The 144,179-nt window shown below is 44.9% G+C and overlaps 3 protein-coding genes and 2 pseudogenes across 3 annotated transcripts; 4 read left to right on the top strand and 1 right to left on the bottom strand.

Moving 5' to 3' along the window:
* The first annotated feature begins 11,026 nt into the window (after positions 1–11,026).
* LOC120764910 (sorting nexin-18-like) lies at positions 11,027–71,602 on the top strand. Its single transcript, XM_040089042.2, is given in 3 exon segments — positions 11,027–11,566; positions 11,568–12,886; positions 71,106–71,602. Coding segments are annotated over 3 exon segments (1,809 nt in total). The 5' UTR covers positions 11,027–11,330; the 3' UTR covers positions 71,360–71,602.
* A 20,185-nt stretch (positions 71,603–91,787) lies between these two features.
* Positions 91,788–98,080, top strand: LOC131378753 (uncharacterized). Its single transcript, XM_058423933.1, has 6 exons — positions 91,788–91,798; positions 92,919–93,164; positions 93,273–93,340; positions 95,485–96,357; positions 97,057–97,219; positions 98,071–98,080. Exons 1-6 carry the CDS (start codon positions 91,788–91,790, stop codon positions 98,078–98,080), a joined length of 1,371 nt encoding a protein of 456 aa, XP_058279916.1.
* On the top strand, positions 93,054–101,048 carry LOC120764909 (uncharacterized). The gene is made up of 2 exons (XM_040089041.2): positions 93,054–93,164; positions 98,543–101,048. The coding sequence occupies exon 2, from the start codon at positions 98,654–98,656 to the stop codon at positions 100,688–100,690; it is 2,037 nt and encodes a 678-aa protein (XP_039944975.1). The 5' UTR covers positions 93,054–93,164; positions 98,543–98,653; the 3' UTR covers positions 100,691–101,048.
* A 22,022-nt stretch (positions 101,049–123,070) lies between these two features.
* LOC120764869 (forkhead box protein D1-like) lies at positions 123,071–124,694 on the bottom strand (annotated as a pseudogene).
* Positions 124,695–127,560: 2,866 nt separating this feature from the next.
* Positions 127,561–129,399, top strand: LOC120764870 (choline/ethanolaminephosphotransferase 1-like; annotated as a pseudogene).
* The last annotated feature ends 14,780 nt before the right edge of the window (positions 129,400–144,179 follow it).

Here is a 144,179-nt window from a genome sequence, read left to right on the forward strand (position 1 = left end):
AATTTTTCGGAATGGCCTTGGTCCCAAGCTTTTGTTCACTCTACCGGATCCATGGGAAATGTGGAAGATTTAAACCTATCAACTCTTGTTATGCATGAAAATCAGATATACACTAGGCAGGAATGGGAAAACCAAAAAACCTGGCAGCTTCCAGGGATAGTGGGGGAAAAAATTAGTATAGGGTGCCGAATGATTAATGGAACCACCTATAGTAAAGCAATCTCAATCGGTGTTCGGACAAACCAAACGTATAAGCACAAAGAGGTCTGCACACATCCAAGCGTACAGGACTGTTGGAACAATTTCACACTGCCACAAACCATAGAAGTAGTTTGTCTTTGGGCCAAAAATACTGAAGAGCTTTCTTTCAAGTTTAAAATAAATATCACAGCCCAATCTACTAGAGCTCATACCACCACCACTCCAACCCAACCACCAGTTATGCTTGGCTCCAGACGTTAAGAGAAATAACCCACTCCCAGTCATCTTTGGACAAGCCAAAATCAGCCATCAGCTTTTTCACCAGAATGCACCAGGCCTAGTCCGCCAGTTCCACCTAACTCAGGAACAGGCTTGGGCAATTGTGTCAATGTGTCCCTCGTGCCAGCAACACACACTCCCAGCCCTGAGTGCAGGAGCAAACCCCAGGGGATTGAAAAGCTGTGAGGTATGGCAGACAGTCGTGACCCACATCATGCCCTTTGGTAGGCAAAAGTATGTCCATGTATCTGTAGACACCTTTTCTGGAGCTGTCTATGCCTCTGCCCACACAGGGGAGAAGTCTAGTGATGCCATGAAACACCCAATACAGGCTTTCTCCTTCCTGGGCATCCCCAAATCAATAAAAACTGATAATGGACCCACGTACACATCCAAGGAGTTCAGAAGCATCCTGCAGCAATGGGGAGTAGAGCACAAAACAGGCATCCCCTACTCCCCGACAGGTCAGGCCATCGTGGAAAGGACCTACCAAAATCTCAAAAGGGTCCTCTACCAACAACACCAGTCTCTAAAATTAGAAACACCCCAAATCCAGTTGTCCAAAGCCTTGTTCACTCTGAACTTTTTAAATTGCACATTTGAAAATCTTAACCTACCAATTGTGCACCATTTCAGAGAGAACTGCCAACTGCAGCTGAAAGCAAAGCCACCGGTAATGGTAAAGGATCCAGCAACCAGGGAAACAGAGGGTCCTCCTGATCTGATCACCTGGGGTCATGGGTATGCCTGTGTGTCCACTCCCTCAGGTCCCAAGTGGGTGCCAGCCAAGTGGGTGAAACCTTTCATCCCTAAAACTGCAAATCCACCTGCAGAGGCCCCACAAGTGGCCAGTGCTGCCTGGAGGAGGAGAAAGCGCCCAACCTTTTCCTTCTAATTATCATTATTCCTTAACAGTGTTTTTCTAAACAGTTTGCACTAAAAGTCATTTTTCTTCTGCAACTTTAAAGGTACTCAAAGTCTGAACTTTGAGCATCTCCCACGAACCGAGCCTTCCTTCTTAATTTAATAAGAAAAGGGGAAATGTTGTAATGCATTAATTTGGTTAATATTGTGTTTTATCGGATTTGTAATCTGTTTCGTGGTTTTTCCTTACTCATCTGTAACCTAACTCTTCCACTCCCACTCTCCCTGATTGGATGATGTCTTGTCCCTGCCTCTGGGCCCTGCCCCCTGGGGGAAAAAGCCCCCAGACTGGTGGGGCCGAGCTCTCTCTGGCCCGGAAAGCGATCGGGGAAGATCTCCAGCCAAAGCCGGGCAGGACTGGAGAATAAAGCAATATTTTCCCCCTGGACAAAGAGCAGGTTCTTTCTTTTGCCATCGGCGGCCGTCTAGTCTTGTGGTGAGTTACCACATAGGAGGGCTCTGCAGAAAGACCTGGACAGACTGGATAGATGGGCCAAGTCCAACATCATGAAATTTAACAAGTCCACGTGTTGGGTCCTGCACTTTGGCCACAACAACCCCCTGCAGCACTACAGGCTGGAGACAGAGTGGCTGGACACTGGCCAGGCAGAAAGAGACCTGGAGGTACTGGTCAACAACCAACTGAACATGAGCCAGCACTGTGCCCAGCTGGCCAAAAAGGCCAATGGCATCCTGGCCTGTATCAGGAATAGTGTGGCCAGCAGGACCAGGGAGGTCATTCTTTCCCTGTACTTGGTCACTGCTGAGGCTGCACCTTGAGTACTGTGTCCAGTTCTGGGCCCCTCACCTTAGGAAGGAAGTTGAGATGCTCAAACATGTCCAGAGGTGGGCAACAAGGATGGTGAAGGGCTTCTAACAGAAACCCTATGAAGAACGGCTGAGGCAGCTGGGATTGTTTAGCCTGGGAAAAAAGGAGGCTCAGAGGTGACCTTATCAATCTCTACAACTTCCTGAAAGGTGGTTGTGGTCAGGTGAGGGTTGGTCTCTTCTCCCAGGCAACCACTGACAGAACAAGAGGACACAGTCTTAAGCTGCACCAGGGCAAGTTTAGGTTAGATGTCAGAAAAAAATTCTTCACTGCTAGAGTGATTGGGCAATGGAATAGTCTGCCCAGGGAAGTGGTGGAGTCGCCATCCCTGGATGTGTTTAAAAAAAGACTGGACATGGCACTCAGTCCCATGGTTTAGTTGATGAGGAGGTGTTAGGTTAGGTCATAGGTTGGACTTGATGATCTTAAAGGTCTTTTCCAACCGAGTTCATCCTGTGATTCTGTGATTCTGTAATACACTTACTGAAGAAAAGTTCAGGAAGGGACTGCATAAATTCTTATCACAACATGGAAACTTTGAAAAGAAAAAAAAAAGCATCTGAGAAGACCCACAAGCTTCTTTGCCAAACTTGGAGAAGTGCTGAAGCATCTTTGAGGAGCGTTGGAAGTAATCATCATGTATTTGAGTAATGGAAATCTTGTAGACATGAAAATTTAATCAACAGATTTAAAGAGGCTGAACTTGCAATATTACAACCTGCAAAACTTGGTAAAATCCACTCAAAACGCTACCAGATTTATAACCATGTTATTGTTCTGGCCGTGAGAATGAGGTGCCTTTCTTGGGTGAGGGTGAGAGGAATGACAAGATTTGTCTTTACAAACAAGTCCTGGGTCTGCTGGTAGATAAAACTAGCACTGAGAGATAAGTGGAACAATGGGAAGGATTCTATTGATTGATGAATGGAAAAGAAGATACTTGCCTTTACAAACAAACCATAGGTTTTGTTTGTAAATGAAATTTAATATTGAAAGATGAAAGCAACAATGGAGAAAAACCCATAAATCCCATAAAATTTAAAAATTAGGGGGGTTATACATTAAAAGGGGAATCTTAGGCATTTCGGGAAGTCTGTACCTCTCAAGTACCTCAGCCAATGGGGAAAGAGAGAGGGAAATGCGGCTGGGAAATTAGGATAAAAAGGAGGCCGTGTCCTCCGAAAAACTGAGAGACCCCAGGGGAAATGCCCCATGGCCTCTCCCTTTATTCGAATAAAGTAAAAGGACTCCTCTGTCTCCTTTTTGGACATAAACCTCTGGTCTTCGTGGATTGATTTTCCTAACAATTTGGGGGCTCTTGTCTGGGATATTTCCACCGTCCGGGGCGGCAGGAAGCGAGCGGAGATGAAGGCATGCCTCACCCAATTTCTGCTCTCGGCTCCCCTTGGTGGGGGCTGGCACCGGGCGATCAATTGGGTTCCTGAGACTGTCCAGGAGACAGACGAGTGGCGGACTGGAGGGTTTGTGAAGATTCTGCAGGGAAGGACCACTGAAAATCTCACCAGTGAGTAAAATGGGATCTTCGGAGAGCAAACCTGGGAGGGCACCCATGGAGGGTAGCACAGGTAAAACACAGCACCCATGGAGGGTTGCTAGGGTAAAGCCGGGAAGGGGCCCCGGCAAAAGGGATGACGATCCCATAATACCCCCGGAGAGTCCCTTGGGGAGAATGCTGAGGTCTTGGCACAGACTATTGTCCTAGGGTGACTGTGTATCCCCCAATTATCTATTGGGTGCAAAGGGGAGGGGAAGCGCCGTTTATTTTTTCCCAGGAAAACTTTGCTCCTCGGAGTGACTTTGAAGTGGGGGAGTTGGAACACTGCAAGATGAAAGAAGCGCTGTTGTTTTTTTCCCCGGCAGTTAGTTAGTTAGTTTAGTGCTAGCGTAGTTAGACGCTGTAGAATAGCTGAAGCTTTTTTGCTTTTTTTTTCTTTCTTCTGGCCTCTTTTGTTTTTTCCTTCCCTTTTTTCTTTTTTGCCCTCTCCTCAGAACTGTTCCAACCTTTCCGGACTAAGGACCTGGGGGAAGCACCGGGGGCCTCCACAGGGGACCCACCCCACCAAGACCAGCCCTGCACATCTCCTTTTCTCCCAGCGCCAGCGGAGATGGAGTGGCGGAGCACAGTGACTATCTTCAAGAGGAGACTTTCTTTCTTTAAGTTTGTTATCCCTCCGTAAGCGGCACGAAGCTCTTGTCATCGGGTATTGTGCTGGGAGTGCTTTGCCTGTTTAATAAACAGGGTTTTTCCACTTCTCTCTGAGGAAGTCTTTTTCCCGAACCGGTTGAGGGGGGAGGGGGGGGCCCGTGGGAGGGTTTCTCCCAAAATCTGTCTGAAACCACAACTCAGAGGTAACTATGGAGATGATGGTAAAATATTGTTATTTTGTGTGGCCGGAGTATAAGTTTCCAAAGGGGCTTATGTGGCCACCTTATGGAACAGATAGTATTTGTTTGTGTAGAATTTTGTTAAAGTATTTAGAGGAGAATTGAAAAGGATAGATTGAAAGGGAATGTGGATTGATATGGTTTAGACAAGCAACAAAAGAAATCTATGTGTTAAAAAAAAAAAAAAAGGAGAAGAGGAAAAAGAGGGAAAAAGGGAGGAAGGGGGAACTGGTGAGAATTGGGATGTTCTTCAGTACCTTCCCCCATCTTGTCCTCCAGTGTTGCCAGCTGAACCAGGACCAGCTGCAGGTCCCCTGTATCCTCAACTCTCAGAGCAAAGGATCAGGGGAATGCTGATCCTACGGCCCCACCTGAGAATAATAATGGTGTAGGGGGAAGGGAGCAGCCTATCATACCATCACGTAGAACTAGAAGAGGAAATCAATTGAGCATATCAGAAGCCCCCCGGACCCCAGAGACAGGGGTACATCAGATGCCACTCCACCAAGTTCCTTTGGAGGGTCAGGGGGGAGGCTTTGGGTTTGTAATTGTACCACTTACTACCCAGGATATAAGGGGGTTGAAAAAAGAATTACCCCCATATTTGGATGATGCAATAGGGGTGGGGGAAAATATAGAAGAATATTTAAGAAATGCGGATTATACATGGAAGGATTGGGATTTTCTTCTGGGGATTTTATTTGGGTCATCAGAGAAACAAATGATTTTGCAGAAAGCTTGGCAGCTGTGGGAGGATGAACATCCACAAGCAGCAGGGAGAGCTGGACCTAACGTACCTACAGTGGATGATGCCATCCCCCAGGTGGACCCCCAGTGGAACCCAAATGAGGAGACCAGTTTGGCTCACCTCCTCAATTACTGTGCTTATTTGATTAAGGCAATTAAATCAGCAGTTCCCAGAACTAACAACATAGCTAAGGCTATGTCCTTAGAACAGGAGAAACATGAAAGCGCCTCTCATTGGTTAGAGAAGATTAGAGAGGCCTTGCGGAAACATGGGGGATGGATCCGGAGGGACCAGCCTTTGACACACTGTTGAAGGTACAATTTGTTACAAAGGCCTGGCCTGACATATGGAAAGGGGTACAGAAAGATGAAGAGTGGCAGAACAAGCCTCTAGAGGAACTAGTTAGAAAAACACAGCAGATATATGTAAGGAGGAATGAGGAAAAGGTAAAGGCTAAGGCATGATGATGGCAGAGTTTTTGCAGCCACAGAAGAATAAACCGCAGGGTCCAAGGGGTCCCCCTGGGACAGAGGGGATGGGGTCGGCCACAGGGAAGCGGCAGAGGCATTCCCTTCTCAGCAGGGGAGAGCCGACCCAAACAGCGGTTGGGAAGGAACCAGTGTGCTATCTGCCGGGCAGAAGGGCATTGGAAAAGGGAGTGTCCGCAGAAACAGCTGGACCCTCAAGAGGAGGGAGTCCAGAGGATAATGGAAATGGATTGTTAAGGGTGTCAGGGGCTCCCATTATATCAAGGACCCACCACTCAGGAGCCCTTGATAACTTTTAAGGTGGGTCTGGATCGAGAGGAGGTATGTTTTCTGGTAGATACAGGGGCCTCTCGTTCCACTTTAAATTTTATACCTGGGGGGGAGGGAATTATCACAAAGATCATTAGTCATTCAAGAAGTGAGTGGAAAGGATGAGCGAGTGTATTTTATTCAACCGCTATTAATAGATGTGGGGGACAGGTTTGAAATACATGAATTCCTGTTTGTTCCTAATTGTGATTGTAATTTACTGGGAAGGGATTTGATGGCTAAAGTGGGAATGCAAATTAGTATTGTAAAAAATGACACAGAGTCCGACACTGTGATATCTTTGTGTAAAATGTCTGAGAAGGCTTATGCTGAAATAAATCTGGAAGTGTGGGCAGCCCCAGGAAAATATAGAAAACTAGACATAGTGCATCTCCAAATTACTTTGAAACAACCAGGACAAGTGGTGTCTATAAAGCAATACCCTCTTTCAAGAGAAGGAAAGAAGGGGTTACAGCCTGTCATTGAGTCCCTGCTAAAAGCAGGTCTTTTGGAGCCCTGTATGTCTCCCTATAACACCCCTATCCTACTGGTTAAAAAAAAAAAACAGATGGAACCTACACAATAGTGCAGGATTTAAGAATAATAAATGAAATTGTCAAAGCAAGGCATCCCACAGTTCCGGATCCCTATACAATCCTGAATCAGATCCCTTCTTCACACCAGTATTATTCAGTACTGGACTTAAAGGATGCTTTCTGGGGGTGTCCGATTACAGAAGATAGTAAACAGTATTTTGCCTTTGAGTAAGAACAAGAAGAAGAAAAAATGTGTTTATTTATGGGTCTTCAAGGGTGATAGAAGGGAAACGATTTACAAGATACTCTATCGTGAATAAAAAGCAATTAAATGAAGGGGGGAGGTTACCGCCCACCTGGTCAGCTCAGACAGCAGAGCTGTATGCGCTTGTGAGAGCCTGTGAATTATACCAGGATAAGACAGTGAATGTTTTTACTGACTCTAAATATGCATATGGGGTGATACATGCATTTGAGAAACTATAGGAAGAGAGAGGTTTATTAACCTGCAGGGGAAAGAAGTTAGTTCATGAGAACTTAATCTCTCGCCTATTAGAGGTGGTGAACTTAACCAACAAGGGTAGCAATAATACACGTTAGGGGACCCCAGGCAGAGTGCTCAGAGGAGGCAATAGGAAACCGACTGGCTGATGAAGAAGCTCGAAAAGCTGCACTGTCGCCAGAAATCTCTAAGACCCTCCCCTTGCTCCCAGTAACTGCATCACTGCCAGAGAAACTGTCTTTTCCACCAGAGGAACTTGAGATAATTAAAAAGAGTGGGGCAGAAGAAAAAGGGGGATAATTAGTTTACAAGGGATAATAAGCAGTAGATACCAAAAGCTCTGGCCTTACAGTTGTTAAAACAACTTAATGAAGGGAGTCATTGGGGCTCCCGAGGACTGGCAGAAGCCTCCCTCAAAATGTATGCTGCTGTGAGTCTTTTTACTCTAGCAAAGCGAGCTATCAAAGGTTGTTTAATTTGTGCTAAAACCAATAACAGAGTTACAAAGAAACTTGCCAGGGGAGAGAGGCCTTGGGCTATACATCCCTTCCAGAGATGCCAGGTGGATTTTACTGAAATGCCACGAGTGACAAGGTTTAAATACCTTCTGGTAATAATATGTCAGTTAACAGGGTGGCCAGAGGCATTTCCAGCCGTTTCAGCAACTACAGGATCAGATATTAAAGTATTTTTGGAACAAATAATTCCAAGATATGGGATTGTAGAAGCAATAGACTCAGATAGGGGATCTCATTTTACAGGAAAAATTCTTCAAGGAGTTATGACTGCTCTAAAAATAAGATGGAATCTCCACACCCCCTGGCATCCCCAGAGTTCCAGCTGGGTGGAGAGGATGAATGGAGAAATAAAGAAACACCTTTTGAAGCTAGTAATAGAAACTAAGATGCCGTAGGTACATCTCTTGCCACTGGCTTTAGCAAGTATAAGAGCCAGACCCAGGGGAGATATTCAATTATCTCCCTTTGAACTGATGTTTAGAATTCCTTACCCTTATAATTCTCAGCCTAGTGGGGGGGGTAGAGATAAGTGATGTATATTTAAAACAATATGTGGCCAGGATACTGTCTCTTGTGTAATCTCTTCGACAGGAAGCTCAGCTGGCACAGGCCCTGTCTTTGGACTTTGCTGTTCACAACATCCCACCAGGAAATTAGGCCCTAGTTAAGGAATAAAAAGAAGCACCGCTAGTGGCTAAGTGGCCTGGACCTTTCCAACTGTTGCTGACCACAGAAACAGCCATCAATACAGCAGAACACGGGTGGACCCACCACACTTGGGTCAAGGTCTCTGAGGCCCCGGAGATTTGGACATCTCAGCTGGAAGAGAAAGATGGGAAGCCGCGACTGACACTCTGCAGGAGTGGACTGGAGCAGTAGCCAGTGCATGGACATCAGGGGAAGCCTCGTGTGCCTACCCACAGACTGCTTGCTGAAATGGTTTGTGTGGGCATCCCTCCTCTCAGATCTCCAGTCACTGGGGGCCAATCCTCGCTGTCATTGTTTTCTTTATGTTAAGCTGTTTCTGTGCCTTCGCTCACCACAGGTGGTGTGGAGGGCAACATGAAAGTGAAAATTAGAAGATTAGATTACACCATTAGAATGTTTCTCTTAATAATCTTACCTTTATATTGTCAGTTAAGGCCAAAAGTGAGAAAATTATTTTTTAACCTTAGGAGAAGAAGTAGCAAAAACCTTTAACCTTAGCAATTGTTAAGTCTGCAGAGGGTCAGGGGGACCTAAAGACTTGCCATGGGTGGCTAGCCCAGTCAAACCCAAATGGTGGGTTAGCACCCTAAGTGAGGTCTGTAATGGAACAGGATTTTGGGATGAGGAAGTCCATGGCGTCTTCATTCTTCTAAAAGAGGCATTTATTGTCTAAGTAGAACAGGAAGCATATATGTGGGGAAAAGTGTTTGTGATGGACTTTAAGTTTAGATTGTTAGCCCCCCAACTGCCCTCCTTATGATTGTTCCAGATATCAAGGCAGATAGAATCAAACACATGTTAAGCTTGTTGGAAATTAGCCATGTTGCTAGGAGAAGTACAAGGAAAGAATGTGCTGACAAACGAAGCATGAGGAACGGACCAAGACGTCGCGGTTAGGTGCTCACGGTGGTCAAAGAAGAATAGAATTTATGGTGGGAGCCTTTGTGTAAATAGAGATAGGGAAGCAGGTGTTGTGGGAACGGGATATAGTCTATAGAAATTAGAAGATTAATGTTAAACTGAAATGTCATGTATAGCACGTACGTTGATGATGTAATCTGTAAGAAATAGTATAAAACCTGTAAGAAAATGAGGGTCGGTGGGATTCTGATTTGGGACGCTAGTCCCCGGGTCCCCGGGCCCGAATAAAGCACCGCATAAACTACTTTGTGGTTTGTGTTTCTCTTCGTTGGGCAACAAGCTCACTAACAGTAGCTGGGTAAGGTGTTCCTTCCATAATTACCAAAAATATTTTGAAAGCTGTAAAGCCGTGGGGAAGGATAGTTTTTTTTTTGACCCTTTATTTTTAAGCTGCCCCTGAGATAATTCCACAAGTGGGACACATGTTGTCTGTGACTATCAGTAAAATGGCAACACTGGAATAGAACTCAGACCATTTTTAATAGGTTCTTGTTCAGATCCAACAAAACAGATCTGGGATGTAACGGCAAGTAGAAACCTTATGTGAGAGCTTAGAAATGCAATATTCCAACATCAGATAGTATTAGATTATTTATTAGCAGAAGCAAGAGGAGTGTGTAGCAAATTAAATGACTCAAACTGCTGTTTGCAAATAGGTAAAAATAGAAAAGTAGTAAAACAAATAACAAAAGGAATAAAAAAGTTAGCTCATGTGCCAGTCCAAACATAAAAAAGATATAATAGGACATGTTTTCATAGTTACCCGGTGAACTACGAGTTAAACAAATGTTTTTCTTTCCTCTTATGTGTTGTAGCAACTCTTATCTTTTTACCATGCATGATCCCTTGCTTAGTACAACTTATTCAACACGTAATCAAAGGGATGCAGGGAGTAGCCATGCCTACTGATCCAGAGATGGCTACAAAAGGACAGAAATTGATGTCACTGCAAATAATTGCAAAACCAAAAAAGACCCAAGAACAGAAAATTAAGTCAATGATAACTAAAGTTTGTAAAGACAATTATTAAAAATAAAAGAAGAGGGATTGAGAGGAATTACAAGATTTGTCTTTACAAACAAGTCCTGGGTCTGCTGGTAGATAAAACTAGCACTGAGAGATAAGAGAAACAATGGGAAGGATTCTACTGATTGATGAATGGAAAAGAAGATACTTGCCTTTACAAACAAACCATAGGTTTTGTTTGTAAATGAAATTTAATATTGAAAGATGAAAGCAACAATGGAGAAAAACCCATAAATCCCATAAAATTTAAAAATTAGGGGGGTTATACATTAAAAGGGGAATCTTAGGCATTTCGGGAAGTCTGTACCTCTCAAGTACCTCAGCCAATGGGGAAAGAGAGAGGGAAATGCGGCCGGGAAATTAGGATAAAAAGGAGGCTGTGTCCTCCGAAAAACTGAGAGACCCCAGGGGAAATGCCCCATGGCCTCTCCCTTTATTTGAATAAAGAAAAAGGACTCCTCTGTCTCCCTTTTGGACATAAACCTCTGGTGTTCGTGGATTGATTTTCCTAACAAGGGAAGAGGTCGCGGAGGGGAGGATGAGCGGGAGCACGACCGGAGTTTGGCGCTCACCCTTCGGCCGGTCGGACGTCAGGGTCCGGGCGGGGAAGGGGCGGGCCGGACGGTGCCCATCGATGGGGCCGGCCGCTCTGCTCTCGGCTCCTCTGTCCTGCCTCTCGGCTCTGGATTAGCGACACTGGCGACATGGGACATCCGTCGGCTCGGCTCGGCCCCTGCGCCCTGCCTCGCCCGCCGAGGTAAAGCCGGGACTGGGAGCCGACCGCGCCGCAGTGCAGCGGAGCTCGGGGAGCCAGCTGCAACATCACGGCGGGCCAGACACAGAGGGCCACGGCACTCTCCTGCACAGCCCCACCGGCGTGGTGAGGTGAAGGGCGGCAGCGGGGAGCCCCCGGAGGGCGGTTGGGCAGTGGGGCCATGGCGCTGCGGGCCCGGGCGCTGTACGACTTCAGATCGGAGAACCCGGGGGAAATCTCGCTGAGGGAGCATGAGGTGCTGAGCCTCTGCAGTGAGCAGGACATCGAGGGTTGGCTGGAGGGTATCAACGGCCACGGCGAACGAGGTCTCTTCCCGGCCTCCTACGTGCAGGTGCTCCGAGCCGCCGAGACGCCGCCGCCCGCCCGCTACGCCTACCTGCCTGCCGGCGGTTTCGAGCTGTTTGCTGCCCTCCGCCGCCTTCAAGCCGGCGACACTAGAGGCCCCGCCGGCGGCGACGCCTAAGCCCTTCTCGCTTCCCCCCGCCGCCTCCGGGTACCCTTCCCTGCCGCCACCCTACGGCGGCTCCTACCAGCTCAGCCAGGTCAGCGATGACGACTGGGACGATGACTGGGACGAAAGCTCCACGGTGGCCCATGAGCCAGGCTCCCAGAGCAGCTCCTACCCCGTCTACGAGGCAACGGGCAGATGGGCCTCTGGCCGCTACCACCTGTCCATGCAGTCTGAGATGTCCCTGAGCTCCCGCAGTGGCCACCTGGCAGGCCACCTCCACCTGCCCAGCAGCAGCACCAAGAGTTTGGCCACGGTAAGCCACAACCTCAACCGCTTCTCAACCTTTGTCAAGTCTGGTGGGGAGGCCTTCGTGCTGGGTGAAGTATCAGGCTTTGTGAAGGATGGGGACAAACTCTGCGTGGTGCTGGGCCCCCGGGGCCCTGAGTGGCAGGAGAACCCCTACCCCTTCCAGTGCTCCATTGAGGACCCCACCAAACAGACTAAATTCAAGGGCATGAAGAGTTACATCGCCTGCAAGCTGGTGCCCAGCTACACTGGGCAGCAGGTGCACCGCCGCTACAAGCACTTTGACTGGCTCTATGGGCGCCTGTCTGAGAAGTTCCCTGTCATCTCTGTGCCCCACTTGCCAGAGAAGCAGGCCACTGGCCGCTTTGAGGAGGACTTCATCTCCAAACATCGCAAAGGCCTGGCCTGGTGGATGGACCACATGTGCGGCCACCCCGTGCTGGCTCAGTGTGATGCCTTCCAGCACTTCCTCACCTGTCCCAGTACAGATGAAAAGACCTGGAAACAAGGCAAGCGCAAGGCTGAGAAGGATGAGATGGTGGGTGCCGACTTTTTCCTGACCATCAGTGTCTCTGCTGGCTCTGGGGCTGGCCTGGACTTGCATGAGGTAGAAAGTCAGGTGGATGGCTTCAAAGCTTTCATGAAGAAGATGGATGAAAGTGCACTGCAGCTTAGTCACACAGCCAATGAATTTGCTCGCAAACAAGTCACTGGTTTCAGGAAGGAATACCAGAAGGTGGGACACTCCTTTAAGTCTCTCAGTCAGGCATTTGAGCTGGACCAGCAGGCCTTTTCTGCTGGCCTCAACCAAGCCATAGCCTTCACTGCAGAAGCCTATGATGCCATTGGGGACCTCTTTGCAGATCAGCCTCGGCAGGACCTTGATGCTGTGATGGATTTGTTAGCACTGTATCAGGGGCATTTGGCCAGCTTTCCAGATATCATCCATGTCCAGAAAGGTAACACCTTTACATGTTTTCTGAAACTATGAAGTTTTATGTTTCAGTGGTGTGCACACAGATATGGAGACAAAGGGATAAATTTGCTCTGCATCTGGCTTGCTGGCCTTGAGTTAAATTTTTCAGTGTTTACTCAGGTAAACTGTTGCTAAAAATACAAAATAACACATCAGTGGCAATTTACATTCTGTGCCAAAGGTCTATACATTGTTGGGAATTTTATTGGCCAGAGGTTACTGTGTTTGGTTCTGTCTCTGAAAGAAACCACATCTGCCTATACTCTGATACATTAAAGATTAATGGACTTGTTTACAAAGCCTGAAGATAAAGTGGTATGAAAACATCTATTACTCTCTGATGTATATTAGTTATCTTAAATCTCTTATCTAGTAGATAATAAATATGAAGTAAACTGAAGATGGAGATAGTCTGATTGACTACTTAGTTTGAGGTGCACATGGTGTGTGTATTTTTCAGTGTCAGACATTCAGATGAGATGTTTAAAAGTTACTGGGGTTTGTCAGTTCAGCCATACATTAAACTCTCTTGCTACCTGTGTAAGGATGATGGTCTGCCATGATGTTCTTGGTGTTGTTTATCCTTTGCCCTTATTACCACAAAAAGATGTTGCACAACTGTTATCCTTTTATCATCTTTCTGGCTGAAACATGCTTCTGAGGTTCAGGTTGCTGTTTGTATGATGCTTTGTGATCCACTAGAGAAAAAGGAACTCAAAATATGAAAAAATCATCTGCTATATAACTAGTGACACTTGTTCAGACTAATCTATGCTTATAGCATGATATATGTGTAGATGATTTCCCAGCTGTGAAGTTAATACTAATCATATATTCATCATTATGAAAAGACTAACCCATCATTCATTCTTTTTGCTGTTATATATGATCAAGGATGTGTGGGGATTAGAACTGTAAAAGAGACTGAGAAAACATCACATATTCAGTACAGAAATGGCTATGTGTAACAGTTATTCAATAAAATGTGCGAGCTTCTTTATTGAAAATTATTTTGGAGCTTAATAGGCTGTGTTGTACTCCACAAGACGCAGAGCATGAGTTGTCACCCATGGTGAATCAATCTTTTCTCCCCTTATGTGTCATTTCCAAGATTTTTGCATCTGGAACAGTACCTTGAGTTTTATGGTAAAAATGTTGGAAGAGTTTTTCCAATAGATCAAAAAGGCAGGCTTCCAGAAGGTGTGCATTATTGCTGGGAAAAACTGAGAAGGCAAAGTTCGTATAAAGTGCACAAATTGTTATTTTAAAAAAGTAATCTTTTCATTAAAATTACATGTATCAATGTCAGATTTTCATTCTTCTGTCAAATCTTGAAAATGATGAGTGGAAAAGTAAACAATATTGTTTTGAATAAAAAAGGGAAGTGTGTAATTTAATCTTAAAGGAGTTGTTCTGTTAGTTGCTGTGTCATTGTGTTCTGATAACAACTTTAAAGTATTTTAAATTTGGAAAGAAGGATGACCTTGGTAATGCCTCGTGCTTGAGAGTAGAGAATTTTGTAGTGAGTTGTCAAATAATAATAGGATTATTTGTAAGCTTCTGGAAAAAAAACAGGGAAAGATTTTTAATTAGGTGAAATAACACAGCAGATGATATATACTATTTAAATACTGTACCCTCAAAATTTACTACTATATAAAGTTCTTCAATGTAATATTCTTGGAGACTTTACTCTGAGGATTGTGAATAAGTTACATGCTTGACTCAACCCATATTTCCTTCAACTTGCATAGGTCTGTTTCCTTTATAATTCTGTTTAAACCTGCACTTATTGCTTAGGTTTACCATGCTGAACCAGAGAAAGCTCATCTAACTGAGGTTCCACTAGAGTAGTGCATGAGCATGATGTATGTAGAGCTGATTTTGTGCCAGAGCACTGTCTTGGAACTGGTTGGAGAACTGTACAGTCAGTCTGTGTGCAAGTGTTGATGCTCCAGCACTTCTAAGACTGCCTTTAACATGATATTATGCCTGATACATATTTGCCTTTAGAAAATGGCATGCTGTGTTGGTTTTGCATGGCCTGGTTTTTGGTAGTGGGGGGGCCACAGAGGTGCCTTCTGTGAGAAGATACTAGAAACTTCTACCATGTCCAGCAGAGCCAATCCCCGATGGCTCTGAAGATGGACCTGCCACTGGCTAAGGCTGGGCCAAGTAGAGATGATGGTAACACATCTGTGATAACATATATAAGAAGAAAATCAAAACAAAGTGGGGACAGTTTTAATTCCAGCTAGAGAAGAGGAGGAGGTGAGACCATGTGAGGGAAACAACATGGAGACACTAAGGTCAGTGGAGAAGAAGGGGGAGAAGGTGCTTCAGGCACCAGAGTCAAGATTCCTCTGCAGGCTGTGGTGAAGACCATGGTGAAGCAGGCTGTCCCCCTGCAGCCCATGGAGGTCCACAGGGAATGCAGAGATCCACTTGCAGCCTGTGGGGGAGGTTCCCATGCCAGAGCAAGTGGATGCCTGGAGGAGGCTGTGATCCAGTGGGAGACCTGGTGGAGAGATGGGGCCTGTTTCCAGGCTGGAGCAGCCTGTCCTTGGAGGACTGCACCCCGTGGAAGAGTGACCTATGCTGCAGCAGTTTTGGGAAGACTGTTTGCCCATGGGAGGGACTCAGGTTGCAGCAGTTTTGGGAGGACTACTGCTCGTGAGATTGGAACCATGCTGGAGAAGTTGGTGGAGAACTGTCTCCCGTGGGAAGGGACCCCATGGAGTAGCAGGGGAATGACTCCTCTCCTTGAGCAGCAGAAGAAAACATCAGGTGATGAACTGACCAGAACCCCCACCCGCTGTCTCCATGCACTGTTGGTGGGAAGGAGGGAGGCACTGGGGGAAAAAAGGTGGTTTTAAGGTCTTATTTTACTTCTCATTTTCATGCTGTGATCTTCTTAGTAATAAATGCACTTTATATCTCTAAGTCAAGCCTGTTTTGCCCTTGGAGTGTTTTCTCCTAGTCCTTATCTCAACTCATGAACCCTTTGTTTAAATTTTTCTTTCCTCATTCCAGCTGTGGCAGGGGAGGGTGAGTTAACGGCTGTCATAGGTGCCTGGCATTTGACCAGTGTCTAACTACGACACATGCATTTGAGATAGTGGTCTTTTGAGTGTCCATGTTAATCCTAGGAATAGGGTTAGAGCCAGGTTTTGTTGTCATTCCCTTTACAAAATAGGCAAACTGGAAGAAAACTGAGAGGAAGATATTTTTTACTCACAGTATAGTGCTTTTTTATTACTTTAAAAAGTTACTTGTAAGAAGGTATAATTTTTCAGATCAGATGAAAATATGAATTGTTGGGTGTTCTTGCAACAAGAGCTTTCTTTTAAATTTGCTAACTGTGGTAGTTGTCAGTATTTGAGAATTTTCTGAGTAGACCAAGCAAAAATCTTTCAGTGTTTTCTTTTCTAATGTGCATCTTCTTTGTGTGTGTCCTTAGAAGTGGTAGAAACAACAAGCTGTTTGATATATTGCTTACACGGCCATGACTTTAAAAAGATGAACTCAGAAGATAGGAGTACTTTGCCATTTTTCTTCTACATAGTGCAAATGCATTGTCCACTTGGGGAAAAACTTGAAGCATTTTCTAGACTCCATTTCTATATTGTCCTAGACCTGAGAAGGACCAAAAAATAAAGGCTGCTATGCTCAAAACATACCCATATCTGTGGGTAGAATATAACTCTCTTGTCCTGTTATAGGTTTGCCCTACTGCAGATAGTTGAGCAGGTGCTTAATGTGATTTGGAAGTGTATTTTGTGGTATGGACTGAGAAGTCTGCATGTCTGGTGTTTGTGAATAATTTCTGCAACTCTTCTGCAAAAAGAAGGCCAGAGCATCTCTGAGCCAGAGACAAAATTTTCCCTCCATTCAGGCTTTATCTTTTCCCTTAGAATTATGAATGAAAGCCATGTAAGCCTCACTACTGCTTTGTGTATCAGCAGGAAAATGTGTTAACTATTGTGATCTTTTATTGTTTTGGGGTTCAGGTATTTCTGCCTCCCATGTTGAGGATACCATACATGGTCTGAAGTGTGCCAAAAGAGGTTTTCATTTTGGTCACTTTTGTAAAATATGTGGACCACTGGACTGTGTGAATATTTTCAAGCTGTTTATTATCTTATTAGTATTGTAAATATTTTATGAAATGGCAATAACTTCAATAGGTTTTAAAAGATTACTCACCTTCATCTTGTGCACCCAGTGTTTAAGGAATGTTCTGTGAGAAAAGAAAAAGTTGAACTTCCTGCTCTGGAAGAGACAGAGGAAAGATTTGAACTCCCTTATGCCAGTTGAAGACCAACTTCTATTTTAGTAAGCTTTGTCACGACCCACTGGTAGGGGACGTGATGTTTGTTGTAAGTTCTCATCAGAGTGAACAAAGAAACCAGACCAAGGGTCAGGGAACTCATAAGTTTTATTTTACAATCATCTTAACTCTGGCAACTAACCCACTGCTTAGACTCAAAAGGTGTTGCCTAACAAACCCTTAATTTACAGTACACTTCAATAAGCTCTCAATTCCTGCAACAAACTTCTCAAAGGTGCTAGCTCACAAGCCACAACACACTAAGACAAGCTCTCCACTCCCACGACAAACTTTTGTACAGAGTACAAGGTAGACTATGATAACTGTGCTTTGCCCAGGCAAAGCAAGGGACAAGAGAAATAAAGGCAGAAAAGAGAGAGAAAAGAAAGATCACCAATCCTTAAATCCCCTATTGGTACTGCGGCGTGGATGGTCTGGAGCTGGTGAAGCAAAGAAAGCAAAAGAGCAGGAAAAGAGAAGAGGGAAAGCTATCAGTTTCCTTTTATAGTTAATCTGGTGCATGCCTCATGTAAACTAGAGTTTTCATGCTGTTTTGTTCGTGTGTGCACAGTCAGCCCTTTGAGCCCTCCTTCAGGAAGTGAGTTGGGGGGTAGGGAGAGTTGAAGGGGGCACAAGTCTCAAGGCAGAGCAGGAAGTTGGCTCAGAACAGTGCTGCCCCACCTCTGTGGGACCCTCTCTTCCAATTGTTGTAATAGAATGTTTGAGACAAACCATGCTTACACCTGATCCTCCACAGGCTTGAAAAATAAGTTGCACTTCTGTAATTTCTTTTGCAGAACTGGTGTATCTTTCAAGAAATGCTAGCTTTAGTGACTCTAATTTGGAGAAGAAAAGCAGCCTCTCATCTTCATTTGTAATGGACAATGCCTTTTTTTCCGTGTTTTTAAGGTCTACTATGATGGGTTGACCCTGGCTGGAGGCCTCTCTGTCACTTGCCTCCTCAACTAAACAAGGAAGAAAAAATATAACAAAAGGCTCATGAGGGAAGACAATGACAGGGAAAGATCACTCAGAATTCTGTCATGGGCAAAACAGACTTGACTTGGGGAAAATTTAACAGATTTGAGAAAGTGGCCTAAATGTTTTCTAAGATGTAAGCAGCAATTCCATTTTGTCTGCAGGGCAAGATTTAAAATAATTATTTTCAAAAATATCTGAATGACTCTTGCTTCTTGATCACCATTTGTTAAAATAAAATAATATGATAACACGAATTAACTTTAGCACATTTATTACAATCCCCCCTCTTCCAAATTCACCAATTTAATTCGTGTTCTGGTTATAGTCTTTTTTCTCTGTCAAGATAAAAAAGCCTCTTAACCATTATTCAGTTAACCTTTCCCCTGTCGTTTTGTTCCAATATGTTCTCTCTATGTTTCCCTCCTGTATCTGAGCTTCAAATTTCTCCAACACTTGGGCAGCAGTACTCTTTTCCTCGGTTAAGTTCATAATTTTTGAGGTGGCTTTGCCTTTGGCTAATCCCCCTGAAGCTAATTCAGGGTCCATAGGAAGGGCTGCTATTTGCATTCCCTGGACTACGGTGTGAATTAGTCTTATTAGGCAAGGTATTAAACAAGGTAAGAACACTAACCCAGCTACTGAGCACAGGGTAAAGAACCCCACCTTTTTCCACCAATTTCCTGTTCCAAATATTTGATCCCACCATGATGCTTTTAGGATCGAATTCCATTTCTGCACTGGGACGTGTGCCACTTTTTTAATTTCTGCAGCCAAATCTCTGATAGTTTCTCCATAGTCATTTATTTCGATACAGCATTCTGAGTCATTAAACTTCCCACACACGCCTCCTTCCTCTGCTAATAAATAGTCCAGAGCTATTCGATTTTGGTACACGAAAGCTCTCATCTGTGAGTGTTGTTTGGCTAACAATTCCAGGGCGTCTGAGGTGTGGTTAGACACTATTTCTACTACAGCTTGTAACCCGATTAGCCAGTTCAATAAGTATACTGGGGTTCTGTATCCCCAACTTCCATCCTGTGCCCAGGTGGCTGGACCATAGTATTCTATGATGCGTTCTGCAGGCCATTCTTCCTCTCCCCATTTCTGATTCCCTCCCACTTGTGGGAGTCCTTTCTTTACCTCTCGCTTTCTCCTGCTGAGGGTTTCATACAAAGGAGCCCCTAGTAAATTGCTACCAGTTCTGGGGAGTGTAAAGAAAGAGGGTCTAATCATACCTAGGGTACAAGACCCTTTCCACTTCCGGGGCAGTTCACTGTATGCTCTTTTCCCACAGATCCAATAAATTCCGCTGGGAGCTTTCCATTTAATATCTATATTTTCCGGTTTGTCCCAAAATTCCACTAGTTCAGTTAAGGAGTAATAAGGGTTAGCGTTAGTGAATTCATGCCAACAGAGTTCAATTTCCTCTACCCAGTTACACTTTTCTTGCTTTTCCTTTCCCCAGTACCCATTAGGGGGTTCTGGTTGCCATATTTTGGATCTATTGTTGGAATTTACAGCTAGAGTGGATAGACAAGGAGTGTATCCCACTACATCACTGTAAACATTCCCTTCTCTACTTATACAGATTGTCCCTATTACTCGTTCATCCAGTGTCCACCCTCCTGGTCGGGTTAAAGTGTTTAAGATTTTGTTATCCCATTTTAGCAACTGTTCAGGAGTTAAACTCTCACCTTTCCAGGGCCATCTTTCTGCGGATTTTAATCCTCCGCAGATCCAACAATTAGTCAGCCCTAATTCGGTAGCAATCTCTTGTACCAAATCCAGGAAAAGGTTTTTGCTGGAAGTAGCCAGACTCCAATCATTAGATTGTTTTTCCAATTGTTCATATTGTTCACTTAGTGTCCTCATTCTCTCCTGCTCCATTCTCTTTTTCTTAGCTGCCAATTCTTGTCGTTTAAATTCTAGGGCTACCTTTTGTATCTTGTTCTCAGGGTCTAACCCTTCCTCATCCTTAGAAAAACAAAAAACTTTGTCCATTCTTAAACAAACCCTTTCATCGTTTTCCCCCAACATATCGAGTAATATAGGTCCATTAGTTAAAGCAGCTGTTTGTAATTTCTCATTTTGTCCCACCCAATATGTTTTCCCGTTCAAGGCACACATTTTCAGTTTCCTCTTATCATAACATAAGGGGTTAACTTGTAGATATCCCACAAAAGTACTCTCTCTTTTCCCTCCAATCCAGACAGTTTTGTTACATTCTTTGCATGTTGTGATCAAAGGAAGACTGCTTACCTCCCTTCTTTTCCTAGCCATTGCCATCGGGTGATTGGATTTGTTCAATTTAACCCCTTCATTCCATTTGCGATTCTCCCCCTTTTTTTGTGTAAGCCAGTCTACTCGTACCCTGGATTCCAAAACTCCGTTCCGGGTAAGGTTTGAAGGGATCGTGGGGAGACTAGTTTCCATCCCCATCCCCTCTTGGGGTTCGTGGAGGCCATTCGTGGGGTACATGGCTCGACTCAGGATCACCAGGGTTACCCATAGACCTATCCCTCTGCTCCACCCTTCGCCCGTTGGGTTGCCACCAGCGGCGGGGTAATCCATCTTCTTGGCAGCAGGGATATTCTTCCGGGTCCCTGCCGGTGCTTCTCTGAGCATATCGCCTTTTGTACTGCTCCCACCTCGTTCTCCTTATTTGATCTGCTCTACAGGGTACTTTCAACGTTCTCCTGCACTCAATTACGAGTGGATCCGCCCTTTTATTTAATCCTCCCCTTATCCGTTTGGTGAAATAGTGGAACCACTCAGGAGAATCCAATTCGAACAATCCCGATTCTGTGGCAACGTATAGGAATAGATTGGTAAGCCTGACTTCCTCCTCGTAACAAGGTACACACAAATTCCAAGGTCTAGCTCCCCGGACACAATGAGTTACCCAAACTTGTTCACAATACCCGCACTTAAAATGAACAAAAGGATAGCAGGGACATCCTGCCTGAGTGCAACTTATCCGATAAGTGCTGGTCATTGGGTGTCTCGGTGAATTCTTAGCTTTAAATCTCCAGGCGCTGAGGTGATTTTCCATTGCGGAGAGCTGCTGTGTTGTTCCACCTTTTTCACTCGGGAGCAATGGGTCCAGCCTTTTTCTGCTGTTCTCACGGCAGTATCTGTTGTGAGGAGGACGAGGAAAGGTCCCTCCCAATGCGATGACAGCGGTGCTTCTTTCCACGCTCTGATCAACACTCGATCACCCGGCTGGATTTTGTGGATAGCAAACCCCAGCGGGGTGCTTTGTGCTACCAGTCCACGCTTCCGGAGTTCCTGTAAATTTTTGTTAATCACAACAATATAAGACTGGATCTGACAATCCTCTACCCGGGGGTGTCCAACTGGCATTCCATGCTCATAGGGCATTCCGTACAGCATCTCGAATGGAGATAATCCCGAACCTGAATGAGGTTGTGTCCTGATATTTAGGAGGGCTAGAGGGAGGCATTTGATCCATGTCATCTTAGTTTCCAGCATAAGTTTTGACAACTGTGCCTTCAGAGTTTGATTCATTCTCTCTACTTGACCTGAGCTCTGAGGATGCCAAGGTGTATGATATTCCCATCTGATTCCCAGAGCTTCTGCCAGGTTTCTTATGACCTTAGATGTAAAATGGGTTCCCTGATCTGAATCTATGGAGTCAGGGATTCCATATCTGGGAATTACTTCCTCTAATAATCTTCGTGCTACTGTTTGAGCTGTAGCCCTAGGGCTAGGGAATGCCTCCACCCAATGTGTTAATTGGTCTACTATCACTAGCAGATATCTATATCTACCTATTTTTGGTAACTCTGTGAAATCCACTTGTATTCTCCCAAAGGGGCGATATGCTAAAGGGCGTCCCCCTAATGCATTGTGCTTGACCTTTGACTTATTAATTTTCTGGCATACTAAGCAACTCTGAACCTCCTGCTTTGCTAACTCAAAAATACCTTTGCATCCAAAGAACTTTAGAAATTGTTCTGCTAAAGCTTGAGTTCCCCAATGAGTTTGTGCATGTAATCTTTTTAATATGATCCTGGCATAAGCCTTTGGAATCAATTCCCGACCGTCAGTCAATTTCCATTTCCCATTTATTAAACTTCCCCCTATTTTCTTGAAATCCTCAATCTCTTTTTCTGTGGGATGAGGAGAAACTTCTCTAAGATTTTCTGTCCTGCTTTCCAGGGTGTCCAGGGTTAGGAGAGCTGCTTTCCTGGCTTCCTGATCAGCCAGATTATTCCCACGTATTCTAAACTGCAGTCCAGCCTGGTGACTCTTCACATATACCACTGCAATGGCTTTTGGTTCCCTTACTGCCTTGAGAATTTGCCTTATTAAATCCTCATGTATTAAACCTTTTCCCCTAGTGTTCACTAGTCCTCTCTCCTCCCAGATTTTCCCAAAGGTATGCACTACCCCAAAAGCATACTTCGAGTCAGTAAAGATAGTCCCTATTTTTCCTTTAAGTCCTTTGAGAGCTTGCAATACAGCATACAATTCACATGCCTGAGCTGACCACGAAGTGCCCAAGGGGCCTGATTTTATTACTTCCCCAGTTTTTCCATCTATAATTGCATATCCTGATTTTCTTTTTCCTTCTATAACCCTGGCTGACCCATCTACGAACCATTTTTCCCCTTCTTCGAGCTCCTCGTCCTCCAGATCTTCTCTAACCTTTGTCTGTAATTCTACTAGGTCTATACAATTGTGTATAGGCTCAGATGAAGCTTCCCCAAACAGGAACCCAGCAGGATTACTTGCTTGTGTTGTTCTTAATTCTAATTCTGGAGCATGAAGGAGAATGGCCTCATACTTCAACAGTCTTGCATCCGTGAGCCATTTCTCAGCTTTTTGTTGCAAAATTGTTCTTACGTTATGTGGAGTATAAACTGTGATGGGAGCCCCGAAAGTAATCTTTTTGGCTTCTTCTACCAATAAGGCAACCGCTACTATTGCCTGTAAACATGTAGGCCACCCCCTGCTTACAGGGTCCAATAGTTTGGAAAGGTAACCTACAGGCTTTCTATCCCCAGCCCATTCTTGTGTCAACACCCCATGTGCTGTGTGGTTCCCTACATTTACAAATAATTGGAACTTCTTATTTATATCAGGGAGGTTTAATACTGGGGCAGTTACCAAAGCACCCTTTAATTGCTCTAATTCCTTATCATCCTGTTCTGTCCATTTTATCTTTTCTGCAGTTAATTTTTCATACAAGAATTTAGCTTTTTCACTATATCCTTCTATCCACTGTCTACAATAACCTAACAGCCCCAATAGCTGACGTACTTGTCTTTTGGTTTTAGGGGGGGGCAGTTCTACAATCCCAGCTATCCTTGCAGGATCCAATTTCTTTTTCCCTTTTACTAACCAATGCCCTAAGTATTTCACCCCAGATTCTGTGAACTGTAACTTTTGTTTTGCTACCTTCAATCCCTTTTCCCCTAAAAAGTTTAATAAATCAATAGTGCATTCTCTTACACCTTCCTCTGTTTCACCAGCCACCAATAGATCATCTACATATTGTAAGATCTTGGTCCCTTTCCTAGGGGAGAACTGACTTAGCAACTGTTCTAACGCTTGTCCAAATAAATTTGGGGAGTCCACGAATCCTTGGGGAAGTGAGGCCCACCTTAACTGTTGTTTCCTGTTAGTATCTGGATCCTCCCATTGAAATGCAAAAAAATCCCTGCTGCCTTCAGCTAAAGGGCAGGTCCAAAATGCATCTTTTAAGTCTATAACACTGTACCAAGTATCCTTCGGGGAGATCCTATTCAGAAGGGTGTAGGGGTTAGCCACCACAGGGAACCGAGTTCTTGTCCTTTCATTTATGGCTCTTAAATCTTGCACTAACCTATAATTCCCATCTCCCTTTTTAACAGCCAGTATTGGGGTATTGTGTCTGGACATACACGGCTCCAATATGCCCTTTTTGATCAAATCCTCTATTATAGGTTTCAGTCCCCGCCTCCCTTCTAAAGGGATTGGGTACTGCCTGATCCTTATGGGATCCTCAGGCTTCTCAATCTCAATTGATATAGGTTCCATAGCCAATTTCCCGGCTTCCTTCCCTGTATGCCATACCTTGGGGTTGATTTTGTCCTCATCTTCACAGGTTAGTTTGTATATGCTAACCATAATCTGTGAATTCCTTACGATGAGGTTAATACCCAGTGCAACAATCAAATCCCTACCCAGCAGGTTGTAATCAGCCTCTTCTACTAACAACATATCTCCCAAACAAATTTTATTCTCCGATTCTATTTCCACATTTTTAACTATGGGTACCTTAAACGGCTCCCCTTTAGCTCCTATAACCACCATAGAATCTTTGCTTATTTGGCATCCTGGGGGCAACTGTTTGAATGTACTTTTCTCAGCCCCTGAATCTACCAAAAAATCAATTTTTGTTCCTTGGGGTCCTATTTTTAATGTTATCAAGGGCTCTCCTGATGTTATGGACCCCAAAAGATAGAGCCCCTGACTTCCCTAGTCCTCCCGAAACATCTTCTCATCCCTTATCTTCTTCGGACAATCCCTTTTCATATGTCCCTTCTTTTTACAATAGAAACATTCCATTCCTTCCACCCAATTCCCTGAAGTCCCTTTTTGTGGACGTGTGGCTCCCTTCGGAGGTGCTTTCCTTAAGGGTTTCTCCGAAGCTTGTGGGCGTTCCTGTTTCTGGGCTTCCCTTACAGCAGCCACTAACACCCTAGCCTGTATTTTCTGTTTTTCCTCATCCCTTCTCATATAAACTTTTTGGGCTTCCCGCAGTAACTCCTGCAATCCCTTCTCCTGCCACCCCTCAATCTTTTCCAGCTTTTTCCTGATGTCCTCCCATGATTTTGCTACAAACTGGGTTTTCAATAATACCTCCCCCACGGGAGAATCAGGGTCGGTCCCAGAGTATATCTGGAGGCTTTTTCTCAATCTTTCTAACCATTCAGTGGGAGTCTCATCTTTCCCTTGACATTCCCCAAAGACCTTGCTCAGATTTTGTCCCCGGGGTACGGCCTCTCTAATTCCCTGTATGATGATGTTCCTCATATCAATCATACTTCTCCTACCCTCCTCGGTCTGAGCATTCCATCGGGGATCTTGGCTTGGCCATTTCTGATCTCCAGGAGTGCTCTGAGGGTTCCTCCGTTCCCATTCCCTTATCCCCGCTTGTCTGATCATTTCTCTTTCCTCCGTATTGAACAAGGACATGAGAATAGCTGTGAGATCTTCATACGAATAGATGCTAGTTCCCAAAAATTCGTCTAGCCTTTCGGAGACCCCTAAAGGGTCATCCATAAGCTTTCCCATCTCCTTTTTAAAGGCTCTTACATCACTGGTATTAATCGGGACATTTACGTACCCGATAATTCCTGGAGCAGTGGGAATTTCCCTTAAGGGGAAAAGATTTGCTTTTTCACCCTCCCCTTCACTCTCCGCCTCATTCATTCTCTTTAGCTGTCTCCTAGTCCTCCTAGCGGGAGGTGAGTGTTTTGCTTCTGCCCAACCCTGCTGTGTGTTTGCAGGAGAATTAAAGAAAGCCGCCAGATCTAAATCAGGCAGCAGGTCATCCCGTGTTGGTGCAGAGGTGTTTGTACTTAGTGTCCTCCCTCCCAGTGGCTGAGTGGCTTGTACAGGTTCTAGCGGGGGAGGGAGCCCGACCGGTGGGACCGGGGCCACTGTCTGTGACTCCAACGGAGGGGCAGATGGAAGAGACAGGGGTATAGGGACCCTTCGTCCCAGAGGGGGTCCCAATCTCCCCGGGTTTTGTGGATCGTTTTGCTCTGGGAGGGGAGGGGGTGAGGGTACAATGTAAGGTGGAGGTAAGTTGTCTAAGGGCTCCCACTTATCCCCGGAAACATCGGCAGGGTCCTTTATCCTTATGGGTAATAATTTTGCATCAATTTTACCCCAGACCCCAGCATATTCCCGTTCTTCCGTAGTTCCCTTTTCTCCGACATAACGTACCAGTGCCTTACATATCCATTCTTCAAATGTTCCAAACACGGGCCAAATTACGTGATCCCGTATTTCTACCCCACCCCATACTTCTATGCAATAATGCACCATCTGTTTCTTGGATTTTCTTTCCCTTATGGGGCATTCTTCCCAATGTTCTAACATCCATCCCAGCGGGCTCTCAACTGGGATTTCGGGGATTCCTTTACCGGTTCCCCGCTTTGTCTTCCTAAGATTCCTTTTGCTAGCTTTGCTTTTTGTCTGTCCCATGGTGTGGGTTTACCAGATACTTGCCCTTTGTGGGTGATCGCTCCCCCCCCGGGTTTTCTCTGGTGTGTGCGAGCTCTCTCTTTTCCTTACTTCCTCCCCGGACCGTCCCTGGTCCAAGGCTGAAAGGTTTACCAATCCCCGGAACTCTTGTAAGGACGTAACCTTCCCTTTCAGCCTTCCTGTGACCGACCCCCCCTTTCCGAAAACTCCCCGAGTTTTCAGGGCTTAACGTGTGAGGTGTGTTCTATCCCCGAAACTTTCGCTTCCCCCGCAACCGACCACGTCCCTCGCGGGACAATGGAACTGCGATTTTGGGGTCCCACTCGCTTCGTGATAAAATCACGTCTCACTCACACGCTCGGTCACTCCCCACTCAACCACGCAATACTTACGATCCTTTTCCTGCGTGGATTCTTCGTGCACGTAGATTTTTATGAGTAGATTTCTTCGCCGCGGCTCCGGAGGTTCTGCTTCCAAAGAAAAACCTCCCCGAGTTCCCCGAGAGCTCTGACCTCGCCTATCTCCCTTTTAAATGTGGCTTTTGCTGTTTTTGTTCGTCGTGTGGTTGATCGGTTCCACCCGGCTACCCCAGCTCCGCCAGGCCGCTGAATTCAGCAGGGCGCCTCCTGGTCAGAGACGGGGGTCCCTCGGGGGTCCCGGTATCACTCCAATCACGTCGGGGTCACCAGAATTGTTATAAATAAAATCGACCAAATTTAAAGTATCAAAATTTAGAATTTTATTATGAGATAAAATATCAGTCTCGGAAAGCCACAATTTAAAAGGACAGCACCGAGCCCGGGATCGGTGCCGGGTGAACACGGATATCAAGCTCTGCCAGCCTGGTATCCCCCCCAGTTCACAATTTCTGGTCTCCAGCCACCCTTTTTTATACACAAGATCGCGGAGTGAAGTCCGAAATTCTGATGTTATCCTCTCCGAGGCGTCTTCATTAATTATTCAAGTCCTGGTATCGGAAGTCTGAATAGACCGGTAGGGTGGAACAATGCAGCTGATGGCCGAGCCCGGGTGTGTCGTGTATATGTTAATTTCGGCGGAGACGAGTAGAGATATCCATCTGAAGTGATTATCTTGGTCTCCGGACTTGTATCTTCTTCTTCCGTGGTTTTTTGTTTCTTTTCAGGGATTCCCGGCAGCAATAGTTTCAAGGCCCCCTCTCTGGTAATTCCAATCATACTTTCCTCGTGTCCCTCCTGTGCTTCCCAAGCTAGGAAATTTTCTAATTTTGGTTTCTACATTTTACCCTTACTTATGTTCATTTGAGCACATCTTTAACATTCATATTTTATACAGTTCAACATTTACCTTTTATAATTTGATAACACGAATTAACTTTAGCACATTTATTACATTACCTCCCAGTAACCTGAAGAAAACTGAGACTTTTGCATGTCTAAAATATGAAAGAATCTAGAAACCATATAAAATTCTAGGTTCCCTGGTGTTTGTAAATCACACGGGAGACAATAATGAGCAGGGCTAAAACTGAGCAATGGCTTTATTTGAAGAAGACTAAACAAGGGAAAAAATTGACTTAATGTCCTGTCTACCAAAAATATGCATCGGTCTTCTTAAATATGTTTGTTTTTTCTCTTTTCCTCTCCCTCCCCCAATCTCTTCTTACCTTACCTTACCTTACCTTACCTTACCTTACCTTACCTTACCTTACCTTACCTTACCTTACCTTACCTTTCTAAAAGAGCAAGATTCACTTAGTCATGATGTATTTCTCAATTCAGGTAGTCAGCATGCTATATAAATTAAATGATGGAAAGATGTTTCATAGTTGATAAAACCTGTCCTGGTTTGGGACAAATTTGGGAGAAAACCCCTGTATAGGATCCCTCTAAGGAAGCAAACCCAAGTGGCCCCTCCCTCCAACCGGTCCAGTAAAAAAAAACAACCCTTTGGAGGAAAGTGGAAAAAACTATTTTACTAAACAAATGAAGTGCATACAAGTATAAAGAATGAATAATATGAAACAATAAAACCTCTCCTTCTGAAGTGAGATGGCAAATTGAGAAAGTCCTTGCCGTGGGTGTAGCTTGGCTCTCTCTCTCAGTGCCTCTCCTCAGTCCCAGTCTCTCCGGCGCTGCTGGAAAATGCCGAGGTCCAGGCCCCGGTGGGCCGCAGGTGCAGCCCCCAGTGCTCCCCTGGGTTTTCAGTCCAGAGCAGGTTTAAACAGTTCCAAGAAAAAGGAAAAAAAAACAGTCCAGGGAACTTCTCTGCCCTAGCTAGCTGAAACTAACTAAAAGCAAAACAAGATCTCTGTCCTGCAGTCTCTCCAAGCCTCCGCCGAACATGCTGTCCGCAGTAGAATGTGGAGGAGTCAGGCAGTTTTCTCAAAACAAACTCCGCGCTTCTCCTTGCTCTTAGAACCAGTCTTAAAGGCACAGGACTCAATATACAGCACAAACAGAACAAACGATTGGGGATACAAGCATCATAAAGTTACCCTAGGACAAACCTTTTTTAAAAAAACAAGCTGGTAGCAGAGGAAGAGTATAACTGTTTCTCCCATGGCAAAGACTATATGTATTGCTGCACATCAGAAAGTCTATCCAGATTGCATATTTAGTTCCAACAGGGTGGAGAAGTTTTGATTAGAGATCACACACAGATTTGACCAAAGACAATACATCATCAGCTCTCGTGTTCTTACAGGTACTTGTTCACCACAGGCAGTAAGATCCTGTCTACTGGGAAAACCTTGTGGACAGCTAGAGAGTATCAGGACAGTGTAGATATTGAAAAAGTAAAAATTGTTTTGGAGAAAGAGGAAGTAATTTTATTTTAAAGACTATGTAATACCTTTTCAGCTTGAAGCTTATGAAGAATCAGATAGTCAGTCTCTTGCAACTGAGAGAAATCCAGGTCTTGCTAAAAGGATTTCCATCCAAACAGGGAAGACAAGAATTCGTAGACTAAAAACAGAAAGTAGCTCCCAGAACTTTTTCAAGTCTTTGTAAGCACATAATTAAAAACAAATTACCTGTCCAATTTTGCTATTTTGCAAGTCACCTTTAAAACAAAGTGTGCTGGTTTTGGCTGGGGTAGAATTAATTGTCTTCACACTGGCCAGTATGGGGCTGTGTTTTGGATTTATGCTGATCACAGGGTTGATAACAGAGAAATGTTTTTGTTATTGCTGAGCAGGGCTTGCACAGAGCCAAGGCCTTTTCTGCTTTTCCTACTGCCGTGCTGGCAAGGGGATTTGTGGTACATGGGAGGCTGGGAGGAGACACAACTGGGACAGGTAGCCCCAACTGACCAAAGGGATATTCCAGACCATATGACATCATGCTCAGAATAAAAAGTGGAGGGAATAAGGAGGATGGGGGAGGACATTTTTAGTGATGGCATTTGTCTACCCTAGTAACTATGTCCTGATTTAGGACAAATTTGGGAGGAAACCTCTGAATGGGGGCCCTCTGGGAAGCAAACCCAAATGGCCCGGGAAAGAATTTCCTTGGAGAAAAGTGGATAAAAAACTACTTATTTAACAAAGTGCCCACAAGCATAAAGAATTAATAATATGAAACAATAAAACCTCTCACTATTCTGAAGAGAGATGGCAAAATTGAGAAAGTTCTTGCCTTGGGTGTAGCTCAGCTCTCCCAGTCTCTTATCAGTCCCTCTGGTGCTGGAAAATGCTGAGGTCCAGGCCTCAGTGGGCCACAGGTGTGAGATCCGGGTGTCTCTCTGGGTTTTTCAGTCCAGGACAGGTTTAACAGTTCCAAGAAAAAGAAAAAAACAAAAAAAACAATCCAGGGAACTTGTCTGCCTCAGCTACCTAAAAACTAACTAAAAGCAAAGGAGATCTCTGTCCTGCTGTCTGTCCGTGCTACAGACGACACAGTCCAGGAGTGGAATGCGGAGGAGTGAGTGCAGTTTCTGCAAAAAAACAGCACTTCTTTCTCCCCCTTCACTCTCAGAACCAGTCTTAAAGGTTTAGAACTTAATATAGAGCATAAACAGAACAGACGATTGGGGATACAAGCATCACAAAGTCACCCTAGGACAAACTGTTACACATGATGGGGCCCTCCTTTCTCTATTAAACTGTCTTTATCTGAACCCATGAGTTTTCTAGCTTTTACCCTTCCAATTCTCTCCCTGATCCTACTGGTGGGGGAAGTGAGAGAGAGGCTGCATAGTACTTGGGTGCCAGCTGGGGTGAAACCACAGCACAAGGACATGTTTCAACCTTTCCAGCCTCTTTCAATGACTTCATTGTTAGACTTTATTTGAACAGTTAAAATGCCAAGTTAATGTGTGCAGACCTGTCCTGGTTTAGGGACAAATTTGGGAGAAAACCCGTGAATAGGATCCCTCTGGGAAGCAAACCCAAGTGGCCCCTCCCTCCAACCGGTCCGGTAAAAAACTTCTTTGGAGAAAAGTGGAAAAAACTATTTTACTAAACAAATGAAGTGCATACAAGTATAAACAATGAATAGTATGAAACAATAAAACCTCTCCTTCTGGAGTGAGATGGCAAATTGAGAAAGTTCTTGCCATGGGTGTAGCTCAGCTCTCTCTCAGTTTTTATCAGTCCCAGTCCCTCCGGCGCTGCTGGAAAATGCCGAGGTCCAGGCCTCGGTGGGCCGCAGGTGCAGCCCCTAGTGATCTTCTGGGTTTTCTGTCCAGAGCAGGTTTAAACAGTTCTAAGAAAAAGGAAAAAAAAACCAAAAAAAACAGTCCAGGGAACTTCTCTGCCCTAGCTAGCTGAAACTAACTAAAAGCAAAAATAATCTCTGTCCTGCAGTCTCTCCAAGCCTCTGCCGAACACCCCGTCCGGAGAAGAATGTGTAGGAGTCAGGCAGTTTTCTCAAAACAAACTCCGCGCTTCTCCTTGCTCTTACAACCAGTCTTAAAGGCACGGAACTCAATATACAGCACAAACAGAGCAGACAATTGGGGATACAAGCATCATAAAGTTACCCTAGGACAAGACCGTATAAGCTCATCCAGCTGGTACATTATTTTAAATTGCCTGGTTCAAATAACTGGAAATTCTAATAAAAAAAATGAAATCACATTTGGCTTAGCCTCCAAAACACTAGTTTTATTGGCAGACTGGAGCAAACAAATGGAAAATGCTTTCTACACAATCTTGTTTATCTCTTTCACAAAGGCCATGAGAATTTAAATTAAATTTTTTTAAAAAAGTGAAAAGTGTGATTTGGAGTGGTTGTCTCATGAAATTGGTGTCAGAATTGATACATTTAAAAATCTGTTTAGGTCTTGTCAGCGATTTTCAAGGTAAAACTATGGTTCGTTGCTTGCATAGGAGTGTGGTGTGACATAATCCAGTGAAACATTCATACTGGTGGTGCTGCACACCAAAACTTGTAGATTTTTGGGGGGGACTCTAGAGCTGAAATGCACATTGTTAATGGAATAAATTAAATATTTTCCAGTAGTATGAACATTTTGAAGACTCTGAACATGCACAGGTATGATTACAGTCCTTGTAGATCTGGATAAATAAATTCACCATGTATGCTCTTCCTATGTCTGTGTACACCAATTTGCAGATATATGCGTGATGAGTCCAATCAGATCTTAAATATAGCATTATTTTCAAAAATAAACATTTATCATGTCTATTAATACTGGGAGCTTTTTAAAATTGAGTGACATTTGACACTGCATTCTAACACCATCATTAATTGTTTATATATTAATTAAATCAATGTAATTTTTGAAATTGTAATTTTTGCTAATTATAGAAGAGCAAAGTGAATTCTCTGTGGATTGCAGATAGAAACGTTAGGTTTGAATACTCCTTGAAATGAGATTAAAACCAAATGAGGTTAAATGTTGATACCAAAAAAAAGATATATTTTATTTAACAGTAAATGAGAGAGAAAGAAAGAGAAAGAAAGAAATAGGTTGGGAGGGACAGGAAGAGTGACAGAGACAGATTAAATAGAAATATATCACCCCTCCATGGGTTGCAACAACATCTTGTTGTGAGTTGCAGAATAAGGACTTTACAATTCAAAATTGTAAAGCAGGTATATTTTATTCCAGCTGGTATGCATAGGGGATATTTCCACCAAATATGCATACCTGGTTAAGACATGTTCCAGGTTTAAATACACTTAGATCCCACAAAACCACACCTCCCTGCCCACCCATTCTCTGCCCATTCTCCACCTTCTTGCGCTTCATTTTATAATTAGTCTTTTGTGATGCCACGCCTTCTGGTGGTCAAGGGCAGGGGTCTTCTGGTGAAGTAAGAAGTCTTCCTTGGTGTTCGCTATTTGACCACCATCTCTGAGCAGGTGCAGTGGAGGTTTAGCTAATTCCCAGGTCAGTTTGTCCTGGCCAAAACCAGGAGCCTGCTCTTGCTGGTTTCTTAATCAACTGGTTCTGCTTTATCGGGTCTTCACAATACCTAAGTACCGCTTTACTGAGTTTTAACAATATGCATCTTATCTATATGGCCTTTACCTAGCAACTAAATTCCTATGTATTCTGTTAATTGATCCTGCCTAAAAAGTTACACTCCTATGTGTTCTGGTACAAGTTGTTTCTCTACTTTTGTTTCTCTGCTTTTACAAAATTGCTAAATAAGCTGAATATATTTCTGTTATTCCCTTCACCTGTTTAAGCACATTATATGTTTCAAAAATTCTGGATTTTCATATGCACATGCGTTTCCCATATCGGTTGCTTCCCTCCATCTGGTCTTCTTGATGATGAGGGTCCCCTGCTGAAAGGCATAGAATTCAATGGATTAATATACATTTGGGCCAGGTGGGAACACCCAGGCACCTCTCCTGTAGGAGGGCAAGTTTGACACTCTTTCTTTCAAGACTCTGGATTGCTTGCATCATTTTGCATCACATGCAGTGCTTTGGTACAAGGCTTCAGGAATAAGTCTGGGGAGCACTTTGGGGGTTGTAGAAATTGCTTTGCTGCTGCTGCTGTGGACTCCAGGATGGTGTAGATAAATGTAGACGAGAGATCTCTGAAGTTGGGTTTTAGAAGATGAGGTTTATTGTAAGGGATGTGAGGCCCTGCTCTGAGCTGCCAGGCTGCAGCTCGTGGCAAGGCCTAGGAAGGTGGGGGAAGGGAGAGGTTGGGAGTGGGGGAGAGCAAAGAGCAAAGAGGACCTCCCACCCTTGAAGCCCCCAGATAGGGGGCTTCAAGGTGGGCTGGAACAGGACTTGGGCCAATGGGGTTACAGATACCTGATACTTCAGGGGAGGGGTACAGGTGTGGGATGAACCATACATTGGGGGTGAGACAGAACATTCCATTTGACCTGGGTCTGGCTGCAGGTAACCTTCAGCTGGTCACATAACTGTTTTCCCAGACATCCAGTAGCTAGGACATCTCAAACATCAAAACTTACTTTCAATTCTATCTCACTTACAGGTTTCTCATTCTCAGAATATAGGCAATCATATTTATAGGGCTTTTTGGCTTCATCCTCCCCAACAGGAGGTCTTTGATGGATTATGACACCTCTTCAGCTGCCCCTCACATGAATGTCCTGTGGATGCAGCTTTCCCAGGGTAGGGGGGAGGTTTTTTACAACTGAGACAGTTTCTGTAAGGGAGGATGGGTATTCACTGCCTCTGACCAGAGATTTTGCCACACACTCAAAACCCTCCTTCTCCTCCTCCCTTGTTTGGGGAGGGGGAGTCTGTGAAAACCTGGCAGGAAGAGATAAGCTTGAGGGCTATGGCCTCCCCCAGCCCAAAGCCAGCAATGGATGATTTTCATGACAGATGCTGGGATTGCCCCCCCCATGGATGCTCTCCCAACCTTATCTATTTCTTCCCAGACCTGAGATGATTGAACAAATGTCACTTTATCTAATCTCAAGTTTTCTTATGTGGCTTAACTCACAGTTCAGGGTTTCAGTCAGGAGGCCCATTCAGGGTGAGGTGGGCTTTGCTGGTGAAGCTTCCTTGGTGCAGCTTTGTTTTACACTTTTTGCCCTAATGGGGCAAAAGTCTTTTATGGCAATGTTTAAGCCATGAACTATAACATTTCAGTCTCTGACACCACCAGATGAAAATTAATCAAGTTTCCAAAATCTCTAGGAAAGACTTTTTTTTGTGTGATCTCTGAATTGTGTAGATTAGAATATGATTCACTTGTGAACTGAAGAATGTAAAGTAGTATAATTTATGAGCCTAGATTTATGGGATACTAATATTTTATTCTGGACTTGGTTTTGGGTTGGTTTTTTTTTTGTGTTTTTTTTTTTTTTTTTTTTTAATTTAAACTTCATTGATTTTAACTGTTGTTAGGCTACAGTTTCTGAAAGCATTAGAGCCATTTTTATGTATCTATGCACATTCCCCCAATAGTAAAGTAATTAAAATTTGCTATATTGTATTTTTATATTTCTAACTTTTATTATGGAAAATAGAACTTTATTAAAATAGTTTTCCACCATCAAGAAGCATATAATCTTTGAATTAGAAAGCCTTTTTAAAAAACTACTCTGTTGGCACTTACTGGAAAAAAAGCACTTCATTTTGCCTATGTCTTGGATTATGTAACCTAAAAATGTGTATTCTATTTCATCTGTTGAAAGCTGTTTTTTGGGAGATGTTTTATCCTTCTCTCACCCTTCCAGGGGGGAGGAGGTGGATGCCTTCTGATAATGGCCCAGCCATTAAAACCAGATGGGGCAGTGGTCCTTATCTCTTTCACCACCCCTCCATCCTCCAGGGGGACATCTTCTGATAATGGGCCATTAGGGATCACCAATGACATGACACATTCCATCATCCCATTGTGAGATGCTCCACCCAGTGGGGGAGGAGCCAGCTGTTCCTAGCTAGATAAAAGCTGGGAGTGAAGGACACAAGGTATCCGGTTTTTCCACTGGATCCCTGAGGAAGACCGGACCCATCTCGTCACCACTGGACTTTCTACAGGACCATCTCTCCTCCACAAGAACCAAATCTGTTACTCCAGGAGGACCTATTTGGACTGCTTCCAACACCCTGACCAGCACCAGGGTGCCAGATTGTATCCCTGACTCTGTCAGGGGTTTTCCAGGATTTTTGTTTGCTTCCTTGCTTGTTTTTTTGTACTACTACATTTGTATTTTCCTTTTTTTTAATATTCCTAGTAAAGAACTGTTCCTCCTATTCCTATATCTTTGCCTGAAAGCCCCTAATTGCAAAATTATAATAATTTGGAGGGAATGGGGTTTACATTCTCCATTCCAAGGGAGGCTCTAGTTTACCTTGGCAGACAACTGTCTTTCAAAACCAAGACAGCCTATGATGCTAAAGGTGACTTGGTTTTTCCTGTTTAAAATTGTAAAATCAGATTTTCAAGTAACAAGTCACTCCTACATTAGTTACTGTAATGCTACTTTCCCCCTGTGACATTGTCATGGGTTGGCACAGTTTGGTTTTTAGTTGGGGAGGAATGTGGGGTTGTGAATGTTGAGTGAGACTTTAGGGAAGTACCCATATAAATCCTGATTTTTGTTTGAGCCAGCCCTTTTTTCTCCCAGCCAGTTGAACAGGTAACATTAAGTCAGGATGTTCTGTTGGCCGGCTAGGCCTGCCATGACCCCCCCCACCTTGGCGGGGGGAAGCCATCCCGGAGGCCTAGTCGGGCTCTGGGAGGAGAGGCTGCAGCTTACCATCAACTACTTTTAAAACCTCCTCGGAGCCCCGGAGCCAGGAGGCCAGGAGGAATATCCGCTGGGCCCCTGATAACAGCTATGGGCCTGGTTGGGCCAAGGCAGCCCCGCTTGTCACTGAGGAGTGGGCAGAGCCCCCCCCCCCCCCCCCTCCCTCCCCAGTGATTCCCAAGCAGAGAGGAAAAGAGTGGAGGGGGGAAACCTGGCTGATCTGAGATGCAGTGGGGGAGACACTGCTGCCCAGCAAAGATCACATGACTATTGCAGGCCTGGGCAGATTTAACTCTTTCCTGGCAACATGAAGTTTCCAAGGCCTAACCCTTCCTTGAGAGAGAGAAGAAAGAGTGGACATAGAAAAGGCACTGCATGAAGTCAGTGGAACAAGAGTGAAAGAACTGATAAAAATTATTAGAAGAGGGATTGAGAATGTGGACATTTTTAACCGGACTTCTCTGGTGTAAACTATGGATAAATGGACTATTTCTTGTAATATCTTAATGTTGTTTGGGGGAATGCTGGTTCTAGTCAAAAGTTGAGGATTGATATAACTGAGATTTAATTAGGAATATTGAACAGAGTAAGTCCCTCGCTCCTGGGCTAAAAGGAGGTCTCAGCCTTTGAGACAAAGATGATTTTAGAGAGAAAGTGATTTGAAGCCCTCGGCTCCTGGGGTGAAAGGAGATCTCTATTTCTTTTGAGATAGAGACAATTTTAGACACAGAAGAGAATCCTTGTTTTATACTAGAAGAAGCATTCTTAAACGGTACCCCAAATACGTTGAGAGGCCCATAAGTAGCCAGGGGAAAGGCTGCTAATGGGTGAGACTGCACAATCTGCAAAAATTCCTGGTGGTTGCAGATTTGTGACATTGGGAGCCATCAGATTGTTTTTGTCTTGTGGCAAATGTCTCCATAGGACTCTAGAGAGACTCCTCTCCCAAAGTGATGAAAGATTATGTTTAAATGGTGAAACTGACTGAAAATCACAGGTTGTGTCTCTCTATGTTGTTTGTAAGAAAGTTAACAGTTTGTAGGGGGAGGGAAGAGTATTTTGAAGTTTCATTTTTTTTCTTTCAACTTTTTTTTCTTTTTCCATTCTTTTAGTGTGTGTTAATAAAACTATTTCTTTACTTTTAAGCTTAAGTCTGCTTTACTTTCTCCTGATCCTCTTCCACAGAGGAAAAACAGAGTAAACACTAAGTCCACTACACTAAATTTGGCATACAGAATTTAGCAAATGTGAAACCACTACATTAATTGGTGTTTCTGCCCAGTTTTGAACAAAACTAGAACAGACATTTATTTCTTACAGATAAAATTTTTACTGGAGAACTCTGTTTTTAATTATCAAGCAAATTCCCATTATGCTGTTTTCTAAATCATGGTCAGAAAATGTAAAGAATTTTCAAAATCTTTATATAGGCTTCTTTTGATAATCTGTGTTCAAAGCATTCTTAAGCAAATAATCTGTCAGTGTAGTAAAATCTTCATTCTACTATATACAATTTCAGTGTTTCACTTTGAATTGAGGGAGTGAAGTTTGGGAGCTTTTTTGAGAGTAGGATTTCATGCTGTATGTAATCTCATGTGATGCTTCTGCAACTTCCCCTGTGTTGGAGTTAATGATTTGATTGTGTAGCTTTGAGCTAATTTGATCGAGTAGCTAAGCCATTGATAAAACTAAGCCACCCTCTCCCTTTCCTCCAGGCCAAATCCTTTTTAAAAATTGGATTAGTCATTTGAGTCGTCCTATAATATCTTTGCTTGATCTCTTCTAAGTGGGACGGCCATGTAGACAGGATTGTTCTGGCATCAGTCTGCTGGATTAGAGATAGTGTTGTTTCTTTCACAGTTGTTTCTTTCAGAAGGAGAGCAAATAAAAAAATGTGCTTTTTGCACATGGGCTACCCAGGGCTTGCCTTTCAGATTTAGGCAAAGAGCTGTAGATAAATAAACTCATGATTAGGTTATATGGTAAGGACAAAGTAAAATTATTTCATTTTCTGCTTTTACATCCTTTTATGAAAGCCACTAAGAGCAACATGATGAATATATTGTTTTCTCCTTTCTTTTCAGAGATGGTGTGTCATATTAGAGACAGTGTCTTATAATAAAAGTAAAGCAGAAGGAGTTGTTGGACTCATTCAAAGCTCTGCCTTCAATAGTGAGTAGTCTGCTTTGAGGGACACATCATGCCTACTGTTAGACCATTTAATATGATGGGCATCTGAATGGTGTGGAAATGCAAGTTGTTTTACTTTCTAGTAAGTAATGTACCAAATTTTATTTTTTAGCTTGCTGACAGTAGAAAGATAAAAAAATTATTATTGCACAGGTCATTTTATTTGCACAAGATTTCTTAGGTACAACTGCTGAAAGATTGTCATACTTGGAGTTTCTTGTAGGAGCACAATGTTTTCTCACCATAGCTGTCGTTCCCCATGAGGGAGCCATCTCTCAGAGAGCCTTTGGACTTCGACAGTGTCTTGGGGAAGGCTGTTGCACCAAAGCTTGCTGGCCAGGGGACTTCTCAAAGGTAGCAATCAGGAATCTGTCACTCTTTGGTTTTCCATAGTTACCACTGATGTCAAGACTGGAACTATCACTCTCCTCGGGTTTTTTCCATTCTGCCATTTTTTATGGCTGTTGGTTTTTCAGTGTCATTTACAATAGGATTTACAAATATTATTAGCATTGATTTGTGCTTAAGCAGCTGGTAGCCAGCTGGGATGTTTCCATTCCTCAGAATGGTTACTGCTTCTCACCTGCAGCATGACTAGCAGTCTTGGCAGTGTACTAGTCCCCCTCCCAGAAGTGCTGAAGCCAGCTGGGGAAATGCAAAGAGCTGTCATGTGAGGAGCTTCACATATTGTTGGGCTGGCACTCAGCTCACTGCTTAAATCTCTGTCCTAGGGTGACTGTGTATCCCCCAATCGTCTATTGGGTGCAAAGGGGAGGGGAAGCACGGTTTGTTTTTCCCCAGGAAAACTCTGCTCCTCGGAGTGACCTTGAAACGGGGGAGTTGGAACATTGCAAGACGAAAGAAGCGCTGTTGTTTTTTTCTCCCGGGAGTTAGTTAGTTTAGTGCTAGCATAGTTAGACGCTGTAGAATAGCTGAAGCTTTTTTGCTTTTTTTTTTTTTCCTTTTTTTTCCTTCCTTTTTTTCTTTTTTGCCCTCTCCTCGGAACTGTTCCAACCTTTCCGGACTAAGGACCTGGGGGAAGCACCAGGGGGCCTCCACAGGGGACCCACCCCACCAAGACCAGCCCTGCACATCTCCTTTTCTCCCAGCGCCAGCGGAGATGGAGCGGCGGAGCACAGTGACTATCTTCAAGAGGAGACTTTTTCTTTTTAAGTTTGTTATCCCTCCGTAAGCGGCACGAAGCTCTTGTCATCGGGTATTGTGCTGGGAGTGCTTTGCCTGTTTAATAAACAGGTTTTTTCCACTTCTCTCTGAGGAAGTCTTTTTCCCAAACTGGTTGGGGGAGGGGAGGGGGGCCCCATGGGAGGGTTTCTCCCAAAATCTGCCTGAAACCAGAACAAACTCCTTCCTTACCCCAGCTCCGTTAGAAATATATTTCAGAAAATAATGTTGTTTGTAATATATGAAGGAGAATCACAAGACTAACTTTTTTAATCTTGTGTGTGTTCTTTCATTCCCTTTGGAGCTGTTTTGCAATAATTCTTTAACTCAAGCTTTAAAGTAGAGTAACAATGTCATGGTTTAACCCCAGCCAGCAGCCAAGCCCCACTCAGTCGCTCGCTCACTTCTCCACCAGTGGGATCAGGTAGAGAATTGGAAGAGTAAAAGCCAGAAAACGTGTGGATTGAGATAAAGAGTTTAATAGGGAAAGCAAAAGCTGCACATACAAGCAAAGCAAAACAAGGAATTAAGTCACTGCTTCCCATGGGCAGGCAGATGTTCAACCATCTCCAGGAGAGCAGGGCCCCATCATGCATAATGGTTATTTGAGAAGATAAACACCATTGCTACATCACTCTTTCCTCCTTCTTCCCTCCACTTTTATACTGAGCATGATGTCATATGGTCTGGAATATCCCTTTGGTCAATTTGGGTTACCTGTCCCGGTTGTCTTCTCCCAACCTCCCCTGTACCAAAAATCCCCTTGCCAGCATGGCAGTAGGAAAAGCAGTAAAGGCTTTGTTTCGTTCTGTGCAAGCCCTGCTCAGCAATAACAGAAACATCTCTATATTATCAATCTTGTGTTCAGCACAAATTCAAAACAGTCCCATAATGGCCACTATGAAGACAATTAATTCTAACCCCAGATAAAACCAGCACAAACAAGAACATGGGTATTAGAGGAAAGAGTGCTGTATTAATAATAACTGATATATAGGTACACTGTTATCTTACTACTAGTGAAAGAAATCTATTTTCTCTAGTTTAGCATAATTAATCACTAAAGTGAAAGAAACATTTGAATAACTGCAGTGATAAAGGCATTGCAGTTATACAGAATCTAAAAAATTAACCTGTTGGCACCTTCAAGCTGGATGAGATTTTAAGTTCAGTATTTTGGACTGAGATACTGAAGATGTTGATATATTGGTGACTTAATGGATGATGCACATTCCTGAGAGTGACTGTGAATTTCAGACCTCCCTGATTTCAATAGATACTCAGTGCTGTATTTAAGCAATATTGAACCAGCGCTTCTGTTTCATCCCAAATACAATATTACTGTATGAAGTTAAATCATTGTTGCTGCAGCAGTTTCTTAGATGTTTTTCAGTAAAGTGATACAGTTATTGTTATGGATGATAAATAGCCAAGTTGATATAAAGAAATTTTATTTTGCCATTTTAAAAATAACAATCTGAAACAGCCACAATAAAAGAGACAACCTCGATCCCGGGTTATCGAAGTTGGGTGAACGTAGAGATGGTCACAACTGAACCAGTCCTCCCTGTTCACAATCACCTAGATTCAGTGGGCAGGTTTTATACAGTTTTTCTTCCCTGAGGCAGTTTTATTGTTAGTTCGTGTCTGCCGTGCATATTCATGTATTTTCTTTCTCTGTCTGCTTAGCTCCGAGAATGCTTCTTCCTGGCAGAATCGAGTGCTTGAATGGGGTTCTGAGAAGTCGGCATTGGGATGCTGATAGCGACATCTCTGGGTCTTCCACTTCTAGACTGGTATCATGTGTTAATCACCGGAGAAGGCAGTGGACCCTCCCTTGATGGATGGGGCATCTCCTATTTGGCCATTCCTTTTGGTTGTTAATTTGGATTTCGCCCTGCCATTGTCTGGAATCTCTACAATTGCAAATTAGTCTCGGCAAGCAGAAAAGTTTCCACAGTTTTGTGGAAACCTTCTGCTTGTAATACAGTTTATAGGTTATAACATATAAAACACGAATTTATCTCAAAACATATATCACAGTTATGAAGTGTATCATTAATTATTGCTTGTGTTTTTTAAGAATTGAGCAAGCCCAGCCATGGAACAGATGTCTACTGTACTAAGCACTCTGCAAATAAAAAGAGAAAAAGGGATCCTGACCTAAAGAATTCCCTTTCTCTAGACTTGTCTTTATTTGGACTAGTAACTAAAAACACAGCTGAAGTTTTGCTCCTGACTCCTGTATGCAACACTGGAAAGCTGATGTTCGGGTACTTTGGGCAGGTAGTAAGTACTCTTCTTCAGATTCTGATTGCCCATGCTAGCAGATACAGGGCAGACCTATCTTCAATTCAGACAAAAGAGTTGAGTTAAGAGCAGTCTTGATTGCATTCTTGATCAGCTGAGCCCTGAAACTTCCCTTCTGGTTACATTGCAGGCAGCAACTTGGGCTTATGTCAGGTACACTAAACATGAAGAACCAGTGTAGAACTGGCTACTGATAGGTTGGTCATACCATGTCGTTCGAGAGCTTGGAGACACATATGTGTCAGCATGGTTTTACATGTGTATATGCATCTGTGTGTGTATGGGGGGGGGGGGAGTAAGTATAAGCTCAAGTACATATTCAAACCTACCCTTAGTAGACTTCACACAATCTCAAAGTATTTGCAGATGATGGAAAAGTATATTGCTTGGTTCAAACCTGAGTACTCTCAGGTTCAGGATTTACTTTTTTTTATTTTCCTGAATGTATTTGTGTTTTCCCAACTCATTGAAACCTTATATTTGCATGTCCATCTTACTGACTCAATGCACTTCTTTTTTTCCCCCTGATAACTCCTCAGCACCTCTTTAAGTTGCTTTTTGTACTGTATGTTACACAACTTGGAAGTACTTATTTCTATCAGGAATTTTGAATGCCCTGTCTTCTCAGCTGCTAACATTTCAGGAAGAATTTCTTCACTGAAAGGGTGATTAAGCATTGGAACGGGCTGCCCAGGGAAGTGGTAGAGTTGCCATTCCTGGAGCTGTTCAAAAAACAAGTAAACGTGGCAGTTTGTGATATGGTTTAGTAGCCATGGTGGTACTTGGTCAAAGGTTGGACTTGATGATCTTGGAGGTTGCCCTGGTTACAGGAGTAGGGTGCCAGTTTAGCACTATGTGGGTGTAGCCAAAGTGTGTATTCTACTCCCCTCTATGCCATTTCTAATGAACTCTTTATAATGGATCCTTTGCAGTAGCTGCCCAGTGCACACCTGGCATCTCAGGCTACAAGCTGGATGTAAAGGAGAAAGGAAGAAGAGGCAAACCCTGGGAGGCAGGGTAGTGTTTCTTTTTCTTCACACAAATGACTCAGCTGATAACTCCCCTCTGGGGAAGCACCAGCAGGGTCGAACCTGGCCTGAGGGGTCATCTCTGCTAATGGGCCATAATGGACTCAATGGCACTAGCAGAATAGGCATCTGCAATGACTTAGATTATCAAAGACTCCCAAAATATCCCATGACTCACAGTATTCATCCATTGTGAAACTCCCTGCCCTGGGGGAGGTACTGAGCATGCCCCACCCAAACCTGAGCATATATAATCTTTGGGTTATGGGACGTGGGGGGCCATCACTTGACAGATCTGGAGGAGAACCAGAACTTCAACAGGACAGCAACCATCACTGACCAACAAGGTGCCAGGTTTGTGAGTTAAAACCAGTTTTCTCTGTATCATTGTATCTATTGAAATCTCTTCAGTAAATTGAAAGTCCAACCTGTAATCTTTCTCAAGGTAGAGTGGGGTTTATTTCTCCAGCTGGTTTACTTTTAAACCAACATATCTTTTGGTGCCCAATGTAGGGCATGAGAGAAGTCAGAATTACAATTTTGTTCTAAGCATTTGTATATTGGGGTAGAGAAACTTCCTGATCATTATGTTGCTCAGTGTATTTACGTTGATGTTGTACAAAACCCTGTATATATTTCCGCATATGGAGAACTATTTGCCCATCATGATGTTCTTTTTAAGATCAGGGAGAGGAATCAAAATTACTTTGTTGATATACTGTGTTTATGGCATGATAACATCAGAGACAATGAGTTTCATTTGGAATGTATATTCAGTTTTGTTCACCTGTCCTGGTCTGGGCTGCTCTCATTAATAATTGCACCCAGCTGTTGACATATGAATGCAAGACTCACAAGCTGAGAGCAAAATGAATCTGTTCACTGCAGACTTAAGACAGTACTTATACCCTTAGTGTGAGAATCTCTGTTCAGTCCTTTGCACACAACCTGGTTGCAGGCCTGTAATAAATCCATTGTCCTGACTGTTAGTTTTCTCAAGGTTTGCAGGCTTTGAAGAAACAGGACACCTTTCCTATTTTCAGATTGTGTATAATCTGCTTTCCTCCATGCTTCCCAGGAATTTTCAGGCCTGCTGTTTCCTCACACGCAGCCTGCAGGGGGAAGAGGAGACAATTGGTTTTTCCAGCCCTTTGCCTCATTCTCCTCTGTTCAGGCCTGCAACAACATTTTTTGAGAATGTTGAGTTTCCTCTAGATGTTAAGGACAGCATAATTTTGTTGCTAGTTCTGCTGTTTCCTCTATATGGCCTGTACTGTCTACATCATGCTTAGAGTCAGGACAGAGGCTTCTAGGGAAGTTGTCTGGAGCCCTGCCCTGGGAATGGATAATACTGAGTGGCACAGGATATGGAAGGAGATGGGCCAGTATTTGGAAAACTTCCCTCCTCCAATGATCTGGAAGTTTACCCCTGAACAACTACAGGACCCTGTTAAAGTAATAGGATATGTGAAGGGAAAATGCTTTGACAGCTCCAGAGATGGACAACTAGCTGCAACATGCTGGGCCCTGGTAACTGCCTATCAGACACTGCTTGGGATGGTACGGCACCTTCAGGAGGAGGAGAAAGGAAACTAATCAACAGGCACCATGTCCACTGTGTTGGTTTTGCACATCTTGTTTTTTTGGTAGCGGGAGGCCACAGAAGTAGCTTCTGTGAGAAGCTGTTAGAAGCTTCCACCATGTTGGGCAGAGCAAATCAATAATAGCTCTGAGGATGGACGTGTGTAATTTATGATGATGGTCTATTCTCTGATCCTCTGCTTTATGCCCAAAAATGCTTGCTGTATCTTTAAGGTGGGTCCAGGGAAGGAGGGAGCCTTGGGCCCCTGGTGAGCTTTTTCAAAGCATCATTCCCTGGGTGTCTAGGGGTGCAGTGTGGTCTGGGTTTTTTGCTTGGCTTGCTTGGTTTTTGTTAGTTCAAGCAAGAAGTTTTTTCCCTTCCCTGGCCTTGGAGAAGCTGCAGCAGCAATCCTTCGGCAACTTTTCAAGGTGAACTGGACAGTTTCTTTAGTCTGAGATCAGAGAAAACAGAACCTGCGGGACAGGGGTGGCTCAGGATCTGTAGGAGAGGGGCCGCTCCATTTTTGGCCCCAAGCCTTGGGAAAGTCAAGCTGGGGAGAGAAAGCACACCAATCCCAGCTGCTTCATCGGCTGGTGGAAAGGATGTCGACACCAGAGAGTCACCAGATTTTTCATCAGTTACCTGAATTACTGCGTGAAGCTCCTGTTTGGTTTTTTTTTCCCCTGAGACTGAAGCTGCTGCCATCTTCTACTGCATGGTGTGAGCCTGTATTTTTTCCCTGGCATTTTGGGGTTCTGTTCTGGTGTGTGTGAGATGGGGTAAGGTCTAACAGTTTAATATCTAGCATTTATTTACTTTTTTTCCTATGCCTTGTGGGCATTCTGTTAATAAACTGTTGGATTATTTTTTCACTTTCATCCATGTCTTGGTTTGAAAGACAGGTATCTGCTAGGGAGAAGTGGGGCCTCTCTAGGAATGGCGAATTCCAATCCCTTCCCTCCAAGTTATTATAATTTAGAAGATTAAAAAGGCTTTTCAGTCAGAGCTATGGGGAAAGGAATAACAGTTTTTTACTAGTAAGTATAACAAGGCAAACAAACAGCAACAACTACAGCATTAATAATAAACAGAACCAGGAACCTTGAGGGGCTTTGTTTCACAAAGCCCAGGGCAGTCTGATCCCTTGGGACCCTGAGAGCACCAAGCTGGAATGGTAGAAAACTCCCGGGCTGGTGGATGGAATGGCAAGGGTCCCCAGCAGGCAGGGGGGTGTCCCGGCAGGCAAAAGCGGGGGGTTCCCAGCAAAGTGAGCAGTGCTGAAGAAGCTGCGACGGCTGGGCAGGGCTGGCCCAGCTCCAGCAGGGCAGGTGAGGAGCTCCGAATTCCTGGGCACTCCAGCAGATGATGGATGGTGGTAGAATTCCCAGGACCGGACCCTCCATTAACAGTGGACTATTCACGCAGCTAGCCATCGGCCGATCGTCCTCTCCGAAACCGAGAGCAGAAGAAAACCACCCTCAGCTCCCGGAGCCCCTGAGCCTTTCCCTCCCCCCCAAACTAAGTGATCTACCACCCTCTTCTTTTGTGTGGGTCAAGCACCCTTTAAGCTTCAGTATTTAGTCTCTTAGAAACTTATGGGGGGGAAAAATTCTATAGGGAAAGGAAAAAAAACCAAAACCAAACTTAACCCCTAAAAATCCACTAGTATTAATTTCCTATTGGTGGAAAGGGATGGTTGGACCCCTTTTTAGAGGAGATGGCACATTCCAGAGTGTTTTCTCCTAAATTTGTCCCTAACTGAGATAACGTGCCACTGGCCAAGACTGGGCCAATTAGAAAAAGTGGTAACACCTCTGTGATAACATATTTAAGAAGAAAATGGGAACAATGGTTGGTGGTGTGTTGGGGAGGATGAAGCCAGAAAGCCCTATAAATATGACTGTTTAGATTCTGAGAATGTGAAACCTGTAAGTGAGATAGAATTGAAAGTAAGTTTTGATGTTTGAGATGTCCTAGCTACTGGATGTCTGGGAAAACAGTTATGTGACCAGCTGAAGGTCACCTGCAGCTAGACCCAGAGGTCAAATGGAATGTTCTGTCTCACCCCCAATGTATGGTTCATCCCACACCTGTAACCCTCCCCTGAAGTATCAGGTATCTGTAACCCCATTGGCCCAAGTCCTGTTCCAGCCCACCTTGAAGCCCCCTTATCAAGGGGCTGCAAGGGTGGGTTGGTCCCTTTGCTCTTTGCTCTTTACTCCTCCCTCCCTACCTCTCCCTTCCCCCACCTCCCTAGGCCTTGCCACGAGCTGCACCTGGCAGCTCAGAGCAAGGCCTCATATCCTTTACAATAAACCTCATCTTCTAAAACCCAACTTCAGAGATCTCCTACATTTATCCACACTGTCCTGGAGTCCACAGCAGAGGAGTAATTTCTACAGTGGTGCAGTTTTAATTGTAGAAGTCAGAGAAGAGGAGGAGGTGATAACATGTGAGAGAAACAATATGCAGACACCTGAGACGTTAATTTTGAGGAACTAAGGATTTTTTTTTGGAAAGTTAAGATAATAAGTTGCTGAATTAGCTGAAGTAGATAGGTAATCTTTGTTCGCAGTTAACAGAAGCCGGATCTTAGATAAGCTACCCCGGATCTTGTAACTCATTTCTTGTCAGGTTTATGTTTATGTAGTTGTCCTTGTCATGAAAAACAGAATGTGGTAAATAAGACATAAGATAGCTGCAGATTTCCTGCTTAAAGGACCCATTGAACACAGGAAACTGTAAGTTCTACCAAGGAATCATTTGTCACGAATGCATTGAAAAGGTAGAAAGGTCAGGACGAGGAAGACTCATCTTACTTCCTCATTTTAGGTGACCCCTCCCCAAAATAGACCCCCGACTCATTTTAAGAAACAAAGTACGCATGCTTAATAGCCTTTTTGCCAATTAGCATACGAAGCGAGGAATGGGAGGTGACAGGGGTATGAATATGCATTTGTATTTTGGATATTCAACACTTTTGTGAATAAAAGACTTTGTAATTACCTGTGAATTTCGCAGTGCGAATTAGGGAAATATCCCGCGTGCTGCCCGGCCGTAATAAACATACACTTTCTAACTTTAAACTGTTAGAGAGTTTTTGTCCGTCACAGTTGGGTATCGATACTAGATCAATACCCATATTTCTTTAATAAGTCATTTTGGTGAGCCAGCCAGGAGACTGCTCTCTCTGGCCGTGGGGCCAGTGGGGTCCAGGACCCCTCTGGGCACCCACCCGGAATTTTCTGGGAAGAGGGCTCCTGCGGTCCTGCTGACCACCCGGGGAAAGACCAGAACCTGCTGGAACTATGGACAAAAGGTATGTTTATATTTGAAAATAGGTACCTTGGTATAGGCGGTTGGTAAGACACTGAGAGACGTCTCGTGCACAACATACGCCTCTTGGGTTTGTTTGTAAAAGTTGTGACAGCTCTGCGGAGCTTGGTATCAGTGGTTTGGTAGTCCGTGTCCCGTAGTGGGGACAGCGGCAACCTGTCTTTGTTGTGTCATCTTGCAGTTTAAAGGTGCCTTGGTAGTCCGTGTCCCGTAGTGGGGACAGCGGTAACCTGTCTTTGTTATGTCATCTTGCAATTTAAAGATGACTTGGTAGTCCGTGTCCCGTGATGGGGCAGCGGCGGCAGTAAAATAACCGGTGTTGTTGTTGTGTATTAGGAGCAGCGGTGGCTCCGGTTACAGTTTGTGGTTCAAAGGTACCTTGACAATCCGTAATCCGTGTGGCGAGCCCGTGCTGGGACGCGAAGGGTCCCGTTGTGGGTCGCGGAAAATCCCGATTGCGGCCCCGGAGTGCACGGAGTGTGTGTGGTGTGAACGGATCCTGTGTTCTGTGGTCTCGTGGTTTTGTGTGTTTGTGTCTTCAGGTGTGGAAGAATTATTGGTGCACCGTATGTATCGTGGTCTGTGGGAGTTTGTGTAAGCGTTTTGATTTGTGTGATTTTGGAGTGTGTTAGTAACCTGTGTAAATGGTTTTAGGAGTTTTGCAAGCTTGAAGTTGTAAAAACCTTTTGAATTCCCCGCCTGATCAGTGGAGGGATACCTCTGTTTGCAGGACGGAAGGATTTAAAGTGTTTGTGTTGTATCCAGATTGTGTGCTGGAGGGGAATTAGACTGTGTGTGAGCTTGAACAGCGAGTGCTTTTGGCAACAAGATTTTGCTGACGTTTTGTTAGGTGAAAAAAGTATTTGTGTAAGTTTAAATTGTTTGTTTTTGAACTAAAAGGAGCAAGCGGCGTAAGGAGGTTTGAAACCTGAGCCAGCCCCAGCAATTGGGAGGGGGTGATTTGTTTCCCCGGTAACCGCGGGGGAATCCAGGCTCTGCAGCCTCGGGCCGCGTCTCTAAACTCCCTGTAAAACCCTAAGAAGTTCTTTTGGCGAGTGAGTGTTTTAGTTAAAGGGAAAAAGGTTTTGCTTGTTTGTGAGGCTTGCAGTTGCTAGAGTGTGTGGTAATATTTTAAAGTCCTGGTGGTGTAGTCCCTAACCACAGAGTGGAGAGGCAGCGTGGGATCAGGGTTACCCCCCACCTCCTTCTCACGGAGGGATTTGTGTGTGGTGTCCCGGCCGAAATCCGTAGGATTTTTCGGCGAGACCTTGTTGAAACTTCTGGTGGAGTGTGTTTGGGGTCGTGAGGGACCCCTGGCTATTTTCTTTGCGAACCTAAAACGGTTGGTGTTTGGAGTTGGGTCTCTCTAAGAAAAGGCTTTGATTGTGTGCAGAAAGCAGAGAGCCCAGAACTTATGCCCAGAGCTAGCAGAAATAGCCGATAAATTTTTGGTGCTGAGAAGCGCAATTGAAGTAGTCTACTTTGTGTTTTGTAACATCTTGGACCAAAAGGGATTCTAAACATGGGGGCAAATGAGAGCAAAGAGATTCCCAGAGGAAGCCCTTTAGGGTGTATCTTAACACACTGGAAGGAACTGGTGGGCTGTGGTGGTACCGAAACTAAGAGGGAGCTTGCTAAGCTTTGTACACAATGGTGGCCATTATATAAACTTGATGAAGGTGTGAAGTGGCCAGTAAACGGTACACTGGACTATGAGACATTATTACAATTGATGCTTTTCCTTCGGCGTGAACAAAAGTGGCAAGAAGTAGCTTATGCTGATATGTTTTTCACTCTCAGGAATCATCCCGAGTGGCAAAGGGATTGTGGAATGAGGTCACCATCTGATCCTTTAGTATTAGCCCTTGAAAAGGATAATAAAGCTACTAAAGGGAAGCCCAAACGGTGTTGTAGTACCTGCTCGATAAATCAGAGGTGCACCCATCCTGACAAAGTATACCAAGCAGAGGCTTTGGAACAAGAGACAGAAGACATACTTAAGCCAGCCCCTAGGAGGCAGGAAAGGAGGAGGGTGGTGGGGGACGCAAATTCAGAACCATCATTGACTCCAACCCCCCCCACTTCATCTTTAGCTTCATCTTCCTTTGGGAGGACAGCAACTGAGGTAGGGGTTTCTCCACCCACTCCTAAACCCCGGGATCCACCACTGCCTAGCAGTGACAGTGAGTGGGATGAACCTGAACCCCTCCCACCAGGTCCTAAGATTCCCTCACGAGGACCTATAGCATCAAGGACCCGAAAACAAACCAGAGTTGTCGTACAAGCACCTCTAAGACAAGCAATAACCTCTGATGGGGAAACAAAACTGATTAAAGTTCCCTTTTCCTCAATTGATTTAGAAATTTGGGAAAGGATTGCTAAGGGCTATCGAAGTGATCCTATAGGGGTTGCTAAGAAAATGAAGTTTATGGTTAAGCAGCATTCACCTGATTGGGCAGATCTGCAACTGCTACTTGATGCCTTAACAGAAACTGAGAAACAATTAGTTTTGAAAGTAGCTGGGGATCTGGCTGAAGATGATTGTAGGACAACACAGGAGGATGTTAAAGATGTATTTCCCCTTCAAGACCCAGGCTGGGATCCTAATGATGATGAGGAGTTAGGGCGGTTAAAGAGATACCAAGAACTAATAGTAAAAGGGCTAGAAAGAGCAATCCCCAAAACCATAAACTGGTCAGCCTTATATGCTATCAAACAGGGCCCCTCTCAAACACCTTCTGAATTTCTAGATCACCTGCGAGACGCAATGCGCCGACACACCACCCTGGATCCTGGATCTGATGAAGGAACGCAGCAATTAATAAATTTATTTTTAGGACAATCCACAGGAGATATCAGGCGGAAACTCCAGAAGATCCGGGGCCCAAACAGCCGGAATTTAGAAACTTTATTAGATGAGGCCTGGAGAGTTTTTAGTAACCGGGAAGAAGGGTATAAACAAGGGATGAAGAAACTAGCAGCAGTAGTAAAAGAAGGAGAAAAAGGGAAACATGGGCAAGGTCCACCAAAACAAGGACCACCCCGACTAGGAAAAGATCAATGTGCATTTTGTAAGAAATTTGGTCACTGGAAAAACCAGTGCCCAGAATTAAGAAAGGGTAATGAACATAGAAAAGGTGATCAGAAAAGGGAAAAAGTAGTTGCTCATGTAAAAGAGGACTGAAGGGGACCGGAGGGCCCTACCCTAGGGGACCCTCTGGTTATAGTTAAACTGGGGAACAAAGAAAAAGAAGTGAAATTTTTGATAGATACAGGGGCAACATTTTCAGTGTTGAATAAGGCCCTAATACCTGTAACCAATGACTATGTTATGGTAAAGGGGGCAACTGGCCAATCTGAAAGAGCTTATTTTTGTAAACCATTGAAGTATAAATTGGGAAAACAGTGGGGCATCCATCGATTTTTATACATGCCTAATGCTCCATCTGCACTTTTGGGCAGAGATTTGCTAGAGCAGCTGGAAGCAAGAATAATATTCAAAAATGGGGAAATTAGTTTGGAGGTAAAGGATCAACAATATGTAGAACTGTTAAGCTTAATGCTAATAACCAAAGAAATTGAAGTGGCAAGTGAAAAGGAAAATTTTAGGAAAATAATGGATCAAGTATTTCCAGGAGTGTGGGCCTCCAATATACCAGGAAGAGCAAAGAATGCACTACCAGTGCAAATCAGGCTTAAAGAAGGAGGACAGCCAGTAAGGGTTAAACAATACCCCCTAAAGAAAGAAGATATAGAAGGGGTTAGCCCAATTATTGAGAACTTTCTGCAGCTAGGACTACTGAGAGAGTGTCAATCTGATTTTAATACTCCTATTCTGCCAGTAAAGAAACCTGATGGGTCATACAGATTAGTACAAGATTTAAGGGCTGTTAACAAGGTAACTGAAGACTTGTATCCAGTGGTTGCCAATCCCTACACCTTGTTAACCCGTTTAACACCTGAACTAACTTGGTTTACTGTTCTAGATCTAAAGGATGCTTTCTTTTGCCTCCCTCTCCATGAAGCCAGCCAGAAAATTTTTGCATTCGAGTGGGAAAGCCCTAAAACTGGAAGAAAAACTCAGCTCACATGGTGTGTGTTACCGCAGGGGTACAAGAACTCCCCCACTATATTTGGGGAACAGCTTGCCAAGGATTTAGAGTCCTGGGAACCTCCACCAGGAGAAGGACAGTTACTCCAGTATGTGGATGATCTCTTAATAGCTACCCGGACCCAGGAGACATGCGTGGACTGGACGGTAAGCCTCCTGAAACTTTCTAGGCCTGCAGGGGTATCGAGTATCCCAGAAGAAAGCCCAAATGGTGAGGCAAACAGTTATTTACCTGGGTTACGAAGTAAGTGCTGGACAAAGGACTCTGGGGCAGGATCGCAAGGAAGCAATATGCCAGACCCCAAAACCTCAGACAGTGAAAGAACTAAGAACCTTTTTAGGCATGACAGGGTGGTGCAGACTGTGGATTTATAACTATGGGTTGCTTGTTAAACCTCTGTATGCCTTGATCACGGAAGGGAGCAGAGATCTTCAGTGGACAAAAGATGCAACCCGAGCCTTCAACCAACTAAAGAAAGCCCTTATGTCAGCTCCAGCCCTAGGACTTCCAAACGTGAGTAAACCATTTTTCCTGTTTTCTCATGAGAAGCAGGGGATTGCCTTGGGAATATTAGCACAGAACTTAGGCCCGTACCGGAGGGCAGTGGCCTATCTTTCCAAGCAACTGGACACAGCAGCTAAAGGATGGCCAGGGTGCCTCAGAGCAGTTGCAGCAGTAGCAATAAACATCCAAGAAGCACGCAAATTCACCCTAGGCCAGAAGATGACTGTGCTAGTATCTCACACAATGTCTGCAGTCCTTGAGGCAAAAGGGGGACATTGGCTCTCCCCACAGAGATTTCTGAAGTACCAAGCCATACTGGTAGAACAAGATGATGTTGAAATTGTGGTAACTAACATTGTGAACCCAGCTTCCTTCCTCAGCGGGAGTATGGGAGAACCAGTGATCCATGACTGCCTGGAGACCATTGAAGCCACCTACTCGAGCCGCCCAGAGCTGAAGGACACCCCGCTTGAGGATGCTGAGACCTGGTTTACTGATGGAAGCAGCTATGTCGTCAGTGGAAGAAGGCATGCTGGGTATGCAGTTACCACAAGCAGAGAGGTAATAGAGTCTGGGCCATTACCAACTAATACATCTGCACAGAAGGCTGAAATAATTGCCTTAATCCGAGCCCTAGAGCTGGCAAAAGGAAAAGAGATCAACATCTACACGGACTCAAGGTATGCATTCGGAGTGGTTCATGCTCACGGAGCCATCTGGAAGGAAAGAGGACTGCTGAATTCACAAGGCAAGAGTATTAAACACGCACAAGAGATACTGAGGCTATTAGATGCCATACAACTACCTGAGAGAGTAGCCGTAATGCACATAAAGGCACACCAAAAAGTGAGCTCTGAATTGGAAGAAGGGAATATGCTGGCGGACAGAGAGGCAAAAGAAGCAGCAAAAGGTGAGGTACCTGATAAGGCTGTTGAGGCAGCATTGATTCCAGATGGAAAAGTTTCTATTGAAGGTAAGCCAGTGTACAATAAGAAAGATAAGAAACTTATCAAGGTAGAAAAGGCAAGCTTATAATCAGGAAGGATGGGCTGTAACAGAAGAAGGGAAACTTGTAGTACCCTCCTATTTGTTGTGGTCATTAGTACAGAGGGAACATGAGAAAACACACTGGGGAATAGATGCCCTGTATAACCATTTGAAAGAAAGAATCATGGCCAGGAAATTGCAGGGCACAGTGATACAAGTAACTCGTCAGTGTAGTCTTTGCCTCCGAACTAACCCTAAAAATACCCCAAAGCCTAAAGTGGGACAAATTGGGAAAGGTTGTGGACCTGGGCAACAATGGCAAATTGATTTTACAGAACTGCCCAGGAAGGGAGGGTATCGTTACCTATTGGTGTTAACTGATACCTTTTCAGGATGGCCAGAAGCCTTTCCTGCCAGGACAGCTAAGGCCCGAGAGGTGACCAAAGCGCTGTTGCAAGAAATAATACCACGATTTGGAGTTCCAGCCACCATATCCTCAGATAGGGGACCACACTTTATTTCGAAAATTGTGCAGCAAATAAGTCACCACCTGGGAATAGACTGGGAATTGCACACCCCATACCACCCTCAATCTAGTGGCCAGGTGGAAAAGATGAACCATTTGATTAAACAACAAATTGTAAGATTGGGGCAAGAAGCAAATTTGCCCTGGCCTCAGGCTCTCCCATTGGCCTTGTTGCGAATTCGGACAAAACCAAGAGCAAAAGAGAAACTAAGCCCTTTTGAAATATTGTATGGAAGGCCATATGCAGTTCAAGAGGGAACAGCATCCATTCAAGTAGGGGAAGAAACCCTACATGGATATATGGTGGCCCTAAATAAACAACTTAGAGAAATTGAGAAGTATGTGGCTGGAACTCAAAACAGAGAACTAGATGGGCCAGTACATGATGTACAACCTGGGGATTATGTGTATGTTAAGTCTTTTGCAGAAAAAACCTTAGAACCACAGTGGGAAGGACCATTCCAGGTGCTCCTCACTACCTTCACTGCAATCAAGATCCAAGAACAGAAGGCCTGGATCCATCACTCCCGAGTGAAGAAAGCCCCAGAAGGAATTTGGAAAGCCACACCAGGCGATAACGAACTGAAGCTGAAGCTCACTCGGAACAACGAATAAATGGACTAAGGAGTTATTTTGGACATTATGTGGAAAGTTGTAACTATTGTAGTAATTACCTTAACCATAACAGGAGTCAACACAATACCACGAAGGTATAATGTGACTAGGATATACCAGTGCCAAGGAAGAGCTTATGATCCTTACTCTCGTAAGGCTTTAAACAAGATACTAAAAGTCACAAATGCAAGCTTGTGGGAGGGAAGAAATGTTTGGGGATGTAAGTATGCATTCGTACAGGATGGGTTCCACGAAGCTTACCATCCACCCATGAAACTCATCAGGGTCAGTCCTGAATGCTGTGATAAATGCTTGAGTACATGTCTAGGGTTTAGGCTCAAAATAGAAGGGTGTGCGATAAGAGGGTATGACATTGACTTGAACATCACTCAGGTATGTACTGAGTACCGTAAGAACGAGACCAAGATTACTCCACCAGTGCCAAGAAAGGCTGTGATCACCAAGATGCCAGCTATTCCAGAAGTGGAGGAACAAATAACTCCTGTAGTTACCAAAATTGGGCCATATGCTATTAAGAAGACAGGAGTTCAGAAGCTGATAGTTAACCCAAAGTGGTCTTTAAAACGAGTAGAAATGGGAGTACAGGTAAATGCTTCACACGTTCGGCCAGAATGTGCCCCATTTCTCAGGAACTCCTTTATGGACTGGACTACTTGGCTTCAAAAAAGTATGCCTCCCAATTTTAGGAACAAGAGGGATCTCACTGGATTGCTAGGAACAGGACTGGGAGTGCTGAACACAATAGATTCAGAAGTGTTACTGAATAAATTAACCACAATAGGGAGCGATTTAGTCAAACTACAACAACCTTTGCAATCCTCTCTACGAGCACTAGGTAACAATCACTGGAAATTGACCAAGATATTACCAGAATGGGAAGACACAGAGGAGCGAGATCATGAAGTAATAATTAACGCACTAGGCACAGCTAGTGAAAACATCTCGTTGGCCCTAGGGTGTACTCAGGCACAACTGTGGATGCAATCAGCGGCTGCCGCAGTTATCAGGGAAGGTGGAGAAGGAATATTCCCTGCTGAAATTCGCAAAATTGTCTGGGATAATGCCTCTGATATGGAGAGGGAACTTCAGTCCTGGTGGGTGTTGGTCAATTTCACCTAGAACCCTGTGACTAGTGTAGTGACAGCCTTTGTTTTAACTATACACGATGCCTCAGTGGACTTAATACACCCAATAGTCCCCTTAGGATTAAACCATGAGGGAACTGTATTGTACCCTTCTGAACACAGAATGTGGGCACGAGAAATTAAAGGAAAGTGGCAAACTATTAATCTAGAGCCCTGTACTGTGAGGAGACAACTAGGATACATATGTGAAGGGACATTAGAGGGTGACAAAGACACTTGTTTAGACACAGACCAAAGTATTTGTCACTTTGAAACACATCCAGGCAAACAGACAACTTCACTTGTGTATATAGGACAAGGTTGTGTCTGTCTTAGGACAGCGTGCCCCATCGTAAAGATAGACAACCAAATTGTGAATGAGACTCAATTCAATTTGTGTGTTTGTAATTTTGTTAGAATTAAGGGATGTGATTTTTCCTATCAGGTACCTGTAATATCACATCAATATATAAAGGCCGACATAGCCACTGTGCAGAAGATACTGCCTGTGCCCATAGGAATGAATTTGACTTTAGTTGCTCAATTGTTGAAACATCATGAATTGAGAGAAGTCTTAAAAGAAATTAGAGATGAAGGGAAAAAGACATTAATTACTATACACCATGACACAGAGACCATCAAAGGGGTTTTTAAAAGGCTTGAGGAACATTTGTCTCATCATTGGTGGGATGTGCCTTTTGGGTGGTCACCAACAGCAACCGGAATATTGAATACCTTAATCCACCTTATAGTTGTGTTGCTTATTTTGGTCAGCATAAGTTTAGTGTTATCCATTGTAATACTTGTTTGGAATTAGAGGATGCTACGACGAGTGGCAGCTTTAACATCACTGTCAAAGGCGTATGGCTTAGTTTTGAGAGACACTAGCTGTACAGCTTGGATAGATGAAGAAGACTGTATACTGAGTAAAAGAATTTACTCATTTCAAAGAAGTAGGGAATGAGACGTTAATTTTGAGGAACTAAGGATTTTTAGGAAAGTTAAGATAATAAGTTGCTGAACTAGCTGAAGTAGATAGGTAATCGTTGTTCGCAGTTAACAGAAGCCGGATCTTAGATAAGCTACCCCGGATCTTGTAACTCATTGCTTGTCAGGTTTATGTTTATGTAGCTGTGCTTGTAATGAAAAACAAAATGTGGTAAATAGGACATAAGATAGCTGCAGATTTCCTGCTTCAAGGACCCATTGAACACAGGAAACTGTAAGTTCTACCAAGGATTCATTTGTCATGAAAGCATTGAAAAGGTAGAAAGGTCAGGAGTAGGAAGACTCAACTTACTTGCTCATTTTGGGTGACCCCTCCCCAGAAGAGACCCCTGACTCATTTTAGGAAACAAAGTACGCATGCTTAATAGCCTTTTTGCCAAGTAGCATACAAAGTGGGGAATGGGAGGTGACAGGGGTATGAATATGCATTTGTATTTTGGATATTCAACACTTTAGTAAATAAAAGACTTTGTAATTACCTGTGAATTTCGCCGTGCGAATTAGGGAAATATCCCGCCGTGCTGCCCGGCCGTAATAAACATACACTTTCTAACTTTAAACTGTTAGAGAGTTTTTGTCCGTCACAGTTGGGTATCGATACTAGATCAATACCCATATTTCTTTAATAAATCAAAAGGAGGGCAGAAAAAAGCTGCCAGAGGTCAAAGGGAACAATAGGATTCCCTGCTAGATTTGCTTTTAAAGGGCTGTGAAAGTATTCACTTTCTCATCCAAATTTGGCCTGAGCTTTGCACAAATCCTGAATCGCTTGTTGGGGGAAGGTGTCCCAATTACTGTGGACAGTACCCCCTCTTTTTGACCGTAGGTATGTGACAGGGGTGGCAGAGAAGCCAGGATAATTTCCTGCTTCCAGGTTCCCGGCTCCCCCCCCCGCTCCGCTTTCCCCTTTCCCCAGGGTGTGGGAACCGGGACTGTGGGCGGGGAAACCGTGGGAACCAGGGGCAGGGAGGGGCTGGAGGCTTGAGTCACATGGGGCGGAGTTGGAGGGCAGAGGTTTGAGGGTAGGGGGCGGAGTCAGCGGAGAGGGCAGTGCCAGGGGTGGCACTGAAGGGAAGGAGGGGTCTGGGGAGAGGAAGGGATTGTGAAAGGGATTGTGGGAAGGAGGGACAGACAAAGGGAGAGACTCCTTGTGGCTTCAGCTATTTTAGGGAACAAAGGAGTCCCCTCCATCTTGTGACCCCCCCTTCTGAACTAGGACTAGCTTGGGATTCACTAAGATGGGGGTTTTGTGCACTCAAACTGCCTGCAAAAGTAAACCTAACCCGGGGTTTACCAACTGGGGAAGAAGGGAGTTTTTGGGAAAGCTTAGGTGTTTCTCGAGGAATATCCAATTTTGGGGAAGGGATTTTGGGGTCAGGATAGGGAGAAACTGAGGAAACTGGGGAAAGTCTACAAGGAACCAGCTTTTTAATCTTTTCATTTTGTTTTTTCATTGCAAATAGAATCTGCAGGCTCCAAAGAGCAAAATTTGCTTTTTCTTTATCATTAGGGGAGCTTGATTGAGACAATTCTTTTACAACAGTTTCCCAAAATTCTGGGGAGCTTATTTGCTCAGATGATACATCTGGAAATTGAGCAAATAACCACCGAAGGAAATTTTTTAATTGCTTCTTGGAAAAATGGGTTTTCCCATCATCCAAGGCATTTAAAATATGGTAATAGACCCTCTTTTGAGACACAGGCAGTTTTGCACCCATTTTTGGCTCAGATTTTGAGTTTCTGTGTCCTCTCTATTGTGACTGAGAAAGTGAATGGAAAAAAAAAAAAACAAAACCCTCACTGGAGAGAAAAAAGAGCCAAAAGGGGAAACAGTTTCCTTTTCCACCCCCCCAGGCTGCCAAAAGCACTTTGAAGGTTTATTCTGAAAGCAAAACCTTCCCTGAAAAAGAAAAGAAACCCTTTTCCCTGAGGAACATCGCTTCTGAAAAAATTTTCCCTTAGAAAACCGAAAGTGGTACTCACCAAAATTCCAGCATTCCTTTCCCTTCTTTCCCAATCACTCCTTTTGCCTGAGACTGACCCTTTTTGGTACAAAAAGAGCTTCCAGTCTTGGTCCCCAGGATCAGTTTTCCACGAACATGTGGTCACTCTCTGGGGCAGCTTGCCATTCAGGGGGGGCTTCTTTGCAGCACTCCGATGGGATTTTTGAGTCCAAGGGAGAAAACTGCAGCCCTGGCCTGTAGAATCCTGTGTTTCGGAGACTCCACAGCGAACGCCAAGCCTGACGGGTCTGTCTCTGCGTGGGATTCCTTGGCCACGTGCTCCCCAAGTGGTTCTTCCAGCTTTTTGGGAACCTTTTGTGGCTTTGAGCTGCACATCGTGTGCCATTTGTAGTTTTTCCACACGAGACTAGATGGCAGCTGATGGCAAAAGTAACAGAGTCTGCTCTCTGGCTTCAGATGGGATTTTACAGCTTTTATTCTCAAGTCCTGCTCTGATTAGCTGGACTGTCCCGATGACTCGCTGATGCCAAAGAGCCCTGGCCCCTCCCCCATCAGGGCTTTTTCCCCCAGGGGGCAGGGCCCAGAGGTCCCACCCAAAAAGGGATAAGTGGGAGGGAACAGGGCTGGGTTACATTTCAGTGTGGGGGATGAGCAGATCATAGGACAGATACATAGAAAAACCATTACAAATCCAATGAAATAGAAACCAAATTAATGCATTACAACACCTAATAATCATCCTTTGACTTTTAGCTCCCTTGTTTCAAATTGTTTCACTAATAATTCAACACTTAATTTAAGGCACTTCAAAAGCACAAGCAAATTTGTGCTTAAGCATATGTATAACTCTTGTCATATATTGCTGACTTCCAGTTGTAGTCTGCCTAAGTTTTAAAGGAAATACCAGTATAGGATCAATATGAATCTATATGCATTAAGAGAGCAGTATTACTGGTTTCAAGTTTTGCCCTTGAATTCCTTTCAGTAATTATAAAATTTTCTATTTGTTTTTTAATGACAAAAAAAGCATAGTGCATTTAGTGGTTAATAGTTTAGTGTTTCTATTGGGTCTGACTGTAATAGAGTTCATTTTCCCTTAGCAGCCCTCACAGTGCTGTGCTTTGCATTGGTAGCTGAAAAGGTACTGATAACACACCAGTGTGTTTTGGCTACTGATGAGGAGCGCTGGCATAGCATCAGCACTGTCTCCCTAAGATTTCCCCCCCATCAAGGGGCTGGGAATGGGCAAGATCCTAGGAGGAGACACAACTAGGCCACCTGCCCCAGTTAACCAAAGGGATATTCCAAACCATATGATGTCTCAGCTCAGATATAAAACCTAAGGGAGGGAGGAGGAAGAGGGTGGCATTCGACATTTTATAATGTTTGCCTTCTGGAGCAAGCGCTACACATGATGAAGCCCTGCTTCCTGGGAAGTGTATGAACATCGCTCACTGATGGGATGTTGTAGTGGTTTCACATTCATCAAATTCTGGTTGCCAAATTTAGTGTAGAGGTCTTAGTGTTTATTTTCTTTTTGTGGGGGCCAATAGTTAGCCAGTTTGAAGGTCATTAAGCCAAACAGCTGGGATCCCTTGCTAGAGATAGGGAAATTGAAAAAGGAATTGGAAAAGAAATAGCAATTTGCAGTGCCTGGAGATGGCTCCTTTCATGCATGAGGGCAAGATATCCATTAAAGGAAGACCTTGTGAACTCCCTAGGAAAGTGGACCACTGCAGATGAAGGCATCTAGTACCTGAGAGAATTAGCAGTGCTTGGAATCGTCTATAAAGATCTAAAGATTGACAGTGTCTCTAAAGATCCAGAGGATGCCTCTTGCACAATGGCCATGTGGAGGAAGGTGGTTCAAAGTGCCCCTGCATCACATTCAAGCAGCTTGGTATCATTGTATTACCCACAAATGGATTCACTAACTGTAGAGATTGCATCCTCCTGGCTCCAAAATGTAGGAAAAAGTCCCTCTGGCAGAAGAGTGCAGGCCACAATTTGCTTTCACTTGAAGAGTGTCCAGTATACCTGGAACTGAGTGCCCATGGGGTAGAAACAGCCCCCATATTTGCTGTGGACTGATCCAGACTGTGAGTGACTGAGACATGGACTCAGACTGGCAGGGAATCTGAATCATTTATTCAAAGAAATGAGCTTGTCTGTGATGCCATGAGCTCCTTTGTGCTACCATGTTGTCTTGGTTTTGAAAGACAGTTGTCTGCCAAGAAAAGCTAGAGCTTCCCTTGGAATGGAGAATGTAAACCCCTTCCCTCCAAATTATTATAATTTTGCAATTAGGGACTTTCAGGCAAAGATAAGGGAATAGGAGGAACTGTTCTTTACTAGGAATATTTAAAAAAAAAAAAAAAAAACAGGAAAATACAAATGTAATAGTACAAGAAAACAAGCAAGGAAGCAAACAAAAATCCTGGAAAGAACCCTGACAGAGTCAGGGATACGACTGGGCACCTTGGTGTTGGTCAGGGTATTGGAAGCAGTCCAAAAAAATCCTCCTGAAGTAACAGATGTGGTTCTGTGGAGTAGACATGGTCCTGTAGAAAGTCCAGTGGTGGTGAGATGGGTCCAGTCTTCCTCCGGGCATCCAATGAAAAAAACAGATACCTTGTGTCCTTCAGTTGCAGTTTTTATCTAGCTAGGAACAGTTGGCTCCTCCCCCACTGGGTGGAGCATCTCACAATGGGATGATGGAATGTGTCATGTCATTGGTGGGCCCTAATGGCCCATTATCAGAAGATGTCCCCTTGGAGGATGGAGGTGTGGTGAAAGAGATAAGAAACATTGCCCCAACTGGTTTTAATGGCTGGGCCATTATCAGAAGGCATCCACCCCCTCCCCCCTGTAGTTACAAGAGAAGGATAAAACATCTCCCAAAAAACAGCTTTCAACAGATGAAATAGAATACACATTTTTAGGTTACATAACCCAAGACATGTGATTCTGCAGGCACATCCCACAGTCCACAGCTCAACTCCACCTCATCTCTTCCCACACCAGACTGCACTGGAACAGGGTGCAGCTCCAGAACACCTACAATATATTGATTATATTATTGTGTGGGGCAATACAGCAGAAGTTTTTTTGAGAAATGGAAGAAAATAATCCAAATTCTACTGAAAGCTGGTCTTGACTTAAAACAAAGTGAGGTAAAAGGACCTGCACAGGAGATCCAGCTCTTGGGAATAAAATGACATGCTCTAGAACTTAGTTATGCTTTCATGATAATTTCCAGTTTGGTCATTCTAGAAAGAACTGAAGCTCTTTCCCACATGACAACTGAAGAGTTGTTACGTTTATTGAACCAGCTCCATCTGGCATCCAGTAAGTCCCAAATTTAGGTTTTCCACAGCCTTGCATAGATTTCTGCTCTGCCAACAAAACACAGAGAATTTTTTTGCTAAGCTTGGTTTGGTTTGTTGAAAGAAGTGTCCTTTTTGCAGAAGACATTAAATATTTTTCAAATTGTGTCCTACCTCAGAGATTCCTCACTCCTTGAAGGAGAAAATACTGATTGTCTTGCATGATCCTGGTGCCTTAGGAAGGTTGACCTGAAACAGACTGGACAGAACTAGAAAATAAAATATTTATTGAAAGGTCTCTAGGATACACCTTGGGCAAGACAGGAGCCTAACCAAGGCTGCACCCAGGATGGCCACCAAAGATGGCTTCAGGGTCACAAGATCTTACATTTTTATAAGTTTTGGTTCATTTGCATATTGGGGTTTAATTGTCCAATTACAGCTTCAGGTTGTGAGGTCTCATCCTTGTTGTTTCTCCCTTCTGTCCACCGTTGTTTGTGCTTTTGGACTGAAAGTTGTCCTTGGTCTCCAGCAGGAAAAGGATTTGTTTTGTCTACCTATTCTGTGAAGAGAGCTTACTGGCACTTAATATGAGTCTCAGAACTACATCCCTAGGCAGCACAGAATCTGAAAATATGAAAGCTAAAGCTTAAGTCATCAATCCTGCTGCTGGCACCACTGGGTGTGAAAAATATTTTTCTTTGTTGTTTTTTTGGGGCAGGCTGGAAATGGTGAGCTCAATCAGCTGTAGCAAAATCAAGCTGTAGCTTGGCTTAGTGCCAAGCTTTTAGCCTTCACGCTGGTGGGCCATGGGGACCAGGAAGGTGTGAAGCCAGGCCCTGCCACCACCTCACAGCCCCCGGGGAGAGTCACTGCTCTTGACCTCCCAGCAGCTCTTTGGCACACCAGCTTCAGAGTATAGCCTCTGCCACTCAAATACCAGCATCCTTGGCCATGCAGTCTTCAGTATACACTTAACCTTGTTAATAATTTCCCTGCCACAGTTAAAAAAAAAAAAAAAAAAGGAAAATCTCTACTGTCTTTCTGCAAGTGCATCACACCAGAGGGGAATTTCTTATGCTCACAACTGAGAGTTCATACCAGGGCCGCAGACAGGACATACCACAAAGAGAGCAGTCTAAATGCAAATTAAGGACAAAAACATTATTTTAAGAGAAGAGAAATACTGAGACCAGAAAATATTTATGGCATATCTGCTATTCAAAACACTCCCCAGCCAAGTTAACAAGTTGTGGTTATAAGATGCAGAGAAAAATCACACATGTTTCTCTGAATTTTAGAAATTACAGATTTTATATATAATGCAAGACACAATCCCTATTTCAAAAATGCAAAAAGCTATTTTTCCCTGTCTCCCAAATCATGTGGTATTTTAACTTCTTAGTGGTTTAACCTCAGCCAGCAGCCAAGCCCCACACAGCCTCTTGCTCACTTCCCCACCAGTGGAATCAGGGAGAGAATTAGAGGGGTAAAAGCTAGAAAACTCATGAGTTGAGATAAAGACAGTTTAATAGGGAAAGCAAAAGGCACACACACAAGCAAAAGCAAAGCAAGGAATTCATTCCCTGCTTCCCATGGGCAGGCAGGTGTTCAGCCATGTGCAGGAGAGATGACTTGGGTAGACAAACACTGCAACTCTGAATATCCCACTTCCTTCTTTTTCATTCAGCTTTATATACTGAGCATGATGTAGCCTGGAATATCCCTTTGGTCAGTTTGGGTCACCTGTCCAGGTTGTGTCTCTTCCCAAATTCCCATTAAAAAGGAGTTATATCTTATTTAGCTAGTAGTGTTGTAGTCCTCTGAATTTTGCAAGGAGCTGTTTTATTTAACTAAGGAATTCATGGGGTTTTCTTTTTACTTTATTATCTTAGCAGTTTTCAGTTTAAATGTTTCAGTAGAACAAGATATAAACCCTGGGAAAATTAAGGAGTAGCACAACTGCACCTGCAGGAAATGACTCCATAGACCTATACACCCCAGAAAACTTAATAGAGAATTGTTTAGCTAGAGGAGCAAATTCAATAAAGTATTGTTTAGCTAAAAGGAGGTTTGTGTTACCTTTTAACTAAAGAGAAATGCACTGTCTTAGTGGTAATTAAAAGAAGAAGAAAACTGACTCAGCAGAAGTAGAATGCGCATGAGCGGGAAGTTGCCAACCTGAAAGTTCAGCTAAAGGATTAAGTGGTGAAGACGATAGATGATGAAGAGCTGACAGCCCCCCGAAATGAGATCAGTAAAAAGACACTAGATGGCAGTCTTGCTCCACAAAACAGCAGCAAGGGAAAAATTGAGAAGGCATCTATGATGCAAGAAGATGGGTAGACTCGGGGAGGGGGCTATGGGGAGGTCTTGAATGATACAGTGTATTTAAACCCCTGGAAATAGTTGTTTTGTTGGACATGTCTATAGCAAATAATTTCCCAATATGTCCCCAGCCTGGCCATAGCTGCAATAAAGGAATGTTCTGTCTAACAGAACTTTTCTGTTGGATCTTTCACCATGCACCCCCAGGGTCCTTGCCAGCAGGGTAGTATGAGAAGCAGAAAAGGCTCTGTGCAAGCCCTGCTCAGCAATAACAAAAACATCTCTATATTATCAACCCTGCGTTCAGCACAAATCCAAAACAGCCCCATACCAGCCCCTGGGAAAAAAGTTAACTCTACACCAGCCCAAACTAGCACACTGTAGTAAGAGTATACCTTGACCTTCTATTCTATCTGACTGCCTGGTGAGTGGCTGGAGATGAGCAGGTGATGAGCTACAGCAGGCAGGGGAATAAGAGAAGTGGGAACAAAAGAGACAGAGCAGCTGTGCTGCCCAATTCCCTCCCAAATCACTGCCCATAGAGAAAACTCAGACACTGCTGTGCACAATCTCATGTTCCAAATCTGAACTGAAGAGACGTGTCGGGGCACAGGGGGAAGATTTATAAGAACTGGCTTGTTTGTGGGAGATTAGGGACAGGTGGTTGGAAGATATCGCGTTGTACAGGCAGACAGAACCCCTCCCTCAATACTTAGTTGGTTAGTGTCCTTGATAAGGTAAGCAACACCTAACTTGTAACGTAAGCAGACGGATGTGATGTAGCAAACAGAGGTTTTATAACTCCATGTAACCAGTTAATAAATGCCATTAGCCATCCACCACACTGGTGTCTGTGAGCTGGTGGTCCGAGCAGCCTGGGTGTGGCTGCCGTGTCGTTCCTGAACCAGGTCGCTACGCCTCAGCGGAGGTAACAAGTGGTGCCGAAACCCCGGGAGTTGCCCGGGAGAACGGGAGTCGCCTGGACGGGTGAACGACGGCCGAGCAGCGGGGCCAGCTCGGCGGGAGGGACGCCTCCGGACCCACGCAGAGGATGGAAGCTCTCGTGAAGGTCGTTTCTCAGATTCATAAGCAGTGGGGAATTGATTGTAAAGCAAAAGATTTTACCCTCGCAGTGACGAGGCTTTTGCAACTTAGTATTATTGATAGACCGGTGGATATCCTCCACCCAGATGTTTGGGATCAATGTACTAAGGCTCTTGCCGAAGACACAATGTCTTCCGGCTCGGGGAAAAATCTTAAAGCATGGGGAAGGGTCGTAGAATCTTTACAGAAGGCTCTGCACGAGCAAGAAACCTGGAGAGCTGCCCGAAACTGTTTAAAGGTTTCCCCCCAATTAGGTATCGCAGCAGCAACGCAAACTTTCTCAGAGGGAACTGTTGTTCAGAATTTTCAGAGTGTAAAAGAATGTAGACTGAATGTTAGTGATAATGTTCAGAGTGTTGATGAGGTCAGTTCTGCCGAATGCAGAAGCTTTCTGAAAGACCAAGAGCTCGCTTCAAAGCCTCCAAGCTCAAGGTCGCTCACTGAAGAGATAAAACAGATGCAGTCATTTTACAACGGTCTAGCTGAAGAAGCTAGGAATGCTGAAAAAGCGGGGGAGGGACCTCCACCTTATGCGCCTCAAGATAGCGCTGAATCCGAGAGGGAAAGCAACAACTATACTACAGAAAACAAAGAAAGTTATTTAGATAGTGGGCTCGTTGCCAACGAAAACAAAGAGAGCTCGTTTGCTAATGCGGGGGCGCGCAAGCAGAAAAAGGGAGGAGAGCGCAAAGAGAGAGCTGAAGCTAATCTTTGCCAAAAAGCACGTTTTTCTAAGGCAAGAAGCTCCCACAGCAGGAGGCGGGGGGAGCGCAGGTGCAGGGGGCGGCTCAGCCCCGAGAGAAAGGGGCGGGGGCCAAGGGGGAAGGAGTGGCCCAGCCCTGAGGGAAAGGGGCGGGGGCCAAGAGGGAAAGGGCGGCCCAGCCCTGAGGGAAAGGGGCGGGGTCGGAGCCCGACCAAAAAGCTCCAGAGCCCAGAAGCAGCCAGTCAGTTGATTTCCGACTCTGATTTGGACTTCAGCTGGGACTGGGATAGCCAGTCCTCTGCTGCCGGCTCTGGCTCCGGCTCTGACAAAGAAGAAGTAACAGTATATAAAATCAGTAACAACAATGTTTCTACTTGGGCTGAGGGGAAGTCAGAACGAACCCCCCTCACAGACTGGAAGAAGATAAAAATGGCATGCTTTAAATGCAGCCAGGCATTTAAATTGGGCAAACGTGCAAATTATCAGACTCCCACCTTCAGTGCCCCAGTCATTCAAACCCTATCAGAATCTCGCAGCACGCAGACACAAGAGGGAGGCCACATCTGGCACCTCCTCCTCATCCCGTCCTTTAGCTATCTACCAAAAACCTAAGTCAGATCCTTACAATCTGTTTCTTAGTGTGTTAAATGCTACCTTTTTTTCGTTGAACCAATCCAATCCGAACTTTACAAAATCATGCTGGTTATGTTATAATGCAGAACCTCCTTTTTATGAGGGTGTCGCCCTTGATGCTCCTTTTGAATATTCTGCAGCAAACAATCCACACAACTGTAAGTGGGACACCCCCCGGAGGGAAATTACCCTGAGCCAAGTCACAGGCCAAGGCAAATGCTTTGGCAGTGTAACCGTAGCAAAGCAGATGGGAAATATCTGTACTGAGTTCATCCAACCTAGTCAAAAGACTGATAAGTGGGCAGTTCCGTTCCTATCAGGAATGTGGGTCTGTCAACAAATCGGAATAACTCCCTGTGTGTACCTTAGCAAACTCAATAACCTTGCTGACTTTTGTGTCCAAGTTCTGATTGTTCCTAGAGTCCTGTATCACCAAGAAGAAGAAATGTATCGCTTTTTAGAAGAAACCATCCTGCTCCGCAAAAGAGAAGTAATAACAGGTATAACCATTGCAATGCTCCTTGGCCTAGGAGCCACTGGCACAGCCACAGGTGTTTCAGCTCTCGTGACCCAACATCAAAGACTTTCTCAGCTGCAAATGACAATTGACGAAGACTTACTGAGAATTGAAAAATCCATCTCCTCTCTGGAAAGATCTATCTCCTCGCTTTCGGAAGTCGTCCTGCAGAACAGGCGAGGACTGGACCTCTTGCTCATGCAGCAAGGAGGCCTGTGTGCCGCCTTGAGAGAAGAATGCTGTTTTTATGCAGACCATACCGGAGTCGTGCGAGACTCCATGGCCGAACTGAGAGGAAGACTGGCCCAGAGAAAGAGAGAGAGAGAGGCCCAACGAGGATGGTTCGAGTCATGGTTCAATCAGTCCCCATGGCTAGCCACCCTTGTTCCCACATTAATAGGCCCTCTCACCATGATACTCCTGACATTGATTTTTGGGCCTTGCATTTTGAACAAGTTAGTGTCGTTTGTTAGAAGACGTTTAGAGAAAGTCGACATCCTATTTGTCGAACGCCTGCAATTACCGTGAAGGGCGCTTGTTACTAACATTTTATACCACTTTTGTATCCTATTATACTAACTTTAACAGCTTTTGCGTTTTTATGACATTTATACTTTTATAACATTTATACTTTTATACTTTTTTACTTAGTCATAGGAGGGGGGGGAAATGTGGGAGATTAGGGACAGGCGGTCGGAAGACATCGCGTTGTACAGGCAGACAGAACCCCTCCCTCAACTCTTAGTTGGTTAGTGTCCTTGATAAGGTAAGCAACACCTAACTTGTAACGTAAGCAGACGGATGTGATGTAGCAAACAGAGGTTTTATAACTCCATGTAACCAGTTAATAAACACCATTAGCTGTCCACCACACTGGTGTCTGTGAGCTGGTGGTCCGAGCAGCCTGGGTGTGGCTGCCGTGTCGTTCCTGGAACCAGGTCGCTATGCCTCAGCGGAGGTAACACTTGTTAAATGGATATGCAAAGGAAGATAACATAACTGGTGATAAACTGCATTTTTACTTTTTAATGGTGTTTACTACATGTGTGGATTCCAGCTGATAAGAAGACAAACCTGCTTCTGCAGCAAATAGCGTGGACATTGTCCTCTGAAAGATAGGCAGAGAACTTTCTCTGTTAGCTTGCTGGCTAGTGTCACTGTAGAAGCCATAGGAAAACATTTCTTGGTAACGTATAGGGAGTCCTGTCTGTGAACTGTAGTCACAATACGGTATATTAGGCACCTCTGAAGATGCCACAGCTGCCTCTCAGGTCAGCACAGTTAAATCAATTGTGGCCCATCAGAAGGGGTGATTACTTTAGGGCTCCATGTGAATGTCCTGGTGCTTCCCAGAGGGGAGTTTTCACAGCTGAGCCACTTGTGTAAGGACTTTGGCATGATAAAAATCATTATCTCACCTCGAAGGATTTGCCTCTTATCAGCCTCTTCCCTTATCTTATTCAACACCCAGCTGTAGCCTGAGGTGGCAAGTGTGCTCACCCTCTGCACCTGGGTTGTTATTTTGCACATCCTCAACTTGCACCCTGATTGTTTGAGCCATTAACATTCCAGTCCCTCACAGGGAGAGGCAGGGGTGTTTTAAGTTTTGGGTTTATTGCTCATTGTCCTGCTCTGATTTTTATTAGTAATAAATTCAATAATTTCCCCAAGTCAAGTCTGTTTTGCCCATGACAGTAATCGATGGGTGATCTCTCCCTGTCTTTGTCTCCACCCAGGAGTCTTTTGTTATAGTTATTCTCCCCTGTCCAGCTGAGGAGGGGAGTGATAGGGCGCTTTGGTGGGCATCTGGCATCCAGTCAGGGTCAACACACCATGTATGTTAAGAAATGTAATGTGAAAGGAGAAAATTAGTTGACATTAAAAATAGTTGAAGGAACAAGTAACTTGTGTGATCATAAAGGTTGTGAAAAACGCCATATTACTAACATTTTGTGAGAAGGTAAAAGCTTTATTGGCCTGACTAGTTTCAGTTATATGAATAAAATATGTATATAATATTTAAGGTGAAGAAGTTGCTTTTATAGAAAATTGAGACATAAATAAATGTCTAAGACTTGTCTTGGTATTACTATGTGTCACTAGATGAGTCTGCTTTACTGCTTTAGGTGAATCCAGTTTGGGTGATATTTTGGTTTTGTAAGATGTGTATGCTTTAATTAGCTGTTTGAACAAGGAAGACTATCAGTTTTGCTCTGTGTTTCTTCTAGCTCTTACAAGCTTGTGTTAGCTCTACCTGGATCTCTACAAATTTGAAATAAACTTTTAGGTTATCTAGTAATCAATTATTAATTTTGGGATATCTGCAGTATAAAAGCAAAATGGTATATTAGCAAGATTTTGTGTATTCAGATCTCCTTTTCATATTTCACAAAAATTGTGAAATGTGATGTTCCACAAAGTCCAGTTTCTGAATGAGGCTATTTTTCTGGTGTTTATGTAGGCTTAAATTGATGTGATTAGTTCTCTAGTGCTTTAATGTTTTTCCACTGCTGGTATGCTCTATTAGGTTTGCATGGCCTGGTTTTTGGTGGGGGGGGCACAGAAGTGGCTTCTGTTAGAAGCTGCTAGAAGCTTCCACCATGTCTGGCAGAGCCAATCCCTGATGGCTCTGAAGATGGACATGCTGCTGGCCAAGGCTGGGCCAATTAGAAATGGTGCTAAGGCCTCTGCAATAACATATTTAAGAAGAAAATCAAAACAAAGGTTATGGCACAGTTTTACTTTTCAGACAGAGAAGAGCAGAATGAGAATATGTAAGAAAAACACCTATGCAGAAACCAAAGTCAGTGAAGAAGAAGGGAGTGGAGGTGCTTTAGGCACCAGAGCCAAGATGCCTCTGCAGGCCGTGGTGAAGACCATGGTGAAGCAGGTTGTCCCCCTGCAGCCCATGGGGATCTATGGGGAATGCAGAGATCCACCCACAGCCCTTGGGAGAGGTTCCTATGCTGGATTGATTCCCAGGTGGATGCCTGGGAGGAGGCTGTGATCCTGTGGGAGCCCTGTGGAGAGAGGGGCCTTGCTCCTAGGCTGGAAGAGCCTGTCCTTGAAGGATTGCATCCTGTGGAAGAGTGACCTACGCCACAGCAGTTTTGGGAGGACTGTTTGCCCATGGGAGGGACTCATGTTGCAGCAGGTCCCAGGGAGCTACTGCTCATAAGATGTGCTCACGCTGGAGAAGTTCATAGAGAACTGTCTCCTGTGGGAGAGACCCCACGGTGCAGCAGGGGAAGGACTCCTCTCCCTGAGCAGCAGAAGGAAATCTCAGCTGATGAACTGACCATAACCCCCATTACCTGCCTCCATGCGCCACTGGGGTAGGTGGTAGAGCTGGGAAGGAGGGGGGGTGGGGGGAAGGTATTTTTAAGGGCTTATTTTACTTCTCATTATCCTACTCTGATTTTGTTAGTAATAAATTCACCTTATATCTCTAAGTGGAGCCTGTTTTGCCCATTATGGTATTTAATGAATGATCTCTCCCAGTCCTTATCTCAACCCATGAACCCTTCTTTAAAATTTCTCTCCTCTGTCCAGCTACAGAGGGGAGTGAGTTGCTTTCATGGGTGCCTGGCATCTGGCCAGCATCAACCCATGGCATACACTTATCAGATATTCTCTGAAGTATACCATCAGATTCTTAAGATTGTGAAACAAGCGATTTTTGCAAGCTAGCACCATAAAGTTTTTTTGGTTTTTTTTTACAAGATTCACGGTTCTGTGATTTTAGATCTGAAAAAGCTTTCATTTTATTCCTTTTAATTTCTATATATATATGCACACATATGAATACATTTAGAATGAGCCTTCTATGAATCCTTGTTGTTGTTATTAAATCACTGGTTAAAGTACAGGAGTTGCGTCTACATTGTCCTCACAGTTCAACTATTTTGTTTTGTTCTTTACACAGGAGCCCTTACCAAAGTAAAGGAGAGTAAGCGACATGTGGAAGAGGGGAAGATGGAACTCCCAAAAGCTGAGGGCATTCAAGAACACTGTAACATTATTTCTTTTGCAACCCTAGCAGAAATTAATCATTTCCACAAAATTCATGTGAGGGACTTTAAATTACAGATGCAGCATTTCTTGCAACAGCAAATACTCTTCTTTCAAAAAGTGACACAAAAACTAGAGGAAGCTCTTCACAAGTATGACAATGTTTAATCTCTGAACTTTGATTTGTTGACTTTCCTCAGTATGAATGAGGAACATCGCTGCTGCTGAAAAACTGTTGCCAGTGGTAGACTGTGGTACAAGGGTGGTTTTGTGTTCACCTGGAATCTTCATTTAATCTCTGATTATGTAGAAAGGAAACAGTTATAGGGCTATGTAGTAGAAACAATACCACACATTATAACCAAGTTATACTGTGTATGCCTATACCACCATCGTAAGTTTTTAAAAACAATGAGTATACTATTTGCCTTATTGCTTTCTGAAATATTTTATCTTAGTGTATACTTTGTAGACCTCAAAACCATTTGAATCTTTAAGGAAGTTGGCTTGCTAAAAGCAGGCTTCAAATGCCTTTTTACTTTCCTAGATTTGGATTTCTTATATTAAAGTGATTCATTGTTTACAGATTCCTAGTAGAGCAGCCACATGATTTTGTGCCTTTAGACTCTATTTTTCCTTTTCTATTAAGTCACATTTTTATGACTGAATGAATGAAGGATTGATGCCCATAACAGGAACTGATTAGGAAACTGATTATTGACTGGAAAAAAATCATCTCCCATCCAGTTTTCACAGCAAGTACTGCCTTATGACAAATTGTAGGGGTTCTAGTATTAATTTTCTTTTTGTGGGAGGGAGAGATTAGGAGAAAAAAAACAAAGCAGGCTTTAGCTTAAAAATGAACAAAAATAATTTTATTAACATATATTAAAAGAATGAGAAAAAAAAGTTGAGAAAAAGAAAACTAAAACAGAATGATACCTTAAAACACGCTTCTTTCCTCCTACAAACTATTACCTTTCTTATTGAACAACATAGAAAGACACAACTTAGGATTTTCAGTCAGTTTCGCTATTTAGACATAACCACTCATTACTTTAGGAGAAGAGTCTTTCTAAGATCTTTTATGAAGACGTTTGCCACAAGACAAAATAGTCCAGTGCTCTCAATGTTACACATCTGCTGCCGCCCGGAGTTTTCACAGACTGTGATGTTCTATCAGCAAAGCTTCTCAGTGTATCTGGGGTACTATTTATGAATACTTCTAGTCTAAAATCATCTTTGTCTCAAAGGCTGAGACCTCCTTTTAACCCAGGAGCGGGGGCTTTAAAGTTCCCTAATAAATCTCAATTACATCAGTCCTTAATTTTGATTAGAATAGCATTCTACCCAACAATACTAAGATGCTGCAAAGAGCAGTTCATTTCTCCATAATTTACCTTGGAAAAGTCTGGTTAAAAGTGTCCACTTCTTCAATCCTACTCCAATATTATTAGTTCTTTTACTTCTAATCTAACTGACTTCATGTAGTGTCTATTTCTGTGTACCTTCCGGTTTTCTTTCTTCTTTCTCTCAAGGAAGAATTGTGCTTTAAAAGTTCCATGTTGCTAGGAAAGGGTTAAATCCGCTTGGGCTTGCAAAAGGCCACGTGCAAGCGCCGAGGCTGCATGAGCTGAAGAAAATGCAAAGCTGTGTTGATGGAGGAAGCTGGTAGATGTCCTTTTTTCCACCCCTCGGTCTCATCCAGGGTGGCTCAGCTCAGCGTTGTTATAGAGCTGCAGGCTTTCCTTCTTTGCTGCTAGCGGTGATTAAGCTGGGCCATGTTTTGGCCCTTTGTGCCGCAGTCTGAGCACGTGGTCAGCATTGTCGAACTGCAGCCGATTTCTTCCCTGCTGGCAAACAGGGGAAAGGGCTTAGCTGGCCTAGACCCTCTCTGTGAGGGCAGCGGCTTTCAGGGGCCCAGCCGGGCCTGGCCTAGCTGTCCAGAAGGGCAGCAAGGCCCGATCCAGGGCTGGCCCGGCTGCCTCCAATGTTACCTCATGCCAGATCCTCGAAGCAAGAGAGAGGGCGGTCAGCAGCAGATTAGTTTTAAATGTCCCTTCCATAGTGGCATCAACACTTCTCATTCGTCAACTTAGCTGCCAATATCCCAGACAGCTTTTTGATAGGTCCCTGTCCTCCCCCCAACCCACTCTACGGTCAGGGCAGGGAAATCTCGGTTTTTGTTCCGAGATTCAGGTGGTTTTAGAGTCTTTTTGCCTTCTGCAAAGCTCTGAGCCAGACGCAAGAAAGAAACGGAGTCTTCAGGTTCTGATTTTTCAAGGTTGCATGCTTTGTTTATTGTTTCTTATCTTACAATTTTCTCAGTGCCCAACAAAATCTGTGCAGCTGCTCGGGCATCTGGTGACTCCTCGACTCCTCCCGGACTGGGCTGTCGCTATCTTTTATACTAATTGCTACGTGTTCTTTATTTATCATTATTTGCTAATACCTATCACTTATACTAAAAAGGTCATCCCTACTTTGACCCAATCTCTTTAAACTACTTTGTGCCACTGTCACTGCAGAAAATGGAGTGAGGGAAAAAGAAAGAAGAAGCAGGAGACAACACCCCAAATCCTCCATCTTGCTCCCATTCACTTCCATAACAAAAACCCAAACCTACTGTTTTCTCACCCTGTGATAAGCTAAACTACCACCTTTCACACGCTTGTGGCTTGCAATCCTTCCCGCAGTGCAGGAAGCCTTTCCCATGGACTGAGATCAAAGCCAATGTCCCTCTGGGCCCTGGGCCAGGGTCCCAGACCCCTCTGTCCAGGTCTCTGACCCTCCAGGGCAGCCAAAGGAATGCCCTGGACTCCAACATCTCCCCCTCCTGTTTGAACCAAAAACACCGGTTTGGCAACCCTGTCCATGGCTTGCCGTATGCATCGAAGCAAACATGGCAAGATCATGAGAAGAATTACAAGCCCTACTAAAATATATACAAATGTTTTTAAAATTCCCTTCCACAATGGTGAAAGGTCAAACAAATTGAATGCACCATCCATCCATGACCCAGTGTCTTGGTTTTGAAAAGACAGGTGCCTGCTATGGAGAGGCAGGCCTCTCTAGGAAATGAGGAATTTGAATCCTTCCCTCCGTGTTATTATAATTTGGAAAATTAAAAATAAAACTTTTCAGTCAAAGCTATGGGGAAAAGGAATAACAGTCCTTTACTAGTAAATATAACAGGACAGACAAAAAAAACAACAGCAATTATAACAATAGTAGAACAGAACCAAGAACCCCGAGGGCAAACGGTGGAAGCTCTGGCGCTGATGGCTGGAAGCCGGGCACGGTGGATTGTCCTCCGCAGGCAGGGGGTGTCCTCGGCAGGCAGAGGTGGCAGTGCTGGAGAAGCCGCAGCGGCGAGACCCGGGCTCACCCAAAATCCAGCAGGACAGCGAAGAAACTCCGAATTCCTGGGCACTCCAACAGATGATAGAATTCCCAGGACCAGACTCCTTCATTAACCGTGGACCCCAGCAGCCAGCCGTGGCCCGATCGGTGTTCCCCCCGGAAGAAGAAAAAAAACAAAACCGCGAGATCCCCCCACCCTCAGCTCTCTCCGGGAGCTTTTTTTTCCCTCCCCCAAAACTAAGTTATCAGTTCTTTTGTCCAGGTTAAGCACTCAGCACTTAGTCTCCTAGCAACTTGGGAGGGGGAAAAAATTCTACAGGAGACTTAAACCTCAACACCCAGTTACATGTCCAAGTTTGTTCACACTCTCCTGCAATTGTTTGATGTTCTCATGAATGGATTTGGAATGATCTGACAAATTCATGCAGCATATTCCCTCAAATTCCTCACACCCATGCCCGTGTGACAGCAATAGATAATCTATCGCTGCTCTGTTTTGGAGACTTACTCGTCTTACACTGTCAACGTCTAATAACATGTCACTCAGAGCAAGAGAGGTGGCTTGGGCATGTTTGCTCAGCCAACAACCCACCCGATCCAATTGTGTCAAGGCTACTCCTGATGCTGCTTCTGGTGAAAAAAGTGCAACTGCAATTCTCTGAGCCTTGTTCCATGTGTGAACATTGTCATCACAATTTGGATCATACATCTTGATAGATCTTTTCCCTCTATACTTTTGTTTTCTCAGCAATGTCACGTTGGGTGTCAGCAATGAAAGCATTCCAATGCTGCATGGACCAGCTTTGACATTTGCGGAGATTGTGGGCCAAATTCTTTCCCTAAAGATGAAAAAGATCCCTCTTGGCAATTGCGCTGGAACATGGTTGGATGGTTTGTCCAGCATCTTAGTGTAATTACACCAAGATGATGAATTTCTGCAAAAATTGAGGTTTGGAGTGACGTCTGTAGTTTTGTTTTGTGCCACTCCAGAAAGGCCAAATTTCACACAAAATTGCATTTCGACAGATCCAAGAATTTCCAGTTCCTGGGGTTCAAAAGGAGCCACAGGAAGGAATTTTGTCCAAACATCCCATTTGTCCACTGGATTTACAATGGACTTTGAAATCGCTGGAGGGATGTTTTCTGGAATCGGCCGTTTGCTCACTGGCAACCCCACTAAACATGTTGAGAAGGGTTTCCCTGGTCTTGAGTGTGTCAGGCAGATGGTATCCAAACCTGATGCATTGGCTAGAGTTTCCCAAACATTCTCTTTTGGTTGGGCCACGGGCAAAACTGCCGCATTGCTCAAGGCAACCAAAGAGAGAACGAGGCACAAGTATAGTTCTTTCATGTTCAATGGCATTTTTCCCATGGGAATCCCTAAAAGTGCAACACCACCTAAGTTCCAAAGAAAACCCAAACCCCAAAGAAAACTCAATTCCCAGAGTCTCTTTTGCACATAGAACGAAGAGATGTCTGCTGTTTTGACACCAGCTCATGTCTGCTTGCTTACTTCTCTTCCTCTGGTCTTGGGGTCCGCTTCTGCTTGCGTCTGGTCTCAGTATTGTTTCACGTGCCTCGCCGCCAGCCACTTCGGTCCGACCGCTGTAGAGACACAAGCATATCCCTTGCCCCAAGTTATTCATTTGAATGGCCCTTCAATCTGTCCTGTTTCTGGGTTTCTGACCAAAACCAAAGGATTTTCCTTCAGCTTCGCTCTTGTGCTGTTTGAAAAATGTCTGACAATTGGTGGAGTTGGCTCTGCAAAAGAGCCATTTAGAAAATTCAACACATACAAGGCTTTATTCAAGTGCATGTATGGTGTTGTGTCTGCTTCTCCTCTTTTTTGTCTGTCCAAAAGGGATTTCAATGTGTGATGTGTCCTTTCAATGTCTGCTTGACCTGTTGGAGAGTGTGGGATACCAAAGGTATGATGGACACCCCACCTCTTCAGGAATTTGTTAAGCACTTTCCCTATATATGTTGGTCCGTTATCTGTTTTGATTTCTTGCGGCATGCCCAATGATGCAAATGCCTGCAAGAAATGTCGACAAGCGTGTTGTGCTGTCTCACCTGTGTACAATGATGCGAAGACTGCACCTGAAAATGTGTCAACTGAAACATGAACATTTTTGAGTTTCCCAAAAGATGGATATTTTGTGACATCAGTTTGCCATAACTGCAAACTGTGCAGTCCTCTTGGATTGACTGCTCCCATGGAAGCAGGAGGCTGTACAAGCTGACAATCTGGGCAAGCACTAATGATTTCCTTTGCCTGACTTTTGGAAATGTGAAAAGTGTCCATTAGTGCTTGAGCATTCTGATGGAAGAATGCATGACTCAATTTTGCCTGTTCAAAAATGTTCAGTAAAGTCCTTGAAATTGGCATGGTCAATTTGTCTGCATGTGCATTACCTTCTACTAAAAATCCTAGAAGAGATGCATGTATCCTGATGTGAGAGACAAAGTACTTACGTTTTCTGTGTTACAACAATGTTCTCATGCACAGCAAGCATGAATACCGCACCTTGGACCAACATCCGGTGAGCTTGCGATCTTTGCAAGTTCTGGACAGTCCTTCTTGAAGTGCCCTTGTTTGCCACACTTGTAGCACTGTCTTTGTTGAAAATTCACGAATGCTTTTTTGACAGCCTTTTCCACTTGATCTCCCAAAACAGTTGCAACGTGCTGTGGTGTTCCCACCTTGCTGCATGCCTCTATCATTTCTGCCAAAGAGGGTTGGCCAGGCATCGCACTGATGACACGTTTGCATTCTGGATTGGCATTCGCAAATGCAAGACACCGAATCAAATGTGGTTTCACCCTCTCATCACTGACTTGCCTGTCCACTGCTTGCGTGAGACGATCGATGAATGAGGTGAAAGATTCTGAAGGACCTTGATTTATGTCAGTGTAACTACTTTCTGTAACTCCTGTTGGTGGAATTTGCACCATTGCCTTTCTGGCTGCATTCTTGATGTCTGCCAACACTTCTTGAGGAAAAAGTCTGGCCTGACGAGCTGGATTGTCAAGTGGTGGATCACCGGCCAATTGTGCAACAGTGAGGCCTGCATTCGCTCCTCCCTGATATTTGTCTCTGAGCTCGTTAAGAGCTCTTCTCCATTTTGCTTCCCAGATGGTGAACTGCGAGTCAGTGAGGATCATTGAAGCAAGGGATTTGAGGTCAAATGGTGTTAAATCATATATATTAAATGGCCCTTTTAAAAGTTGTTTGAAGTACAGAGACCCCAATCCATTATCATGAATGGCTTTCATCAGATCTTTGACAACTTCATGATCCAATCGCTCCCATCTTGGGTTTGCATCCTGTGCATCATAAGTCACTGGCATTGCCACACTTCTTGCACCCATCTGAAGCGTCTCCCCTTTCAATGCATGCTTTCTTATTTCAGTCCAGTCTGTTGCCAGAAATTCCCGTGCACCAGGAACCTGTGTCTTGTCCGACACCGGAATTAATTGCTGTGTTTGCAGCTTCACTGCTGCTTCATCCTTTCCAGGATCTACCTGTTTTTGAGGTGTTATAAATAAAATCGACCAAATTCGATAAATCAAAATTTGGAATTTTTATTGTGAGACAGAATAACAGTCTCGGACAGCCACAATTAAAAGGACAGCGTTAAGCCCGGGGTCGCCGCTGGGTGAACAATGGTAACACACTCTGTCAGTTTGTTACCCCCCAAGTTCACATTTTTGGTTTGCAGCAGTCTCTTTTTATACACTGGATCGTGGAGAGAGGCTCAGGATGTCGACGGTCCTCCCTCCGAGGCATCTTCATTAAACATGCAGGTTTCAGTTCTAAGAGTCTGAATGGATCAGCGGAGGAGGACAATGCTGTTAATGGTTGGGTCCAGGTGTGGTGTGGAGATGTTAATTCTAGCCGGAGACCATCTAGATACAGATCTGATACAATCATCAGGTCCTCCGGGCTATCATCCCTGTTTTCCATTGCCTTTTGTTTCTTTTCAACGATTCCTGGCAGTGACAGTTTTCTGTCCTCCTTTCTGGTAATTCCAATCAAGCTTTCCTCGTGTCCCTCCCATGCCTTTTCAGGCTAGAGAAATTCTTGTATTTTATTAAGCCACCTTCCCCTGAGTTAACTCACAAAATGCTATTTTAAACAAAACTTAACTTCCAACATGCTAGTTTATACAGAACTTATAATTATATAGTTTGTATTACATTTTATATTCTATTAACATGAATTAACTTTAGGACATATATTACATTCCTTTTTAATGATTCCCAGCAGAGGCATGTTTGTGTCTCCCTTTCTGGTAATTCTAATCATGTTTTGTCTCGTGTCCCTCCCCTGTCTTTTCAGGCAAGAGAAATTCCTGTACCTTTACTGAGCTACTTTCTTCTGAGTTAACTCATAGCATATTAGATTAAAACAAAACTTATAGGGATGGTATTACATTTTATATCTTTTAACACGAATTAACTTTAGGACATATATCACAAGGCTTTACCTCATCCTGTTTTGTTTCCTTTTCCTTTTCTTGAAGAACGGGAACCAGGGATTGCTGGGCATCACCCGATTTTTCTGCAACACCTTTCCTCGGAAGAAAAATTTGAGAGAAAGAAGACATTGGGTCGTGTTGGAATTCTGAAGCTGCTTCACTGAATTGTCAGAAAAACTGCCTCATAAAGTCCTTAGATAACAAAAATGATGATGCTTGACGTGAAAACTCAAATGCTTTTGCTTTCCGGATAGGAATGCCCTCTGAAGCAGTGATGTGGATGATGTCGTCATCAGTGATTGACATGTCTTGATCTTCTTCTGCAGCTTCATCGTCCCTCACCATTGACAAAGGTTCTCTCGGCTTTTGTTTGAACTGCTGTTCTGAAGAAGTTGATTTTTTATATGAAACTGGAAAAAAAGTGGTGTAACGTGGCTGCTGAAAGGTGCTTCACTCGGTGTGCCTGACGCTCGTCGTGCTTGTTGTGGTTTCACAGTCCCGCCCCTAGGTGATGATGGCACGTCGACAGCTGGCGTCTGCTGGCTTGCAGTACTATTTGGATTTGCTATTTCTTTCCCTGCCTTTGACGGAGTATGTCGAGTTCTCAAAAGGCTTTCAATTTCTGGGTACATTTGTAAAATCTGAGATAATTTTGGACGTGCGCCCATCTGCAGAAACGCAGCAGCTGTGTTTGAATCACCGCGCGCAGGCGGTTCCGCCACCAGTGTGCCGCTGGTGGGCGGAGTCGAGCTCCGTGACGTTTGCCGTGTGGGGGTGGCACCCTGGAGAGACTCTCTGCCTTGGCCACGCCCTGTCCCTGCCTGTTCCGTCTCCGCCTGTCCCGCCCCTGCCTGTCCCGTCCCGGTGGCGCCTGACGGAGTGTCCCCTCCCCGCTCACGCCCAGGGTTCACCCCTTCTCCCTCGTCATCAGAATTTGCCCCACCCAGAGCAGGATTGTGTTTCGGGCCTCGTCCCGCCCCTGCCGCACCTGCGCCTGGACCGGCTGCTGGTGTTTCTGGGGTTTGTAGTACCCTGCTTGGCATTTCTCGTTTCGGCTTCCCCCCTGTGCCCCGCGACGCGGATGTATCTTGAACTGTGCTGCTTCCCGTAGCCTGCGTCATCGGCATGCGCCGAACTGCCGACGCGGATCCCGCCTCCCCCAATGCCTCAGTCCCGCCGCTCGCGACCTCGCGCCGCTCTTCCGTGAACTGTTCTCCCTTGCGATCCGCCCCCTCCCGACCCGACGTGCTTCCCAACCGCCCTTGGCCGCGTTCCGCGCCCCGGCGAGATAGGTTAGGATCGTCCCCGCACGCATGCGCCGCAGTCCCGCCCTCCGCTACCGACTCTATCGGGACTTGCTGTTCTCCTGGCACTCCCCCCGCTCCCCTCTCCCCCCGCGCACCCTGTTCCTGCGCGGAAAGGGAAAGGAGCGGTGGGGTGCTGCTGCGTGGTGACTGTGGGGGGGTGAAGGGGCTCCGAGGTGGACTCTGTGTCGGACCTGTCTCCCCCCCTCTTGGGATGAGTGTAATGTGTCCTCGGGAACTGCTTCAAAATAAAGCATGTCCAGTTCCTCCTGATCAATAGGATGAATTAGAAGTTTCGTCTTTCCTGGGACTGGCATTTGATTCGTTTTTGGGGCTTTCGACGAACCTTTTTGTGGCGAACCCTGGGAGAGCTGAGAGCTCCCCCCTCCTCCATCTCCCAGAGGAGGTATTAAACCTGGGGAAAGTAGCTGTCTGTCTCCTCCCTTTGACTGGCCGACAGATAAAGCGCAACTTTCCTCCCCCCTGCCGCTTGGCAGCTGCCCAATCCTGGGACTTCCATTGGTATTCTCCGATATAGCTTCCAACATAGTTCTACCTGTGGACAACAGCTTAGCAGCTATCTTGTCCTTCTTTATGGCTCTATCATACAACTCCCTATTTGCTTCCTGCCAAAACCCTGGCTCAAATAGGAAACGGGTCTCAGTGAGGGTAATTACAACGGACCCAAAGCATCAATGCCTGAAGCTCTTTTTCCTTGAGAGCCACACCGTGTGTTGAGATCACCCCCCTTAGGGCTGCTAAAATAGAGATTTGTTCCTGGGAAGTGCCCCCCTCCATGATCTAGATCCAGCTGTTCTTACCAAAGCACAAAGGCTTGTGTGCAGCTGTTGTCGAATTCGCCTCAGAGGTCTCCTGATCGCTGACCAGCAGGTTTCAGGGTGATGGATTCCAGGGCCCTTGGAGATCTGCCGGTCTGGGACGAATTTGAGATGAGCTGCTCTGGCCAGAAATGTTCTTCTTATCTTCTCTGGAGCTGACCATCTGGCTTTTGATCTTCTGAGAGCTTGCGATGTTCACTGCAGAAGGTTCACTGTGACCCTTTCAGTACCCCTTTCCAGAGGCCCACCCAGGGACGCCAGTTCTTGGTTTTTGTTCCAAGATTCAGGTGGTTTTAGAGTCTTTTTGCCTTCTGCAAAGCTCTGAGCCAGATGCAAGAAAGAGACGGAGTCTTCAGGTTCTGATTTTTCAAGGTTGCATGCTTTGTTTATTGTTTCTTATCTTACAATTTTCTCAGTGCCCAACAAAAGTCTGTGCAGCTGCTCGGGCATCTGGTGACTCCTCGACTCCTTCCGGACTGGGCTGTCGCTATCTTTTATACTAATTGCTACGTGTTCTTTATTTATCATTATTTGCTAATACCTATCACTTATACTAAAAAGGTCATCCCTACTTTGACCCAATCTCTTTAAACTACTTTGTGCCACCGTCACTGCAGAAAATGGAGTGAAGGAAGAAGAAAGAAGAAGCAGGAGACAACACCCCAAATCCTCCATCTTGCTCCCATTCACTTCCATACCAAAAACCCAAACCTACTGTTTTCTCACCCTGTGATAAGCTAAACTACTATCTTTCACACTCTTGTGGCTTGCAATCCTTCCCGCAGTGCAGGAAGCCTTTCCCATGGACTGAGATCAAAGCCAATGTCCCTCTGGGCCCTGGGCCAGGGTCCCAGACCCCCTGTCCAGGTCTCTGACCCTCCAGGGCAGCCAAAGGAATGCCCTGGACTCCAACAGGGAAAAACATTTTACATTTCTCCATATCCAAAAAACAAAATTGTGCCAACCCATGATCCGAATGTTATCTTAAAAAGGAGAACTTAAATGTATTCACACTTCCCCTGAAACAGGTTCTAGCACCTGGTGTGCAAGAAGCCAATTCACACAGTTGGGGTATTTGATTTATTCACAGTTCTGTACAGAAAGGGGCACTGGATGGCCAATCCACAAAGCCAGCAGCATGACTATCAAAAATTTTCTCTTTTATACATTTTAGCATACAAAGGCATGAGTGTTCGTTGGCAACAAATTAAATAGTTTTCTCATTAATTAGTATTCTACTCTCTATTGGTTAAATTATTCTCTCACTTATGCTGATTAGTCCATATGCTCAGTCTTGAGTTGGTGGGTTTCTTGGGTTGGTAGTTGTGAGTCAGTGGTCACGATTTCCCCCTGCCAGAATTACCTTCTACCCAAATTAGCACTTTATATTGATAGTCGGCATTGTTTATTCCTTCTTCTGGCCTTGGTTGTTTCACTAAGTGTCCTTGGTTAGCTGGTTTCACTTGATATATTACTTCAAGTTTCTTTTTTTCTATTCTTTCTCTATAGCTGCAGTTACTGAAGCATATTAAAGCTGCAATTACTAAGACATGTTAAACATAATTTATCTATTTGAAAGCCCAGCAGTACATCACTAGGAATTTAAGCACATATATAAAAATACACAACTAAATCCCCTTTCCAAAATTAATATTACAGTGAGGTTGATTTTTTTTTTTTTTTTTTTTTTGGGGGGGGTGTAAAACATTACTATGAATGCAAATTTAAAGAGCTAACAATAAAAATGAAATTTAAATTTATTAAGATGATATGAATACAAGCAGTATGGCTAGAACATTTTTTTTATTTTTGAACTGATCTGGTCCTTGTTGATTGCTGATTTAGTTTATCTTCAGACTTGCATCTCAATTTCCAGTTGTCTGATTTGAAATTCGATTGTGATTCATTAGTTTACTAATTACAAATTTTCAGGGATGTTCAGTAATATAAATGATCTGAAATAAGTTTTGGCTGAACTGACTTGAAAACAGGTTACATTTTTATATAACACTTGAGAATTAACAGTTGTCTGTTGCATAATGCAACAGCATGTCCCTGAGAGCAACCTTTGCTTTCAAGGCCTGGAGCACTCTGCTAAGAAAGGCTGTCGATAAAGGCGAGGACATGCGTTCTCGTTTGGAGATCTGAGTGCTGTTTTTTTCCGGCACATGCATACATAGAGAAACAGCCTTGAATATAGACCAGGGATGAGAACCAAAATGGGGCCAAGGACCCAGGGTTATATATCAGATAAAAGGGGTGTTTCTGAAGGTCAGGGTCCAATAGGGATAGGGAAAAATGGTGCAAAGGGCTGGCTAGGAACTGGAGAGACTAATGGGATCACAGGGGTGGAGCACTGCGGCAAAAATAACGCAATGGAGTTCAAGGGAAGGAAGAACATTCTAGGAGGGGTGTATATATGGTGAACAGGGGCTGAACAGGGTGACAACTTGAGAAACCAATGAAACAACAAAACCTAAGAAATATTAACTTGTGGCTGCACAAGCCCATGGGAGGAAAGCTTTTCTCACCCTAATCTAAAAAGGTATCTCTCCTGGTGGCAGGCCCCTGGGCCTCCACAGTTGTCTTAATTTTTGTATAAATATTTTTTGAAAAGCAGGGTGCATTTGTATATTTGTAAACATCTTTTAAAGAGTTTTCTGGATTATTTTCCTTGAATGAAGTCTATGTTTATAACCTATTGGTTTCCTTCATATAGGTCAGTATGAAAGAGGGTTTTTATTTATGCTACCTTTTTTCTCCTAAACAAATATAACAAAACATTCCAAGGAAGCAAAATGTTTACCTTTTTTTCCCTTTAATTAAATTAATCAGAGTTAGATTAAATAGATGAAAGCCTGGAAAAGGAAGTTAAGCAATAGTTGCATTCAAATGCAAACCATTCCTCACCTATGCAGCAGAAATGTACTGTTCTTTTGCTCAATCGTGAGTTTCTGTAGCTTAACCTCACACCTCTGTTTTAGAGAAATAAATGTAGTAATGTAGTTTTGGTTTTAAGATTCATCCCCAGATGCTTAGAGATTGCTATTTTGATCATGTTTTATTTGGCAGTGCTGCTATTATGTATTCAAAGAAGTAAAATACAGAATAGTGGAGAGGAAAAAAACAGTATGTGTGAAAGAAAGGACAGTCAGTGAGGAAAGACTCCATTTCCATATTATTAAAAGAGTGCTGCAAACAAGGTTGATAATATAAGGACCATAGTCATAGGACTGACTTGCTCTTTATCGTCCTCATGGTGTTTTCTTCTACATTCAAAACTCACCATTTCCCATAATACTTCTTCCCAGCAGTACTCCAACTTCCATTATGGTGTTCAATTACGTGAGATAATGATGAGTTACGTTTGAGCTGAGTTCCATGGCTTGTATTTGCTTAAGCCAGATATTGTCTTATTAAATGTCTTCACAGTAATTAGATCAAACTACAATCAAATTAATTCTACATGGAGGTATTAAGATCTGTACAAAAACTGATTTTGATCCAGTTGAAGTATTCTAGGAGGTTAGTATTAATGACATATACACGTCCAGGGAACCCTGTGTCCCCCCGTGCTGTTTTAGTCACAGTTAACCCTTTGTATACTCGATTAGAAATAAAACTTGCTCTTTATGGTTATCATTACATTTACAGAGAATGAATTACATATTATAACATTTAACATGAATTAACTTTAGGACATATATCACATAGGTCTGCAGGGGTATCGAGTATCCCAGAAGAAAGCCCAAATAGTGAGGCAAACAGTCATTTACCTGGGTTACAAAGTAAGTGCTGGACAAAGGACTTTGGGGCAGGATCGCAAGGAAGCAATATGCCAGACCCCAAAACCTCAGACATTGAAAGAACTAAGAACCTTTTTAGGCATGACAGTGTTATATGTGTATATGATAATTCATGCAAATAAAATTGCCATATATTTTTATGTACTGTTAAAATATACTCTTATAAGTTTAAAAACTCACAAGCCAGAGACTGCAACATAATGTCAAAACCACCTGGACAAAGGAGGGAGGACTTCACTTACAATAAAATAAGTGTGGCCAGCTTGGAGATGGATCGTCCATCATGGTGATCCGAGGAACGCCCGGGCGATGAATATGTGATAAATATCCGGAGAGTGAATTAACCAGGGCCATCAGAGAGATACATCTCAATGCCGGATTCTGGGAACACGATCACGGGTGCTCATCATTCTCGGACATGTTTTGTTCAACTTGCCACAGAGAAAGAACTCCTCATGAATACGTGTAGTCTGAACCAGAAGAAAAGGGACAGCCTCAGGCGAAAAAAACGTATAAAAATCGCTCAGACAGGACAGTCGGGGTGGAGCACAGGAGACCCTCTGCTGCAGAGGTCAAACCTGTGTCTCACCTACCACCAACACCTGGGCTCGGCACTGACCTTTTTTTCTTTTTTGATAGTGTTTTTTTTGTTGTTGTTGTTGCTCTCTAAAATTCTATTTGGACCTTTTTTTAATAAATTTCCTTCAATTAATAAATTGGAGCGTTTTTCATTTATAACAACAGGGTGGTGTAGACTGTGGATTTATAACTATGGGTTGCTTGTTAAACCTCTGTATGCCTTGATCACGGAAGGGAGCAGAGATCTTCAGTGGACAAAAGAAGCAACTCGAGCCTTCGACCAACTAAAGAAGGCCCTTATGTCAGCTCCAGCCCTGGGACTTCCAAATGTGAGTAAACCATTTTTCCTGTTTTCCCACAAGAAGCAAGGGATTGCCTTGGGAATATTAGCACAGAACTTAGGCCTGTACCAGAGGGCAGTGGCCTATCTTTCCAAGCAACTGGACACAGCAGCTAAAGGATGGCCAGGGTGCCTCAGAGCAGTTGCTGCAGTAGCAATAAACATCCAAGAGGCACACAAATTCACCCTAGGCCAGAAGATGACTGTGCTAGTATCTCACACAATGTCTACAGTCCTTGAGGCAAAAGGGGGACATTGGCTCTCCCCACAAAGGTTTCTGAACAAGATAATATTAAAATTGTGGTAACTAATATTGTGAACCCAGCTTCCTTCCCCAGCGGGAGTATAGGAGAACCAGTGATCCATGATTGCCTGGAGACCATTGAAGCCACCTACTCCAGCCGCCAGGATCTGAAGGACATCCCACTTGAGGGTGCTGAGACCTGGTTTACTGATGGAAGCAGCTATGTCATCAGTGGAAGAAGACATGCTGGGTATGCAGTTACCACAAGCAAGGAGGTGTGATATGTAATATAAAGTTAATTCGCGTTCGGTCTGAATTAAACTTTGTAAAATATAAAATGTACTTGGGGTTTGAAAAGCGGAATGTGAGAGGGGGACACGGAGGATTGAGAAACAGGGGGGTTTTCTGCCGGGAAGCCATGAGAACACATGTTTACCCAGTGAATGGAAGGAGTGACCAGATAAGATGTGTCCCCCCCCCCGGAGATGAACCTGCTAACGACGCAGCGATCAACACCAGATAGGTATCTTATCTGCTCCAGCCGAGTTTTACATCTCTAAACACCACTCCGGAGTAAGCAATCAAGATATTGTTCTACCACAGGAAATCTATTCAACTGACCAGAGACATGGACATGAATACCTGATGAAGCAAAAAAGGGACACGAGAAGCAAGGTAGCTCTCCATCCTCAGCGAAAAACTGTATAAAAGCCAGAAGCTCGGGACACACTTTGTGAACAGGGTAGATTCGGAGCCATCAGAGTCCGTTTCTGCGTTCACCCAGTGCCGAAACCTGGGGTTCGACACTGTTCCTTTTAATTGTGGCTGTTAGAGACTGAGTTTAAGTCTCGAAATAAAACTCTATATTTTGATTCACGAAATTGGGCTTGATCATTTATTACAGAGGTAATAGAGTCTGGACCATTAATATCTACATGGACTCAAGGTATGCATTCGGAGTGGTTCATGCTCACGGAGCCATCTGGAAGGAAAGAGGACTGCTGAATTCACAAGGCAAGAGTATTAAACATGCACAAGAGATACTGAGGCTATTAGATGCCATACAGCTACCTGAGAGAGTAGCCATAATGCACATCAAGGCACACCACAAAGTGAGCTCTGAATTGGAAGAAGGGAATATGCTGGCAGACAGAGAGGCAAAAGAAGCAGCAAAAGGTGAGGTACCTGATAAGGCTGTTGAGGCAGCATTGATTCCAGATGGAAAAGTTTCTATTGAAGGTAAGCCAATGTACAATAAGAAAGATAAGAAACTTATCAAGGTAGAAAAGGCAAGTTATAACCAGGAGGGATGGGCTGTAACAGAAGAAGGAAAACTTGTAGTACCCTCCTATTTGTTGTAGTCATTAGTACAGAGGGAACATGAGAAAACACACTGGGGAATAGATGCCCTGTATAACCATTTGAAAGAAAGAATCATGGCCAGGAAATTGCAGGGCACAGTGATACAAGTAACTCGTCATTGTTGTCTTTGCCTCCGATCTAACCCTAAAAATACCCCAAAGCCTAAAGTGGGATGAATTGGGAAAGGTTATGGACCTGGGTAACAATAGCAAATTGATTTTACAGAACTGCCCAGGAAGGGAGGGTATTGTTACCTATTGGTATTAACTGATACCTTTTCAGGATGGCCAGAAGCCTTTCCTGCCAGGACAGCTGCGGCCCGAGAGGTGACCAAAGCGCTGTTGCAAATATGTGGCTGGAACTCAAAACAGAGAACTAGATGGGCCAGTACGTAATGTACAACTGGGGGATTAGGTGTATGTTAAGTCTTTTGCAGAAAAAACCTTGGAACCACAGTGGGAAGGACCATTCCAGGTGCTCCTCACTACCTTCACTGCAATCAAGATCAAAGAACAGAAGGTCTGGATCCATCACTCCCGAGTGAAGAAAGCCCCAGAGGGAATTTGGAAGGCCACACCACGCGATAACGAACTGAAGCTGAAGCTCACTCAGAACAACAAATAAATGGACTAATAGTTATTATGGACATTATGTGGAAAGTTGTAACTATTGTAGTAAATGCATCCAGGCAAACAGACAACTTTACTTGTGTGTACAGGACAAAGTTGTGTCTGTCTTAGGACAGCATGGCACATCGTAAAGATAGACAGCCAAATTGTGAATGAGACTCAATTCAATTTGTGTGTTTGCAATTTTGTTAGAATTAAGGGATGTGATTTTTCCTATCGGGCACCCGTAATATCACATCAATATATAAAGGCCAACCTAGCCACTGTGAAGAAGATACTGCCTGTGCCCATAAGAATGAATTTGACTTTAGTTGCTCAATTGTTGAAACATCACTAATTGAGAGAAATCTTAAAAGAAATTAGAGATGGAGGGAAAAAGACATTAATTACTATACACCATGACACAGAGACCATCAAAAGGGTTTTTAAAAGGCTTGAGGAGCATTTGTCTCATTAGTGGGATGTGCCTTTTAGGTGGTCACCGACAGCAACCGGAATATTGAATGCCTTAATCCACCCTATAGTTGTGTTGCTTATTTTGACCAGCATAAAGTTTAGTGTTATCTGTTGTAATACTTGTTTAGAATTAGAAGATGCTGTGACAAGTGGCAGCTTTAACATCACTGTCAAAGGCGTATGGATTGGTCTTGAGAGACACTAGCTGCATGGCTTAGATAGATGACTGAGTAAAATAATTTACTCATTTCAAAGAAGAAGTGGGGAATGAGATATTAAATTTGAAGAATTAGGGATTTTTAGGAAAGTTAAGATAATAATTTGCTGAAATAGCTGAAATAGATAGGCAAGCTTTCTTCACAGTTAACAGATGCCAGATCTTAGATAAGATATCCCGGATTTAGTAACTCATTGCTTGTCAACTTTATGTTTATGTAGCTGTGCTTGTAATGAAAAGCAAAATGTGGTAAATAGGACATAAGATAACTGCAGATTTCCTGCTTAAAGGACCCATTGAACACAGGAATCTGTAAGTTCTACCAAGGATTCATTTGTCATGAATGCATTGAAAAGGTAGAAAGGTCAGGACAAGGAAGACTCATCTTACTTCCTCATTTTGGGTGACCCCTCCCCAGAATAGACCCCCGACTCATTTTAGGAGACAAAGTACGCATGCTTAATAGCCTTTTTGCCAATTAGCATATGAAGCGAGGAATGGGAGGTGACAGGGGTATGAATATGCATTTGTATTTTGGGTATTCAACACTTTTGTAAATGAAAGGCTTTGTAATTACCTGTGAATTTCACAGTGCGAATTAGGGAAATATCCCACCGTGCTGCCCGGCCGTAATAAACATACACTTTCTAACTTTAAACTGTTAGAGAGTTTTTGTCCATCACAGTTGGGTATCGATACTAGATCAGTTCCCATATTTCTTTAATAAGTCAGTACAACAGAGATGGGGAATGATTCACATGAAAAATGCTCACTGTAGTGCTCAACTCAACCACAGCCACACTAACCTGACCAGAACCCCTTCTCCCCTGAAGAGACTCCCTTCCCCCCACCCTGGCAATGATGTGCAGTGGTATAGAATAACCTCTGTGTTAGTGTCATAGTTTTAATTTTGAAACTGGGCAGAAACACTAATTAATGTAGTGGTTTTACATTCATTAAATTTTAGTCTTAGTACTTACTTTTTCTGTGGGAGAGAGACTAGGAGAAAAACAAAGGAGGCTCAACCTTAAAATTAACAAATAGGTTTATTACTATACACTAAAAGAATAGGAAAAAGAAAGTTGGAAAAAACTAAAACAGAATGAAACTTCAAAAACACTCTTCCCTCTTCTTACAAACTGTTCACTTTCTTACAAAACAACATAAAGAGACAAAACTTGTAATTTTCAGTCAGTTTCACTATCTGACAATAGTCTTTCATCAATTCATTAGGGGAAGAGTATCTTTTAGAGTCATGGATTTCACTGACAACTTAGAACAGTTCTCTTGTGGGTTTTAAGCTGTCACAAAAACAATCGCCCGGAGAAACTTGCCTTTGTGACCCTCCCAGGAGCAGTTTCCCAAGCTGCTTATGGGACATGGGTCTTAGACTTTTGCATACTGGGGTGTCACTTTTTAAAGATGAATAACTCTAAAAGCAAAGGATTCTTCATGTTAAAGTACAGAGATATTTTCTCACTTCTTTACTGGTGCAGAGAGCTTCTCATCTTTATCTCTGTTCAAACATCTTATAGGATTAATATTACTTAGTCTATTACAAACACCTTTGCTTAAATCTACACACAAATCTAAACAATCATCTCCCCAAATGCATATCTTTCCCATGATTTAAAGGAATGATCTAAATATAGAGTTCATTTCCATAGCTCAAGTAAGAATGGAACAACCAACTCTTTAACCCTCTGTCCCAATAGTCTTTTCACTCTTGCTCTACTGACTTCATGCTGTTTTTTTCTTTATGTTCACTCTGTCCTTTCTTACTCTCTTAGAGAAGGGCTAAGCTATGGAAGCTTCATGTTGCCAGGAAAGGGTTAAATCTGCTCAGAGTCTTTGTCTCTCTCTCTCTCTGTAGCTTGTAGTGTTTGATGTTCAAGGCTTCGCTGGTGAGGGAAGAAGAACTCACAGAAACATCAGAGATTGGAGCACTCGGGCAGTCCAGAATCACAAAAAAAAACAGGCAGGATCATAAATGCCTTCTCAGCCCACCCCTCGGTGTAAATCGGGGTGGCCTCAGCTTAAATGGTGCCCATAGCTCTTATCAGGGGCCCAGCAGAGATCTCTCTCTGCTCTAGAGAAGTCCAGAGAAAGTAGCTGTTGCAAAACAGCAATCTCTCCTTCCCCCCCCCGCCCCTTCACCTGGGAGCCAATGGAATCTGGCCAGGCTTCAGGCCAGCTCCCCCCCCAAAAGGGAGGAGCAGCAGGCCCAACTCAATGTTACCTGTCTCTCTCTGGCCAAAGGAAAGAAGGAAAAGGCTCTACCTACAGGAAATTAAGGGGTTTTATATGGTACTTCCCAAAGTCGTAGCTAACAATTTTCAGTGGTCAGAACAGATGCCAATATACTAACTAACTCTCTGATAAGTTGCTGTCTTTTTTAAAGCAATTCCCACGTCCTGACCTGGAGAATTATTCTACATTCTTCTATAACTAAAAAACCAAACTGTACTAACTCATGACAGTTAGCCATGTCCCCTCCTGGCTACTGAAAAAATTAACCCTGTCCTGGCCAGAATCAAGACAGTGGACATGCAAACTAATCATCTTTGAAATGAAGTAGGGAAAGTGAAAACTTTTTTAATAGGGGATGTAGGATGAGATCTAACGCAGTCCTGCTTGAAAGAAATGCTATACAAGATGTTTGAGAAGAAATAATATTTTAAGAACTAAATTAAAATATATAAATCTGCCAACAGAAACAAAGAAATATATATAAGAAAACGTTTCTGGATAGAGACACTGTGGCATAAAAAGCAATTGAATACATAAGGGTTTAGTTAAATTCCCAATAGATAACATATGGCTAAATCTATCCCTAGATTAAAATTTTGCATAATAGCATCATAAACTAAACAGTTTCTTTCTGTGTGGTCCTTCTGGAGGAATCAATTGAAACATCAGCCCCCTTATAGAGCCATCTGCTTCCAATTTAGTTTAAGTAATTATTCTCTCAGCCCTATGGTGTTATGGTGAGTAAAGGAGATGGGTTAATGAATCCACACTTTGAAGCTGAGAGTAGGAGGAGGTGACACCATCCTGTTTGTCCTACCAGGTTGTTTATCAGGCCACAGCCCATTTTTAAGGATTTGTTCAACTAGGCTCCATCCCTGAAAGGACTGCAGGTCCCCTCAGTTTGTCTTGAAAGCTGTCGTGGGCCATTTGCATACAAATGGGTAGCTAAGGCCTGGCAATGCTGCAAGTCCTGAAAAGGGCTGTGGGGCTGGTGCCTGCTCCGGCACTGCAGCCATGCAGCACAGCAGTGCAGGGTTCCAGACCCACCAGGTCCTGGGGCCAAGGCCAGGTGATTTCCCAGAGAACTCAGAGAAAATAAGTGAAGGGGTATATCATCTGTGTCTCTGTCCTGATCTCCTTCCCCAGCCACCTTCCCTGATCCCTTTCCTCAGTGCTTAAAAAAATAAAATCAGACAACATATAGCAGTTTCTTTTGTTGGTAAGTTTCCATCTTGCCTACCAACTCCAGGTGAAGGCCCTGTCCACACAATGTACAGATAACCAGCATAAAACATGGAAGGAACAAGTGGCCTAGCAGTTTTCTTGTCATATACCTTTGAACAAGGTTCGCCTCTTAATAAAGTCGAGGGATGGCAGGCATGCTTGGATCCTGCCATCTGCCCAGGCAGGGGATGCCTATATGCATGGAGCATCACCTTGATCCCCAAGGTTTGCTGTGAGGAGGCCAAGAAAACAAATAACAGGTTGCTGGAATCTCCTCTTCATATTTAACTGCATGTGTTGCCATCACATTCATCTTATTCAATAAACTGTATTAAGTTAGTAGCAAATGTTAAGAATTGACAGTAGTTGACAGTAGTTGACATTAGTAGTAGTAGTCATGCTAAGGCTTGGTAGGCCGCATGTAACCTGCAGATGAACTTTATAGCAGATTTTGTAATGTAAGCAGTGTAGCTAATTATGATAAGGAGTGTATCCATTTATCTAGGGAATGTACCTTTGGCAGAAACCTAAATGTCAGAAAGATAATTGTACCAGGTGGTAAAAGTGAAGTAAGAATTTGTAATGATGAAGAAATCATGTAAAGAAACATATAAAAACCCTGTGATTTTTCAGTAAAGATGGGGTCTTGTCTTTGGATGCTAGTCCACAGACTCCCGGGCCCTCAATAAAGCACCGCATAAACGACTTCGGTTGTTTGTGCTTTCTTCGGATCGGGCAACAGTTTTCTGGCGACCCAGATGGGACTCCGAAGGTGGCTGGGGCGGTTCACGTTCTGATCCACTCCACGCCGGCACCGAGTGATTCTCGGGAGTCATCGGTTCGTGCCCGACCCCTGCGCCTAGCGGACGACCACGAGAGGTAAGCCCGAAGGTGCTTTATTTTCTGGTTCTGGGTGCCTGCTCATAAGACGAGGCGGCGATCCTCGCAGAGTTGGGCTAAGACGTCTGGTTGGTCTGGGAAGCCTAGGCGCCGGCTGTCAGACGCGGCGAAAGCTGCGCAGGTCCGGCACTTGCCCCTCGCGGCGTCGAGAAGCGGCAAGTTGGTTTGGTCTGGTATTTATCTGGTATTTATCTGGTATTTATCTGGTATTTATCTGGTGTTTCTCCTGTTAGGCTGCTAATATTGCTTGTGGTTATTATTGCTTGTATATTGCTGGGCTGATTGCTGCTGCTGCTGCTGCTTTTTGTTGTGCTCGTTTGTGAAATTGCTGTACAGTTGAAAGTGAAACCAGTTCAAAATGCCGCTTGAAGTATTTAAGTCTATGGTTCAGTCCGATAAGAATATACCGGGAAATACCCCGTTAGGATGTTTATTGAAGAGATGGAAAAGTGAAGGGTTTTTCCAGGAGATGAGTAGGAGTAAGATGATTGATTATTGTAATCATTGGTGGCCAGAATATGAACGAGAAGGGCCGTCTTGGCCAGAAAATGGTACTATAGATTATGATACTCTGAGTTCATTAATGCAGTACTTAAAAGATAATGAAAAATGGGATGAGGTACAGTATTTGGACTTGTTTTATTTACTGCGCCGTAAAAAGGAGTGGCAGACGGAATGTGGAATAATGGTATTAGAAACGAAAGAATCTGGGTGCGGAGGCTGTAAAGAAAAATCTAAATGTGTCCAATGCTTAGCATTAACTCTCGACCAGAAGAGGACTTATCCTTAATGGTGTCACCCTGTACAACTTCTGCTACACCCCCCCCTTCTGCTGTCTCACCCTCCCCTGCTTTTTCACCCCTCCCCTCTGTCTCACCTCATTCCTCTTTGTATCCACCGTTACCAGAGAGCAGTTCGGAGGAGGAGGAGGAGATAAAGCCAAGAAATACTAAAAAGGTTACTATACGTTCTCCAACCTCTTCCCCTGTTTCTTCCCAAAATCAGCGAAATACTCCGCTCGCGGCACGAACGAGACAGGGACGTAAGAATTATGGGGAACCCCAGCTTATCGCCCCTTTAAGGGAAGCTATGGGGCCCCAAGGAGAGAAAGTGCTTGTAAAAGTACCCTTCTCCCCAGGAGATCTGGTGATTTGGAAACAGTCAGCAGGCAGTTATCGTGAGAATCCTGAAAGAGTGGCACGGGTGGTTAAAATGATTATTAAAACCCAGAATCCAGATTGGAATGACATGCAGGTTTTGTTAGATACCTTAATGGATTCCACTGAAAAGGAGATAGTGTTGCGGGCAATGAAAGAGCGCGCTCGAGAAATGATTAGACTGCATTTAGCTGGAGGAACAACCGTAAATGAACTAGTACCAAGTGATGATCCGGGATGGAATCCGAACGGGGTTGCAGGGAGGGAAGCTATTAGGGAATATCAGGAATTGTTAGTAGAAGGAATCAGGACTGGAATGCCTAAAACTATAAATTGGTCAAAATTGTATACAGTTAAACAAGATAAGAATGAATCACCCTCAGCATTTTTAGAGCGACTTAAGGAAACTGCTAGACGCTTCACTGATTTGGAAATTGACAGTGAAGCAGGAAAATTGCAGCTTGCCTTAATCTTTCTGGGTCAGACACAGGAGGATATACGTAAGAAATTGCAGAAATTAGAGGGACATGAAACTTGAGACTTGGATAAAATGTTGGAAGTGGCTTGGAAAGTTTACAATAATAGAGAGAAAGAAACGGCCAAGAAACAGCAGGCGAATATATTAGCTATAATGCAGCAAGCTGGTGACAGAGGAAGAGGCAGAGGTGGTTTTGGGCGCGGTCGTGGCTTTGGACGCGGCAGGGCAGGCTTTCAGAATATTGGATTCGGAGGACGGGGGATAGCCCCTTCTGGTCCCCAGCAAGGAGGGATTGCTCCCAATCAGTGTGCGTTCTGTCGTCAGATAGGACACTGGAAAAATGAGTGTCCAGTAAAAGCTGGACTGGGAGGAATGCCAGGAGCGCCAGTGAATAGTTCAGCAGGTCACCCCATGAATCCAGAAGGTGTCGCCCAAGCATTAGTTTTGGGAAACTATCAGAATCAAAGCTGACTAGAGCAGGATATAAAAGTCAGAATTGACATTGATGGAGAACCAGAAGAATTTATTGTTGATACTGGGGCATCATATTCGGTTTTAAATAAAAGACTGGGACCTATTAGCAATACTACCATACAGGTAGTGGGAGCAACAGGACAATTGGAAGAAAGACCCTTTTTACAACCATTAAACTTGAAATTTGGAGGAAAGGAGTTAGACCATCAGTTTTTGTATATGCCTAATTGCCCCAAACCATTATTGGGCAGAGATTTATTGTCATTATTGAATGTCAAAATCATATTTGAGCATGGAAGGGTAAAATTAGAGGTTCCGGGAGAAGAAATTGCTAAACTGTTTGTAATAAAAGAAATTGATCCCTCTCCTATTCCCATTGAAGTGGATCAGGCTGTAGTACCTTGGGTATGGGAGACGGGGAGCCCTGGTAAATCAAAGGCTGCTCAGCCGGTGGTAGTAGAATTAAAGGAAGGAAAAGAGCCAGTCAAAATAAAACAATACCCAATTACATTAGAAGCTAGGAAAGGCGTTGCTCCTTTGATAACTCAATTTTTAACACAAGGGATTTTGCAGGAATGTGAATCAGAATTTAACACTCCTATTTTTCCAGTTAAGAAACCAAATGGTAAGTACCGGTTAGTGCAGGACTTAAGGGCAATCAATAAGATTGTAAAAGACATTCACCCAGTAGTTGCCAATCCATATACTCTATTAACATCTGTGTCAGAAAAGTTTAAATGGTTTTCTGTTGTTGATTTGAAAGATGCTTTCTTCTGCATCCCTCTGGCATTGGAAAGTAGAAAATATTTTGCATTCGAATGGGAAAGTCCTGACACTGGAAGGAAGAGACAACTCACCTGGTCTCGCCTGCCTCAAGGTTTTAAAAACAGTCCAACGATATTTGGAAATCAATTGGCAAAAGAATTAGAAGAATGGAAGACTACCGAGGTAAGAGAGTCACCTCTCTCTTATGTCATTCTCCAGTATGTAGACGATATCTTTCTAGCAACAGAAGAAAAAGAAACGTGTTTGAAATTGACTATTGCTCTATTGAACATGCTGGGTCAGGCTGGCTACCGAGTGTCAAAGGAGAAAGCGCAGTTACTAAAGGAAAGTGTAATCTATTTGGGATGCGAAATCACCCAAGGACAGAGACGGTTGGGAGTCAATCGAGTGGAAGCAATTTGTGCTATTCCCCTTCCCAGGAACCATCAGGAATTAAGGTCTTTTCTAGGAATGGTGGGGTGGTGCAGGTTGTGGATTTTGAATTTTGGACTTATAGCTAAACCATTATATGAAGCTTTGAAGGAACCACGGCTAAACTGGGATCGACAGAGGAAAAAGGCCTTTGAAGACCTGAAACAGGCCCTGAAAGAAGCTCCGGCGTTAGGCCTTCCCGACTTAAATAAAGACTTTCAGTTATACGTGAATGAGAGGCAGAAATTAGCGCTGGGAGTGCTAGCCCAGAGACTCGGTTCATGGAAACGTCCAGTAGGATATTTTTCGAAGCAACTGGATGCAGTAAGTGCTGGTTGGCCGTCATGCTTGCGGGCAGTTACGGCCACAGTGATCCTTATCCAGGAGGCCAGGAAATTGACTTTGGGGAGGAAAATAGAGGTATTTGTGCCTCACATGGTACTGGCAGTTTTGGAACAAAAGGGGGGTCACTGGCTTTCATCCAGCAGGATGCTACAATACCAAGCAATTCTGAGAGAACAGGATGATGTGGATTTAAAAATGACTAATCATATTAACCCAGCAGAATTTCTCCGCAGTGAGCAGGAAGAAGGAGAACTAGCACATGACTGCATAGAGGTGATTGAACAAGTGTATGCCAGCCGAATTGATTTGAAGGATGTCCCAATGGAGAACCCGGATTGGGAACTGTTTACTGATGGGTCCAGCTTTGTGGAAAGTGGTACCAGGTATGCGGGATATGCAGTGGTAACAGCTACAACCGTAGTAGAGGCAAAGGCCTTGACCCCTGGAACCTCCGCTCAGCGAGCTGAAATTATTGGACTCACTAGAGCCCTAATGCTGAGCTCAGGAAAGAAAGTGAATATATGGACTGATTCTAAATATGCCTTTGGGGTGGTGCACATTCATGGTGCCCTGTGGAAGGAACGAGGGTTGTTGAACTCTCAAGGAACTGCTATCAAATATAGAACTGAAATTCTAGCCTTGCTAGACGCAGTACACCAACCCGAGAAGGTTGCGGTAATGCATGTGAGGGGTCATCAGAAGGAAGAAGGGAAGATCTATCAAGGAAATAGACTAGCTGATATCACAGCACGAAGAGCGTCCAAAGAAGTATGGACCCAAATGGCCTTGATACCTACTAAGGTGAGTCCTGTAACTCCACATTTGATCCAGGAACCAAAGTATTCTCCAGATGATGAAAAACTAGCCTCACTGCTGCTAGCGCAAAAGAATGCAACTGGATGGTATGTAACAAGTATGGGACAAGTTGTAGTCCCCACCCGAATTATGAAAACTATTTTAGAAACTGAACATAACAAATGCCATTGGGGAGCAGAAGCATTAGTAAAATTTCTAAAAAGAGAAGTAATTTCTAACCAGATGTTAACATTGGCAAAACGGGTGAATGCCATGTGTCCAACCTGTTTGAAGAACAACCCAATAGTTAGGAAACAGATCCAGTTAGGGAAATTACAAGTGGGGCCCGAACCAGGAGATTACTGGCAAGTAGATTTTTCAGAATTACCAAAAGCACAGAACTATAAGTATCTTTTAGTGTATGTATGCACTTTTTCAGGCTGGCCTGAAGCTTTTCCTTGTCGAACAAATCAAGCGAAGGAAGTAGTCAAAACACTGTTGAAGGAAATCATTCCTAGATTTGGGGTGCCGTTGGGATTGTCCTCAGATAGAGGTCCACATTTTATAGCAGGAATAGTACAAGAGGTTGCTAGGATGCTAGATATATCTTGGGACCTACACACCCCTTGGCGACCTCAATCCAGTGGCCAGGTAGAGCGGATGAATCAAACAATTAAGGGACAAGTTAAGAAAATTTGTCAAGAGGCAAAAATACAATGGCCACAGGCATTGCCATTAGCATTGCTCAGAATCAGAATTAAACCCAGGGAGCGATTGGGAGTTAGCCCATATGAAATCCTATATGGGAAACCATACCATGCTAACGTGTTGAAAGGAGATTTGCATGTGCAAGGGGATCAGACAATATTTAGTTATGTCATGTCATTAAACAAAACTCTTAATGCCTTAAGGGGAGCCCTGCAGTGGAATCGACCTATGCCACTAGAGAACCCGGTGCATGACATTCAACCAGGAGACCGAGTATATGTGAAGAATTGGTCCACACATCCCTTGAAGGAAACATGGGACGGGCCCCGGCAAGTGATCCTAACAACCTATACGGCAGTAAAGGTCGAAGGAATCGACTCATGGATCCATTACACTCGAGTCAAGAAAGTCCCTGCACAATGGGAAACCCAGCTGGTCTCCCCAACGCAGATGATTTTTCGCAGAAAGTAGCATTTTTGATTATATTGTTACTGGAAATAACGAAACCAATTCTTATTAATGGTTCTGTTGTAGTTGCAGCTACCGAACCAGTGGTGGATGTCATAAATGGAATAGATGTGAACCTGACCTGTTTTGTAGCGAATGACCAGAAAACTGAAGTCCAGAATATACAAGCAACCTGGAAGAAAGGTGCCAATATAGTCACGGTTTGGGATAAGGATGCACGAAGAGCAAAGGTTCAGAGAAGAAGAGTGACAAGGCAAGTAATGGAAGGGACGGGACAGCCCGAGATAGAAACGGATCTAGATAGGAAAGGTCATGAGAACCTAGTAGTAGGATTAATCAGAGATTTTGGAATGGTGCAAAACGTATCCCGAATTACAGCATGCTTGCCACTCCCAAAAGCAGCAGGAGAACCAATCCCATGGGGAATTGTTCCTGTGGGACAATTGCCGAATGCCACTGTAAATGTTACGTGGAATTGCAAAGTTGAAACCAAGGAAAAAGGGGAATGGGTAACTGTATGTGCAATCTTAAGTTCGTCTAGAGTATCCAAAGAGCAGTGTGAACAGATGCCAGGTTATTATGCATGGGATCACCCACAGATACCAAGAAGGTGTTTAGTAATACCTGAAAAGACAACGTATCCTTGCCAAGTATCTAGGGTATGGAAAAACAGATATGAGAAAGAAGAGGTATGTCAAAATGATACTAAAATAACCACCATGGAAGAATGGAAAAGTATTTGGGGACCCAGCTTGTTAGAAACATATAGTTACTTAGGAAAGGTAAACTGGTGCATAGAATGGAAGGGAAAAAGAGAACAAGACTATGGAAAGAAATCATCGCAGAAAGACAAGTTTCGCCAGAAGGGGAGAGCAGTAGGGTTATGGAATTGTTCTCAAGTTCTTACTTGTGATACTAAAAATCAAATAGGGATAGAGCCAGTAAAAATTTTGTTACAATGGGGATGTGAGTGTAGGGGATATAACCATTCACTTAAAGGAAAGATTAGGGGCCGATGGGATTGTAAAACTACTACTGTAAGAAGTCCCGGGAACCTAGTCTGGGTGACAGGACATGGACATTGGACTACTCATATGCCAGTAGACGGCCCGGTAACCCAGATAACATTAGGGGTTCCCACATTATGCCCCTTTTGGAAAGAGTCAAATTTAACTTGGGAAGAAATTAGAGGAAGAATGAAACGGGAAATTGGAGATGACGTACCAATTGAAGATGAATGGCACGAACCTGACGCTGGAGTTGCAATTGGGTGGGTTCTAGAATCACTCTTTACACCTGTAGCTGCTTTTAGGAACAGAGAAATGCTGTACAAATTGCTAGGGCAAACTGAAAGATTAGCAGCAGCCACTAAGAAAGGATTCAAAGATATAAATTCACAATTGCAAGCCACATCCCGAATGACTTTGCAGAATAGGATGGCCTTAGATATGCTATTGTTAAAAGAGCATGGTGTGTGTCAGTATTTAAAAACAAAGATTGACCATTGTTGCATCCATATTCCAAACGTGACTTTAGAAGTAGAAAAAGATATTTCTCAATTAGAAACAATTGAATTTAAAACAAGAGACATTGAGAAGGAGGCACAACACAATTGGATTGGAGAAATTTTTGAATCTTTAGGACTTTCAGTTTCTGGATGGGTGTCGTCAGTGATACAGAATGTTCTGTTATTTGCAGTCCTACTACTAATTATTTGGTTAGTGTATAAGTGTGTTTTAGGAGTCATTGAAAGAGAAACAAGACGCACCAGAAGAGTGATGAAGGCCTTAACAAGAGATAATGAGAAGTACCCGCCTCCTCCGAAGTATGAAATTGCCGTCGGGCGAGAAAATCCAGCATTTGAAAGACCCAACGATAACTAAGAGTTGAGCATTCTTGCAGAAGACTGAAGAATGCTCAAAAGGGGGGAATTATGTTGCCATCACATTCATCTTATTCAATAAACTGTATTAAGTTAGTAGCAAATGTTAAGAATTGACAGTAGTTGACAGTAGTTGACATTAGTAGTAGTAGTCATGCTAAGGCTTGGTAGGCCGCATGTAACCTGCAGATGAACTTTATAGCAGATTTTGTAATGTAAGCAGTGTAGCTAATTATGATAAGGAGTGTATCCATTTATCTAGGGAATGTACCTTTGGCAGAAACCTAAATGTCAGAAAGATAATTGTACCAGGTGGTAAAAGTGAAGTAAGAATTTGTAATGATGAAGAAATCATGTAAAGAAACATATAAAAACCCTGTGATTTTTCAGTAAAGATGGGGTCTTGTCTTTGGACACTAGTCCACAGACTCCCGGGCCCTCAATAAAGCACCGCATAAACGACTTCGGTTGTTTGTGCTTTCTTCGGATCGGGCAACACATGGGGACAGCATAAAGATTCACATGGCCTTTCACCCTGAGCTGTTGATCAAGCAGTCAGAAAATAGACTGACCACAAGCAACACCCCTCCTTGAAGGAGCCCAGTACAACCACGGTGATATCATCTGCCTTTTTCCTTTTAAAACTTTTCCCTTCTTAACTTTAGCCAAATCTCTGAGGGTTGCCTTAATCATGCTTGGAACCATGAGCCGGACTGGTGCAGCAGTCTGGTGTTTTCCCCTGTGGGCCCTGGTCTGGAATACCAGCCCAGTTGGGCCTGAGGAAAGTGAATTAATTATTCCCTCATTAATAATGATGTGTTCTCCCCAAAGGGAACTATGTGACATCTCTGGGTCATTTTCTCTTTTGTTCTATAAATTAAATGGGACTGTATGCAGTTGTTCTCTAAGAGACCCAGGATGCCCAAAGAGGCACTCCAGATGCATACTGTGAATAAAGCTCAGCAGACATCATACAGCCAGTCTTTCTGCTTATTGAAAACTGTTATTTTAACCCCGCACTGCCACAAACAAAACAGAAAAGCATCACTTTTCCTACACATGCATGCAACCACACAACCTTTCCCTCCCCACAACAAACACCATCTCCTTTTTTTTTTTTTACAAAAATTCACATAATTTATCCATCAATCAAGTAAATTGTTATAAATACAGTCATATTTGAAAAAAAACTTCCTGATTTGAAAAACAAGTGCTCCTAGTCCATAACAAGCAACCACTCTTAAAACATATGATTCTCTTTTAATGTCTAAGCTCTGAATATTTGCGGCGAAGTTTGTGGTTAAAAAAGGATTTTAGTCTATGAAATAGATATCTACTGATTTTATGCATGTTAAGATGAGAGTTCAAAATAAAAAAAGTCTCTTCCACAGTTTGGTTCATACACTTACAATTACTTCAATAGCTTGTGCATTCAATCAGCTCATCACATGAGGATATTTAAATGCTCATGGAATATTATATGTACTGAAATATAGAAACACAAGTCCATATTACCACCATAGAAACATAAGAGGAACTGAAGTTCAGTACACGCCACTTTTGTTTTTCATTCAGGCCTCATGGAAATAAAATTGTGATGTGGTTGTGACTTAGAATTCATCCAATAGTATAAAAATAGTTTTAAACTGTCTAATCAATTCCCTGACTGGATCCTTACAGAACTGGGCTTTACTCTCATGAGAGAGATCTATTTCTCTTTTTTCCCTTATTTTATCCTTGCTTCTTTTTGTCTTTCACACTCTGCTAGGGTTAACAGTGTTTTGACTGAAGATCATATTATCACAGAATCACTAGGTTGGAAGAGACCTTCAAGATCATTGAGTCCAACCCATGCCCTAACACCTCAACTAAATCATGGCACTGAGTGCCATATCCAATCTTTTTTTAAACACATCCAGGGATGGTGACTCCACCACCTTCCTGGGAAAACAATTCCAGCACTTTATCGCTCTTTCCATAAAAAACATTTTCCTAATATCCAACCTATATTTCCCTTGGAGTATCTTAAGACTGTCTTCTCATTCTGTCAGTTGCTGCCTGGAGAAAGAGACCAACCCCCACCTGACTACAACCACCTTTCAGGAAGTTGTAGAGAGTGATAAGGTTACCTCTGACTCTCCTTTTCTCCATGCTAAAGAAACCCAGCTCCCTCAGTCGTTCTTCATAGGGTTTGTGTTCCAAGCCCCCCACTAACCTTGTTTCCCTCCTCCAGACGCACTCAAGCATCTCAATGTCCTTCCTAAACTGAGGGGCCCAGAAGTGGACACAATACTCAAGGTGTGGCCTGACCAGTGCCGAGTACAGGGGAAGAATGACCTCCCTGCTCCTGCTGGCCACACCATTCCTGATACAGGCCAGGATGCCATTGGCCTTCTTGGCCACCAGGGCACACTGCTGGCTCATGTTCAGTCAGTTGTTGACCACTACCCCCAGGTCCCTTTTCACCTGAGCACTGTCCAGTCACACCGTCCCCAGCCTATAAAGGTGCAGGATGTTATTGTGGCCAAAATGCAGGACTCAGCACTTGGACTTATTAAACTTCATCTTATTGGACTCTGCCCATCTATCCAACCATTCAAGGTCTCTCTGCAGAGCCCTCCTACCTTCCAACAGATTGACACACGGTCCCAGCTTACTGTCATCCACAAATTTACTAATGAGAGACTCAATACCCTCATCCATGTCATCAATAAAAATATTGAACAGAACTGGCCCCAGCACAGATCCTTGAGGAACACCACTAGTGACTGGCCACCAGCTGGATGCAGCTCCGTTCACCACCACTCTCCAGGCCCAGCCATCCAGCCAGTTCCTAACCCAGCAAAGAGTGCTCCTGTCCAAGCCATGGGCTGACAGCTTTTCCAGGAGTATGCTGTGGGAGACAGTGTCAAAGGCCTTGCTGAAGTCCAGGTAGACAACATCCACAGCCTTTCCTGCATCCACTAGGTGGGTTACGTGGTCATAAAAGGAGACCAGGTTGGTCAAACACAACCTACCCCTCCTAAATCCATGCTGGCTGGGCCTGAGCCCTCGGCCATCCTGCAAATTCTGTGTGATGAGACTCAGTATAAACTGTTTCATTACCCTACCGGGTACTGAGGTAAGGCTGACTGGCCTATAATTACCAGGATCCTCCTTCCTACCCTTCTTGTGAATGGGTGTCACATTGGCCAGTTTCCAGTCATCTGGAACCTCACCAGTGAGCCAGGACAGTTGGTAAATGATGGAGAGAAGCTTCCCAAGCTCATCTGTCAGCTCCCTCATCACCCTGGGATGGTCCCATCTGGGCGCATAGATTTATGAACATCCAAGCAGCTCCGCAGTTCTCTGACTGCTGCCTCTGGGATTACAGGGGCACCATTCTGCTCCCTGACACCATCTAACAACCCAGGAGGACAGTTGTTCTGAGGACAAGACATCTTCCCACTAAAGACCAAGGCAAAGAAGGTGTTAAACATTTCCACCTTCTCCCCATCTGCAGTTCCTAAGTTCCCTCCTGTATCCAGTAGAGAACAAAGGTTGGTCTTACCTTTCCTTTTGCCGTTAATATATTTATAAAAAAATTTTATTATCCTTTACAAAAGTTGCCAAATTGAGTTCTAACTGAGCTTTGGCCTCTCAATTTTTTTCCTACATGCCCTAGCAGGCCCCTTAAATACTCCCTGAGAGACCTGACCCTCCTTCCAAAGATGATACATCCTCTTTTTATTCCTAAATTCTTTTGAAACCTCCTTGCCCATCCAGGCTAGATGTTTGCCTCATCAACTCATCTTTTGGGACACAGGGACAGTCTGCTCCTGTGCCCTCAAGATCTCTGTTTTGAAGCACACCCAGCTTTCCTGGACTCCTTTGTTTTTAGTGGCTGCTTGATGTTGGAGTCCAGGGCATTCCTTTGGTTGCCCTGGAGGGTCAGGGACCTGGGCAGGGGGGTCTGGGACCCCAGCCCAGAGCTCAGAGAGACACTGGCTTTGATTTTAGTCCATAGGAAAAACTTCCTACACTGAGAGAAGGTTTACAGGCCACAAGAATGTGAAAAAATAGTAGTTTAGCTTATCACAGGGTGAGAAAATAGTAATTTTAGGTTCCTAGCATTGAAGTGAATGGGGACAAGATGGAGAATCTGGGGCGTTGTCTCCTTCTTCTTCTCCTTCCCTCACTCCATTGCTGCATTGACGTGGCACAAAGTAGTTAGTGAGGATTGGGTCAAAGTAAAGATGACCTTTTTAGTAATAGTGATAGACATTGGTAAGAAATAGTAAACAAGAAATACGTAGCAATTAGTATAAAAGATAAGGACAACCCAGCTCGGGGGGAGACGTGAGGAATCCATGCAGCTGCGAACATCTTGTCGGACTCCGAGAAAATTGTAAGATAAGAAACAATAAACGAAGTATGCAACATTAAAAAATCTAAACCTGAGAACTCCGTCTCTTCCTTCAGCTTAGCTCGGAGCTGTGCAAGAGAGCAAAAGACCCTGAAACCACCTGAATGTCGGGGAAAGCCCCCAACAACTGGCGTCCCTGGGTGGGCTCGAGATGTTGGAGTCCAGGGGCTTCCCAAGGAAACCTCTGAATAAGTCTCCTAAATAGGCCAAAGTCTGCCCCCTGGAAGTTCAGTGTAAGAGTCTTACTGATGTTCCTCTGCATTTCACCAAATGTCAAGAACTCTATAATTTCACGATCACTGTGTCCCAGACGGACTCCAACCACCACATCTCCCACCAGCCCATCTCTATTTGCAAACAACAGGTCTAACATAGTCCCTCCCCTGGTGGGCTCATTCACCAGATGTGGCAAAAAGTTGTCCTCCACACACTCTAAGGACTTCCTGGACGGCCTCTTTTCTGCTGTATTAAGTTCACAGTAAATCTCTGTGTAGTGGTTTTGGTTTGTCAATTTGAGTTTCCTGGAAATGCACCAAATAATGTAGTGGGTTGAGTGCTGGTCAAATGCCAGGGCACCCACGAGAATTAATTACTCCTTTTCTGCTGTGGGATAGGATTAGGAGAGGAGCAAAGCAGGCTCAAAACTTTAAAGGGTATAAAGAACACTTTATTTAAACAGAACTGAAAGAAAAAAAAAAATAATAAGAATCAGAATAAAACCTTCAGAACACTTCTCCTCCTCCCCAACTCCTCTTTCCTTTCCCATTGACAAAGTACCGAGACAAAACCTGAGACTTTGATCAGTTTACCACCTCTAAAATAGTCTTTCATCAGTTAACTTGGGGAGAGGAGTTTCTCTTGCCATGTCATGGAGACTTCTCCACAAGAAACAGTTCTCTCGTGACTTCAATTTCCACGAATAGCAGCTGCCTGGAAATCTGCATTCATGAAGTCCCTCCCATCTCATGCAGCCTTTCCACAGTTGCATTCATGGGCCATATCAAACTTATGGGGTACTATTTTAAGGATGAGTTGTTCAAAAGCAAAGGTTCTCTTCATCTGTCTCTGAGATCATCTTCATCTCTGGGAACAGAGGTCTTCTTCTTTCCCTGGGGGCAAAGGGTCTTCATCACTTTCATCTCTGTCTCTGTTCAAGCTTCTCATGAAATCACAGCTACTTCAACATTGACTTGCTTCAGCATGAATGCCTTTGCTCATGCCTACAATTCGAACACTCCATCCCCCCATGTTTTTTTCATGAATGAAACAGATATTCTAGTGTATCACAGTCCATCACCATGGCTTTACAAAAGTTTCAGCCTAAGGCATCTACTCATTCTCCTCCCATCTGGGACTTGACTCCTTCTTTACTGACCTTGGTGTCTTCATGTTGTTTCTCTATGTGTCTTCACTCTGTCCTCTTTCCTCACTCGAGAGAGGATTGATGTTTTGCAAGTTTCATCTCTGCAGTGAAAGAGTTAATATCTCGCCTGGGGCCTGTGGATGGTCATGATGGCCAAAGCAGTCACAGTGATAGATTCAGGTCATGCTGGAGGCTATGCCAGGATCTCAGGGTGCCCAGCCAGAACAGCGGCAGCCGCGGTGGCAGCATGGCTGGTCTCAGGCCCATACTGCATTTAATTCCAGCCGTGGGCCAGCCTGACCATGCTGGGAAGGGAAACTGGCCCAGCTGGGACAGGGCCCTGCAGGCTCCCTGGGAAGGGGCCCGGCCCCTTGGCAGGGCCCGAACCAGCCCAGCCTGGCCACATGGAGGGGGCCAGGCTGGCCTGTTACCTGTTCCCAGGCCTGAAGAAAAAGCCAGTTTTCCTGGGCTTGATCATCTTAAAATGTGAATCTCAGAGGCACATTTAGCTCTTTAATTGATTTAACAGGTTGTCAATATTCAAACTAGCCACTGATTGGTTTTGTCAGGCACGGAGGAAACTGCTAGCAGCTTCTCTTAGAAAAATCATTTCCATGGGTGGCTTCTTCTGTCCTCACCAAATGTCAATTAATGCAAAACCAGCACATCTGGTAGGTTAAAGTCAGCTACAAGAACAAGGGCTGGTGATCCTGAAACATTCTCCAGCTGCTTATAGAATAGGTTGTCCATCTCTTCTTCCTGGTTGGGTGGATGATAACAGACTCCCAGTAGGATGTCAGCCTTGTTGGCCTTCCCCTTAATTCTTACCCATAGGCATTCAACCTCATTGTCATTAGTTCAAATACCCATGGCATCAAAAGTGTCCCTAATATAAAGGGCCACCCCTCTTCCTCTTCTCCCTTTCCAGTCTCTTCTGAAGAGCTTGTATGTGGATGCTGACAGCCTGGTCAGAGAGAAATTTTCAAGCATCAGAGAGTAGCAAGGCCCGTGAGAAAGAAAGTCAAATAAACTTTCCCAGGCACTGGTCTGGGGAAGCTGTGAGAAAGCTCAGTGAAAGAATTCAAAACAATCCTTGCACCTGGTGTTTGCACTTGCTGTTGACTTGCAAGATGTTTACAAAGGGGCGTCGTTTCCAATTAGCCAATGATGGTGAGGGGTGTTAATTAAAGGACCAATCATATCCAGCTGTATGGAAACAGTCTATAAGAAGGTGTGCTTTCTAATTGTGCTATATGCCTTCTAAGAAGACTGGAGTCTGTGTTGCTCATTCAGCCGCCCTTAATACAAGAGCAACAGCTTTTAGCCATCCAGTGCAGTGCTCCAGCTATGTGACTTGTCCCACCACATTTCCATGATGGCGAGTACATCATAGCTTTGCTGCGGTGTCATGGCTTCCAGCTCTTCTTGCTTGTTACCCATGCTGCATGCATTAGTATACATGCACATCAGCTGGGCTACTGATTTCACCCCCTAACTCAGGCTTACCATCCTTGGGCCTGCTTCCAGACAGCCCAGCTGCATCCTCTTCCCCCTTCAAACCTAGTTTAAAGCTCTCTCAATGAGTTCCCCCAGTTCATGAGCTAACATCCCTCTGCCCTTCACAGAGAGATGGAGCCCATCTGGTTGCAGCAGGCCACATGCCGTAAAAGTTGCCCCATGATCAAAGAACCCAAAATTCTGCTGATGACACCAACCTTTGAGCCATTTGTTGATAATGAGGGCTGTCCTATTACTTTCATCATTTTCGGCCACCAAAAGGACTGAGCAGAACACTACCTGCACTCCTGCCCTATCAACCACTTGACCCAGTGCCCTAAAGTCCCTTTTAATTGCCCTGACACTCCTCTTTTCAGTCTCATCATTGCCAGCCTGGAGTATCAGCAGTAGGTAATAATCAGAGTGCTGAATCAGCCCAGAGAGTCTCTTGGCAATAGCCTGTACCTGGGCCCCAGGGAGGCAGCAGACCTCCCTGTGGGTTGGGTCAACATATGGGGCCCTCTGTTCCCCTCAGAAGGGAGTCACCTACTACAACTACCCTTCTTTTCTTTTTAATGTTAAAGGTGATGATCCATCTGACAGATGAAGCGTAATTGGGAGGCTCACTCGGCAGATAATTTTGTTCTACATCATCTGGCTGACCGTCTGGATCCAGGGCCTCATACCTATTCTGAAGTGGCACCTGGGTAGGTGATGGGTGTCGGGAGGAATTTTCATTGCCTCCCCAAGTAGGAACCCATTTCCACTTCATCCACCAGGTGTCCTCCTATTGCCTGGTAGTAGGAGGCATGAGAGTCCTCTGACTCCTGGCAGGCTTCCCTCAAGGATGGAAGGACAGAACTCCACCAAACTATTTCCATTTCACTTTCCCTAATACTCCTTAGTCTTTCTACTTCCTCCTTAAGCTCTGCCACCAGTGAAAGGAGATCATTCACCTGTTCACTCTGCAGGCAGGTTTCTTTTGCAACGCCCCTTGGTACCATTGATAAACTCAAACACTCCACACAGGAAGGGGTCTGGACAGACAAATCATTCTTGGAGGGTTCTATTTGGCTACATACACTTTTACTAACTGCAGCTTTTGATCGTGTAAAAGCCATTACTAACAAAAAAACCCAAAACAATCCAACCAACAAAATTGCAACAAACAACAAACTAAAGACCCCACAAGCAGGACGAAACCTGCAATCCTGCCTGCAAGAACTGCCGTACAAACTGCCGTGCCACACCCTCAGAGACATGCCACACCTTTGTTTGAGAAACAAGGCTCACTCTTTAATTTTTTTTTAAAGCTTAATAAGGGATAAAAGGGACAGTATCCAGTACTGAGGTGCCTGGAAAACTGCCAGAAGCACACTGTTAGCTTAAAACAATTTTCTTATATACTTTTTCATTACATTGGATACATGCATATACATGAGGTTTATACATATTCAAACATTCCTGTGAGTTCTTTCACATGCTTTGGGAATTCTTTAGTTTTGTTCGACCCTTGACCTGTCATGCAATAGTGTAGATTTGATTTTTGGGAGTCGTGTATGCCATTTCCTCACAATGACAAATGGGGAATTATTGATAGCCGCAGGGTCAGTAGCAGGAGTCCTTTTCACATCCTTTTTTTTTTTTTTTTTTTTTATGTTATCTGTGTTGTTCCTTCAATGTTATCTAATCATACAGACAGTTTTAGCTATTTCCACAAACTTATCTATGTTTGTAATGGTTTTAACTTAAAAAACAGGCAGAAACACCAATTAATGTAGTGGCTTCACATTTGCCAAATTCTGATTGCCAAATTTAGTGTAGTGGTCTTAGTGTTTATTCTTTCTCTGTGGGAGAGAGATTAGGAGAAAAGCAAAGCAGGCTCAAGCTTAAAAATGAACAAATAGTCTTGTTAACACACACTAAAAGAATGGAAAAAGAAAGTTGGGGAAAAAAACTAAAACAAAACAGAATGAAACTCTAAAAACACTCTTCCCTCCCCTTACAAACTGTTCACTTTCCTACAAAACAACATAAAGAAAGAAAACCTGTAATTTTCAGTCAGTTTCACCATTTGAAAATAGTCTTTCACCAATCTTTAGGAGAGAAGTCTCTTTTAGAGTCATGGATCCCACTGACAACCTAAAACAGTTCTCTTGTGGGTTTTTTTAACTGTCACAAAAGCAGCCGCCCGGGGAAACCTGCTTTCATGACCCCTCCCATTAGCAGTTTCCCAAGCTGCCTATGGGTCATGGGTCTTAGACTTTTTGCATATTGGGGTGTGAGTTTTTAAAGATGAATAATTAAAGGCAAAGGATTCTTCATCTCAAGGCACAGAGATATCTTCTCACTTCTTCACTGGTACAGAGAACTTCTCATCTCTATCTCTGTTCAAGCGTCTTATGGGATTAATATCACTTAATCCATCTGTCTGGGTTTGAAAGACAGGTATCTGCTAGGGAGAGGCGGGGCCTGTCTAGGAATGGGGAATTCCAATCCCTTCCCTCCAAGTTATTATAATTTAGAAGATTAAAGAGGCTTTTCAGTCAAAGCTATGGGGAAAGGAATAACAGTTCTTTACTAGTAAATACAACAGGATGAACAAACAACAACAACTACAGCAATAATAATAATAAACAGAACCAAGAACCCTGAGGGGCTTTGTCTCACATGTCCTGGGCAGTCTTATCTCTTGGGACCCCAAGAGCACCAAGCCGAAACAGTGGGACGCTCCGGGGCTGATGACTGGAAATGGTGGGGCGTCCCAGCAGGCAAAAGGGGGCGTGTCCCGGCAGGCAAAGTGAGCAGTGCTGAAGAAGCCGCAATGGCTGGACAGGGGCTGACCCAGCTCCAGCAGAGCAGGTGAGGAGCTCTGAATTCCTGGGCGCTCCAGCAGATGATAGAATTCCTAGGATCGGACCCTCCATTAACAGTGGACTAATTACGCAGCTAGCCGTCACCCAACCATCCTCTCCGAAACCGAGAGCAGAAGAAACCACCCTCAGCTCCCGGAGTCCCTGAGCCTTTCCCTCCCCCCCCCAAACTAAGTGATCTACTGCCCTCGCCACTTCTTTTGTGTGGGTCAAGTACCCTTTAAGCATCAGTATTTAGTCTCTTAGCAACTTATGGGGGGGAAAAATTCTATAGGGAATGAAAAAAAACCAAAACTAAACTTAACCCCCAACACCATCACAAATACCTTTGCTCAAATCCACACACAAATTAAAACAATCATCTCCCCAAATGCATATCTTTCCCATGATTTAAAGGGATAATCTACATATAAAGTTCATTTCCATGGCTCAATAAGGATGGAATGGCAAACTCCTCAACCCCCTGTCCCAATGTCCCAATAGTCTTTCCACTCTCGCTCCACTGACTTCATGCTGTTTCTTCTCTATGTTCACTCTGTCCCTTCCTTTTCTCTCTCAGGGAAGGGTTAGGCCTTGGAAGCTTCATTTTGCCAGGAAATGGTTAAATCTGCCCAGAGTCTTTCTCTTGCTACAGCTCATGGTGTTAGATGTTCAAAGCCGCATTGGTGAGGGAGGGAAGAACTCATGCAGAAAGATCAGAGATCAGAGGACCCGAGCAGTCAAGAATCACAAAAAAACCAGGCAGGATCATAAATGCCTTTTTTTGCCCACCCCTCAGTGTAAATCGGGGCGGCCTCAGCCTAAACAGGGCCCATAGCTCTTATCAGGGGCCCGGCAGAGATCCCTCCCTGCTCAGGGGAAGTTTGGAGAATGTAGTTGTTTTAAAGCATCAACCTCTCCTCCCCCTGCCTACCCAGGAGCCAATGAAATCTGGACAGGCCTCGGGCCAGCTCCCCCCCAAAGCGGGGGGAACAGCAGGCCCAACTCGATCTTACTTGTCTCTCTCTCTGGCCAAAGGGAAAAGAAGGCTGACGTGCAGGAAATCAAGGGGTTTTATATCGTACTTCCCAAAGTCATAACTGACATTTTTCAGTGGTCAGAACAGATGCCAATAATCTAACTAACCCTCTGATAGGCTCCTGTCCTTTCTAAAATAATTCCCAGGTCCTGACCCGGAAAATCATTCCACATTCCCCTATGACTAAAAAACTAAACTGTGCTAACCCATGACAATGTTATCTAAGCATACAGACAGTTTTAGCTATTTCCATAAACTTATCTAAGCCACTATTGTCAGTTAGTTACTGTAATAAATGAACAAACCCAATTCCGTAAATCAAAATTTAGGTTTTTATTTCGAGACTTAAATTCAGTCTCTAACAGCCACAATTAAAAGGAACAGCGTCGAACCCCGGGGTTTCGGCACTGGGTGAACGCAGAAACGGACTCTATCGCTCTGTATCCACTCTGTTCACAAAGTGTGCCCTGAGCCGCTGATTTTTATACAGTCTTTCGCTGAGAGTGGATGGTGATTGTAGCGCTCTTGCTCTTCGGTAGCTTCATTAGGTATTCATGTTCAGGTCTCTGGTCGGTTGAATAGGTTCTCGGAGTAGAACAATGTCATGATTGCCGGGTCCAGAGAAGGCTTTTGGAAATGTTAAATCGGGCCAGAACAGATAAGATATTGATCTTGTCTTAATCACTAGGTCGTTAGCAGGTCCATCTCCGGGGGAGACACAGTTTATCATCTTTCCTATTCTTTTAGTTTTTTTGGTTGTCCTGAGGCTTTTCCCAGCAGGGACTCTCCTTGTCTTGCAATCCTCGTGTCCCCTTCTTACAGTTTAGCCTTTTTTTTTTAACCCTAAATACACTCTAGGTTCTTCAGAGCTTAAATCCGACCGAACGCGAATTAACTTTATATAACATATCACCATATTTAATGCGAATTAACTACATATCACAATACCTAACACGAATTAACTTTAGGTCACATATCACAATCCCTCCCCTTCTATATAAACACATTTAATTCGTGTTCCTGTTATTGCCTTTTTTTTTCTTCTTTGACAAAAAAGCCTCTTAACAAGAATTTTACCAAACACAAAAAGACCTCTTATACTTTAAACATCATCTTTATAGTCATCCCACTCTTCTTCGGGTTCATCCCAATATTTCTTACACTCTTCTCCTCCCTGTACTCGGGCCTCAAATCTTGCCAGAACTTCTGCTGCCCTGCTTCTTTCCTCATTTAATTTCATGATTTTTGATACTTTACTGTTCTTGCTAAAGCCCCCTGAGGCTAATTCGGGATCTGTGGGTAATGCTGCGATTTGCATTCCTTGTACTACCGTGTGTATGAGACGAATGAAACACGGTATCAGGCATGGTAGGAAGATAACTCCTGCTACTGAACATAAAATGAAGAACCCCACTTTCTTCCACCAAGCCCCAGTCCCAAACAATTGATCCCACCAGGAGGCTTGGAGGATCGAGTTCCATTTCTGAACTGGTACATGTGCTACCTTCTTTATTTCAGCTGCTAGGCCTCTGATGGTTTCTCCGTAGTCATTTATCTCTATGCAACATTCTGATTCGTTTAATTTCCCGCATACCCCTCCTTCTTCTGCTAACAATTAGTCTAAAGCAATTCTATTTTGATACACGAAAGCCCTCATTTGTGAGTGCTGCTGGGCTAATAGCTCTAAGGCATCTGAGGTGTGGTTTGAGACTATTTCCACTACAGCCTGCAATCTGTTCAACCTATTTAATAAATAGACCGGGGTTCTGTAACCCCAGCTTCCATCCTGGGCCCAAGTTGCAGGACCGTAATACTCTATTATTCGTTCCGCCAGCCATTCCTCGCTTCCCCATTTCTGGTTTCCTCCTGCATTTGGGAGTTCTCTTTTTATCTCCCTTTTCTGCCTGTTTAGGGTTTCATATAACAGAGCACCTAGTAGATTGCTTTCTGATCGGGGTAGCGTGAAAAAGGAGGGTCTGATCATCCCCAGAGTGCAGGATCCTTTCCACCTGCAGAGTAGCTCACTATAGGCCTTTTTCCCACATATCCAATAGATTCCACTTGGGGCTTTCCATTTAATTTCTGTGCTTTCTGGCATTTCCCAAAACTCTTTTAAGTTCCCTAATGATTGGTAAGGGTTGGCTCCAGCAAGTTTATTCCAGCATAGCCCAATTTCATTAATCCAGTCACATTATTTTTCTTTCTTTCTGCTCCAGTATCCTGCAGGTGGCTCAGGCTGCCAGACCTTAGTCTTATTATTAGAATTGACAGCCAGAGTGGATATACAAGGGGTATATCCCACTATCTCAGTATACTTATTCCTTTCTCTACTAATGCATATGGTCCCTATTATTCTTTGGTGCAAGTTCCACCCCTCAGGTCATGACATGGTTTTTATTATTTGATTGTCCCATTTTAGAAATTGTTCTGGAGTCAAACTCTCACCTTTCCAGGGCCATTTCTCAGCTGATTTCAGTCCCCTGCAAATCCAACAGTTTGACAGTACCAATTTAGTGGCAATCTCCTGCATCAGTTCTTTAAAAAGATTATTGCTGGAGGCCGGCAAACCCCAATCACTATATTGTCTTTCTAATTGCTCGTATTGTTCTCTGAGTGACCTTATCCTTTCTTGTTCCATCCTCTTTCTTTTTGCTTCTGCCTCCTGTCTCTTTAATTCCTGGGCCACTTCCTGTATTTTGCTCTCTGGGTCCATCCCCTCCTCGTTTTTGGAGAAGCAGAAGGTTCCTTCTAGCTTCAAGCAAACTATTTCATCATTTTCATTTAACAGATCCAGTATGATGGGCCCGTTGCTTAGGGAAGCTGTCTTAAGTTTTTCATTCTGCCCTACCCAATAGGGTTTTCCGTTCATCATACACATCCCCAATTTATTCTGGTACCCTCCTACACTCAATTGCCAAAGGTTCGGCTTTTGTATTTAGCTTCCCCCTCAACCCGTTTGTGAATAAATGGAACCACCCTGGGGAATCCAATTCCAATATACCTCCCTCAGTGGCAACAAATAGAAAAAGGTCTGTGAGCCGCCTTTCCTCCTCTAGACAAGTTTTACACAGGCTCCAAGGTCTGATCCCACTGAAACAATGGGCTACCCAAATCTCTTTACAATAACCACACTTAAAATGAACAAAAGGATAACAGGTACACCCAACTTGAAGACAACTTATCGAATACCGGTTGGTCATTGAGTCTGTTGGTGGATTTTCAGCTTCAGGTCTCCCGGTGAAGAGGTTATTCTCCACTCCGGAGTGTTGTCTCGCAGCTCGACCTTTTTTACTCGGGAAGAGTGTGTCCAGCCTTTTTCTGCGGTTCGGACTGCAGCGTCCGTGGTCAAGAGGACGAGGAAAGGTCCCTCCCAGTGAGGAGTTAGCGGTGCTTCTCTCCACGTCTTGATTAACACCTTGTCTCCCGGTTGGATCTTATGGATGGCAAATCCTAAGGGTGTACTCTGTAATATTAGTCCACGCTTTCGAAGTTCCTGTAAATTTTTATTAATTGATACAAGATAAGATTGTATCTGGCAATCCTCAACCCGAGGGTGTCCCACTGGCATTCCATGTTCATATGGCATTCCATAAAGCATCTCAAAAGGGGACAACCCTGATCCGGAGTGGGGTTGAGTCCTGATGTTTAAAAGTGCAAGGGGGAGGCACTTCACCCATGACATTTTGGTCTCAAGCATAATTTTTGATAATTGAGCTTTTAATGTTTGATTCATCCTTTCTACCTGTCCCGAACTCTGGGGGTGCCAGGGCATATGGTATTCCCACTGGATTCCTAAGGCATTTGCCAAATGTTTTATGATTTTGGAGGTGAAGTGCGTCCCTTGATCTGAATCTATGGAGTCTGCGATCCCATATCTTGGTATTATTTCCTCCAGTAGTTTCTTAGCAACCACTTGGGTGATGGCCCGAGGACTAGGGAATGCTTCTACCCAGTGAGTTAATTGATCCACTATAACTAACAGGTATCTATGCCTCCCAATTTTTGGTAACTCAGTAAAATCCACCTGGATCCTCCCGAATGGGCGATATGCCAAAGGGTGTCCCCCTGGGGATACCTGCCTGGTCCTAGATCTATTTATCTTTTGACATGTCATACATCCCTGGACCTCCTGTTTTGCTAGTTCATAGATTCCTTTGCACCCAAAGAACTTCAAAAATTGTTCAGCCAGAGCTTGGGTTCCCCAGTGGGTCTGCAAATGTAGCCTTTTTAAGATTTTTCTAGCATAGTCTTTTGGTATCAATTCTCTACCATCTGGTAATTTCCACTTCCCATCTTCTAGTATCCCTCCTATCTTTTTTAATTCCTCTATCTCCTTCTCAGAAGGACAGGGAGGAAATTCCTGGGTTTCACCCTCTCGGGTTTCTGGAGCATTTAGGGTAAGGAGCGCTGCCCTTTTTGCCTCCTGATCTGCTAGATTGTTTCCTCTTGTTCTGAACTGCATTCCCATCTGATGCCCTTTTACATATACCATTGCGATAGCTTTTGGTTCTCTTATAGCCTCCAAAATTTGTTTTATTAAATTTTCATGTACTAGACTTTTTCCCCGGGTATTTATTATAAATCTTCTTTCTTCCCAAATTTTTCCAAATGTGTGAACCACTCCAAAAGCATATTTTTAATCTGTGTAAATGGTCCCTGCTTTTCCTTTTAGTCCTTTTAGAGCCTGCAGGACTGCATATAGTTCACACGCTTGTGCTGACCAGGATGCGCTCAAGGGGCCAGATTCTACTACTTTTCCTGTTTTTCCATCTATGACAGCATAACCTGACTTCCTTTTCCCTTCCAAAACTCAGGCTGATCCATCCACAAACCATTTTTCCCCTTCCTCCAGTTCCTCTTCCTCTAAATCTGCCCTAATCTTTGTTTGGAGTTCTGTCATTTCAGAGCAGTTGTGGGTGGGCCCTTCTGATGCTTCTCCAAAGAGGAACTCAGCTGGGTTTTTGGCTGTGGTTGTTCTTAGTTCTAATTCAGGTGCGTGGATGAGTATGGCCTCGTATTTTAAAAGTCTAGCATCTGTCAAGCCACTTATCTGCCTTTTGTTGCAACATAGTCCTCACACTATGGGGAGTATATACTACTAACGGAGCCCCAAAGGTTATTTTCTTAGCTTCTTCCACTAGCAGGGCTACTGCCACAATTGCCTGTAGGCATGTGGGCCATCCCCTGCTTACTGGATCTAGCAATTTTGAGATATAACCCACAGGTTTTTTGTCCCCTGCCCAATCTTGTGTTAAGACTCCATGGGCTGTGTGGTTGCTCACATCTATGAACAACTGGAACTTCCTTTTCACATCTGGGAGGCTTAGGACAGGGGCTGCGATTAAAGCTTCCTTTAAATGCCTTAACTCTCTTTTGTCTTGCTCAGTCCACTTCAGCTTATCTGTGGTTAATTTCTCATACAAGAACTTCACCTTCTCACTATAACCCTCTATCCACTGTCAGCAATATCCGAGGAGCCCCAGCAGCTGTCTCATTTGTCTTTTGTTTCTCGGGGGAGGTTACTCTATTATGCCGGCCACTCTCTCTGGGCCTAATCTTTTTTTTTCCTTTTGTAATCCAATGTCCTAAATACTTTACCACAGGCTCTGCAAACTGTAGTTTAGACTTTGAGACTTTCAGTCCCTTCTCTTCTAAAAAGTTTAGCAATGATATGGTGCAGGCTTTCACATTCCCCTCCTCTTGTCCCGCAATTAGCAGGTCATCTACATATTGCAGGATCTTGGTCCCCTCCCTTGGGGAAAATTGGCTCAGTAGTTGTTCTAGGGCTTGTCCAAACAGATTAGGTGAGTCGACAAACCCCTGGGGAAGGGATGCCCATCTTAGCTGCTGTTTTCTATTTGTGTCTGGGTCCTCCCACTGAAAAGCGAAGTAGTCTCAACTTCCTTCTGCTAATGGGCAAGTCCAGAAAGCATCCTTTATGTCTATTACGCTATACCATATATCCTCTGGGGAAACCCGGTTCAAAAGAGTGTATGGGTTTGCTACCACAGGGAACCGTGTCTTTGTTCTCTCATTTACAGCCCTTAAGTCCTGAACTAATCAATAGCTCCCATCCGTTTTCCTTATTGCTAGGATAGGCGTGTTATGTCGGGACATGCAGGATTCCAGGATCCCCTTAGCTATTAAATCCTCTATTATAGGCTTTAATCCTTGCCTCCCTTCCAGGGAGATAGGGTATTGTTTCACCCTTATGGGGTCCTCTGGTCTTTCGATTTCGATCGAAATAGGTTCCATTTCCAGTCTCCCTGCCTCCCTTCCAGTGTGCCACACCTTGGGGTTAATTTCCCTCTCATCCTCGAGGGTCAATTTATATAAACTCACTATCAATTTGGAATCTTTCACTATTAAATTAATGCCTAATGCAACCATCAGATCTCGGCCCAATAGGTTATAATTAGCTTCTTCAACTAATAGCATATCTCCTAAGCAAATCTTATTTTCAGATTCAATTTCTACATCTTTGACTACGGGAACTTTAAAGGGTTCCCCTTTGGCCCCTATGACCATCATAGAATCCTTACTTATTTTACACCCTGGGGGCAAGTGTTTAAATGTACTTTTTTCGGCCCCAGAGTCCACAAGGAAGTCCATCTCCTTCTTCTCAGGTCCTATTTTAAGTTTTACCACAGGCTCTTTAGATGTTATGGACCCTAAAATAAAAAGCCCTCGACACCCCTAGTCTTCTTGAAACATTTTCTCATCCCTCATTCTCTTTTGCAATCCTTTTTTAGATGACCCTTCTTTTTACAATAGAAACATTAGGGTCCTTCCCCTTGGTTGTTAGGGGTTCTCCTCTGAGGGGGTGCTGGCTTTTTCTGTGGGGCCCTTTTCATTGTCTTTCCTAAATCTTGAGGATGGTCCTGTTTTTGGGCTTCCCTTACTGCTGCTACCAACACCTTTGCCTGCATTTTCTATTTCTCCTCATCTCTCCTCATATATACTCTCTGGGCTTCCCTCAGCAATTCCTGCAAACTCTTTTCCTGCCAACCCTTGATTTTTTCTAGTTTCCTCTGTATATCATCCCATGATTTTGCCACAAATTGGGTTTTTAATAATACTTCCCCCACAGGGGAATCAGGGTCCGTCCCGGAGTATACCTGAAGGCTTTTCCTCAGTCTTTCTAACCATTCAGTGGGGGTTTCATCTTTTCCCCTGACATTCCCCAAACACTTTACTCAGGTTTTGTCCCCTAGGCACCGCTTCCCTGATGCCTTGGATTATTATGTTCCTCATATCAATCATACTTCTCCTACCCTCTTCTGTCTGAGCGTTCCACCGGGGTTCCTGGCTTGGACATTTTTGGTCCCCCGGGGTGCTTTGGGGGTTTCGGCGTTCCCACTCCCTTATTCCTGCTTGCCTTATCATTTCCCTTTCCTCGGTGTTAAACAGTGACCTTAATATTGCAGTAAGGTCTTCATATGAGTATATGCTAGTGCCTAAAAACTCATCCAATCTTTCTGATACCCCTAAGGGATCATCCATAAGTTTACCCATTTCCTTTTTGATAGCCCTAACATCGCCTGCATTAATTGGTACGTTTATGTATCCGATAATTCCTGGAGCAGTGGGCACGTCCCGTAAAGGGAAAAGGTTATTTCTTTCGCCCTAATTTTCACTTTCCACTTCATTTAAGCTTTTTAGCTGTCTCCTAGTTCTCCTGGCGGGTGCGGTATACCTGGCTTCTTGCGGGTTCTGAGGTGCCCGTGGAGCGGGGCTGAGGAAAGATGACAATTCCAATTCAGGCGATGGGGGATCGAGAAGCGGGGCTTGGGGCGTGGGAGGCTGGGCACCCTGCCAGAAGGACTGGGGAACCAGTGTGGGTTCCAGTGGGGGAGGGAGCCCAGAAGGCAGGGGCTGAACCACTGTTTGCGGGAGCTGCAGTCCCAGAGGAGGTGCTGAAACCATCAGTGGCGGTGCAGGGACCCCTTGCAAAGGTGGGAGCCCGGGCCCTGGGGGTTCTGGAGGGGCAACTGGGTTCTGTGCAGGTTGTGGGGGTGACATGAGGTACAGCGGGGGAAGATTATCTAAAGGTTCCCATTTATTACTCAAGATTCCAATGGGATTATTAAGTCTCACTGGAAAAAGTTTAGTATCTGTTCTTTCCCAAATCCTAGCATATTCGTACTCCTCCTTATTCCTTTTTCCTTTCATGTAGCTGACCAAAGCATTACAAATCCATCTCTCAAATGTTCCGAAGATGGGCCATATTACATGATCCCGTACTTCAACCCCTCCCCAAATCTCCACACAATAATGTATCATTTTTTCCTTGGATTTCTTTCTCCGTGCAGGGCATTCCTCCCAATGTTCTAATATCCATCCCAAAGGATTTCAACTGGAATCTCTGGAATGTCCCTTGCTATTCCCTTTGCGGATTTCTCAGCGGATTTCTCCTGGGCTTTACTCTTCTTTTGCCCCATTCTATGGTATCACCAGCTACTAACCCTAAGGGTGATCGGCCCCTCCTTGGTTTTTCCCCGGTGATGAGCTCTCCCTTTTTCCCTGTTTTTTTTTTTTTTTTTCCCCAGACCCTTTGCTGGTACTAGGCTGAAAGGTTTACTAGTCCCGGAACTCTTGACGACGTCCCTTCCCTTTCAGCCTTCCTGTGACCGACCCCCGAACTCCCAGAGTTTCAGGTTTTACGTGTGAGGTGCGTCTGTTACTCCCGTAACTTTCGCTTCCCCCGCGACCGACCACACCCCTCGCGGGGAAGTGGAACTGCGATCTTGGGGCCCCTCTCGCTTCGTGATAAAATCATGTCTCACTCACACACTCGGTCACCCCCACTCAACCATGCAATACTTACGATCCTTTTCTTGCGTGGATTCTTCGTGCACGTAGAGCGTTACGAGTTGTATCTTCGCCACGGCCGTGGAAGCCCTGTATCTTGGACCTCCCTGAGTTCCCCGAGAGCTCTGATCTCGCCTATCCTCCCTTTAAGTGTGCCTTTTTGGCTTAAGTTCGTTGTGTGGTTTGATCGGTTCCACAAGGTCTTCCGGCTCTGCCAGGCCGCTGAAATCAGTGGGGTACCTCCTGGCCAGAGACAGGGGTCCAAGGGTCCCGAAATCAGACCATCACGCCGGGGTCACCATATTGTAATAAATGATCAAGCCCAATTTTGTAAATCAAAATATAGAATTTTATTTTGAGACTTAAATTCAGTCTCTAACAGCCACAATTAAAAGGAACAGCGTCGAACCCCGGGGTTTCGGCACTGGGTGAACGCAGAAACGGACCCTATCACTCTGAATCTGCCCTGTTCACAAAGTGTTTCCTGAGCCGCTGATTTTTATACAGTCTTTCGCTGAGAGTGGATGGTGATTGTAGCGCTCTTGCTCTTCGGTAGCTTCATTAGGTATTCATGTTCAGGTCTCTGGTCGGTTGAATAGATTCTCGGAGTAGAACAATGTCATGATTGCCGGGTCCGGAGAAGGTTTTTGGAAATGTTAAATCGGGCCGGAACAGATAAGCTATTGATCTTGTCTTAATCACTAGGTCGTTAGCAGGTCCATCTCCGGGGGAGACACAGTCTATCTTTATCATCTTTCCTATTCTTTTAGTTTTTTTGGTTGTCCTGAGGCTTTTCCCGGCAGGGACTCTCCTTGTCTTGCAATCCTCATGTCCCCTTCTTACAGTTTAGCCTTTTTTTTTTAACCCTAAATACACTCTAGGTTCTTCAGAGCTTAAATCCGACCGAACGCGAATTAACTTTATATAACATATCACCATATTTAATGCGAATTAACTACATATCACAATACCTAACATGAATTAACTTTAGGTCACATATCACAGTTACAAAAAAAATAAAAAGCATGTGGCAAAAGTTAACATAGTCTCTACTTCAATATTTTGCGAAAGCCTATACTGCAATATATGTTTATCACACTAATGCCTGGTTAAGATACACATGGCCAGGGCTCTGACCACAAAAGCTGACAAATTATACTATATCAAAAAAACCCAATTATAAGTGATTAGAAACTGTACTACCTCAAAATTCTGATTAATAATTTGCAAAAGCCAAGACATAACAGTGAAAAGCTAACAACTACACATTTATTTACAACACCTGTTTGCCAGCTCCTGTTCACTGCACTCCCTAGAGCCCTCTGATCTTCTTGTAATCAAATCCAGTCATGTTAAATTTCAAGGTGAAAAATTCCTTGACTATTGCGGTATTAATGTAGCAAAGAGAGAAAGTAGTAAGGAAGGAACAGTCCAGTTGTTTGGCTAGGTTCCTTTGGTCTTTTGGTTTGATTGCTTTGAGTTTATTTTTCATTAAAATTTTATCTTATTTTTAAAATGCATAAAAATTTAATATGGTAGAATACCTGCCAGTAATTTTTTAATATCCTTTGTAAAGAATATGCTTAAAGTACAAAATAAAAGCTCTGTAATTTTATTATAATACAAAACAAAGAATAAAATAAGAAATTATAATATTGACTTTCTTCTGTGTAAACACGTTAAACTTTTCTTTTATAAAGTTGTCGGTTTGGAGACAAATTCTGGGAGGAAAATGCTCTAAAGTGAGTGTTTTTCTCTAAAGAGGGAGGGCTTTAATAACTTTCCTTTCTTCTGCCAATGAGAGAAATGGATACCAGGGGATTAAAGTGAAAAGAAATAAACTGTTTAGTAACAAACAATTAACAAGGGTGTCTGCAAGGTACAGACAAAAGAATGGAAAAAAAAGAGGAAAAAATATGACCCTTACACCCCACCTCACCACATGGTCGAGAGGCAAAGATGGCGACTGCCCTTCTTTGTCTATGGGGATGGGAGGAGAAAAGAGTTCACAGCAGCTGGGAACCTGTTGGATTTCTGGCACGGGTCTTCTTACAGCAGCCAAAGCTGTTGGGTTTTAGTGTCCTTTCTCGTGTCAGTTCAGCTCCTCTGAGGTCTCGGGTTCGGGGCAGACCCGTCAGCTCCCCGGATGGGGGCCAAAAAGAAAAAAAAAAAAGCCAAGCTGAAACAGTTCAAGGGAAAAAGAAACAAATCACTGCAAGGATTCCCAGTACAGCCTCCAGGCTAGGGGAAGGGAAAAAACTTTTTGCTTTGCACTAGCAAAAAACCCCAATCCAATAAAAAGAACAATGTGGCATCCCAGTCCAGGCTGTCCAGAGCACCCAGAGAAAAAGAGCTTGAACAGAGCCTGCACAGGGTCCCAAGGCTTCCCACCCCACCCCCTGGGTCCACCTTAAAGCTACAGCACTCATTTTCTGGGCATAAAGCAGCTGATTAGGAAATAAAGCATCATTGTAATATCACCCCAAAGACAAAAGTACATGAGACAAATGTGCTAAAATGAATTGATGTGCTGGCTCCATCAATCATTTTTTTTCCTGTACATCACTGTTATTAAGCACCTAGACCTGAGAATCTCTTAATTTTAATGGTTTAGTGACATAAGTGGGTTTTGGTTGTTTTGTTGTTTTGTTTTTTTTTTCTTGTTTTTTAAAGGAGTAATGAGTAACTTTCCAACAGCATGACTGTCTGTCCATGCAGCGTCTTGATCTGGCTTTGCATAACTATAGGTCCCAGGCAGCCTGTTGGCTGTGGAAGATGGCCCCTGAGCCCCGCTGCACAAACCCCTCATCACTGCTCACGGCATCTGTCAGGCATCTGAGAGGCAAAGAAACAAGATAGCCCAGCTCCTAGGTTCAGAAAAACTCCTACATTCTTAACAGCTAGAGATCTGGGACATGAAGCTGGGGATAGCAGGTAGGGCAGTGGTTGGGGACAGGCCACTGCCAGCAGTCCCCAGTGTGTCTGACTGTGAGGCGCAGCTCCTGCCTGTACTGGGGCCACGCCTCCTCACAATGATTCTTTGATGGAGAAAGGCAAGTGGGCCAGCACCATGCCGCTGCCAGGCTTGGTGGCATGCAGTGAGACTGCCAGCACCAGGCCCAGCAGGTGCATGTTGCAGAAAGGTGCCTGTGCCAATTCCACTGCTGGCAGCAAGGGACCCAGCAGCACAGTGACAGCAGGCAGTGCTGATCCAGGGACACTGCCAGGTGTAGTGAGGGGCTGGCAGGAAGGAGTGGTGGAAGGCAAAGAAGGTGGACTGGGGGGGTAGGGGTGAAGCTGGAGGCCATAGCCACAGCTGTAGGGTATGTAGATGCAGGGTGGCTGCTGCAGGGGCTGGGGCAGTGGCTGCTGTGGGGGGTGGGCAGGAACTGCAGGAGGAAGGCAGCAGCAGGATTCATGGTATGCTGCAGCAGCAGCTTGGGCGCCAAGAGCTGCTATTGCTTGAAGCGCTTTCGGTAGTGCAGGAAGCTCCTGTTGTCATACGTTGACAGACTTGGGGTCCAGCATCCAGTTGTTGCCCTTGCCAGGGTTGTTGGGATCCTGAAGAATCTTGACAAAGTAGTCACTGAGGGAGATTGTGGTGGATGCTGTTCTGACATGCAGGGAACTTCTCCCACTAGTAGGGGAAGTGCCTGCTGATGAATTTGCAAATCTTGCTCAGTGTCAGCCACTTCTCAGGGCTCTGCAGGATGGCCATGGTGATGAGAGCGATTTAGGGAGTAGGGTGGCTTCACCAGACTGTTCTTGCCACCCCTGTGCACCTCGCTGCTGCTGCCTTCTGTGGGCCATCCTGGAAGGGGGGCCGCGATCTGTCACCCACCCCACTGCTACTACACACGCACGGCTGTAGTAGCAGGCAGTTGTCATGGAGGTCACCACACCCTCTTTGTCTTCCTCCTCGTCATCCTCAGCGTAGGAGCGGCAGCAGGGGTGGTGAGACTGTGGCTCCTTGTCATCCTCCTTATCGGTCTCCTCAGGCAGCATTGACACTTCAGACATCTCCAAGTTCAGGGTCATGGCATGATGGCAGGACAGCATATTGGCAGAGACCAGTGTGGCAAGAGAGCAGGTGCATTCCTAGCTGCCACCAGGTACCTGCACTGTTCCACGGAGAACTGCCAGTTGCTGCTGCTGCAATGCAAAAGCGCTCTTGCCACCTGCTCAGAAGCAGTGGATATTTTGGATTTTATTTTGGGATATTTTTGCTTCTTTTAAAAATTTCTCTCTTCTCCCCTTCTTTTTATTGTCTTTTGCTTTTTTGGGGGGTTGGGGGAAGTACGCGGAGGGGCTGTGCTACCATGCATGGAAGTCTGTTCTCCTTTCTTTCTCCTCACTTCAATCCCCAGACATTAATGGATGCAGGACAAGAGGGAGAGTGACTAGTCCTGTGAGGAGGAGGGGGGAGAAGAAGAAGGATGTTGGAGAGGAGGAAGGGTGGAAGCAACGAACAACTGTTGTTAACCATCCGCTTTCTGCTATTCATGATTTTGTAGATTTTATCACACCTTGCTAGGTCAGCTCTTTTACAGGATGAAGCATTCTGCTTGAGAATCACTGGATTAGCATGGAAGTAATTCTGTATTGCTGACAATCCTTGCCATCCTTCTGTCTGACTTCTTGTTCACCTCAGGCTGTAAATGTTCCTAGGCATCTGTGATTGCAAAAAGAGCCATATCGAAATAATCCTCCAGAAGAACACAAGATACCTACATTTGCTTTTCCAGTTTTTACCTTATTATTTCTGCTCTTTTAAGATGGTGTCTATTCACAATGCTAGTGGAGGGATTTTTGATTTTCAAAATGAAGCACTGACCCTTGTAGCGAATACAGCAGGGTCTTCATCACATGAACAAATGTTTGTTTAGGTTACATTTGATTTCATGTCTAGCTATTGAAAACCTTTCTAACATTCTCCATAGACTTAAATTCTTTGTTGTAGACAAGCTCTGGCAAATTAGGAGGGAGATCCCATAACGAATGTCTCAGATATTTCAGATATTTTCACTTTAATTCTGTAGCAAGGCAAATAAGCCCTGAAGGAGTATGAACTCATTCATAAATGCAGTGAAGATTGGCAGGTATGCTCTTTGTTCACTTAGAAATCTTTGGGGATAAGCTATACTGTGATAAAAGATAGAGAAGATTGATTTTTCATCTAAAACTAAGGGGGTACCTGTAGCAGGATTTTTGGAGATAGACACAGAGAGGCCTTACAGTGCTGGGAAAGTTCTGTTATTTTAGCACTGTCAAGGACGTTGAGCCTGAGAACCAGGACGAAGAGCCTGGGAACAAGCTGTTGGCCCCTCAACAAAGTGTAAACAGGTAACTGCAAAGGAATGCTTATACAGATAACACTAGCGAATAGGATAGCCACTAGGGGCTCGTGGATACGAGGAGATAGCCAATGACATGCAGTAAAATGCCGCGTGAACAGCTTATGCACTAGAATGATATATGTATAAAAGAACCCTGCGTACCCTCAATAAACGAGCATTCACCATTACTTCTGTGAAGAAGGTGTCCGACTCGGGCTGCTCCCCGTGTTTTTTTTTCAAAATCACCTTTAATTGGCACCTGAACATCAGACCTTGAGGTGACGACCTGGAGGAGAAAATTAGTGGTGGGATGCTGAGCAGTTGGATGCTGAAATCGCCAACAGATGCAGCTGCATTGAGGTGAGACCCTCCGGAAAATAGCGGTCAGACACTGATCTGCCAAGAGATGCATCAGCACTGAGGCAGAAGCTCACCATCCTTGCAAATAGATTGCGAGGCTGAGCTGGTAAGGGGAACAGGGGGCAGTTTTCTTGAAAAAAGGTGGAAGGCTTGGAGTACTCCCTTCCCTGCCCCATTGACGACGGCAAGCATATAGTGCGAATTTGCTGCCGCATTGAAGTTGCTTATAATTATACTCTCTGAGAGAGGAAAAACAGTAGCAGAAAAAATACTGCAAAAGCTGATTAACTGGGCACGGGGAAATGGACATTTAACAACTCCGCGGCACTGCGAAGTCGGGGAGGCGCCGTGGGGCCTCTGCCATGCCCTCCGGGCGCCTCCGGCGCCCCGGCACTGTCGCTGGCTGATGCCCGGCTCGCCGCTCCCAGCCCGCGGACCGTCCCCGTCGCCCGAGCGCCGCCGCCCCCGCCGCCGTGCAGCAACAGGCAGGACGAGGAGGAAGCAGCCCCCGGGAGCCCGCACCGCACCACTGCGCCGACGCCGCCGCCACCATGGGCCGGGGTCGGCGCCGCTGCAGCTGCACCCCCCCCATCAACCCGAAAAAATCGTTTCAGAGCTTTTCTCGGGAACAAAGCCCGCCCTCCGATCGAAGGCTTGTCGGCAACCCAGTGTAGTACGGGGCCCAGATGCTTCAAAAAGCCTCCGGAACCGCTCCCGCTCCGCCGCCGCTCCCAGCGCCGCCGCTCCCACAACGCATGCGCAAAGTTCCCCCCCTTTCTCGGCTGTGCCCGAAGAGACACTGGTCGACCAAGAGAGGGGAACTGGTGACCCCTGCTGTCAATCACCTTCCCCCGACAATGTTCTGCTGCCGGACGAATTAGAGGAGGACCCCAGTGATGGAGCAGAACCCACAGCAGAACCCACAATTGGTTTAAAAGAACTGACTGATCAAATTCAGGCAGTGATGCAACGCCTGGATGAGCAAGCGCATGCAGCAACTAAGCTGCTGCTGGAAAAAGCCCAAGAACTACCTACAATAAGTGCTAAAAATCAGGAGGAGCCAATGTCATTCAGCTCCCAGTTAACTCCAATGCAACAATTGCTAGAACAAACTGCAGAAAGCAGTTCCCAGGCAACACCTTTGGCTGCCCCCCCGTGACTCGATGGTCTGGAATTATATGTGATGTTATACTAGAAGGACAGTGGGAACCCGCAGGACACATGGCATGTCCTGTAGCGTGTCCTGTCGTGTTCCAAGATGGCAATCCTGTGTATGATCAGCATGAATGGAAAATCTTGCAACAGACAAAAAATACAGTAAAAGAGCACAGCTTGAAATCTGAAAACTGCTCGAGCAATGTTAGATTGGATTCATACTGCAGATATCAATTCTCCAGCCTGGATTGCCCCCAATCTGATCACCATCATCAAACTGTTAATAATATATTTACAACTCTGTTATTAGTATGTTACTGCTCAACAGCTTCAAAGGCAGGCACCTTCCTGGACATTCATTGCTTGTGCCTGTGGCATTTCAGTCCCTGAATGCTACAGATGGAAAACAAGCAAGAAGGACAAATAGCAGCACTCCGTTAAGAGAGCTTTTTAATCATGGCTGTGATTCATTGTCCACAGTCTTTGTGGTTTTAGAAACTTGTATTGTTGTGCAGCTGGACACCAACCCTGATTGGATGTTCTTCTGTTGTTTTGCTGTGACATTCATGTTTTACTGTGCGCACTGACAGACGCGTGTCTCAGGAACGCTGCGCTTCGGCATGATTTGATGTAACTAAAGTACGAATCTTCATAATAATCATGCATTTACTGGCAGTGATTGGAGGACCACCTTTTTAGCAATCTCTGATTCCAATGCTGAACATTCAGGTGAAAATACTCCCAGCTCTTTGTACTGTAGCAGGAACCATATTCTCCTGTTCAAACTGCTTTGGTGTGACCTTCACGAGTAGAGTTGGCAAAAATGGATCCACTTGAGCAGGAACAAGTGTCCTCTCACCTTTTCTTCGTATTAGCTCCGTGATTGCCTTGGCTGCAATGATCTACAAGAAATCTACTGTGCAGCTCTTTGAGAGGCATCTCTGCCTCTGCATCCTGACTTTTGGCTTTGTGGCTGCCAAGATTACAAATCAACTGGTGATTGCCCACATGACCAAGAGTGAAATGTATCTATATGACACAGCATTCATAGGCCCAGCATTGCTGTGCCTTGACCAGTGTCTTAACAGCTTGTCCTAGCGTAACTTTATGATGCTTGTATCCCCAATCGTCTGCTCTGTTTGTGCTGTATATTGAGTCCTGTGCCTTTAAGTCTGGTTCTAAGAGCAAGGAGAAGCCCGGAGTTTGTTTTGAGAAAACTGCCTGACTCCTACACATTCTTCTCCGGACGGGGTGTTTGGCGGAGGCTTGGAGAGACTGCAGGACAGAGATTATTTTTTTGCTTTTAGTTAGTTTCAGCTAGCTAGGGCAGAGAAGTTCCCTGGACTGTTTTATTTCCTTTTTCTTGGAACTGTTTAAACCTGCTCTGGACAGAAAACCCAGGGGAGCACTGGGGGCTGCACCTGCGGCCCACCGAGGCCTGGACCTCGGCATTTTCCAGCAGCGTCGGAGGGACTGGGACTGATAAAAGACTGAGCGAGAGCCGAGCTACACCCATGGCAAGAACTTTCTCAATTTGCCATCTCACTCCATAACGAGAGGATTTATTGTTTCATATTATTCATTCTTTATACTTGTATGCACTTTGTTTGTTAAGTAAAATAGTTTTTTCCACTTTTCTCCAAAGAAGTTTTTTACCGGACCGGTTGGAGGGAGGGGCCACTTGGGTTTGCTTCCCGGAGGGATCCTATTCAGGGGTTTTCTCCCAAATTTGTCCCTAAACCAGGACAATACTTTTATTGGTGCCCAACATGGGGCTCGAGAGAGTGGAAAAAACTTGTATTGATTATTAACTGCATTTTTGGTTGTCCTTTGTGTGGGGATTAAACAGTCAGTAGCCATGTTGCTTCTTGAATTCCTAATGTCTCTTAGAATGGAGTATTTTCTGTGTTTCTGTTCCCTAGGCTTTTTTGAGGTTTTAATACCTTTCTGGTCCCTAAATTTGTTTTCTGACCCAGAAATAGCTCCAATATTGTCCCTAACATACAGCTTTTACACTAGGGATGCACAAATTAGAATAGCTATTTTTCTGGGCTTGGTGATTATGGTTTACAGGAAGCTTATAAATGTACTGGAGTTTGTTCCAGGTATGTTTGGTTTATGGTTTCTTCGTCCTACCCTGTGTCCTAGTTCCAGCAGCATGTTTTGGGAATTTATCAACAATTGCACCCAGTTTGTTAGAGGAGGAGTAGGGGATGAAGCTCTTCAATCTCTCCTTTCCTTCTTCTCTTTTGAGTCGGTTACATCACTTTTGGAGAATGTTCAGGGTCTCCTGAATGTTAAAGACCCCACCTCCCTGGTATTTCATCTGGTTACCTTCCTCTATATGGTTTGTAGCTTTTCTAGAATGAGTCACACACTGCTAAACACTGTAGGGCAGCAGATAGAGGCAAGGGAGCAGGGAGATAAATCAGTCACTCAGGCTGCAGCCAACCCCACAGCTACTCAGGTTGCAACTAAACCAGACAGTGAGGCTAAGACACCGGCAGTTGCTGCAGTAAAGAAGGGAAAGAAGCACATGCACAAAACCGATCAACCAGTAGACGATGATTCAGGTGAAGGATCCTCAATGCCTCCTGACATCCAATCAGGAGCAGAACCAACTGACACACAATCAGAAGCTGAAGCAACTGATGATACACAGAAGCTGAACCAACTGATACAAAATCAGGGTCCCAACCAACTGGCACAAAATCAGAAGCCCAGCCAACTGCTACAAGATCAGGAGATACTATTAAGTCCTTTTCCCTGAAGGACCTTCGTGGTCTAAGAAAGGATTACACTCGACGACCTGATGAATCTATAATTAGTTGGTTAGTCCGTTTTTGGGATGCTGCAGGCGAGGCTACAATGCTAGATGGCACTGAAGCAAGGCATTTAGGATCCCTGTCACATGATACAGTTATCAACCAAGAAATGCTGAGGGAGGCTTACTCTTGCAGTCTCTGGGAACGGGTCCTGGGAAGTGTGGCACAAAGATATCTGTGTGCCGACGATCTCTATATGCAGCAAACCCAGTGGAAAACCATTGAACAAGGGATTCAGCGCTTGAGAGAAATGGCAGTGGCGGAGATTGTCTTCTCAGATGACATAAACACTAGGAACCCCGACTTGCTACCATGTACACCTGTGATGTGGCGAAAACTTGTACGACTGGGGCCACAAGAATACTCCTCTGCTTTAGCAATAATGAAGCGGGATGACACAGAGAAGACTGTGCTTGATATGGCGAAGAAGCTCCGAGCATATGCAGATGGCGTGCATGGTCCAACACAGGCAAGAATCGCAGCTCTGGAAATGCATATGAGGAGATTAGAAGACAAGATAGAGGAGAATCACAAAAAACTCAGGGAGGACATTCTCCAAATCTCTGCAGTACAAGTCAGAGGTTCTGGCACCACACGCAAATGTTCCCCAGGTAGAGAGGGAAAAGGCATCCCACGAGCTAAGCTGTGAGTCCTCCTGCGTGAATGTGGAGAAAACATGAAAAGATGGGATGGAGAATCTACTGATCCTATGGCACAACGGCTGCATGAATTGTTGGACGGCAAGACTAAGAGATGAAGTTCTACCAAGAAAGAAGCAGCTCCGGTTACCCAGGGAAATAAGGATAATCAGGCTTACAGGGGCCCTGCCTCTAGCCAGGTAGAGGCTAGGGAAAACTGTGTTTTTTGGACTGTATGGATTCATTGGCCTGGCACATCAGAACCACAAAAACATGAAGCCTTGGTTGACACAGATGCACAGTGCACATTACTCTCATCAAGACATGTAGAGGAAGAATCTGTTTCCATTGCTAGCGTGACAGGGTGTTCACAAGATTTTACTTTAGTAGAGGCTAATGTGAGCCTGACTGGAAATGAGTGGAAGAGACACCCTATTGTGACTGGCCCAGAGGCTCCGTGTATTTTGGGCATAGACTTCCTCCGAAATGGGTATTTCAAAGACCCAAAGGGATTTAGGTGGGCATTTGGGTTAGCAGCTGAAGAGACGGGGTGTTAAGCAGTTGAATACCTTGCCTGGACTGTCAGAGAACCCATCTGCTCTAGGTCTTCTGAAGGTAGAAGAGCAACAAGTGCACATTGCCACTGCAACAGTGAATCGCCGACAGTACAGAACAACTCGAGACACCATGATTCCCATCCACAAGATGATCCATGAGCTGGAGACCCAAGGGGTGGTCAGCAAAACCCACTCACCCTTCAACAGCCCCATTTGGCCTGTGCACAAATCTGATGGAGAATGGAGATTGACTGTGCACTACCGTGCCTTGAACGAGGTGACTCCACCATTGAGCGCTGCTGTGCCGGACATGCTGGAACTCCAGTATGAGCTGGAATCCAAGGCAGCAAAATGGTATGCCACAATTGACATTGCTAATGCATTTTTCTCCATTCCTCTGTCAGAATAATGCAGGCCTCAGTTCGCCTTCACATGGAGGGGAGTGCAGTACACCTGGAACTGGTTGCCCCAGGGGTGGAAACACAGCCCCACCATCTGCCATGGACTGATCCAGGCTGCACTGGAAAAGGGTGAGGCTCCGGAACATCTACAGTACACCAATGACATCATTGTGTGGGGGAACATGGCAATGGAAGTGTTTGAGAAAGGAGAGAAAATCATCCAGATTCTCCTGAAGGCTGGCTTCACTATCAAGAAGAGCAAAGTTAAGGGACCTGCTCAAGAGATCCAGTTTCTAGGAGTAAAGTGGCAAGATGGACATAGTCAGATTCCCACTGAAGTCATCAATAAGATCACAGCAATGTGTCCACCAACCAGCAAAAAGGAAACACAAGCTTTCCTGGGCGCCATAGGTTTCTGGAGGATACACATTCCTGAGTACAGTCAGATTGTGAGCCCTCTCTACCTGGTCACCCGCAAGAAAAACGATTTCCACTGGGGCCCTGAACAGCAACAAGCCTTTGCCCAGATCAAGCAGGAGATCGCTCATGCAGTAGCCCTTGGCCCAGTCAGGACGGGACCAGAGGTGAAGAACGTGCTCTACTCTGCAGCTGGGAACCATGGTCTGTCCTGGAGCCTTTGGCAGAAAGTGCCTGGGGAGACTCGGGGCCGACCACTGGGATTCTGGAGTCGAAGCTACCGAGGGTCTGAAGCTAACTATACTCCAACAGAGAAGGAAATCTTGGCTGCCTATGAAGGAGTTCAAGCTGCCTCAGAAGTAGTAGGGACTGAAACACAACTCCTGCTGGCACCTCGACTACCAGTGCTGGGATGGATGTTCAAAGCAGAAGTTCCCTCTACCCACCATGCCACCAATGCCACATGGAGCAAATGGACTGCCCTCATTACACAGCATGCCCACATTGGAAACCCAAATTGCCCTGGGATTTTGGAAGTAATTACAAACAGGCCGGAAGGTGAGAACTTTGGTCTCACGGATGAAGAGGAACAAGAGCAAGTGACACGTGCTGAAGAAGCTCCACTATACAACCAATTGCCAGCAGAAGAAACACGCTACGCTCTTTTCACTGACAGTTCCTGCCACATCATTGGGATGAAACGAAAGTGGAAAACAGGTGTATGGAGTCCCACAAGACAGGTTGCACAAGCCACTGAAGGAGAAGGTGGGTCAAGCCAACTCGCTGAGCTCAAAGCTGTTCAACTAGCCCTGGACATTGCTGAAAGAGAGAAGTGGCCAAAGCTATACCTCTACACTGATTCGTGGATGGTAGCCAATACTCCGTGGGGATGGCTGGAGAAGTGGAAAAAGGCCAACTGGCAGCATAGGGGAAAACCAATTTGGGCTGCTGATGTGCGGAAAGACATTGCCACTCGGGTAGAGAAGCTACCTGTCAAAGTCCGCCATGTAGATGCCCATGTCCCCAAGAGTCGGGCTAATGAGGAGCACTGAAACAATGAGCAGGTAGATCAGGCTGCAAAGATAGAGGTGTCAAAGATAGATGGGCAACACAAGGGAGAGTTGTTCCTAGCTCGATGGGCCTATGATGTCTCAGGTCACCAGGGCAGAGATGCCACCTCTAAGTGGGCACAAGACCGAGGGGTAGATTTAACCATGGACAGTATTTCTCAGGTTATCTATGACTGTGAGACGTGTGCGGCAATCAAGCAGGCCAAGCGGGTGAAGCCCCTATGGTATGGCGGGAGATGGTCCAAGTATAAGTATGGGGAAGCCTGGCAGATTGATTATATTACACTGCCCCAGACACGTCAAGGTAAGCACTATGTACTTACAATGGTAGAGGCCACCACTGGATGGCTGGAGACCTACCCTGTGCCTCACGCTACAGCCCGTAACACCATTCTAGGCCTTGAAAAACAAGCTCTTTGGAGGCATGGTGTTGGGGAGGAAGAAGCCAAAAAACCCTATAAATATGATTGCCTCTATTCTGAGAATGAGAAACCTGTAAGTGAGATAGAATTGAAAGTAAGTTTTGATGTTTGAGATGTATTAGATACTGGATGTCTGGGAAAACAGTTATGTGACCATCTGAAGGTCACCTGCAGCCAGACCCAGAGGTCAAATGGAATGTTCTGTCTCACCCCTCAATGTATGGTTCATCCCACACCTGTACCCCTCCCCTGAAGTATCAGGTATCTGTAACCCCATTGGCCCAAGGCTTGTTCCAGCCCACCTTGAAGACCCCTGATAAGGGGTCCCAGGGGGGCTGGACGGTCTCTTTTTGCTTGCACCCTTCCCTGAGGACTTTCCTCTCTTGGAATTTCCTCTCCCTACTTCTCCCTTCCCCCACCTTCCTAGGCCTTGCCACGAGCTGCAGCCTGGCGGCTCAGAGCAAGGCCTCCACATCCCTTACAATAAACCTCATCTTCTAAAACCTAACTTCAGAGATCTCTCGTCTACATTTATCTACACCGTCCTGGAGTCCTCAGCAGCAGGAGGAAGCTATTTCTACAATTGGCGCACAACGTGGAAAACGCCGGACCCAGCCTTTCAAGCTGTGAGAGACTTCCCCATGGATGGTAACTAAATTACCAGTTGTATGCTAATCGGTGTCGTGAGCACAGTATATCGCTGCAGGGCAGCGTGAGGCTGGAGCTCTTTAAAGTTGCCGAGGACAAAACCTTGAGCACGAGGATCGTTACTAAGTAGCGAACACTCGGAGCTCTGAGGAGGTTTTGTCTGGCATCCCTCGAGCACAGACGGCTGCTGCTGAGCGGCGGCCACTGGGGCTCACGGAGGGAGTTTTGCCGTGGTACGTTGCCACGTGCGTTGAGCGCGTGTGGGCACTGCTTTGCACTGCCCGCACTGAAGCGCCGAGGGGAGGTTGGAGTCCCGAGCACGGAAGAGCTGTTCCGGAGCAGCGCCTTGAGCCGTAGCTCTGAAGGGGACCCCGTGCAGTGTCCTGAGAGCCGACTGGAGTGTCTGGCCAACCCCCACGTCGGATCTCGAGCGAGGACCTGCTTCTGCGACATCGAGGTGAGCTACACTGGTGTAAAAATGGGGCACTGCCATTCTACCCTTGATAGAGATCTCTATAAGAAACTTAAGTATCTTTTACGCTGCAATCACAGTACTTTACATAAGCAAGAGCTGAAAGACCTTTTAGAATGGACTCTAGTTAACTTTCCCAATGCTGACCGTTCAGCCGTCTTTACCAGAGACTTTTGGGACTCAGTTGGAAATAGACTCTTTAATGATATTTCACTGAAGAATTTTGCTGCTGCTGAGCTTGTTCCAGCTTGTAGGGCCCTAGTTGAGATCTTTGCTACAAAAAATGCCTCTGCAGCCACGACATCTAGTCACTCCGCTCCCGGAGATCCCCTCCGCGTGGCCGCCGATCTGCAGCGGAGCCCGCCCCCCTCCCCCCCCTCGCCGCGCCACGTGGTTTCGGTTTCCGCGGCCCCGCCGAGCGCCGCGGCCCCATTCCCCACCCTCGTGGCTGCGGCACCCGTCCCCTCAGCCCCACCGCCCCCACCGGACCCTGCGGCCCCTCCCACCGCGCCCTCGGTCCCGTTCACGGCTGGAATTCCTGTTACCGGGGCTCCCTCCCCCCGCTCCAGTGTGCCAGGCCCCGTCCCTGTCTCTGCCCCTTCGAGCCCGCCCACTGACAGCATCCCTGCGGTGCTTCTCGCTGCCGGCACGGCGGCAGCCCTGCCCCCTCCATACCACGCGGCCCCGGCTCTACCCCCCCTCCCCGCCGCGGATCCCGCCGGCCCGCCAGCCTCAGCGTTTGCTGCTGTAGCTGCTGCTGTCGCAGGCCTACTGCACAGGCAGGCTGCGACGCTTTTGCAGGCGGCGCAGGGTCCCCTCTCTGCAGCCGACGCGGCGCTGGCGGTGCCACCGCTCTCGCCCGTGCCCGCCGCTGCCTCGCCGCCGCCGCCCTTCTATGAGCCGGCGGTGCCAGCTGCGGCGGTGCCGGTGCCCGCAGTGCCGCCGGCGCCGGTACCGGCTGTGCCTGCAGTTCCCCTTGCGCACACTAACGCGGAGATGTCCACCACACCCCCGCGTGTTCGGGCGCCCGCAGACTGCCCCAGCCCCACACCGCGGCGGATGCTGCAGCCCGTTCCAGTCCCTGCTCTGCGGCGTGCCCCGGCCCAGCCTACGAGTTACCAGCCGCTGAGTGCCACAGCACAAACGGCGGATGGCCGGGCACGCCCAGTCCCCGCTCCGCGGCGTGTTCCACCCCGCCCCCCCCGTCCCTGCCAGAGCGACGGCTGCACCGGAGGCCGGGGCTGTGGCCGAGTTCGCAGCACGACCCCCTGCCGACGTGTCCCCATCGCACGGTGACTCTCCGGAGCCCCCAGCCGCGGCTCCGGCGTGTCCTGTGCCCACAGGCTTCTTAGAGATCCCTCCCACGGTTCCTGCTGCGATCCCTGCGCCTCCGCCACGTCCCGCGCGCCCCATGCAGCCCGCCGCCGTGATGACTTCCTACGCCCACCCCGTGCACGCAGCGCATTCGCATTTCGCGCCAACACGCCCGGCCGCGTCACCGCCTGTGATACAGCCCCATGCAGAAACCTACGCTCAGCCGGAACTTGTTACAGTGCCATCGCAAATAGTCCACACTGCCGCGCGTGCTGCACAGCCCCCGACGCCACAGACTTCAGCAGTTTCTGCACAACCACAGCCTTCAGCAGCCCTTCCCCCGTCCACGACCCTGCACACAGCACAACAGCAACACGATTCTACAGTGACTTATATGTATCCTTCCGCGCCTCTTCCACCGCCAGACCTACGTGCTACTGTAACAGCTTCATGCCTGACGACTCCTCCCGCGGCTTCAAGTTCCTCTCAGATGTCTTCACTGACAAGCTCTCTGCCTCCTGCATTCCTGCCTGTGCCTCCTGCATCCCTGCCTCTGCCGCCGCATCTTGCATCGTGCCCAAGCATGACAAAACCACAGCTTGGCACACAAGCCATGCAACGAGAAGGGGGAGGATGGAATGTGACAGCCACTTTAACAAATACAGGACAGACAGAGAACTGCTTTGCCCTTGCAGATGCTAGCCCTCTCAAATCTGAGGATCCACCACCACCAATCCCGATTTTGGAAGGTCCACAGAAATGTTCTGATGACCTTCAACTGACAGACTGGCATGAAGTCACACGAGAAATTTGCAAAGAGGAAAATCTAAATCCTCTAGCTATGCCTGTGATATTCAGCCAGCAAGCTGGAGGTCCCAGAACAGGGACACCTATCCCATCTCAAGACATGAAAGAATTGCAAAAAGTGATAAAGGACAGTGGCATCTGCTCTTCATATTTTAAAGAACTGCTGAAAAATACCCTAGAAAGAACACGCCAAACCCTAAAACTCATTTTAAGTCAAGTGAAAAGGGGGAAAGCCCAAGCTACACCTCAAAAGAGATTGAAGAAAGCTCAGTATGTTTATAATTTTCTGAACAGCTCTGCAAAAGAGCCTCACCCTCACATTTACAGACATTTCTTGAACACTAAAAAGGTAAAACTGAAAGAACACCCCCCAGTTTCAATTAAAAATTTAAAATCAAGACAGTTAGAAAAACCACATAATCCTGTAACATGGGGGAAGAGGTTTGCATTTGCCTCCACAGAAAGAGGACTCAAGTGGGTTCCAGTGAAGAACGTGAAGCAGTACCACACATCTAAGCCCGCTGAGACCCCCACATCAGCCAGTACTTCTGCAAACCAAGAAGCAAGCACCCAGACCTGAGCTGCGCAGAATCATCAAGAGAAGATGATCCGCCAAAAGCAGCCCAAGAAAAGACTGAAGTTTTATTGTTTGCATGTTACTTTTGTTCTTTTGTTTTAGTTTTTGTAGTGAAGCTTTACCTAAGTTAACTAAAGATGAATGTCTGAGTTGTTTTAGCTAAGTCTGCAGGCTCTGATACCATCTGTCTATCCGACAGAAGCCCTGAAAAACCTGTTTAGTTAGAGTACCTTTTCCAAAAGATTTTGAAGGTTTGTGCTGCATGAATTTATCTGATCACTCTGTTTCCATTCATAAACAATTGCAAGAATTGAGAGATTTAGCTAGCCAAATTACAATAGATGACCCATCCTGGTTAGACAATTTGTTTGATGGTTTGAGCTTTGCACCTTGGCTAAAGGAACTTTGTAAGATAGGTTTGATCATTCTAATAGTAGTAATTGTAGTTTTAGTAGCGGTTCCCTGCATACTTCAGTGTGTGCAAAAAGTAATGAGTAAGACAGTGTCTAGTGTTTTAGTTGTTAATAAGAACGGGGGAGATGTTGGGGAGGAAGAAGCCAAAAAACCCTATAAATATGATTGCCTCTATTCTGAGAATGAGAAACCTGTAAGTGAGATAGAATTGAAAGTAAGTTTTGATGTTTGAGATGTATTAGATACTGGATGTCTGGGAAAACAGTTATGTGACCATCTGAAGGTCACCTGCAGCCAGACCCAGAGGTCAAATGGAATGTTCTGTCTCACCCCTCAATGTATGGTTCATCCCACACCTGTACCCCTCCCCTGAAGTATCAGGTATCTGTAACCCCATTGGCCCAAGGCTTGTTCCAGCCCACCTTGAAGACCCCTGATAAGGGGTCCCAGGGGGGCTGGACGGTCTCTTTTTGCTTGCACCCTTCCCTGAGGACTTTCCTCTCTTGGAATTTCCTCTCCCTACTTCTCCCTTCCCCCACCTTCCTAGGCCTTGCCACGAGCTGCAGCCTGGCGGCTCAGAGCAAGGCCTCCACATCCCTTACAATAAACCTCATCTTCTAAAACCTAACTTCAGAGATCTCTCGTCTACATTTATCTACACCGTCCTGGAGTCCTCAGCAGCAGGAGGAAGCTATTTCTACAGCATGGTACCCCTGAGAGGATTGAGTCAGACAACGGAACTCATTTCAAGAACAGCCTCATCAACAACTGGGCTAGGGAACATGGCATTGAGTGGGTGTACCATATCCCCTATCATGCACCAGCTTCAGGGAAAGTAGAAAGATACAATGGACTGGTGTTGGGGTTTAAGTCTGCTGTGGAATTTTTTCCCCCCCTCCCAAGTTGCTAGGAGACTAAGTGCTGAGTGCTTAACGTGGACAAAAGAACTGATAACTTAGTTTTGGGGGAGGGAAAAAAGCTCCCGGAGAGAGCGGAGGGTGGGGAGATCTCGCGGTTTTTTTTTTTCTCTTCTTTCTTCCGGGGGGAGCACGGATCGGGCCACGGCTGGCTGGAGTCCACGGTTAACGAAGAAGTCTGGTCCTGGGAATTCTACCATCTGTTGGAGTATCCAGGAATTCGGAGTTTCTTCGCTGTCCTGCTGGATTTTGGGTGAGACCGGGTCCCGCCGCTGCTTCTTCTCCGGCACTGCCACCTCTGCCTGCCGAGGACATCCCCTGCCTGCGGAGGACAGTCCACCGCGCCCGGCTTCCAGCCATCAGCGCCGGAGCTTCCACCGTTTGCCCTCGGGGTTCTTGGTTCTGTTCTACTATTGTTATAATTGCTGTTGGTTTTTTTTGTCTGTCCTGTTATATTTACTAGTAAAAGACTGTTATTCCTTTTCCCCATAGCTCTGACTGAAAAGTTTTATTCTTAATCTTCCGAATTATAATAACACGGAGGGAAAGATTCAAATTCCTCATTTCCTAGAGAGGCCTGCCTCTCCATAGCAGATACCTGTCTTTTCAAAAACCGAGACAGAATTTGGTGCCCAACGTGGGGCATTGAGAGAAAAAGGAATAACAGTTCTTAAGTGCCTACATTGCTGTGCACTGGATATCATGTGGTCTGGCTTAACCTGGTTTGGGTGGCATGTGGGTGTGGCCGTATTTCTCCCATTTGCAGGCCCTTTTCTAAACATGGGCCCTGTAACTAAGGTTACTGTGGCTGTCATCAATTTTGCTATATGGGTTAACGAAGTGAGGAAATCGTGGATTTTTAATTTCCTCTGGAAGGCAGGCACATGGATTCAGGGCTATCATACACTAACTGTGTGTTTCTGGAGTTACTTTAACAACGGTACCTACTGTGAAGAAATGACACCGGGAGAAATTTTTTCACAACCCTTCACCCAGCTCTTTGGGCCTACCCCACCAGTCTTTGAAGGGTTCAAATCTCTGAATGTTAATGACATCATACAGTGGCTGGTGTTGCTGGTATGCCTGTTCTGTTTAGCATTTAGAGATAAGGGGAGACTGACCTGGATAACCACCCTGATACCTACCCTAGAGAATAAGGATGCTGCCCCACAGCCTGAGCCCGTCCCACAGCCTGACCCTGCCCCACAGCCTGAGCCCGTCCCACAGCCTGACCCTGCCACACAGCCTGAGCCCGTCCCACAACCTGACACTGTCCCACAGCCTGCCTCAGGAATAAACCACCCAGATTTGGTGAAGGAGATTGGTGAGATGCTGAGGGAGTACCTTTCCCCTGTCGTAGCCTCATTAGCCCCAGCTGCTGGGAAACCCTCCCCCTGCCCTGACAAAGGAGAGTCTGATGGTGCAGCAGCAGAACCCACAGACGTTACAACCGTCCAGGTTCCAGCTGAACCACAGGGGCAGCCACAGCCAGCAGCAGTGGCCCCTGTGGAAACAAAGAAGTATAAGGTGAAATCAGAGCACCCAGGCAACAAGGATAAGAAAGGAGGGCCCTCACAACCCGGGGAGGAGTCAGAGGTTGAGATCATCACTAAGTCCCTGACATATGAAAGTCTCCGTAATCTGCAGAAAGATCTTGCACGGCGGGGACGTGAGGCTTATACAGCCTAGTTACTTCGGGTCTGGGACCTTATAGGTACAGGCGTGCAGCTAGATAGTAGTGAGGCAAGGAATTTGGGACCCTTGACCCAGGACTCAGGTGTGAATCAGGTATTCGTAAGGGAGCCAGGGCCCCTTTCCCTTTGGGAGCGGCTTTTAATGAGTGTACGGGAGAGGTTTGTCCACAGAGACAGAATGCAGGAGCACCATCATAGAATGCGCTGGAAGACCCTTGAGGAAGGGATCCAACAGCTGAGAGAAGTGGCAGTATTGGAGGTACTCTTTGGAAGGAGTGGACAGCATGATAATGACCCCGACAAAGTCAAGTGCACAGGGCAAATGCTGTGGAATCTGGCAACTCTAGGACCATCTCAATACGCCACATACATTGCAACAATTCATCCTGATACCAACCGAGAGACAGTGGGTTCTGTAGCCAACAAGCTTAGAAATTACGAGAGTATCATCTGTGGCCCAATGCAGGCTCAGGTCTCTGCCGTGGCTAAAGAACTCAGAGAGGAGATAAGGGAGAAGATGGAGGAGGTGACAGAGAAGATGGAGGAGGTGACAGGGAAGATGGAGGAGATGATGAGGAGGAACAGTTCCCATGTAGCACCGGTGCGAGTTACAGGCCCCAGAGTCAGAGGTCAACAGCCCCCAGCTAGAGAGAGAGGGTACACCCCACGAGCTGACCTGTGGTACTTTCTGCGTGACCATGGGGAAGACATGGGAAGGTGGGATGGAAAACCCACTTCTGCCCTGGCAGCACGGGTGCGTGAGCTCAAGGAGAGAAACACTAACCGAGGGAGTTCCACTAAGATGAAGGTAGCCTCGACATCGCACGACCAGGCTGCCAGGTATTATAGAAGTGAGGATGATATGTCAGATCCCCGTGAAGGAACCTCTACCATGTATGCTCAGGAGGGGAATAATGACCGGTGCTAGAGGGGCCCTGCCTCTAGCCAGGGAGAGGCACGGGAAAACCGAGTCTATTGGACGGTGTGGATCCGATGGCCTGGCACATCAGAGCCACAGAAATATGAAGCTTTAGTTGATACTGGTTCTCAGTGTACCCTGATACCATCGGAATATGTGGGGACAGAACCTATTTCCATTGCTAGGGTGACGGGGGGATCACAAGAACTGACTCTGCTGGAAGCCGAGGTGAGCCTGACCGAGAAGGAGTGGCAGAAACATCCAATTGTGACTGGCTCAGGGGCCCCGTGTATTTTGAGCATAGACTTCCTCCGGAATGGTTATTACAAAGACTCTAAGGGATTCAGGTGGGCTTTTGGAATAGCAGCTGTGGAGGCAGAAGGCATTAAGAAATTGAATAGCTTGCCTGGACTGTCGGAGAACCCATCTGCAGTAGAACTTCTAAAGGTAGAAGAGCAACGAGTTCCAGTTGCCACCTCGACGGTGCACCGCCGACAGTATCGGACAAATCGAGATGCCGTGATCCCCATCCACAAGATGATTCGGGAGCTGGAGAGCCAAGGGGTGGTCAGCAAAACCCACTCACCCTTCAACAGCCCCATCTGGCCTGTGCGCAAGCCTGACGGAGAATGGAGATTGACTGTGAACTACCGTGCCTTGAACGAAGTGACTCCACCATTGAGCGCTGCTGTGCCGGACATGCTGGAACTCCAGTACGAGCTGGAGTCCAAGGCAGCAAAATGGTACGCCACAATTGACATTGCTAATGCCTTTTTCTCCATTCCTCTGGCTGCAGAATGCAGGCCTCAGTTTGCTTTCACCTGGAGGGGCGTGCAGTACACCTGGAACCGACTGCCCCAGGGGTGGAAACACAGCCCCACCATCTGCCATGGACTGATCCAGGCTGCACTGGAAAAGAGTGAGGCTCCAGAGCACCTACAGTATATCGATGACATCATTGTGTGGGGGAACACGGCAATGGAAGTGTTTGAGAAAGGAGAGAAGATCATCCACATTCTCCTGAAAGCTGGTTTTGCCATCAAGCAGAGCAAAGTCAAGGGACCTGCCCGAGAGATCCAGTTCCTGGGAGTAAAGTGGCACGATAGACGGCGGCAGATTCCCACTGAGGTCATCAATAAGATCACTGCAATGTCCCCACCAACCAGCAAAAAGGAGACACAAGCTTTCCTAGGTGCTATAGGATTCTGGAAGATGCACATTCCTGAGTACAGCCAGATTGTGAGCCCTCTCTACCTGGTCACCCGCAAGAAGAACGATTTCCACTGGAGCCCTGAACAGCAGCAAGCCTTTGCCCAGATCAAGCAGGAGATCGCTCATGCGGTAGCCCTTGGCCCAGTCAGGACGGGACCAGATGTGAAGAACGTGCTCTACTCAGCAGCCGAGAACAATGGCCTGTCCTGGAGCCTTTGGCAGAAGGTGCCTGGGGAGACTCGGGGCCGACCACTGGGATTCTGGAGCCGAAGCTACAGAGGGTCCGAAGCCAACTACACTCCAACAGAAAAAGAAATCTTGGCCGCCTATGAAAGAGTTCAAGCTGCCTCAGAGGTGATTGGCACAGAAGCACAACTCCTCCTGGCACCCCGACTACCGGTGCTGGGGTGGATGTTTAAAGGAAAGGTTCCCTCCACCCATCATGCCACCGACGCCACGTGGAGCAAATGGATTGCCCTCATCACTCAGCGCGCCCGCATTAGAAACCCAAATCGCCCTGGGATTTTGGAGATAATTACAAACTGGCCGGAAGGTGAAAACTTTGGTCTCATAGATGAAGAGGAGCAGGAACAAGTGACACGTGCTGAAGAAGCTCCACCATACAACCAACTGCCAGAAGAAGAAACACGCTATGCTCTTTTCACTGACGGTTCCTGCCGCATCGTAGAGATGAACCGGAAATAGAAAGCAGCCGTATGGAGCCCCACACGACAAGTTGCACAAGCCACTGAAGGAGAAGGTGGGTCAAGCCAACTTGCTGAACTCAAAGCTGTTCAACTAGCCCTGGACATCGCTGAAAGAGAGAAGTGACCAAAGCTCTACCTCTACACTGATTCGTGGATGGTGGCCAATGCTCTGTGGGGCTGGCTGGACAGGTAGAAAAAGGCCAATTGGCAGCGTAGAAGAAAGCCAATCTGAGCTGCAGATGAGTGGAAGGACATTACCACTCGGGTAGAGAAGCTACCTGTCAAAGTCCGCCATGTAGATGCCCATGTCCCCAAGAGTCGGGCTAATGAGGAGCACCGAAACAACGAGCACGTAGATCAGGCTGCAAAGATAGAGGTGTCAAAGATAGACTTAAATTGGCAACACAAGGGAGAGTTGTTCCTAGCTCGATGGGCCCATGATGCCTCAGGTCACCAGAGTAGACATGCCACCTATAAGTGGGCACAAGACCGAGGAGTGGATCTAACTATGGACAGTATTTCTCAGGTTATCCATGACTGTGAGACGTGTGCTGCCATCAAGCAGGCCAAGCGGGTGAAGCCCCTATGGTATGGCGGGCGATGGTCCAAGTATAAGTACAGGGAAGCCTGGCAGATTGACTACATCACCCTTCCCCAAACC

This window comes from Hirundo rustica, chromosome W (assembly GCF_015227805.2).
Source record: "Hirundo rustica isolate bHirRus1 chromosome W, bHirRus1.pri.v3, whole genome shotgun sequence".
Lineage (NCBI taxonomy): Eukaryota > Metazoa > Chordata > Aves > Passeriformes > Hirundinidae > Hirundo > Hirundo rustica.

Excerpts from the sequence above, each read along its gene's own strand:
- LOC131378753 (XM_058423933.1), top strand. Across the intron at positions 93,341-95,484 it reads CCTCGCGGCGTCGAGAAGCG|GAAAGGAGTTAGACCATCAG; the intron begins GCAAGTTGGTTT and ends TGAAATTTGGAG. Across the intron at positions 96,358-97,056 it reads TGCTCTATTGAACATGCTGG|AATTTCTCCGCAGTGAGCAG; the intron begins GTCAGGCTGGCT and ends TTAACCCAGCAG.
- LOC120764909 (XM_040089041.2), top strand. The coding sequence starts at position 98,654 with ATGGGACGGGCCCCGGCAAGTGATCCTAACAACCTATACGGCAGTAAA.